The sequence below is a fragment of the Polypterus senegalus genome, chromosome 14 (genome assembly GCF_016835505.1).
Source record: "Polypterus senegalus isolate Bchr_013 chromosome 14, ASM1683550v1, whole genome shotgun sequence".
In the NCBI taxonomy this organism is placed as follows: domain Eukaryota; kingdom Metazoa; phylum Chordata; class Cladistia; order Polypteriformes; family Polypteridae; genus Polypterus; species Polypterus senegalus.
The window spans coordinates 141,156,659-141,264,440 of record NC_053167.1 but is presented as its reverse complement, the minus strand read 5'-3'; the positions used below and the strand labels follow the sequence as shown (position 1 = coordinate 141,264,440).

Below are 107,782 nucleotides of genomic sequence, written 5' to 3'. Positions count from 1 at the left end.
AAATATGGCACATCACTAACCTTTGAAGTAATAAAATTCAATTTCTCATTCCAACAGATGGCACATCACAATCATTTGCAATAATAAAATTCATTGCATTTCTCAATCCAACAGATGGCACATCAAAATCATTTGTAGTAATAAACTACTTTGCATTTCACATTTCAACAGATGGTGCACCACAAGCATGTGCAGTAATTTATTGGAAGAACAAATGCAATCCATGCCATTACTACATGCATTGCAAAATACATTCTGATAGACGGTGTACTGCAAACGTAAATGTTGTGAATCTCCTGGTCCACCACATCCCAAAGATGTTCCACTGGATTCAGATCTGGAGAATGGGTAGGTCACTAAAGAACACCCATCTCATTGTCATGTTCATGAAACAAGTTGCTTTGTGACAGCGCATTATCTAGCTGCAAGTCACCATTTGATGATGGGTCTGTTGTGGCCATGAAGTGATGCACCTGGTCAGCAACAATACCCAAATAGGCCTGGCATTCAAGCATTGATTAACTGGTTACTAACGGGCCCAAAGTGTGCCAAGAAAACATTCCCCACACCATTACACCAACAGCAAGGACTGTGGACTCAAGGCTTCATGGATTCAGGCTGTTGGTACCCACCATCTGTGTGCCTTAGCAGACACTTAGATTTGTCTTCTTGAACCATCTGGTCATTCCTCTCTGACCTCTCTCATCAAGAAGGTGTCTTCCTCCACAGAACTCGCCGGCTGTGTTTTTTTTTTTTTTGCACCAGTAAAGTCAAGAGATTGTCGTGCATGAAAATGTCAAGAGATCAGCAGTTCCAGAAAAACTCAGATCAGCCCGCCAGTCACCAATAATCATGCTGCGGTCTAAATCAGCGAGAGCACAGTCTGCCGTTTGATGTGAACATGAACTGAAGCTCCTGACCTGTACCTGCAGATCTGTATGCACTGCACTGCTGCCACACGATTGGCTGATTAGATAATCACATGGATGTACAGGTGGTCCTAAGACGTTGCTCAGTGAGTGCAGCTCCTTGCACAAAGCACTTCACAAAGCAAGTTTGAATTTATTTCAGAGCAATGGAATGATTTTTTGTGGAGATCTTTCGGAAGAATTTTCAGAGTGCAGGGAAACGACACACCTTACGGCTTTGAATTAAACCCAAGTCCCCGGTGTTGGGTGGCCAGAGTGTGACCCCAGTATCACAATGCACTCTTTTTTATTATAATTTATTTATTCTAACAATTTAAAAAAGGAAATGAACTCCTACAGTTGGTATTTTCGAAACATAAGAAATCATTTAGTCGAGATCAGGCAGTTGTCCAACCGGAGCTCTACAAGTCCTATTCCCTCTAATTCAATTAGGCTCGGGAGAGCCTGCGGCCTTTGGGTGTAGCCAGTTTTTTAAATCTGTCTGCATCTTATTCATGTCTGGCACTGAATTTCTTTTTTTTTTTTTCTTTTTATGTTTTACTCTCACCTGAAAAATATACGAGTCAGTTGTAGCCTAAGGGGGGTGCTGTTGAGCAGACTCCACAAACCTAATGAAGGCAAGATGGCCAAAGTAAATAACAAAAAGGCAATTGTAATACAAAATGGGCACGGGGCTTATTGAGATATAAATATGAACATCAAGCCTGAAGCAGCTCTGGGTCTGCCAGTACCAGATCTGAACTGCCTACCTGCCAGGGGTTTGCCCACACAGCTGTGTACATGTCCCCCAATCGCCGCCCCACTCACTCTTTCCTTCTTTCCCATTTTCTGGACTTTTGCAGTCCCACACCTTCCAACTCCCAAATACAGGTGGTCTCTGGCTAGAAGGGACCTTTAATTCCTGGATGAAGTCCTGTCAACAGTTCTGGGGTCAGGAAAGGGCCGAGAAACACCCGGGGTTTGCCCTGAGAGAGCGCCATCTAGTGACCCACTGCTGTCACTTCAGCAGACGGATGAGCTTCTCTTGTGTTTTTCAGTTCCTTGTTGCTCATTGCTGCACGATATGAAGTGGACTTCCAGATGAACCTTCAATGGCTGTCAGCCCTCATGCACATGAGAAATAATAATTCTTTACATATACTGTATTTAGAGAGCCACTAGTACAGCTAAAGACAAAATCAATCTTGTCTGAGGGTCAAGTGATGGACTAGTTTGGAGTGAGTGGATGGCGATGTCAGACTATAAGACAGAACGTCACGGTAGTGCGCCACCTACTGTCTCGGAGACGCTAAAATTAAATTATGACTGGAATGTGTTATGCTGTTAACAAGCATAGGAGATGTAGAGCTCAAGAACAATAAATGACCTGATCATTGACTTGAGGCTATACTTGGATTACAAAGTGTTCCTTTCAATTTTTTTGAGCAATGTACTATTTGAAATTGGAAAAAATCGAATTTTTGTTTAAACCTGGCAGGACTTAATCAATAACATTTTAGAATAAGTGTTCAAATTGGGGGGAAAAGACCCCTTTCTCTCTTTGTTACTCTCAATAGTTTTACTCAGGCTGTTGGCCTTCCTCTCTTTCTCATGGGGCGGACGTCGATTTGAATTTAGTTTTGTTAAGTTTGACTTGACTGTATGGAATGTTAAACGCTTTTAATAAATTCATCCATCCGTTTTCTAACCCGCTAATTCCAAATACAGGGTCACAGGAGCCAATCCCAGGGCATGAAGCCAACCCAAAGAAACACACAAACACCAAGCCTAATTTAGAATCGCCAATGCATGTCTTTGGACTGTGGGAGGAGAACATGCAAACTCCACACAGGGAGGATTCGGGAAACGAACCCGGGTCTTCTATCTGCGAGGCAGCAGCACTACCACTGCGCCACCGTGCCACCTTAATAAATTCAATATTGGCTTCAGGACAAGTGTCTTAATGTCCATAAGTAAGCCAAGACTTAAACCTACCAAAAGTGTAGGTAGACAAAATAAGAAATCAGTCGGACTTTAGGGGCCGTCAAAACTAGACCTGATGTCATTGAGGAATTAAATGAGTGAGAGTGACGAGCTTTGTTGGGCTGAAGGACCTGCTCTGGTCAAAACTTCTCTGATATTCTGATGCATGTGTCACAGCAGAGTGGTGGCTCTGAAGCAAGGGGATCTGTGCTGGCAATCGGAAAGGTTGCCAGTTGGAACCCCATAAATACCAGAAGAGACTCTGCTCTGTTGGTCCCTTGAGAGAGGTCTTCTACCCTGCCATTGCTTCGTTAATCTGAAATCAGGTCCTCCAACTTACAGGGAGAGCCTGGGGGTTGGTGGGTAGGATTGGCACTCCAGCCACCGCAAAATAAAACACCACCGTATTCCAGTGTGGCGCACTTTGGTCCCGATCTGGATGGTTTGTTGTGTGGTGGGTGTGACAACGTGCTATCAGTGTTTGCTCCCAACCCGTCTCTAATGTGTGGAGAGACCTGAAGATGACGGTTTTCAGACATTTCCCATCCAAATCTAGCAGAGCTTGAGATGATCTGCCAAGCTGGTAGAAAGTTACCCAAGAAGACACAAAGCTGGAATTGCTACCAAAGCAGCTTCTACAAAGCACTGAGCTAAGGGTCTGAAAACTTGTATGAATAAAATATTCCATTTTTATATCTCTCTATTATTAAAGGAAATCCTGGAAAGCCAAAGCAAGGCGACGATACGTGATCTTCTCGAAAGTTCTCGAAAGACCCGCGAGACAAAAGAGACTTGCCACGGAGCGTCCCGTGGGGAACGTAAACATTAGACTTGGTGCCATGTAAAGAAAAACTTCCTAATGTTTGTGTGAAATTTACCCTTCACAAGGTTCCAACTGTGTCCCCGTGTTCTTGATGAGCTCATTTTAAAGTCACCGTCTCGATCCACTGGACTAATTCCCTTCATAATTTTAAACTCTTCAATCGGGTCTCCTCTTAATCCTCTTTTGCTTAAACTGTAAAGGCTCAGCTCTTTTAATCTTTCCTCATAACTCATCCCCTGTAGCCGTGAGTCAGCCTAGTCGCTCTTCTCTGGACCTTCTCTTGTGCTGTTATGTCCTTTTTGTAGCCTGGAGACCAAAACTGCACACAGTACTCTGGATGAGGCCTCACCAGTGCGTTATAAAGCCTGAGCGTCACCTCCTGTGACTTGTACTCCACACATCAAGGCGCTATATAACCTGACAGTCTGTTAATGGCTCCTGAACACTGTCTGGAAGTTGATAGCTTGGAGTCCACTATGACTCCTAAATCCTTCTCATAAGGTGGACTCTCGATTTTCCAACCGCCCATTGTGTATTCCAACCTCAAATTTTTCTGTGTGTAATTCTTTACATTTACTGACATTAAATTTCATCTGCCACAAATCTGCCCAAGCCTGTCTGCTGTCCAAGTCCTTCTGTGATGATATAATGGATTCCGAGTTATCTGCTAATCCACCTATCTTGGTATCATCTGCAAACTTAACCAGCTTATTACACAGAGGCTAGGGATCTGCACTGGCAATTGGAAGGTTGCCGGTTCAAATCCCATAAATGCCAAAAGGGACTCTGCTTAATTGGGCCCTTGAGCAAGGCCCTTAACCTGCAATTGCTGAGCACTTTGAGTAATGAGAAAAACGCTATATAAATGCAAAGAATTATTATTAATTATTATATTCCTATCTAAATCATTTACATATATATATATATTGTGGAGCCAACACGGACACAGTTCTTAATCACCACCACACGTTTATTATTTACAATATTTACAATAATTATGTCACTCAGACCCAGTCACATGTGCACAAACCCCAAAGTCACAATCCTGGCCACAAATGCCTTCTTCTCGGGCCGCCTCGACTCTTCTCTCTTGCCTCGTCCTTCTTCCACCCGACTCTAGCCTTGAATGAAGGGAGACGGCCCCTTTTATACTCTCCTGGATGAGCTCCAGGTGGTTCCCGGCATTCCCCTCTTGGCCACGCCCCAGCGCTGCGGAAGTGCCGGCTGTCCTCCCGGCAGCTCTCCGGGTAACCTTCTAAGTCTTCCCCCCAGCACTTCCTGGTGCGGCGGAAGTGCTGAGGCAACAGGTCCCCAAGGCATTGGGGCGCCTCCTGGCGTTGACCACGGGCCCCTACAGGGTGGGGCTTCCATGCCCTCAACCCGTGGCCCCCAGAGCAACCAGGAAGGCGGCCCCCACGTGATCCAGGGTGCGCCTTGACCCTCTTCCGGTACCTCAGGGCGTCCCGGCCGGGTCGTTGCCCCTGGCATCCCTGACAGTATATATACTATTTATATATACTATAGTAAGTAGTATATATACTACTTAACAAAAAAAGGTGAAATAACTGAAAACATGTTTTATATTCTAGTTTCTTCAAAATAGCCACCCTTTGCTCTGATTACTGCTTTTTCTCGATGTGTTTCAACAGGTAGTCACCTGAAATGGTTTTCCAACAGTCTTGAAGGAGTTCCCAGAGGTGTTTAGCACTTGTTGGCCCCTTTGCCTTCACTCTGCGGTCCAGCTCACCCCAAACCATCTCGATTGGCTTCAGGTCCGGTGACTGTGGAGGCCAGGTCATCTGCCGCAGCACTCCATCACTCTCCTTCTTGGTCAAATAGCCCTCAGACAGCCTGGAGGTGTGTGATGAGGTAAAGAGTCCCACAGATGAGGTGCCACAGCTGTCCCCCTTAGTTTGACACTCAGTACGAGGGACAACAAGAGACAACTGACCAGAAGATCTCAGCACTCTGGATGGCTGGTGTAAAGCACACAATTAAGATAAATAGGCAGCAGCAAGCCCATGTAAAGATTTAAAAACTAGCAGCGAGATTTTAAAGTCAATTCGAAAACTGACAGGCCGCCAGTGTGAAGAAGCTAATATTGGAGAAACAGAATCAGACTTTCTTGCCCCAACCAGAAAGCGAGCGGCAGCATTCTGGACCAACTGTGACCTGCGTATCAGAGATTTGCTAATCCCAGAACACAGCGAGTTGCAGTAATCGAGGCGAGAAAAAATAAAAGCATGAGTAGCTTTCTCAAGATCTTTAGAAGATAAAAAAGGCTCGATCTTACCTAATAGACGAAGTTGGAAAAAGCAACTCTTGACAACAGAATTTACTTGTTTCTCAAAAGAGAGGTTACTATCAAAGGTAACACCGAGATTGCGGACTTGAGGTTTGGAAAAGACAGAGAAAGAGCCGAGAAGTCCAAGACCAATTTGGGCTTTAGCTGGTGGACCCACTATAAGCACCTCCATTTTATTTTGATTTAGATCAAAAGTAAATAGTAAAACACGACCTCCCTCTTCTGAGCCCACACTGACTGTTCCTAATAACTCCTGTTCTTGCCAGGTGCTGCTCAATCTTATCCTTAATAATTCCTTCCATTGATTTTCCTGTGATGCACATTAAGCTTACTGACCTATAGTTGCTTGGATCTGCCCTGTCACCATTTTTATATAATGGGATGACATTTGCCATTTTCCAGTGTGCAGTGACTTCCTAATAACATGTCAAGGGTTTATATTTGTACTCGATGGCCTCTTTAAGAATTTGAGGGTAAATATTATCTGGTTCTAGTGATCTGATTGATTTCATCCTATTTAATCTGAGTAGCACTTCTCTCTCTACAATTTCCAACTTTTCCTGGACACTTGGCATTGCATATAGTGATCTTGGACTTGTGTGCAGGAAATCCATTTCATGAACCTCCCAATGGACTGTTCTTGAACGGATGTTACTTCCTGAGGCAGTTTGGAACAGTTCCATTCCTTGAATTTTGTGGCAGACCTCTTGTTGCTCTTTATCTCTTCCACCTCACAATAATATCACTGACAGGAATTGACTGGGGCAGATCTAGCAGAGCAGACTGGTGGCAAAGGTGGCCTCAATCAACAAGCTAAGTGTAGCTATGCACACAGACATCTTGTGTGTGTATGTCTGAATAAGAGAGTCATGGAGCTGCAATTTTAAGAACTAGACATTAGATGGCAGCAGAGCGGCTGATCAGGACAGGAATAGAATACAGGGGGGGAACTCTGTTTTTGGGGGTGGCGGAGACGGACGGAAAACGGACTTGGAGAGTGAGGGGGCGGAGGAGATAGACTTTTGCGGAGGAGAGAGAGAATCGACCTGGAGGAACCGGTGAGAGGAGTGATTTTATCGAAGGTTCGAGAGGGCCGCTGGGGATTATTGGATCACTGAGGAGCGTCTGCAGCCCGTCGTCTTCGGAACCCAGGAGTGGTGAGCTGTATATCGCACAATTATCCCTATCTTTACTTTACTCTATTGTGGCCACCTATTTGGAGAGTCCAGTTGGAGGACAGATATCTTTTCGGTGGATTACAAATGCTCCATTTGGAGATAGAGCGCTCCAACGATAGAAACAAAGGGCCCCAACGCCGTTTTCTTTGTGTTTGTCTTCCTGGTATCACTGGCCAGTGAGGTGGGAGTGGAAGAACGTTTCCTGAGGGACTGGGAGCATAAAGGGAGCTTTTAATAAATACTGCTTGCTTAGAGGCACAGGTTATAGGATTGTATATATTATATTTGCATAAGATACTTATTACTGTTTATTAATTTTCACTGCACTTTTGTTAAGCTTTTATTCTATTTTCTTTGTGTGGGACACCATTCAATTGAGGGTGGCTCCTTTGAATAAAATTGTTGTTGAAACTTTCCCTGTTGGTGTGTTGGACTGGGGACCTGGTGGAGTGTGCCACTGAGACGGAAGGAGAAGACCCGAGTAATTATAATATATCAGCAGCACCCTAGGGTGTCATTGCTACATAAGGAAATAAAAGGTCTCCTGAATGAGAAGATGAGAACATTCATATCCGGTGACAATGAGGCTCTGAAGGGCAGAAAAAGCAGAATGAAGCGGAGCGAAAATAGAAAACAAACTCACTCAGAATAACATGAAGGACATGTGAGATGGATTGGCCATCATTACTCGGCACCAGCAATCCAGGGCTCAGGTGCTAGAAGGGGATGTGGACAAAGCTAATGCCCTGAACCAATTTTTAACAGATCTTCCCTCCAACTGCCATCTTTTTCCATTGACCAGTAAACACACACCATTCCAACTACATTAACAACTCACATCAACTGGAATGGCCAGTGAGGAGTCCACCTCTCACTATCAGTGTGGACTGTCCATAACTGAAGACCAAAGGCCTCATGTATTAATGGTGCTGCGTACACACAAAAATATATTGCGTATGGCTGTTTCCACGTTCTCTTCAAGACGTATAAAAATGAAACTTGACGTAAAGCCACGCACATTATCACGGCAGCCTCACACCTTGCGTACGCATGTTTCTGCTCGTTTTTGCAAACTAATGGCACCCAGCGTCAAAGCAGTGCTGCTGTTTGCGGTCTACCTTTCTTTTTTTAGGTTCACATCTCTGATGCGGGTTTTATCAAATACACCGAAATCAACTGCATATTGCTTAAAAAATTTAATTGACTTGATTGTAATCATTCTGGAGCAATATAACGGTGCACGGAATGGCTAAACTATTCCAACTACCATGGCGATCGAGAGATAGATAGATAGATAGATAGATAGATAGATAGATAGATAGATAGATAGATAGAGAGAGAGAGAGAGAGAGAGAGAATTAATCCCAAGGGGAAACTCACATAATCCAGCAGCAGTACTCAGTCTGTCAGTGGAGCAAGACAGTGACAAAAATCTGTCACTGAAGCTACTCCTCTGCCTGGAAATGACACTATTCAGTGGATGCAGTGGATTCTTTATAGATGATGACGAATGGCTTCTAAGTTGATTTCGATTGTCAAGACCCTCCTCTTGGCACTGTGTGCTGAACTGGTGCCAGCTTTACAAAGGCAGACTTTGAGGACTTGTGCTCTACCTGCTCCTTTGCAAGTTCTGTCCACTCCCGGGTATTTTAGCCACAGGAGCTTTTCAATGTGAACTTGCTGACCAGTCGGGTATTTCACAATCATCACTGAGTCACTTTGCCAGCTGTATAAGATGGTATTATCCGCTTGTCATCCAGATAGATAAGACTTCCTTACACTGCCGCTGAACTGGCAAACATCAAAGCGCAATTTGCAGCAACGTCCGGTTTGCCAAATGTAATCGGAGCAGTCGGCTGCATGCACATTGCTATTGCTAGACAAGTTACATCAGCCAGGGATGGATCACTAAAAGAATGAGCTGACATGACATCATATATGGTTGTAAAACACATAAAAATGGCAGCTCCGCACAGTCGCAGGTGCTTTTTCCAACTAGTGTGGCTAAAGGCAAGGAGTCCCTTTTAGGATAGCGAGTCACCTCAAAGTAAAGAGCAGAGAATCGGTCCGTTGTGGTCCTTGCGCCGATGCTACACTTTAAAGGCACCTTAAGAGAATCAATTTGCTTATGTAAATAGAAAGCATTTCCACACTTTTAATGTGCTTCTCTGTAGTGCACAGAAAGTGTGTCGCAGTGTGCAAGCACGTACCCGAAGAGATGCGCTAGGATGAACCTGACCCACCAAATGATCAGCCGGATCATTTAACAACAAGCTGGTTAAGTTTGCAGATCATACCAAGACAGGTGGATTAGCAGATAATTTGGTATCCGTTATATCATCACAGAAGGAATTGGACAGCAGACAGGCTTGGGCAGACTTGTGGACGATGAAATTTAATGTCAGTAAATGTAAAGAATTACACATAGGAAGTAAAAATGTGAGGTTTGAATACACAATGGGCGGTCAGAAAATCGAGAGTCCACCTTATGAGAATGAATTAGGAGTCATAGTGGACTCTAAAGCTATCAACGTCCCGACAGTGTTGAGAAGCCATTAAGAAGGCTAACAGAATGTCAGGTTATATAGCGCCTTGATGTGTGGAGTACAAGTCACAGGAGGTTCTGCTCAAGCTTTATAACACACTGGTGAGGCCTCATATTGAGTCCTGTGTGCAGTTTTGGTCTCCAGGCTACAAAAAGGACATAGCAGCACTAGAGAAGGTCCAGAGAAGAGCGACTAGGCTGATTCAGGGCTACAGGGGATGAGTGATGAGGAAAGATTAAAAGAGCTGAGCCTTTACAGTTTAAGCAAAATAAGATTAAGAGGAGACCTGGTTGAAGAGTTTAAAATTATGAAGGGAATTAGTCCAGTGGATCGAGACTGTTATTTTAAAATTAGTTCATCAAGAACACGGGGACACAGTTGGAAACTTGTTAAGGGTAAATTTTGCACAAACATGAGGAACTTTCTCTTTACATAAAGAATGATAGACAGTTGGAGTAAGCGACCAAGTAGTGTGGTGGACAGTAAGACGTTAGGGACTTTCAAAACTCGACTTGATGTTTTTTTGGAAGAAATAAGTGGAGAGGACTGGCGAGCTTTGCTGAGCTGAATGGCCTGTTCTCGTCCAGAGTATTCTAATGTTCTAATATCTATCTACATCATTGACACATTGGACTGGTCTTGGAACTAGAGAACAAAGGGCAGTGCAAGCTCTTCTTCCTTAGGTGACTGCATTCCTTAAAATGTGGGAAGTGACATCCTTCACATCTTCTACACCTCTGTGATGGTCAGTTTGGTGTACCAGGCTAGTAAGAAGGAACCACCACTTCAACAAGCCAATTACAAGGGCAGGCTCAATTATGGAACACACTCTGGACCCTCTGGAGGTCGTAGTGGAGGAGACAATGAAAACAAAACTTAGTGCCATTATGAACAACGCTGCACATCCTCTTTGTGACACACCAACACTGAGGACTTTCCATCAATGAGTAATTCAGCAGAGGAGTATGAAGAAACATGACAGAGAGTCCTTTACAACAACAGCAATATGTCTGTATAGCGCCTCACTGGGACTGGAAAGGTAGAAGTTTGCTTTCTTTTTAATTTTCTCCCTTTTTGTTATTCTGGTGGGTGTTCAAACTGAAGTTTGTATGTATATGTACTTATTCATGTACCTATTTATGAATTTAATGAGCATCTGTAAAGAGACAAAATTTCACCAAGGGACTAATAAAGTTCTATGGACCCTACAAACCACTTATTACAAGGCAGTGTTAAGATTATCTTAATATCACCGCAAAACATTTCGGTGTTTAAGTCGCCGCCCCAGCAGCCAAGGACGCGAGATGCCCCCGAGAGCACCGAGCGGCAGTAAGCCTTTAATTTCCCCTCCTGTTCCTGAAGTCTCATCTGGACAATCAGACTGATAAAAGCTTCTGGCAGAACAAGACCTTCACTCTCAGGTGTCCGCGACTGCCATTGTAAAGGATGCCTGTGCACACCGCTATTTGATTGGTTCAAAATTGCATCATGCTTGTTTACGCCAATTATTATTGGTTAAAATAGTGTTTGCTTACATGAATACTCAGAGTCTTCATCTGATCTTCCATCTGATGATTTGTTTATGTGCCCATTCCCTGGGTCAGTGTGACTTGCTGCCCGTTCATTAAGTCAAGTCGAGTTTTTTTATTGTCATGCTGTCCAAACCCAGGATTGCACTTTCATATTCCAGCGGGGGTGTCGCCGAGTCCCTCTTCGCGTTAATCAGGTGAACAAATCCGTCTCAGGTTAACCTCTTGGGTCCTGCGGTCTTTATTAAGTACTTTGTCTCCTACTTGTATTGTCACTTCAGGCTAACAAAGCCACACGGCATTGCTCGATTCCACTGCACCACATCGTGTAACACAACCACGAAAGGCCACATCGCACTATGGAAAAGGCACATAGCCATGTAAAAGAAAAGCAATGGCACGAGTGGCAGCTGTCCAACATTACAGGCAAAGTCCTGAACCGGGGAACAACTGGGTGGGCAACACATATGTCTACGGCACAGAAATGTTACTCCCGCTTGGAAAAAACAGTCATTAAAAGTGGATCGTAAATGTAGTGATCCTTAGCTTATCAGTTAGTATGAACAGGCTGACAAAATCGTAAAGATGGAATTAAAGTAGCTTTAAGCATTTCTCAGGAGGTTTTTATACTCGGGGAAATCAACAGCAACAGGTTCAAAATTCAACTGGAACTTCACCAAGAGCTCCTTGGTATGGAAGAGACAGACATGCAGATATGAAAGGCACTATATAACAGATAGATATGTAAAATTTTTTGTCCTCGGAGAAATTTGTCATTAAGCTCTTTAGAAACATACATATCTAAGTAAATAAATAAATACACGCACTTAAATTTATTAGTAGCTATAATAAGATCTCTCCAGTGTCCACTCCCACCCCGCCGTGACAAGCTTAGTAAGTTTTAAGGCAGATTTGAAGGCGCCGAGGACCCGCCCACACAATGCATATACGTTTGTCTCCATTGTCGCCTTTCTTTCATACTTAAGTTGTTGTTTGTATAACCCCTAAAAACAAAGACCTTTAAAAACATTCTCCACAGCCGCGTACTCTCATAAATGCGACCTTAAGTGTTGTGTTGTGTGGATGAACGGAAACGGAGTTTTCCGAAAGTGATGCTCTACTCCCGCTCTGATTGGTTCGTTCCTATTTTGCAGCTCACTGCCTGATTGGTCATGTAAGAGAAACATTTACCAATAATGCTTTTCATTGTGTGTGTTGTACTGCTTACCTGGATGCTTCTCGATTGCATTTTGTCAAGTCTGAATGTTGCATACACGTGTATTGTAAAAGGCAAATTACTTACTGCTGCGATACATTGCTGGGGTCAGTAGCATTACCATTGTAGGGAAAGAAATCAGAGACCCCTTGAAAATCAGATTACAAAGAACACAGTTGACAGCCCTCAATGAGTCTTTATGACTCAACTCTAATCTGTTAAGGAGATGAGAGATGCTTACTGCAGCGAAATTAAAAAAGAAGGCGTTTAACAAAGAGGACGGGTGTCGAGCTCTCGATACTGCACGACAGAGAAACACAAAAAAATTAAAATGAAGAAACAGACACACACAGGTACGCTCTAAGTTAAGGCGCCAGAGTGATTTTTCCGAGTGATGCCATATATGGGAAAACAATTATGGTTACTAAAAGACCCGTCCATACGAAAGTGCAAGAAAGAACCTTAAAGTAATCCATAACAGGCTTCTTATACTAAATAAACAGGCTGGTGAGATACCAGTGGGTTCCGATTTTAACAGGACTCTTGCTGTATGCAGTGACACATCAGGCTAAGTTCGGGTTTTCTTAATGTGTTAGTGTCCTGCTACGTAACCTACCGTACATTCAAGATTTTATTTTATTTCATTTTTTTCAAAATATTAATTTCAACTTCATGTGCAAAGGCCCCGACCAGAATAAAATGGTGCTTTGTCAAGCAATAGTCCTATGAGAGACTAGGCAAACTAGTAAAGAACCATAAAATGCCATTAAGGAGCTATTGTTTAAGAGTGTAGGGTGAAAACATGAATAAAAAAAAGATTGAATCAGCTTAAACAATCCCTGAAAATCCGTGGAATTTGGAGGAATAAAAAGTTAATTTACTAAAAGTCTTCATTTTTTGAAAAAAAATGTCGAACTGTTAGGGGTTGTCAATTTATTTATTTAAATTTACAATACTTTCATTTAAAATAGTTATGTTTGCTGCCATTACTTTTACATTACATTACATTGTGAATTTTCCCTTGGGACTAATAAAGTATCTATCTATCTATCTATCTATCTATCTATCTATCTATCTATCTATCTATCTATTATATAGTGCCTTTCTATCTATCTATCTATCTATCTATCTATCTATCATATAGTGCCTTTCATATTTATCTATCTATCTATCTATCTATCTATCTATCTATCTATCTATCTATCTATTATATAGTGCCTTTCATATCTATCTATCTATCTATCTATCTATCTATCTATCTATCTATCTATCTATCTATCATATATTGCCTTTCTTATCTATCTATCTATCTATCATATAGTGCCTTTCATATCTATCTATCTATCTATCTATCATATATTGCCTTTCTTATCTATCTATCTATCTATCTATCTATCTATCTATCATATAGTGCCTTTCATATCTATCTATCTATCTATTATATAGTGCCTTTCATATCTATCTATCTATCTATCTATTATATAGTGCCTTTCATATCTATCTATCTATCTATCTATCTATCTATCTATCTATCATATAGTGCCTTTCATATCTATCTATCTATCTATCATATATTGCCTTTCTTATCTATCTATCTATCTATCTATCTATTATATAGTGCCTTTCATATCTATCTATCTATCTATTATATAGTGCCTTTCATATCTATCTATCTATCTATCTATTATATAGTGCCTTTCATATCTATCTATCTATCTATTATATAGTGCCTTTCATATCTATCTATCTATCTATCTATCTATCTATCTATCTATCATATAGTGCCTTTCATATCTATCTATCTATCTATCTATCTATCTATCTATCTATCTATCTATCTATCTATCACTTAACTTTGCAGCTGCATTCCCTTAAATTTGTTAGATGTCACATTAACACAATAAATTTGTTCTTAAACAAAGCAATCCAAATATTTTCTTCCAACAGAAGCATCATCTTTCACAGTAACTGTTAATAATAATAAATATTAAAGAATATTTATTATTATTAATAATAAATAATGAATACAACAACTATAATAATAATAATAATAATAATAATAATAATAATAATAATAATAATACTAGGGGCTATACCCCCTGCTCGCTTCGCTTGCCAACACCCGTACATATTTCTTCTGTTGATAACCCTTCGAGATGAAATTCTTCAATAAGATTTGGACATGAGAAGTCTTTTTATTGGGAACTTAAAGTGAGGAAAACGTACACATTGATAAGAGCTGAGAGTGCAGGAACCGTGATGACAAAAGCATTCACATCAATGAGAGCCGAGAGGACTGTGATTGAAAATGGTTGAGAGGAAGGCAGGACTTGAAAAAACTCTCTTGGCAATAATCTCATCTCAAGATTTTCTTTTATAATAGAGAGATTATTATTAATATTATTAAAAATAAATTTATATTAATTATTATTTAAATAATAATTATTCTACTCATTATTAATAATAATATTTTATACTCACTTATTTTATGTTAAACTTACTCAAAATTAATACTTTCCTAATCCTCAAAACATGCTATTCCTATTTTCTCTCTACACTATTAAATCAAATTGATTTAATTCAATATCATCAAGTTATGTATAGATGACGATGTCAATTTTGCATACATTTTGCATGATATTTTACACAGAGAATCAACCCTTTTGATGGCAGCATGATTCAAAGGACTCTTATACTTTTGTTTACTTCCATGGAAAGGAAATTAACGACTCTCAGTAAGTTGATTTTTTTTCCCTGATGCAGCGGGTTTTGTGAGCTTATAGAAGCCGATTTATGATACATTTTTAAATACACGTTGCACACCCTACATCAGAAAAGCATCTTGTTCTTTGTTTCCAGTACAACAATATAGTCATTATTTAGATTACATGAAAAATGCAATCAACCAAAATAGAAGTTTTTTTTTTTTTTATTTGCCTACTGCGAGGGTCGATAAGTAAACCACTACATGCTTAACCGACCTTTTGTGTTCTATTAAATCACACCACTGTACAAATTTTTCATATGTAGTGAAAAAAAGTTTAGTTGGATTGATTTAAGAATTTTTTTTTTATTTTCAACTAAAAAAAAAGTGTTTAATAAACGTTGAAGTTTAATGAAAGGGATTCAGTTACTTTAATTCAACGCAGACATTTGTTTAATTATGCTGTGTTTTCAGGGCATAAAGTGAATGCATTAACTTAAAGAATATTAAATTTTAAAACTACTCAAAATAAATGTGTGGAACTGCTGTCCATATGTGAATCAAGTTCATGTAACAAATCTTTTGAGTGTATATAAACGTTTGGAGATCCCGCGAGATGTGTTGTGGTGTCAGGGGTTGTTTATGTAAAATATCGTACTTTTTGCAATTATGGGGTGGTCGTGAACACGAAACTGGATTATTTTAAATTAAATCGACTTAATTTATCTCTTTATAATGAAAGGGGGAATAGGATTTTTAAAAAGTGCTCATTTTGAGTATAAGATTATCATATAATAAGTGAGTACTGACGACAGTCTCTGAGATGGACTCTGCTTCTATCGAAAGAAAATAATCGGAGCGCTTTGACTCAACATGAAGGAATTGTTATTGTGACATCTAACGAATGTAAGTGAATATAACTAGAAAAGGCACCTTACATTAAACACATACTGTACGTTAGTGTTTTTTTTTTTCCTTTCATTTTTGAGTGTAGAAAACCCAGAAGTGGGTGGGCGGCGGTTAGCCGAGGTCTCCAGCACTTCACTGTGTTTGACTTTCTCTTTTACAATTTCAGTCTCCGCCGTTGTCAGCTGGACATATCCCTTAATTAACGGACGGATATTGATAGTTTCAATTTAATCAGATCGAGGGAATAAAAAAATGAATGAATAAAAATAAATAAATAAAAAAAACGATCCGTTGGGAGAATTTAGTTGAAAATTTGTTTTTATTCAGAAAGCGGACACCACTTGAGACGGCCTTCCTCTCGCCCAAACACTAACCTTAAGGTCAATAAAATAAGTCCCTGATGTTAAGTCACTGTTTTAGGGCTAAAATGATAACACAAATGTGAAACCTACTTATATGAGGAAACAACCAAGCGGCGCCCGCTTTCTGAACAAGAGCCCATTTGTATTAGAAGTGTAAATTATTCACTCTTACTATATAGTGGAGGCTTATTTGAACTATCAAAGTTATTTAAACTGACCACCGTGAAGACAGTTTTGTTAGATCAAATTATTCAATGTTAACAAAATGTAAACACGTTTACTTGCACACATGTGACTCAAACCACCTACACCTGAACACCAGCAAAACCAAGGAGCTGGTGGTGGATTTTAGGAGGCCCAGGCCCCTCATGGACCCCGTGATCATCAGAGGTGACTGTGCAGAGGGTGCAGACCTATAAATACCTGGGAGTGCAGCTGGATGATAACCTGGACTGGACTGCCAATACTGATGATCTGTGTAAGAGAGGACAGAGCCGACTATACTTCATTAGAAGACTGGCGTCCTTCAACATCTGCAATAAGATGCTGCAGATGTTCTACCAGACGGTTGAGGTGAGCGCCCTCTTAATAATAATAATTCTTTGCATTTATATATCGCTTTTCTCACTACTCAAAGCACTCAGCTATTGCAGGTTAAGGACCTTGCTCAAGGGCCCAACAGAGCAGAGTCCCTATTGGCATTTACGGGATTCGAACTGGCAATCGGAAGGTAGATCCCTAGCCTCAGATCCACCACTCCACGGTGGTGTGCTGGGGAGGCAGCATAAAGAAGAGGGACGCCTCACACCTGGACAAACTGGAGAGTAAGGCAGGCTCTATTGTAGGCACAGGGCTGGACAGTTTGACATCTGTGGCAGAGCGACGGGCGCTGAGCAGACTGCTGTCAATCATGGAGAATCCACTGCATCATCTGAACAGGATCATCTCCAGACAGAAGAGCAGCTTCAGGACAGACTGAGGAGACCCCACACTATGAGACTCTTCAATTCCACCTGGGGGAGTAAATGCTAACATTACTCAAAGTTATTGTCTGCTTTTACATGCATTTGTATTAATATTTAATTTAATATTGTTCTTTATCAGTAAACTGCTGCTGGATTATGTGAATTTCCCCTTGGGATTAATAAAGTATCTATCTATGTGCATTGCTTGCTAATTTCCCCTCAATTGAATCAAAATTTAAAATAAACTTTACCTTTACAAATGTTATGTTCATGTTTTAATTAAAATAAATAAAATAAGATTGCTGTCAAAAATAAAACTCATTCATTGAAGTCTAATTCACATTTCTCACATGTCAATTACGCTTGCTTGCCCGCTGGGTGATTGCAGATTTGACCGCCGCTAGAACTGCGCATGTCTTGGCCACTTTAAGAACGGTTATAGTTATATCTAAATCTTATTACGTGATATCATCTACTGTTAAATTCTGCTCCGTACTTCTAAAATTTTTATTTTTATGCTGTATTGAGGATTTGTTCTGTTCTGTTTATTGTGTTGTATTGTATTGTATTGACGCCCTTCTTTTGACACCCACTGCATGCCCAACCTACCTGGAAAGGGGTCTCTCTTTGAACTGCCTTTCCCAAATTTTCTTCCATTTTTTTTACCCTGGGGAGTTTTTTCTTGTCTTCTCAGAGAGTCAAGGCTGTGCCCATTGCAGCACTTCCTGTGTGATTTTGGGCTACACAAGTAATAAACTGTATTGTATTGTATTGTATTGTATTGTGGGCGGCGCGGTGGCACAGTGGTAGCACTGCTGCCTCGCAGTTAGGAGACCCGGGTTCACTTCCCGGGTCCTCCCTGCGTGGAGTTTGCATGTTCTCCCCGTGTCTGCGTGGGTTTCCTCCCACAAACCAAAGACATGCAGGTTAGGTGGATTGGCAATTCTAAATTCGCCCGTGGGTGTGTTTGTGTGTGTCCTGCGGTGGGTTGGCACCCTGCCCAGGATTGGTTCCTGCCTTGTGCCCTGTGTTGGCTGGGATTGGCTCCAGCAGACCCCCGTGACCCTGTATTCAGATTCAGCGGGTTAGAAAATGGATGGATGTATTGTATTGTATTATGGCAGCCTTTATCTGTCTCTTTCACCTATGTTAGACAAATGGGGGATGACTGATAAAACTCTGCGATATCTTTACCAAAAAAGTTTGGTCGCTTAAATTAACTCAGTCACTAAAAATAAACCCAAAACTGCTCAAACATTCTGTAATAATAAATAGTTATGTGGCAAATCTTGTTTTTCCTCACTGAAAAATGTAAAAAGAAAACCACCCGATTCGGCAATACTGCATCCTAACTTGATTACCAATGAAATTGGTTTGGTCTTTATAAACATGAATTAAATAAGTTCTTATGACGACTAAATTAATGATGTCAGATGTACTAGAAATAGATACATTAAGCCTACCAACCCGCTCATTGTCAGTTGAATCACCCAGCTTCATAATCACAAGTTTCCCTAAAAATGACTGTTTAAATCGTAAAACATTCATTTTGAGAAACGTCACCATAAGGTTACCGAGTAAAGTCAGTGGACACTAAAAGGATTTCTACAAATGGTGCTCTTAATTGAAGCAGTGAAATCCAGTCATGTTTTTGTATGCATATCGTTTTTTGCAAGTCATTTGAGTCGGACGTACTAGGAATGGATATGTAAAGTTTTTAAAGTTAGTGAAGTCAGTTGGAGTCAGCAGAGTAATATACACACCGCAAAAGTCATTTGAGTGTCGTTCTTTGTGTGTTTCAACAAATCTGCCTTTATATGTGCACCAGTTCTGTATTTTATAATTAGTATACAGTAATCTTAAGCAGTTGTTACCAACTCCGGTCCTGGAGGGTCCCAGTGGCTGCCGGTTTTCATTCTAACACTTTTCTCAATTGGTGACCAGGTTTTGCTGTGAATTAACTCCTTTTTCTTTCATTTTAATTAACTTGTTTTCAAGATTTGTTCCCCAGAATTTCTTCATTATTCCTCCAGATTGCCTGATTTCTTTTCTTAAATGGCTCCCAAACAGAAAGGAAATGTGAATTGAGGGAGCCAACAGAAGACCAACTAAGTCAGGGCCTCCAACTCCAACCAGGCCCGGCCTTAGGCATAGGCGAAGTAGGCAACCGCCAAGAGCCCCGGCCCGCCCCTCCCCTCGCATGTTTAAATCACGTGGGCGTGTCCACGGGGGCGGCTGTCTATAAAAGCGGAGCGGTTTGAGTCAAGATCTCTATGGGTCGAACGGGCGAAAAAGGGACTCAGGGTGATGACCTCATAACGTTACAAGAAAACGTCTCCTTGGTATAATTTTCACGCATTTCGCAGAACTTCCAGGGGGGCTCCGGACCCCCCCCCCTTTCGCCTAAGGCCCCATAATACCCAAGACAGAGCCTGCTCCAACCAATTTCATTCCAACCAGTTACTTAATGAGGCGCCAGGTTTTGTTGTTAATTAAAACCGTTAACTCAATGGCTCTTTCATTGTGCAGTGGCATACATTTCTGTAATTGTTGCTTTTCTTTTTTCTAATAGTACTGTTAAAATGTTTTGGGGACCTGAGGAGAACATTCCAGAGACATTCATCTTTCTTTATTTTCAGATATTGCATGATGGACACATGTTGCTGGTCATATTTTTGGCTCATTTTGTATGTTTGGCTGCTAATTAAGGAAAAAAAAAAACAATTAAGGGGTCAGAGTCTGCAAGAGCAAATCAATAAAGATTAATTCAAAAGAAGCTAATTAGGAGCAAAACAGGTCACTAATTAAGAAAAGGGTTAGAATGAAAACCTGCAGCTGGAGCTGGGGACCCCTGATTTAAGTATGTTTGTATTTTAATGGCGAGTCGCCAACAGCGCCCTGCGCCTGCGCTTAGTGAAGAGCACCACACGCAAAATACAGAAGATGTATTACATTGTGTTGTATTGCAGATGATGCGCTCCGATTGCCGTGGGCTGCTTTGAGAAGTCAAGCAAAATAACACCGATTACAATATGAAAGGCAAACTTTTTCGAGTTGCGACGTCCAAAAATTGTCTTTCGCGGCGCACCTGAGGGTCTGTCCATAAATAAAGTCGTGACGACAAAATCGCCAATAAAAACAGTTCATTTTACACGTTTGAAAGACATTTTATTAATAAAGGAATCAAAGGATGAATCTTAAATTTAATTAATGTGAACGTTGAGATTGTTTTTCAGCACATATGAGATTGATGCGAGGATCAAGTTTTGAAAGACAGGCGTGTATTTCCTTGTCGATCGTTTGGAGCGCAGATGGAGAACAACAAAGCTACATGTCTTTCAAATTGCATGGACAGAGAGTGTAAATAAATATAAAAAAGCCCTCTTTAAAGCTCGCTCAGAATTCTACATTAATAGATAGCAATAATAAAAATCCTCGGTACTTTTTAGAGCAGTGGCTAAATTAACAAATGGGAATTCAGATCAACAGTGCAAAATACCAACAGATATTAGCAGTACAGACTTTATGAACTTCTTCAATGAGAAAATTAAAAATATAAGATCCCAGATCTCAGCATCACAGTACAAACCAAATACTAGCTTAGCAGACCCTGCCGCACATTGCATTCAGCACTTTAATAATTTTAATCCTGTAACTAAGCAGGAAGTCTTAATTTTAATTACTAAAATGAAGCCCACTACTTGTTCCCTAGATCCAGTGCCAACAAAACTAGTAATGGATGTTCTTGCAGTGCCTATTCTAACCGTTATCAATAGTTCATTACTGCATGGCACCGTACCTGATACACTAAAAGTGTCAGTCATTAAACCTTTACTTAAAAAGTCAGACCTAGACCCACACATACTAAATAACTATAGGCCTATTTCAAATTTACCATTTCTCTCTAAAATACTAGAGAAAGTAGTCGCCAGTCAGCTTCAGTCACACCTTACGCATTACAATTTATTTGAGAAATTCCAGTCTGGCTTTCGCACTGGTCATAGTACAGAAACGGCACTAACACGGGTTGTAAATGACATTCTGATATCCTCTGATGAAGGAAACTCCACTGTAATTATGTTGTTGGACTTAAGTGCAGCATTTGACACCATTGACCATTCTATTTTACTGCACAGGCTAGAAAACGATGTTGGGCTTACAGGCCCCGTGCTCGCTTGGTTCAGTTCTTATTTATCAAATCGATTCCAGTATGTACAGAAATGTGCAGACAGTACTCCATCATTATACACAGAAGTTCAATATGGTGTCCGCAGGGCTCAGTACTGGACCTTTACTGTTTTCACTTTACATGCTTCCACTGGGATCTCTCATTAGGAAACATAATGTTAATTTTCACTCGTATGCAGATGACACCCAGTTATACCTTTCATTTAAATCAAATGAAGTTTCTCCGATGTTGTCTTTAATTAGTTGTGTTAGTGAATTAAAGGAATGGATGAATGAGAACTACTTGTCTTTAAATACAGATAAAACAGAGATGTTAATTGTTGAGGGAATGACGCTGATCACAGCAATATTTTGTCGTCATTTAACTCAGTTGGAATCCCAATTAATTTTACTGAATCAGCCCGCAATCTAGGAGTTATCTTTGACTCTAGCATGTCATTTAAAGCATATTACAAAGTCGTCCAAAACATGTTTTTCCATCTTAAAAATATTAGGAAATTAAGGCGCTTTCTAAATAAACAGGATTGTGAGAAATTAATTCATGCATTTATCTCTAGTAGGATTGACTACTGCAATGCGGTGTTCACTGGCTGTTCAAACTGTTCTTATACAGCCTCCAGTTAATCCAAAATGCTGCTGCAAGAATTATTACAAGAACAAGAAAATATGAACACATAACTCCAGTTCTTAAATCCTTACACTGGCTCCCAGTTAAGTTTAGGGCAGATTTCAAAATCCTCCTTTTAACATATAAAGCATTAAATGGCCAAGGTCCGCTTACTTGTCTGAACTTATCATGACTTACAAACCTGAGCACATTAAGATCTCAAGATGCCGGTCTGCTTAGGATTCCAAGGATTAATAAAATAACAGTGGGAGGTCGAGCTTTTAGTTACAGGGCCCCTAAACTGTGGAATGGTCTTCCTGCTTCCATAAGAGATGCCCCTCGGTCTCAGCCTTTAAATCCCGGCTGAAGACTCACTACTTCAGTTTAGCACACCCTGACTAGAGCTGCTGATTAACTGTACAGACTGCATCTCTGTTGTTAGTCATTAGCACTAAAACATAAGTAACATGATAATTATATTTGAATACTAACCCTCACCTATTCTGTTTCTTTTCTCGGTACCCAAATGTGGCCATTGGTGCCACGGCCCACCTGCCAAGTTGTTTGCCTGCCTATGGTAAAGTCATCCCTGATGGAGGATCACAGGAATCATGGGAAAGAGGGTCCTTTCATGAGCAACGTTTCAGCCGTGGAATGGCCAAATGGGGAGGCAGCTAGATGGATGAGGTCTCCAGGACTCTAAAAATATCCAAACTTAATTATGTCATATCATCTACTGTTAAACCGTACTTCTAAAATTTTTATTATTATGCTGTCTTAAGGAATTGTTCTGTTCTGTGTATTGTATTGTATTGACCCCCTACTTTTGACACCCACTGCACGCCCAACCTACCTGGAAAGGGGTCTCTCTTTGAACTGCCTTTCCCGAGGTTTCTTCCATTTTTCCCTACAAGGTTTTATTGGGAGTTTTTCCTTGTCTTCTCAGAGAGTCAAGGCTGGGGGGCTGTCAAAAGGCAGGGCCTGTTAAAGCCCATTGCGGCACTTCCTGTGTGATTTTGGGCTATACAAAAATAAACTGTATTGTATTGTACTGTGTTTAAAGTCTCTTGCATTTCTTGGACTTCATTTCCGTAAGTGTTCCGTTATCTGTTTTTCCAACATAATTTTTTTTTTTATTTATTTTAATCAACCAAAAGTTCAAAAACACTAGCAATTTGAAATATTTTACAGACGTTTTCGCGGCACCCCTAGAAAATTCCACGCACCGGTTGCCCGACAATGGATTACAATATGAAAGCTTCCATGGCAACAGAGGCCACTTCTTCAGTCAGGCTACAATCAGCTGGCATTTTGTAATCGATTCAGTTAAGCAATAAAATGCGTCATTTAGCTTGACTCCTCATTGCATCCGTAATGGTTAACCAGTGGAGTAATTCTTTCTTTGCATTTATATAGCGCTTTTCTCACTACTCAAAGCGCTCAGCAATTGCAGGTTAAGGACCTTGAGCCCCTTTTGGCTTTTACGGGATTCGAACCGGCAACCTTCCGATTTCCAATGCAGATCCCTAGCCTCACAGCCACCACTCCGGTAGTGCGAGTTCGTGCCGCTCGATGCGGGCTGGTGCTTCAATTTGCCACCCTCCAACATATCTGAATATGTTAATTAAAGAATTAAAATGATGTTAACATATAATTATTCATAAGCACCTACTAGACAGGAATATAGTATTAGACGCACTGAGAAGCCGTGTTCTAAGTATTAGTTTAATACTTAAACTGTGGGACGGGCCCCCCTAGGGGGGCGCGAAGTATAATACGGGGGTTCGCGAAGAAGTGAGAAAAAAAAAAACAAGAATCGAAAATATGAAAAATACATCTATTGAAACCAAAACAAATTAACTTAAACTACATTCTGATACTAGAAAAATAAATAGAGTTAGATAAATGTTGATAAAAGTTAAGTAGGTATAATAACATATGTATCTATACTAATAAAAGGCAAAGCCCTCACTCACTCACTGACTGACTCACTCACTCACTCGTCACTAATTCTCCAACTTCCCGTGTAGGTAGAAGGCTGAAATTTGGCAGGCGCATTCCTTACAGCTTACTTACAAAAGTTAAGCAGGTTTCATTTCAAAATTCTACGCGTAACGGTCATAACGGTCGACAACGTCCGCCATATTGAAGTTTCTTATTTATGGCCCCATCTTCACGAAATTTGGTAGGCGGCTTCCCTGCGCTAAACAAAACCGATGTACGTACTTATTTCGGTGGTATGACGCCATTGTCGGCCGCCATATTGAATTTTCCACACGTCACTAATTCTCCAACTTCCTGTGTAGGTAGAAGGCTGAAATTTGGCAGGACCATTCCTTACAGCTTACTTACAAAAGTTAAGCAGGTTTCATTTCGAAATTCTACGCGTAACGGTCATAACGGTCAACAATGTCCGCCATGTTGAACTTTCTTATTTATGGCCCCATCTTCTCGAAATTTGGTAGGCGGCTTCCCTCCACTAACTGAAACCAATGTACGTACTTGTTTCGGTGGTATGATGCCACTGTCGGCCGCCATATTGAACTTTTCAACAGTCTTTGTTACTTATGGGCCCATCTTCAAGAAATTCTATCGATCAAAGAACTGTCACTTACCGAGTGGTTTCCATGCCCAGAGATACCACCTGCCTTTTCCATTCTCTTTGTTACATATTGCACGGCCATATCAGGCTCACTCTTGATATCCATTGTGTCTTATGTATTGAATGACTGGACAGGTTCAAGGTGTGGACTGATGACGGCACAGGAGATAATTAGACTACACAGGAGCACTAGAAGAGTGAAATGCTTAAGCCCTTCACCTCTGGTTCTGCATGTGAGTTGATGGCTGCTGCTGAATTGTTCGGTTGTCGCTTTCAAGTGTACCGAAATGGCCAAATATTTTACACCTTTGGACATCCGCCAATGCCTCTTAAACATCTTAGATTGACAGGTGACGATTTCAGTAGTGGACACTTTGATGTTTATGAATGTTTCAATTCTCAAAAGCTGGATGTGATTTTATCGATGAAACCGGTTGTGTGCTTACAACACTTGACAGATGCCGAATGTCACTTCAACACAAGTCCTGCAAATACTGTCATAATTGAAACAAACCATGAAACTCAAACCGATTACGACAGCAGCAATCCAAGCTGTGAGATTTGAGACAAGATTACTGTTCACATGGCCGACTGTACGTTACATGCTCAGAGTAAGCTCAGCGCACAGCTTGGTCATATTACAACCAGAGGGCCGAACTCACAATGTGGTATACAAAGAGATCCTTAACAAATAATTATTGGCATATTGTCCCACAGTTTAAAAAGGTTTAATTTTCTTCTTAATAAAAAGAAAGCGCGGGTATTTTGCTAGTCTATAATACAGTATTGGCGGCACGGTAGTGGTAGCGCTGTAGTGGTAGCGGTAGTGGTAAGCGCTGCTGCCTCGCAGTTAGGAGACCCGGGTTCGCTTCCCAGGTCCTCCCTGCGTGGAGTTTGCATGTTCTCCCCGTGTCTGCGTGGGTTTCCTCCGGCGCCGGTTTCCTCCCACAATCCAAAGACATGCAGGTTAGGTGGATTGGCGATTCTAAATTGGCCCTAGTGTGTGCTTGGTGTGTGGGTGTGTTTATATGTGTCCTGCAGTGGGTTGGCACCCTGCTCAGGATTGGTTCCTGCCTTGTGCCCTGTGTTGGCTGGGATTGGCTCCAGCGGACCCCCGTGACCCTGTATTTGGATTCAGCGGGTTAGAAAATGGATGGATGGATGGATGGATAATACAGTATATCATTAATTAAAAAAAGAACTAATCGGTATTAGTGGGCTCCTTTCAAAAAAACGTTAGGGGGGCGCGATTAAAATTGTTCTGAAAACTCGGGTCGCAAATACTTAAAATTTGAGAAACGCTGGTTTAATACAATTACTCTGCGAAAACCAAAACCAGTGAAGTGATAGGTGGGGATGTTTTCTGAGCAGAGCAAGAACGCATTCGGATTGATAACGAAACGAAATTATAAAATGTAAATTCGTTTATCTTCCTAGAAATTATCGGTGTAATGTTTGTGTTATCGCCTAATAAATTAGAAATGCTGCGTCTGATGCAGTCACAGAAGGGCAGTCTGAAAATTATTTTTGAAGCATTTGTAGATCAAAATCAGAGAATTTGACTTTTTACATTCATGGGTGATTTTTCCGAACCCTGCTGCTTACACACGAATTGCACGAAGCCTTTTGGCCAATAATGCCGCCCCTTCCTAGCTAGTCCACTGTTGCTAACAAGGTACAACACCCCACCCCAGCGGGCTGCTTGCAATTAACCTGCTCGCGAGTGACCGCTTATGTCACATGCGCTGAATTCACATGAAGTACCTAATTTAACACACTTAACGGCAAACTTTTTTACGATTTTCTAGAACGACGTCTTCCTGTCTAACCCCCAGATGGACTCAAGTCGCCCATTTTAATACCTTGACAGAGTGAAACGCTTTTTTTTTTTTTTTTTAAACTATCGCTTTAACATTTACGGCGTTTTGATTTAAGGACAAGACGACCGCCGCCACTTTCTGAACATTAGTTACTTCCAACGGTAATCAATGTATTAACCTGCCACGGGGGGCAATTCTCAACATATCCTTAAAAAAAGTTCTCCCTTTTTTCCGTGCTTCCACGGTCCTGCGCGTTCTGATAGTTTTGAAAGCGCATAAATTCACGGGAATCGGATTTTCACGAGCATTTAAAATTTGCACTACACAGTCGCTTCACGGAGTTTGTCGCCAGTGAGCGCGTGCCCAGTAGTGGTATGTCCTGCCAAAGAGTCTGACAGATGTTCTTATTTATTGAGCTAAACTGAGAGGTGCGTGTAAAAAATAAAACCAAAACAAATAAAAAATAAATAAACCTAGCTACTAAATCTTAATGAGAGCGAAAAATCCAAGGCAAAAAAATGACACAAGGAAGTCAAATCAATCACACACTATAGAAAAATGTTTCATTAAAGTATTAGTTATTTATTTTAAATCAGAATATCTGTATCCCCAACTCGGATAGCGAAAGGAACTCATCCCCCGCAGTCGATCTTTTATTCTGTCGCGCCGATTACCCGCGGGTCACGACCCCATAAGCCACGCCCCTAGCAACGTGGCAGCGGTGCCGACTACGGTTCTTAAAACGGCGGCGATAGGCGGAACCTTAAAAAGTGGCCTTCAAGATGTAGAAAATACCAGAAGATTTCACACGAAACCTAAACTATGCACGGATAGTATACAGTATGTGAAAATGCCAATGTGGACGGAGATTGTTGAAAATCTCAATTTTTAAAGAAAAGACATTTGCTGCGTTCCAATTGAAGTGGGAAGTTGGAGTTTCTGTGTTCCAAGTAGGAAATTGAGTTAGATTTCCAACTAGGAAAGTCAGAGCTGGTCTGTCAAGTCTGAGTTTGTATGACTTCGGATCATGACGTCAATCCAAAATGGCGTATTACACCGCTAACTTCATTGAATGCTGTCGTAATATACCGTTTATTAGCAGTTCTGTCTATCCATCCATCATCCAACCCGCTATATCCTAATTGGCTGGAGCCAATCCCAGCCAACACAGGGCACAAGGCAGGAAACAAACCCCAGGAAGGGTGCCAGCCCACCACAGGGCGCACACCCACACACCCACACACGAAGCACAATTTAGAATCGCCAAACCACCTAACCTGCATGTCTCTGGACTGTGGGAGAAAACCGGAGTACCCAGGAGAAACCCACGCAGACACGGGAAGAACATGCAAACTCTACACAGGAAGGACCCAGGAAGCAAACCCGTGTCTCCTAACTGGGAGGCAGCAGCGCTACCCACTGCGCCACCATGCCACCCGGTCCTGCCTATTTGTGTCTTATTACATCAGTTGTACACACAGTGCTGGCCAACTTCTACGTGTGGAAATGTTGTTACTGTGTTTGGATACGCAAAACACTGCATAATGGATTGTTCACAAGTGCTGTTTATTCCGATGGAACAAACACAACAAAGGTTTTCCTGGAGGCATCCGTGTTGGTTTTCTGAATTCTTTATTGGGCGTGATGTCACTCCAAGCTCCAACATTCAACTTCCAAAGTCAATGGAATGCAGCAAAAGCCAACGCATCAACAATCCCTTTTCTCCTGATGGGGTTCAGACACCAGCCACATTTTCTCCCTTTTTTTACCAAGGAATATGATGCCTGGAAGTGCTTTTTTGCAAGACAGAACTGCAAAAAGTCTTCTTGTCCAGATTCAGTCTCACCAGCTCTACTCTGACATCTTCAGCTCTGTCTTGTACCGTGACGTACTGTTCTGTTACAAACGTTCATTTCCTGATGAGGCCTTTGTTTTTCTTTGAATGAACTTATTTCAATTAAAGGTCAGATGTTTCTCATTTTTTCAGTGCACGATGATGGTTCTTCAGCACACTGGGATTTTTTTCTAACCCTTCTAATAATAGTGGAAGGCAATGTGGGTACAGTGGGTATAGAAAAGAACCTCCCACTTCGAAATATTCCCATTTTTTATTTACAACCTTAAATGAAAACACACACACACAATATTTCTTCCTAGATTTACTTACTCAATGCCACCTCTAACATCCAAGAGAAAGACATCACAGCTATAGTTCAGAAAAATTATTAAAAAAATCAAAAGCAAGACCTACTGAGATTAATGAAGGACCCCCCAATGTCAATGTCATTCTGTTGCTTTAATGACAGCCTTGAGTCTGTTGATTCTTCTCTATTAGCTTTGCCCACCTAGACTGAGCCCACTCAATATTTGCCCCCCACTCTTCTTCACAGTTTAACTGTTCGGTCACATTGGATGGTGAACGTTGGTGGTCTGCTATCTTCAGATCTCTCCACAGATTTTCACTGTGATTTAGGTCTGGGCTCTGACTGGACACACCAGGACATTCACTTTGTTCTTCTTCAGCCACTGTGTGCTCAGTTTTGCTATGTGCTTTGGGCTGTTGGCGTGTTGAAAGGTGAACATTGTGCCCATCTTCAACTGTCTGGCAAAGGGTAGCAGATTTTCCTCAAGCATTTTGCCCCATCCATTCTTCCTTCTACCCTAACGAGAGCCCCAGGCCTCCCACAACAGGATGCTGCCCCCTCCATGCTTTAGTGTGGGTAAGGTGTGTTATGGATGGTGAGCTGCATTGGTGGACCGTCTGGTATCGAGGCCAAATAGTTTGATTTTGCTCTCCTCTGACCATAAGACCACTTGGCATCAGAATCTTCAAGGTGGCAAAGCTCAAGCGAGTCTTAATGTGGCCTTTCTTGAGAAGTGCGACCCTCCTGAGCAAACCACCATGGTGGAGCGCTTGTGAAATTGTTGTCACCTGCACACCATTAATGACCACTCTGTGCCATCAAATCCTGTAACTCCTTCAAAGTGGCCATTGGCCTCTCGGTAGCCTCTCTTACCAGTTTCCTCCTTGCTCTTCCATCCAGTTTGGAGGGTCCTAGTAGTACCAAGCACTTCTTTATGATGGACTTTACTGAGCTCCTTGGCATTGATAAAGCCTTTGAGTTGTTTTTGTCTCCATCTCCTGCCCGATGTCCATCCACAACTCTAACCCTGAGATCTTCTCAAAGTGGTTTGCCACCCACAGTCAGTTGTTTGCTATCAGTTGCACTGCCAAGAAAGGTGTGAAAAAAAGAAAACGTGAATCGAAAATATGAAAAAAACTTCTGTTGAAACCAAAACAAATGAACTTAAACTACATTCTGATACTAGAACAATGAATATGGAGTTAGATAAATGTCAATAAAATTTAAGTAGGTATAATAAAATTTGCATCTACAGTACATTTAAAAAAAAATTTAAGGGGGGGGGCAATTAAAACTGTTATGAAAACTCGCAAATACTTAAAGGTTGAGAAACACTGGGGTATGGAACCTCTCTTGAATTTCAGCTTCTGCTGGACTGGCCATTATCTCCTGCCAGCTGGACACAATGTTATTTCTCCACTCTGCTGGCCAATTTGTCGTTGCTCTGGCCTCCTGTCCGGGTAGAACATTTTCCCCTTTCTCATCCGGGATGCCTGTTCTCCTCCCACGGCGGTTACTGGGAATGCATGTATACGTGGATAGTTTTGGAAGAAACGTGGTGTGCATTCAGTTTCGTATATCTGAATCAACAGCGCCTGATGACCCCGACTCTCTTGATTCACTGACCCCAATGTCTTACTTGTGTTTCTGAATGGATGAGTAGTCATTTTCTCAAACTAAATAAAGATAAAACAGAAATTTTAGTGATTGGCAAAAATGGATATAATGAGGTTATTAGAAATAAATGTGATGCATTAGGATTAAAAATCAAGACGGAGGTAAAAAATTTAGGGGTAACTATTGACTCCGACCTGGATTTTAACTCACATATTCATCAGATTACTAGGACATCATTTTATCACTTAAGAAATATAACAAAAGTTAGGCCTCTTATATCACTGAAAGATGCTGAGAAATGAGTTCACGCTTTTGTTTTCAGTCGGCTTGATTACTGTAACGCACTCCTCTCAGGACCACCCAAAAAAGACATCAATGGATTGCAACGAGTGCAGAATGGAGCTGCTAGAATTTTAACTATCAGAATCAGAATATCTTTATTGTCATTGTAACGAAATTAGGTGCAGTCCCTGCGGTGTCAAAATTTAAATAAATATAATTAAAAAAGGATAAGAAGAAATAAGGTAGAACACAAACATTCAACATAAGACCTATTGCACAAGATGTCATCTATTGCACTGCTGCATTGGAGGGCATTCAGTGCCCTAACAGAATCAGGGTAGAAACTGCTAATCTGTGTATAAGTCCATGTTTTGATGCTCCTCTATCTTTTCCCTGATGGCAACACTTGGAACATATCATGAGTGGGGTGTGATGAGTCGTTTAAGATATTTTCTGCTTTCCTGAGGCAGCGAGAGCTGTGCAGTTCATCCAGAGAGGGTAAAGTACAGCCGATGATCTGCTGGGCAGTCTTTACGATCCGCTGAAGTGTCAGAGGCTGTAACACAGGATACTAGGAACTAGGAAATCACACCAGTCTGAGCGTCGTTACACTGGTTACCTGTGCCATTTTGAATTGACTTTAAAATATTGCTTATGGTTTACAAAGCCTTCAATTATCTGCTCTATCCTATATATTATAATGTCAGTCACCTTACACTCCAAATCGTAACCTTAGATCTTCAAATGATTGTCTGCTTAGAATTCCAAGAGCTAAACTTAAAAGAAGTGGTGAGGCGGGCGGACGGCCTTCTGCTGTTACGCACCTATAATCTGGAATAGCTGACCGTTAGAAATTCACCAGGCTGATACGGTGGAGCTCTTTAAAAAACTGTTAAAAACTCATTACTGTAACGTGGCTTTCTCAGAGCTTCATTTTAGTTTAATCCTGATACTCTGTATATGCATTTAATTAGCGACTCTTCAATTCCACCCGGGGGAGTAAATGCTAACATTACTCAAAGTTATTGTCTGCTTTTAAATGCATTTTTATTACTATTTAATTTCATATTGTTTTTTTGTATCAGTATACTGCTGCTGGATTACAGTATGTGAATTTCCACTTGGGATTAATAAAGTATCTATCTATCTATCTATCTATCTATCTATCTATCTATCTATCTATCATATAGTGCCTTTCATATCTATCTATCTATCTATCTATCTATCTATCTATCTATCTATCTATCTATCTATCTATCATATAGTGCCTTTCATATCTATCTATCTATCTATCTATCTATCTATCTATTTATCTATCTATCATTATATAGTGCCTTTCATCTATCTATCTATCTATCTATCTATCTATCTATCTATCTATCTATCTATCTATCATATAGTGCCTTTCATATCTATCTATCTATCTATCTATCTATCTATCTATCTATCTATCTATCTATCTATCTATCATTATATAGTGCCTTTCATCTATCTATCTATCTATCTATCTATCTATCTATCTATCTATCTATCTATCTATCTATCTATCTATGATATAGTGCCTTTCTATCTATCTATCTATCTATCTATTATCATTATCATTCATGGTGGCTCCAAAATTCATACCAACCCCTACTTTCTCTGCTGTTCTCGTTCCAGCTTTCTGTGGTGCCGATCTGCGCCCCCAACACCTGATCAAAGCACCGTGATGTCCCTCTATTGGTAGATTAAAGGCCAGCAGTCCACATGACCGTCATCATCAAGTTCTTCCATGTGAACCCTGAATACCATGAAGGCTGATTGTGAGGTCATTGATGTTAGGTAGAATGCCTAGAGAGGGCTGGCTGGATGGTCTTGTTGCCTCGGACCCCCTGCAGATTTTTTTTTTTTCCTCTCCAGACGTCTGGAGTTTTTTCATATTTTTTCTGTCCTCCCTGGCCATCGGACCTAACTTTTATTCTATTTTAATTAGTGTTCCCTAATTCTATTTTCTAATTTATTTTGTCTTTTTTCTCTTTCTTCATCATGTAAAGCACTTTGAGCTCCATTATTTGTATGAAAATGATCTCTAGAAATAAATGTTGTTGTTGTTGTTCATATGTCATTTCTGCCTTTACAGTATTAACAGTATTTTAATATGGACTCTAACATCAATTTGTATACAGGAGGGCCCAGATGCTTAAAACAGACTTGACTCAGATGTCTCCAAACTCTCTATCCATACTTCATGAATGTCATTTAGTGACTACTGTGTAACTCAGGAAAATGTCTACACATATTTACGAAAGACTGCATCCCTAACCGTGTTGTATTCCAGCTGTTAGATCTCAGCCTGGCTGGGGTTCACAGTCTTGTCTTGGTGTCTTTTTTTGTTCAGTTTTGAGTCATGAATGTTACTTCTGTTTATCGTCTGCTTTGTTCTCTGTACCTGTGCTATGTTCCATTTGTTTTGAGGGTGGTCCCTCCCAAGAGGCGGGGCCACCTGCCAATCACCACCAGGAACTGCCGTCCATCCAATAAATCCAGAGAGTCGTGGGCAGGGTTTGTGGGGTCCAGCGGCTGTGGGGCATCTGTTGGCGAAGAATGATCCGCTGATCTTGACTTTGCTGACGATGCTGTGATCTTCATGGAGTCGATGGAGGCCCTCGAGAGGCTGAGTGAGGAGTCAAAGTGTCTGGTCTTGTGAGTGTCTTGATAAAAACCAAAGATCCAGGCCTTTAATGACCTCTTGGGCATGGCCATCAGCAGTGTGTCTGTCTGCGGAGAGAGTGTCGACCCCGTCGAGAGGTTTACTTACCTTGGCAGTGAGATTCATGTCTCTGGTGACTCTTCGTATGAAGTCAATAGATGGACTGGGAGAGTATGGGGGGGTCATGATGTCGCTGGAAAGGGATGTGTGGCGCTCCCAATATCTCTGCAAAAGGACGAGGGTCCAAGTCTTTAGAGTCCTGGTGCTTCCTGTCTTGCTATATTGCTGCGAGACATGGATGCTATCCAGTGACCTGAGACGAAGACTGGACTCCTTTGGTACTGCGTCTCTCTGGAGAATTCTTGGGTACCATTGGTTTGACTTTGTGTCAAATTAGCAGTTGCTCATGGAGTCCTGAATGAGACACATTACCTGCATTGCGAGGAGGCGTCATTTACTGTACAATGGCCATTTGACACGATTCACGAGGGTGATCCGAATTGCAAGATCCTCACTGTTGGGGACCTGAGTGGCTGGACCAGGCCAAGGGGTCGCCCATGTAACACCTGCCATTTGGTTGTGAGACATGGATGTTATCCAGTGACCTGAGACGAAGACTGGACTCCATTAGTGTCTCTTCGGAGAATCCTTGGGAACCACTGGTTTGACTTTGTGTTGCTCACGGATTCCTGTATGAGGCCCATTCCCTGCTGTGATGAACGGCCGGCAGGTTATCCCGGCTGACACATCCAAGACGCTAGATGGCGTCCTCCCTGCATCATGGAGGTGCCCCGGGTTCCTGCAGGGCACCATGGAGGATGGAGTTTGGCTTCACAGCCCTGCTGGGTGCCATCGTGGGGTGCTGCAGGAAGATGTGGAGATTTCTATTTTCCAGGTAGCCTGGAAGTACTCCTCAGTCACGAGGGCGGAGAAACAGAAGTGCTTCCGGGCTGAAGAAAAACACAAGTCTTCGTCTGACCCGGAAGTGCTATGGAATCACATGGACAGAAGAACAGGAGCACTCCTGGGTCGAGGACTATTTAAAGGACTGGTTGAAACCCAGCAAGCTGAGCTGGAGTTGGGAGGGAGTGTGAAAGAGCTGCTAGGAGGAGAGGAGGATTTAGTATTTGTGATTATTGATTTATTAATTGCGGGGAGGGTGGTGATTGGTGCACTGCATTTAAGAAAATAATGAAAAATGAACTTCTAGGTGATTTTACCCCGAGTCCTGCGTACAGTCTGTTGGGAAAATTGGTGGGCAATAGCGCCACCAAGCATACACATATTTACACTGCATTGTGAGGGAGCATCAGTTAAGGCATTAAGGCCTTGTGGCACAATTACCCGAGGGTGATCCGGCTCACAGGATCCTCATTGTTGAGGACCAGGCCAAGGGGATGCCCACATAACACTAGTCTGTGGCAGATAGAGTAGATGTTCATTTCCGGAGGGTGGGACAGGACCACATGTCTGTTTGGGGGTTGCCAACCAGGATCCCGAGCTCTTTTGTCGTGTGGTGAGTGCAGCAAACAGTACCAGTGCATGCTCCCCAAGCTGACCTGACCTGTCTTTCACAGTTCCTTTCCCTTTTGCGTGTTTGGAATTTTTTTGCATAATTTGAACATGTGATCTCTTTTTTTTTTGGACATTGCCTTGGATTCTGTAGTGGAACTTTGTTCACTTGGCAACTCCTTTATGCCTTTTGTGCTCTTCAGAGGTTCACAGAGTAATGGAGCATTTTGTGAGAATTAGTGGTCCACTTGGTTTTTTTGTTTAGCCAGGGTTTTTGATAGGATTTTCCCCGCCAGTGTGCATTTTTTGGAAGTTTTCTTTGATACTCTTGGTCATAACACCAGCAAAGTGGAGAATTTTATGAATATTATTGAAGCTTGACAAACTTTGGTTGAGCGGTTTGTTGGACTAACCCTAAAACATCGAATGATGGACTTAAGCTAATCGCTACCATCACTGGAGATGTGCTTTAAGTTCTTGATGTATCTGCACACTTTTTTCCAGTACCTTAAGCTTAAGATACACAGTCGGCCTTGATTCATCAAAATTAGCTTTCTTTTAGGATGAATTTATTAATTGTGTTTTGATATGCCATTAATGGCGGGTACCTTAAATTCACTATAATAGAATTCAGGATGGCATGAGTGTGACAAACTGAAGGCGGTGCAAAGCATTCAAAGCAATCTGCCAAACGAGGGTCGGCCATAAAACTCCAAAAGCGGAATTTTATCAGCACTATTCAAAATGGGTTTTTAGTATTCACCCAACATTGACAGCAAAGTCTAATTATTTAAGCAGGTGCAAAATTCTGCGTCATGATTTTTAGTGGGCCAGGCTTCCAAAAGGTGGGTGGGTGGCTTCCCCGCTGGGACAAACCCCTAGTGCCCACTGTCTTACATTCACTACAAAATTATATCTCTGCAAAAGGACGAAGGTCCAAGTCTTTAGAGTCCTGGTGCTTCCTTTCTTGCTATATGGTTGTGAGATCCAGTGACCTGAGACAAAGACTGGACTCCTTTGGTGCTGCGTCTCTCTGGAGAATCCTTGGGTTGCTTTGGTTTGACTTTGTGTCAAATTAGCAGTTGCTCATGGAGTCCTGAATGAGGCACATTACCTGCATTGCGAGGGCGCATCAGTTACTGTATTACGGTCATTTGACACGATTCCCGAGGGTGATCCAAATCGCAAGATCCTCACTGTCGGGGACCCGAGTGGCTGGACCAGGCCAAGGGGTCGCCCACGTAACACCTGGTATTTGGTTGTGAGACATGGACGTTATCCAGTGACCTGAGACGAAGACTGGACTCCTTTGGTGTCTCTTGTGAGTGTTCACTCTCTTACATTCACTACAAAATTAAAAGTCATTGATCAGAATCAACTTTCTTGGCCTGGGATTTGTTCCTCAAGCTCTATGACAGTTCCAACCAACTAACCATGAATGGCACTAACGTGTCATGTAGTTTCTCAAGCACCATAATTAATTCCCGGATACACCGCCCTGCATAGAAAGCTTTCAATGTTTTCATATAATCGGATATCGAGGACTTGTTTTGCCATTATGAGTCCCTATGAGCTCTACATCACACAGAACAAAAGCACGAACACTTCTACCATATCATTAGAAAAGTTCCTGGACTCTGGCCAGATGTTTGCAGGCTGGCAGATGGGCTTCTCTTTGACTGGCATGAGGGCAGCAACAGCTTAAGGAAGGTTTATAATGTGGTTAGGGTTTGTTCAATCCTTCTTTCTTTGAGTATTAGTTTCTTTATGAATATGATTATGTCCTTTGTGTTTTCATTAAGAGCTGCAGTACTCTGAGAAGTGTGAAGATAGGAAGCATTTCCCACCTTGGAGACTGGTAATGCTCAGAAGTCGGGGTAGCGGAGGCGAGTGAGAAAGAGCTTTCCCGTTATGAAGGTGGCCGTTACTGGAAAGTGAGGTCGATTGAGCTACAAAGTTGGGCGCGTCGTGAGAGCAGAGCTAAGCCCTCTAAAGAGCAGTGTGGTGGCTCAGCAATCGGCTGCAAACTAGAAGCTGTACGTTTAGGCCTACAATCACCTGATTATTTGGCAGAGAGGCTTTATTAAATGCATTGTGGGATGATACTGTATAAGCCATTATTATTTTTTGATATTTTACCCTCATTTTTGTTCTTTAGCCAGGTAAGAGCTCTTATGTAGAGAAAAGCCTTTTATTTTTTATGTTAGTTTTGTTTTTCCTTTTCTGAGATTGACACAGTCAGTTTATTTTCTGCGTTTTTTTCGATTGGCATTGCCCACTTGTGTTCGTTGCACTTGAACTGTGTTTTTTGAATACACCAACTTCCATCCATCCATTACCCAACCCGCTACATCCTAACTACAGGGTCATGGTGGTCCGCTGGAGCCAATCCCAGCCAACACAGGGTGCAAGGCAGGAAACAAAGCCCGGGCAGGGTGCCAGCCCACCGCAGGGCACACACACACCCACACACCCAGCACACACTCGGGACAATTCAGGATCTCCAGTGCACCTAACCTGCATGTCTTTGGACTGTGGGAGGAAAGCCAACAGACACGGGGAGAACATGCAAACTCCACGCAGGGTGGACCTCGAACTGCGAGGCAGCAGCGCTACCCTCTGCGCCACCGTGCCACCTACACCAGCTTTCCACTGTAAATATTCATCACGTTAAGAATTGTCCTTTTTTGAACTGACTTGTTGTTGAATAAAACCAAACTTTTATATTTTAACATCAGCTGCCACCATTGTCTTTTCTTTTGTTTTCAGACCCTCATTTTTACTTTGGGTCCCAGTCGATGCTGAACTACTGACAAGATGGGTTGCCAAATAGGCAGCTTTCATACCAAATTGGGTTATTTTTAAAATTGTTGTGCAGGGAAAAATTTTTTTTGGTGATGTACGTTTTTTTATGCTGTTTTGTAAAATTCCCAAGTGCAAGTGGTGTTGGCACCTATTAAACACCAAGAGGGACCAGGTGTAGGCAGCATCAATTATTTGGGCTGGTCCATCATGCCATTAGGTGAGCTTTCAGCTGTCATAGGGCTGAAAATATGTGTAGGACCTCGCAACCCTGGGGACAAGCCATCAATTCCACAGTCAGCCTGTGTCAACATCTAGATATAGGGGGACCTCGGACCCCATTCTTCACCCTGTGCTGAGTTAGGTACACAGAATCCTGGCCGCATCTCAAAGATTTCTGTCCACATTTTGTTCAAAAAGAAGCAGTGAGCCATCAGGTAGCCCCAGGCCACCTTAGCTGCTGCTGCCAACACATTGACGAGGATCATGAAATCAGCCTTGACATACAAAAATAAGTAAATAAACACATTAAAAAAAATAAAAATAAATAAATACACAAGACTTAGTCCTATAATATAAACATGTTTATTAGAGAGCACAGACACCGAGTGCCCAGCTCACCACACCATCCTGATTTCTCCCAGGAGCTTCAGCGGGCCACGGCACAGATGTCTCGCATCACTGGGGTGCGTGTCAGGCCATTCTGAGACTGGAGACTCAGCTGCACTCCTTCAGGGGTGTGGAAGGTGAACTTCTGGAGCAAAGAGCTGAAGAAGAGGAAAAGCTCCATACGGGCCAGAGACTCACCAAGGCAGGAGCGCTTACCTGAGGGAGAAATCCAGAGAATCACCTTACAGGGGGCACGAGGTAATACCTTCACATATGGAGTGTTAGTATGGCGGTGTAATCGGGGGGAGAAGGGGTCAAGCTGACATCATCCTGCTGTAGAGTGAATTGAGAAAGCATTCAGCTTTCTGTACACTTTATTGTGCTATAGGTTTAATTTTGAATGCGTACATTTTTGCCCATCAATTTACACTCAATAACCCATAATGACCATGCGGAAGCGTGTATTAAGAAAGATTTTTAAATGTATTAACAATCAAAAACTGAAATTTTCTCATTCATAGAAGTATTCAGACGCCTAACTCTGTACTTTGTAGAAGCCCCTTTGGCAGCAACTCCAGCTTTGAATCTGCTTGGCAAGTCTCATCCCATTGTCCCTGACAGATCCTCTCAAGATCTTGCACCAGGGTCCAAGTTAGACTGAATGGGAATCATCAGTAAACTACCACGATGGAAGAAGAGTTGTGCCTGCTATTAGTAAACTTAAGAGGAAGAAAAGAAGAAGAAGATGGAGACTCAGACCTGTTGATCAAAGAAGTGAAGGAAGGGCATGTGTATGTTTTCAATGTTTTCAAGATCTATCTATCTGTCTATCTATCTATCTATTTAAACAGTGCCTATCTATCTATCTATCTATCTATCTATTATATAGTGCCTTTCATATCTATCTATCTATCTATCATATAGTGCCTTTCTATCTATCTACTGTATCTATCTATCTATCACACCTTTCACTCTATCTATCTATCTATCTATTATATAGTGCCTTTCATATCTATCTATCTATCTATCTATCTACTGCGGTGGGTTGGCACCCTGCCCAGGATTGGTTCCTGCCTTGTGCCCTGTGTTGGCTGGGATTGGCTCCAGCAGACCCCCGTGACCCTGTATTCGGATTCAGCGGGTTAGCAAATGGATGGATGGATATCTATCTATCTATCTATCAATCATATAGTGCCTTTCTATCTATCTATCTATCTATCTATCTATCTATCACACCTTTCACTCTATCTATCTATCTATCATATAGTGCCTTTCATATCTATCTATTATATAGTGCATTTCATATCTATCTATCTATCATATAGTGCCTTTCTATCTATCTATCTATCTATCTATCTATCTATCTATTATATAGTTCCTTTCATATCTATCTATCTAATTAAACAGTGCCTATCTATCTATCTATCTATCTATCTATCCATCTATGTATCTATCTATCTATGATATAGTGCTTTTCACTCTATCTATCTATCTATCTATCTATCTATCTATCTATCTATCTATCTATCTATCATATAGTGCCTTTCTATCTATCTTTCTAACATGCTGAGCAGATGTATTATATGTTTGCCAGTCTTCCTTGCATTTTGAGGACCTGATGTGTCATATTCATTCATTTGTTCTCCCACTTGACCAGCCTCTCTTTGAAACTCACCATTTATGGATACAAGGCCGCCAAGTGTGCCGCGCCACATAGTTCGAACAATTTCTTCGCGCAACAAATCTACCACTCAGTGGGACGATTTCTTCTTTTTTATTATTTGTGTGCATTTGTTACTTTTTGTTTTTATATTTCTTTAGCTTCTTTAAAAAGCTAAATGTCAACCCTTATGACAAATAAACTACTTATCTATCTGTCTGTCTGTCTGTCTGGCTAAGTCTGTGATGACAGCTCTTCACAAGCTGATTTCTCACATACACTTTGCTATCTGTTTCAGGTGCTCTGCTGTTCCAGTCGTACACACGGTCAATTTAAAGAGGACAAGTAATCAGACAGGGTTATTATCTACCAGACATCTTCAAGGCAGAGGAGTGTGCAATCACAGAGGAAATATAAAAGAAAAAAATCCATAGAGAGGGGGACTGTGATGGGATTTGAATCTTGGTGTCTGCAGCTGTGGCACCAGCACAGACCACATTGTGAAAAATAACTGTGACCTCCTGTTTGGAGAAAATGCCAAATGAAACAAAGAACTAAAATTATGAATCAGCAAGTAAAATCACCAGTCGTCATAAAAATGAGCGTCTATTGTGTGCACGTGAGTGAAATCAAATGGCGTTACCTGCTGAAAATGCCATGAAGGCGTCTTTCCTTTTGAACTTTCCCTCAGCGTTTAGGAAGTGTCCCGGGTTGAAGGAGTCAGGGGTTTCCCATTCATTCTTGTCAAAAAGCACAGATGTCAGATTTATAACCACCGTGGTGTTCTAGAAGAGAAAGAGAAATTGATGTGGATTCAGAAAGTCTTCAGACCCTTTTAGCTCCTGCACACTTTTATTGTGTTATACACATAAAAGGCCAAAAAAAGTTAATCTATCTGTCAATCTATCTATCTGTCGTCCAGTGCATTTCATTTCTATCAGTTATATAGTGCCTTTCATATCTATCTATCTATTGTGGAGACTGGACACGGACAGGCAGACATCGTTTGAGTCACCACACACGGGTGTCCCTCATCTTCTTTCACCCAGCACTTCCGGTTGTGGCGGAAATGCTCAGGGCCAGAGCTCCTCAGGTGTTGGGGCGCTCCCTGGTGGTGACCACGGGCCTCTATAGGGTTGAGCTTCTAAGCTCTGCTCCTGTGGTCACTAAAGCCACCAGGGCGGTCGTCCCCTTGTGGTCTGGAGGAGGCGTAAGACCTCCTCCGGTTCTCCTGGGCGTCCCGGCTGGATACCACTCCCAGCCACTCGCCACACTATCTATCTATCTATCTATCTATCATATAGTGCCTTTCACATCTATCTATCTATCTATCTATCTATCTATCTATCTATCTATCTATCTATCTATCTATCTATCTATCATATAGTGCCTTTCACATCTATCTATCTATCATATAGTGCCTTTCACATCTATCTATCTATCTATCTATCTATCTATCTATCTATCTAACTAATTTAAATTGATACATTTGTGATCTATGCCCATCAATCTCAACTCAGAAAACCTCAATGACAAAGTGAAGATTTGTTCTCAGAAAAGTTTGCCCATTTTTCAGAATCAATAACTGAAATCTCTCATTCCTAAACGTATTCAGATCCTTTGCTGTGGCCCTCCAATTTGTGCTCTTGGGTGGTGCTACTTGCTTTAACTGTCCTTGAGATGTTTCTACAACTTGCTAGCAGCCCACCTTTGGTAAATTGAATCAACCGGGCATCGCTCAGAAAGTTCACGTGTCCCTGTGTATAGAAGGTCCCATAATTCACACTGCATGTAAGGACAAAAACCAAGCAGTAAAGTCCAAGGAACTCTTTGTAGACCTAATGTCAAATTGTGGTGAAGCTCAGAGCAGGTTAGAAAATGGCTGACTGACTGACTAACAGATTAGGGAAAGAAGATCAAACCATTTCTAAAGCTCTGAGTGTTCCCAGTGGCACAGAGGGCCTCAATAATTTTGAAATGGAAGACATTTGGAGCCACCAGGACTATTCTTAGAGTTTAGCAGTCTGGACAAAGCGTAACTGTTCAAGAAGGGCCTTGGTCAGGGAGGTGACTACAAACTCAATGGTCACTCTAAAAGAGCTGCAGAAGTCCACAGATGAGATGATAGAAACTGTGAGAAGGATGACAATCTGGGAAGAACTCCATCAATTAGGCGTTTCTGGTAGAGTGGGCTGGATGGAAGCCCCACTTGTCTTAAAGGCTTATGACAGCTTAAAAGACTCTGAGACCAGGAGGAGAAAAATTCTGTGGTCTGGTGAGACCAAAATTGAACTCTTTGGGTAGAAATTTAAGCACTATGTCTGGTGAAGGCCAGGAAGTGCTCATCACCAGCCTAATATAATCACTATGGTGAAGAATGGTGGTGCCAACATCATGCTGTTGGCAGGGACAAGGAGACATGTCAGAAATGAAGGACGGATGAATGCAGGCAATTGTGAAGAAAGCCTGTGGCAGAGCACATAACACTTCAGACTGGGGTGACCTGAAGCGTACGTTTGAGTTGTGCAGCTAAAGGCCATGGAACATGTGTGGGGAGACCTGAAGCTGGCAGCTTACAGACACTTCCCATCTAATCTTACAGAGTTTGTCAGGATCTGCAAGGAAGAATGAAATAAGCTGCCTAAATCCAGGTGTGCAAAGCTGGTAGAGACTTAACCAATTAGACTCACGACTGCAATTGCTACCTAAGGGGCTTTTAGACAGAACTGAATTAAGGGTCTGAGAGCTCCTGGGAATGAGAGATTTCAGTTTGTGAATTTTAGTAAATTTGCAAACCTTTCTGAAAACGTGTTGCCACTTTGTCATAATGGGTTATTCAGTGTAGGATGATGGACAATAATGACAAATGTATCCATTTAAAATTAAATCTACAACACAATAAAGTGCAGAATGACAAGTGCTCTGAATAATTTCCAAATCCAATTAGTAATAGCACCCTTGATTGTTATTATCGTTGTTGAAAATAATAATATTAATAATAATAATCATCATCACCACCACCATAACAATAATAATAATAGTAATAATAATAGGGTGGCACGGTGGCGCAGTGGGTAGCACTGCTGCCTCATTGTAAGGTGACCTGGGTTCGCTTCCCAGGTCCTCTGCGTGGAGTCTGAATGTTCTCCCCGTGTCTTTCCTCCGGGTGCTCCGGTTTCCTCCCACAGTCCAAAGACATGCAGGTTAGGTGCACTGGCGATTCTAAATTGTGCTTGGTGTGTGTGTGGGCTGGCGCCCTACCCGGGGTTTGTTTCCTGCCTTGTGCCCTGTGCTGGCTGGGATTGGCTCCAGCAGACCCCGGTGACCCTGTAGTTAGGATATAGCGGATTGGATAATGGATGGATAATAATAATAATGTTTTTTATTTTATTGGCGAATGCAGATATGCCAACACAGCTGTCCAGATACTTGTGAAGAGTGTGAAGTCTAGCATTTCTTGTTGAGGTTTGTTGGTGTCTGTACCAGGGCTGTCTTAATGCATGGGCACACTGGGCAGTTGCCTGGGGGCCCCATGCTAACCTATGTATGCTGTGACTTGCTGAGTGGTTGTGTAGGTGCACTGCTTTGCCCAGGGGGCCAACAATGCTGTTAAGACGGCCCTGGTCAATACCTAATCTGAGGGTCTAGGGGGGGCACCCACCAGCAACCCCGATTTGCTCCTGTTCTTAACCAGGCCCTGATTCAGTGCATGCCTGTCAGTTTACACTCCATGTGCGTGTTGTTTTTGTCTCTCCTTTGAAAACCTGAAAGGTTTTAACAACAAGTCAATCAGCAGATATGGCAGGGCAGGGTGCAGAAATGATAGGACATAAATGACAGCAGGCCATATTTGCATTTTGTTAACTAAAATGGGATTGATTGACTACACAGAGTTTATCGGATGTGAATACCTGCTGTAGATAGCAAGTGACTGACAGAAAACGGCTGAGTGCTGTTGAGACAGCGGGGTGTGGGTGGCAGTGAATATGCAATGCCCTCCATGAATGTGGCCACTGCCATCGAATGTCAACTGGGCTACAAGAGATTCTGTTGGTCGCATTGTCTATTGAAAATGGGGCCCATGTTTTTCTATGTATTCTTAAGGCACTCTAATTCCAATGTTTTCATGTACACGTAGTGGTGAAGTGGATAGTCTAAAGACCAAACTTTGAGGTGGGGTTTTGACCAAAGGAATGGAGAAGGAGCATGTGATGTTTTATTTATTCCTTTTTATTTGCAGAACACCACGAAAACACTAATCAGTCTGCCACTACCCGCTCCTGGCATTTTCTCTTCTCTCCTCTCTTCTACTCAGTTAGTTATACAATACTTCTGATACCTTTGATTAACCCTGGGCACTGTAACTGAAGCCTATCGTGTTAAGAAACTCCCCAGGTGAAGCCAGCTAACACAGTTAGGTCTCCTCCGAATTTCCAACACTTCAGTCATGTCACCTCTTAATCGGCACATTTAGAGGACAAAGGACGCTGGCGGAGAGGTGAGAACGGTTTTAAGGTGGGCTGGATCTACGAGTTTTTTCGGAGACTCTGGAAATTCTAGTGTTAATCTCCATTTGCTTAAACTGAAAAGGTTTCTATCTCTCCTCATAGCTTTCGGTCCTGAATCCGCTTAGTTGCTCTCCTCTGGACTTTCTCTAGTGCTGCTATGTCTTTTTTTGTAATATGGACACCAAAGCTGCACATGGTACTCCACAGGCCCTGTTTATAAAACTTTGAGTAAAAAGCATGACAATATTCACATGCAGAAACAAACAAACAAAAAAAAAAACAAGAAAATGCATAAGGCAAAAAAAAAAAAAATCAATATATATAAAATACTGGTTTATGCACATTTCTATGCAAATTATCATTTATAAATCACAATCACCGTGTAAGTATGCATATGAGAGCAGAATGCCGGCCTTAAACATCCATATATGGAGCATGCTAATCAACCTCATACATATGCAATCGTAATGCTGCAGAACGTCACTGGTTGGTAGAGCAGCCTCCCACTTGATGCATTGAGACCCCGCCCCCTGCATTTAAAAGTATCTGCTTGTATTCCACAACTGAGAGCTCAAGATCATTGCAGCGTTACAATGTCTCTTCTCTTCTCGCTGAATGGTCCGGGAAAGGTGAAAGGCAACAAGTAGCCACTGTCACCTGACAGACATAGTGACATGATTGCTATTAACATGAATAGTACATAACATATGGAACTCTAAGGATTCAGCCAGTTACCTTAACAACAAGCCAGCCACCACATCCAGCACCACCGCGTCTGTCAAAAAGACTTTGCCTCAAAATAAATGAATCACTGGTTGCCTGCGGCCATCGAGACACACATATCTTGGATGACTTGTGTGTCAATAGAATGTCACTGCTTACGGTTAACAAAAGCTGCTTCATTCTCGCTAGATTCCCTTATTACAATACGAGTGCAGCCAGCTCCTCCAATTACATTAGAAGAACTGGACAGTGTAATAAATTGCCTTTTAATGTCAGCAAAGGTGTTATGTTTTATGTATGTGCACCCACACCATATGAAACCTAGATGTAACGCCTCTCTGGTCAGTTAATGGCTCCCAGCACAGCAAGCATGATGGAGCGAAGCTTGGCTGACATATTTCTGACCTGTCGGCCAGTCCCCTGTGAAGTGACAACAGGTAGCCGATATAAACTAACAAAAAAAGGCAAAAAAGTTCTTCAGTGCAAATACATAGCATTGGCCCTCTTAAAAGGAAAATACAATACAGTTTCTACATCATCATATTCATAACTTGTGAGGTTGCACATGTTTGTCACGTCAACACACATTCTAATAACAGCTCAGTGATATGAATTATTATGCATGTGAGTCATCATTTAGCTGGTTTGGCTGCAGTTCCCTATTTGATCAGAGGTGTCGCCATTTCCCAGTTTCTCTAAAATATTGCGTACGTGTGGGTCAGAGGTGCCATAAATATATGCATGCTCATCAAATTAACTTTTTTAAACACCAGTGTTTAAATGGGAAATTGTGTACGCTCATTTTGAGCCTCTTTTTGTGTGTACTCAAGGCGAGACCACCCTCATGCGTATTTTTTACAGTGTAAGCATAACCTCATGCAGGCTTCCAACCAACGCCTTTATGACTTCTCATCCCACCACACAAGCCCTGCTTCTCGCTCCTGTTCTTCACCTTTGGTAAGAAGCAGCCCCCCAGGGTGACATCCTCGTTAGTCTTTCGGAGCAGGCCCAGTGGGACTATGTTGCTAATCCTTTGAATCTCGTGAATGACAGCATCAGTGTAAGGCATGTTGGTCCTGTCTTCCATTGACGATGGACGCTCACGACCAATCACGCTGTCAATCTCCGCTCTGACCTGCTCTGTGAGGAGAAAAGAATGGGTGAGACAAGGTTATTATAGTTAACGAAAACTAAAATCAAAACTGAAACTATTATTAAAAATCATTTTCGTAAAGTGAAATAAAATAATTTACAAAACCGAAATGAAAGACTAAAACTAAACAAAACTATGAAAGTAGCTGGAAAGACTAACTGAAATAAAATAAAAAATCTCTCTATTATAAAAGGAAATCCTGAGACCAGACTTTTTCAAAGAGATAAATTGAAGTCCTGTGAGACGAGACTTTGGCCATGAGATGTTTTCAAGTCGCGTCCTCCACTCAAACATATTCAATCCTGTACTCGGTCCTCTCACCTCTCATTTGTGTGAATGCTTTTGACAGACACAGTTCCTGCTCTCTCAGCTCTTATACATTTTTACGTTTTCCTCACTTGAAGTTCCCAATAGAGGAAGACGTATTATATCCAAAACTTATTGAAGAATTTCATCACAAACGGTTATCAACAGAAGAAATGAGCACACGGGCAATCCAAGCAGGAGAAACGATGAAGTCAAACGAATTAATGTGAAAATCGTCAATTAGTTACACTGCATATTGGTTAAATGTGTAACAATAGACTCTGTTGAAACAGTTGGTGTTGATGGTGCGGAAGATGAAAACATCAACTTACAATCGACAACCGTTAACACTGTCCAGTCTTCCACCGTGCGGATTGCTGTAAAAAGAAGGATGTATCCAAGAAAGGTCATGTAGTACATCGAAAGGAGATCTTGATATGCCATTCGTATTAAAACGTTTACAGTTTTTGCAAAGACAATTAACAAATCACAGAGACAAACATTCGAAAAAGTCATTTTATTTATTAGAGAGAAAAAAACTAAATTCACTCACGGGCAGTTATACGTTGCGTTGTCACGATATAACTCCAAACACAGAATCAAAATTCAATGTGATACTGAGAAACATGTACTTAAAAAAATCGTTTTTACTGAAGTTTTACAGTAGAAATGTAAGTTTAAAAAGTATTTGCGTGTTAATTTAACATCCAAACAGAACAAAATCGTATAACGCAACGAATAACTCTAACGGAACATGAAACATAATTTACTTTCAAATTATTACATTTTACTATTTTTTACTATGGTAATGTAAAATAATTAGTTCTATTATGCATATGTAACAATTCCCATGAAAAGAACAATCTGTTTGAATTGAATTTTGATTCTGTGTTTGGACTTTCATCGTGACAACACAACGTATAACTGTCCGTGATTGAATTTAGTTTCTTTCTCTCTATTAAGTAAAATGAGTTTTGTTAATTGTCTTTGCAGACGCTATTCTAACGGGAAACTGTTAATGTTTTAATACAAATGGAATATCAAGATCTCCTTTGTTGTCTAATGTTGTCCACGGGAGATGTACTACATTACCTTTCTTGGATACGTCCTTCTTTCTAAAGTAATTTGTGCGGTGGAAGACCAGACGGTGTTAACAGTTGTAGATATTCTTCGTGATATCGTAAGTTGATGTTTTCAACATCTGCACCGTAAGCACCAACTGTTTCAGTATAGTCTATTGATACGCATTTAACCTATTTTCCATGTAACCGTTAATTCGTTTGACTTCATTGTTTCCCCGTACTAGGATTGCCCGTGTAGTCATTTCTTCTGTTGATAACCTTTTTGATGAAATTCTTCAGTAAGATGTGGACGTAATACGTCTCTTTTAATTGGGAACTTAAAGTGAGGAAAACATAAAAATTTATAAGAGCTGAGAGCGTAGGAACTACGTCTGACAAAAGCATTTACACGAATGAGAGGTGAGAGGACTGAGTGTGTGATTGAAAAAAAAAAAAATCTCATGTCAAAAGTCTCATCTTGTGGAACTTAAAAAAATCTTCCAAAAAGTCTTGTCGCATCGCAGGATTTTTTAATATAAAATGGAGAGATATAAAAAGGCAAAACTATAATAACCTCGGTGAAATGCCAGAAGAGAACTCTGAAGGTCTGCTTCTGAAGCTTTCTAACCCTTTGAAGAGGAAGAAACTGATGGAAATCACAAACAATCATCATTATTAAAACTCAGCCTAACATCAGTGAATGTGTGTAGTGTTAGCCTCCGTACAATGCATACAGTATAAATATTCGTTACTCACAGTGGAGCTTTTAAAATAATCTATTATTTCCCCTAATTATAAATCATTTATTTTCTGACTATGCCAAAGTGGATACATGCTGCTTGGTCGCTCTTTGTCAAGCTCTGTCCGATGTATTTCTGTGTTTCTCCTTCAAACATGGCCACCCCAAAGCATTAAACTAGCCAATCAGGTTCAGGAAATTGATTGCTGAAGGCCCTGGACATTTATTTTGGTCAAAAAATATAAAGTTAATAAGCAATGGAGAACAAAATATAAATAATAGTGCCAGAAGCTTAGGATGACAATCACGTGTCGGAGTAAAATAAAAGTGGCAGATTTCGTAATCCCAGTAAATCCAATAATTTTAGGTCTATTGGGGTGGTATCTCTCACATCCGGCCCCATTAAAGCTGTTGAAAGGAGCGTTGACGATTCACTCACCCTGCACATGTGGATACTTCATCATGTAGAGCAGCGCCCACCGCAGAGTTGTGGACGTCGTCTCCGTCCCAGCCACAAACAGGTCCAGCAGACAGTAGGCCAGGTTCTCCTCATGGAATTGGGCCTCAACATCATTTTTGCGCTGCGGGTGACCAGAACACACTTGAATTCAGTGACGTGTACAGAACTTTTGTGGAACGATGGCTCAAATTGGATGATGGGACACTTTATAGGAAAGGATTGGACACAAATTGGTGTCCACTTTTATTTCTAATAATGCGGTCACTAGGCAAACTGACCCATGTATCAATCAATCGATCAATCAACATTTATTTATATAGCACATATTCATACAAACAAATGTAGCTCAAAGTGCTTTACAAAATGAATAGAAAAATAGAAGACACAATAAAAGATAAACATAAGTCAACATTAATTAACATAGAATAAGTGAGGTCCGATGGCCAGGGTGGACAGAAAAAACAAAAAAAAACTCCAAAGGCTGGAGAAAAAAAATAAAATCTGTAGGGGTTCCAGACCAAGAGACCGCCCAGTCCTCTCTGGGCAATCTACCTAACATAAATCAAACATGACTGAGTGGTGTCTGCAATGGACTGATGCCCCATCCAGGGCTGTTTTGTGTCCAATCCTGGCGTGATAGGCATTGTGACTCTGAACTGGATTAATCTGCTTTGAGGATGTTGTGTTGGTTTATCCATGTGGACTGAGAATCCCAACTCCACAGTATAGTCGTAGTATTTGGGCTGTCACACACATTCACTTCGGAGAGTGTACGGGCTCGAATACTGTACATGTATGTTATCATCGGGCCAGGGATTGGCGCTGTCCTATAACTCTGACATGTCAAACTCACTACCATGGGTGGGCCGCTTCGACTGCCATACGTGCGTCAGCGGGCCGCACTGTAACAAATACTCATATACTATTATACAAAGTTACTGTAGCTTTCTTTCCAATACTGAAAACTTTAAAAAATGTACGCTTAAAGTTTAAAGAAAAGCAATTTATTTCCATACACTCTCCATACAACAGCGTACAATTAGAGTCTTAGCCTCCTACAGTGGTGTGAAAAACTATTTGCCCCCTTCCTGATTTCTTATTCTTCTGCATGTTTGTCACACAAAATGTTTCTGATCATCAAACACATTTAACCATTAGTCAAATATAACACAAGTAAACACAAAATGCAGTTTTTAAATGATGGTTTTATTATTTAGGGAGAAAAAAATCCAAACCTACACGGCCCTGTGTGAAAAAGTAATTGCCCCCTTGTTCAAAAATCACCTACCTGTGGTGTATCACACCTGAGTTCAATTTCCTGATTACTGTCACACCTGTTTCAATCAAGAAATCACTTAAATAGGAGCTGCCTGACACAGAGAAGTAGACCAAAAGCACCTCAAAAGCTAGACATCATGCCAAGATCCAAAGAAATTCAGGAACAAATGAGAACAGAAGTAATTGAGATCTATCAGTCTGGTAAAGGTTATAAAGCCATTTCTAAAGCTTTGGGACTCCAGCGAACCACAGTGAGAGCCATTATCCACAAATGGCAAAAACATGGAACAGTGGTGAACCTTCCCAGGAGTGGCCGGCTGACCAAAATTACCCCAAGAGCGCAGAGACGACTCATCCGAGAGGTCACAAAAGACCCCAGGACAACGTCTAAAGAACTGCAGGCCTCACTTGCCTCAATTAAGGTCAGTGTTCACGACTCCACCATAAGAAAGAGACTGGGCAAAAACGGCCTGCATGGCAGATTTCCAAGACGCAAACCACTGTTAAGCAAAAAGAACATTAGGGCTCGTCTCAATTTTGCTAAGAAACATCTCAATGATTGCCAAGACTTTTGGGAAAATACCTTGTGGACTGATGAGACAAAAGTTGAACTTTTGGAAGGCAAATGTCCCGTTACATCTGGCATAAAAGGAACACAGCATTTCAGAAAAAGAACATCATACCAACAGTAAAATATGGTGGTGGTAGTGTGATGGTCTGGGGTTGTTTTGCTGCTTCAGGACCTGGAAGGCTTGCTGTGATAGATGGAACCATGAATTCTACTGTCTACCAAAAATCCTGAAGGAGAATGTCCGGCCATCTGTTCGTCAACTCAAGCTGAAGCGATCTTGGGTGCTGCAACAGGACAATGACCCAAAACACACCAGCAAATCCACCTCTGAATGGCTGAAGAAAAACAAAATGAAGACTTTGGAGTGGCCTAGTCAAAGTCCTGACCTGAATCCAATTGAGATGCTATGGCATGACCTTAAAAAGGCGGTTCATGCTAGAAAACCCTCAAATAAAGCTGAATTACAACAATTCTGCAAAGATGAGTGGGCCAAAATTCCTCCAAAGCGCTGTAAAAGACTCATTGCAAGTTATCGCAAACGCTTGATTGCAGTTATTGCTGCTAAGGGTGGCCCAACCAGTTATTAGGTTCAGGGGGCAATTACTTTTTCACACAGGGCCATGTAGGTTTGGATTTTTTCTCCCTAAATAATAAAACCATCATTTAAAAGCTGCATTTTGTGTTTACTTGTGTTATATTTGACTAATAGTTAAATGTGTTTGATGATCAGAAACATTTTGTGTGACAAACATGCAAAAGAATAAGAAATCAGGAAGGGGGCAAATAGTTTTTCACACCACTGTAGCTAGGTCCTTATATTATTATATTATATTCATTGCTTATATAGGAGTCTTACGCTCTGAGATCGATTTCTTTTGTCCCGACACTTGGCATCTCTTGTTAGTAACCAGTTCATCAATATCAGGCTTGAAATCTTGTGCAGCTGCAGCTTTTATGAGGAATGAAAGGGGTCTCGACAGTAAGTCTTGAGTGATGTGGGGTTTTGGTAGCTCTCATTAATTAAATCAATTTCTCACAAAGGTAAGTGCTTCCGAACATAGACAGTACTCTCGATGCCAACTTACGGATCTGCACATACGAGGGTGACAGGTATGCATACAAGCCTGGCACACCAACTTCATTGTATTTTGCCATCAGAATAGAATCTGACTGCAGTTCAGTCAACTCCATTTAGATATTCTTAGGCGCATTCTCAACGTTGTAAGACAACAGCGCAAAGTCCTGTTCGCGTGAACTGAAATCACGAAAACGCTCACTGAATTCATTGCTCAGTAATTCAAGTTGGAAAACAAATCCTCCAAAAATCCAATTTTACTTTACTAAGTTTACTTCAAAGTTTATATTGTAAAATAAGCCGATATGCAAAAAGCCCCCTGACCTACACAAATTTTACAAACTCAAAATCACAAAAATCTGTTAAAAAACGACTCACCAACTTCTCGTGTCCACTTCAGATCTTCAGCTGTAGTCTGCACTAACTGTTCGTTACAATACTAGCACAAACTAAAACTAAAACTAGAGCAAGAAAATGTGAAACTATGTGAGCTATTACTGCTCGTGATGGTCAGTTCTGCCCAGTGGCCAGTCTCAGCAGCCCAGCCAGTATTGTAGCCTACGCAGGAGCGGCTCTAGGCTCATGGCGGCCCTGGGCAGAGAAATAATCGGTGGCCCCTTCGCCCGCTAATGTCAATATGGTATCTTATGCATGGCGGATGGATGTTGTGGACACTGCATTGCCACCTTGTGCTCATGGCACGCTTCTATATGCGCGTGTCTATAACTCGAAAGTCAAGTGGCGGCCCATGATATTCTTATTACGGCAGAACGTTATAATACTTCATACAGTATAGCTTACTGCTCCGACTCTAGCGACATTAGTAAATACAGCGTACTAATTAACAAGAAACACAATGTTTTTCAGCCACATTGCCGTCAGCTGTGTCGTTATTTTCTCTTTCTGTTTTATATTCAATACAAATATTGCGGCCCTGCTGCAGCCTAGCACTTCAGTTGTGACGTCGCGGCTCATTATCTTTGGTCATGGTTCGTGGTTATACTAGCAGATGACATTTCTGGTATCGTAATGCCATGGGAAAACGCTCCTTTGTCAGAAGGCAGAAGTAAGAAAAGTCAATAAGTAATGCCGAAGATGCAGAATGATTCAATCACAAATGATAGTAATCATTTTGTACAAGTTTAGTGCCAACTAGGATCTGTCATGCGGGCCGCGTGTTTGACATGCCTGCTATAACTCACTCTCCTCTCTCCCTTCAGACTAGCAGATGAACCCTCAACCTAAAGCTACCTCCAGTCCTCAAAAGACAACAACCAGCATTTCCTCTTCTGGTTATCAGGATCCCATCTCTTTCTGATGTTATTTCCGGTTCCCATAATACCATTCCCCCAATTACATAATTTCCCATCTAGTGATCGCTCTAATCCTAATCTGTGGTCCTTTCATTAACTTTCTGGCTCTTCAAAAATTGTTTCTTTTATATAGGAAATCCAAAATTCAGACATTAGTCTGAACAAAATGACATTTGTTTATAATGATGGTGTGGTAACTAAACACGTTGTGATGCTGGCAAGTCAGAGGATGGCAATGTCATCAACAGTTTGGCCATAGTCCAGTGCTTCATCCATCCATCCATTTTCCAACCCGCTGAATCTGAACACAGGGTCACGGGGGTCTGCTGGAGCCAATCCCAGCCAACACAGGGCACAAGGCAGGAACCAATCTCGGGCAGGGTGCCAACCCACCACAGCCAGTGTTTCTCAACCTTTAATTATTTGCGTCCCGAGTTTTCTTAACAGTTTTAATTGCGCCCCCCCATAACGTTTTTTTGAAAGGAGCCCACGAATACCAATGTGTTCTTTTTTAATTAATGATATATCATAGGCGCATATGTTATTATACCTACTTAACTTTTATCGACATTTATCTAACTCTATATTTATTTTTCTAGTATCAGAATGTAGTTTAAGTTAATTTGTTTTGGTTTCAATAGATGTATTTTTCATATTTTCGATTCTTGTTTTCTTTTTTCACATCTTAGCACCCCCCTTTTTTGTTACTTCGCGCCCCCCTAGGGGGGCCCACCCCACAGGTTGAGAACCACTGCTATAGTCATGAAAGTTACGGAGAAAGTAGTGAGGAAAACCAAACACACATTTGCAAATGTGTGATCATCTGGTTTGAAAATTGAATGTGTTTGGTTGTTCTTTGGTAATTTTAATGTTCAATTTGTATTGATACTAGGGTCATTAGGACTCATTTTGAATAATTTCAACATTGCTAAAAAAAAATAAATCATGTTCTCCCACAACGCCAATTTGTTTTTTCTACGCGAGTCAGCATTTTGTGCACCCTTTGCCCAAAATGGGTGGATGTGGTTCACAGTTGCTAAACCTAAACCGAATATATTGAACAATGCCATTTAAGCTGTTTGTCCAAGATTGTGGATTCAACCAAACATTTGTTGTTCTTGAAAATCTAGTAAATGAAGAATGGCTCAGTTTTTCATTATGATATAAGACTTGTGCTTGGTCTGGTTAATTGCTGTTTATTTGGTTCTTGACTTGCTGCCAAGTAAATTGACTTATTATTTTCACATGTATTGAGTCTTGAGTTTTAGGTTTGTGATGTTCTGAAGAAAAAGACTTCAGATATGGCTAAAGATAAGAAAGCAGTCCCACTTAGGCACTATAAAGGCGTATTACCATAGGTATGAAGGAGGCCCATTTGGTTTCTTGACGCACATTCCTATTGAATAATTCATTAATGTCACAGAGAGAATGTGCAGCATTGTTCATAATTATTATTTATTCACAAGTGCTTATGTGTTTTATTGTTGTTTTTGTATTATTATTTTGTATATTTTAAAATTTTCTTTGCTAATGATTAATGGTAGAACATGTCTTTAATTTTATTTAAATTCCTTGTTTTTTGTGGGTGAAGCCCCAGGAGGCGGGGCCACCTGGACATCACCACTCCTGGGTCTTGCCTTTGCCTATTTAATTCATTTGAGAAGGCTCAGGAGCAGGAGGTCATACTTTTTTGGAGTATTTGTAAGTATTATTGTCTGTATTTTTGATTATTCCCACTCTGTTCTTGGATTATTCTTCTGGACATTGTATTGGGATTTGTTTGCTGTAGGATTGCCTGTTAGGCAACTCCTCTTGTCTCTTATTGCCATTTTGAGCATTTTTTCTATATTCTTCTATTTTCTAACACTTTGAGCTACATTATTTGTATGAAAATGTGCTATATACATAAATGTTGTTGTTCTATAAATAATTTTTAAGACCTTTTGTCACCCTTTTGTTCACAGTCCTGGGGTTAAAGGTTATCCTCCCTGTTGTAGAGCTTTTTGATACATTTGTGGACATTGCATGTTATTTTACCAGCTCCCTATTTTTGAGGCCTACTTTGACTGAAGCCTGCAGGTAGTATTTGGGGGTCTGGCTAAGTTAATGTGTATCATAACGTTCTATAATCTATTAGTAAGGTATTATTTCCCATTTTGCCACAATGGTATTTACTGTCATCATCATGGGCTGCTATGGCTGTTTACTGCCAATTGTGCCTTTCTGACATCTTTAAATGTGATGGTATTTAAATCCCCCTGTACGGCCAGCTTATAATCAACATTTATAAACGTAAACCCCTTTCTGTATTTTGCTTCACATTTGAAGCTCTCAGTTTACAACCTTGTGTTACTTTGACTTTTGTTTGCCAGTTCTTGTTTTGGTTTTGCCGCTTCTCTCTGTGGTTTCTGACTCACGCCTGTCTTCATCCTTTTTCTGCTCATTGACACGGACAGCCATGCTAGCAGTACAAGGTGAGCTTCTCTTGGGTAGATTAATAAAGACCCTGGCCTGCTTCTAAGCTTATTTTTGGAGTCCTTTCAACCATTCTGCCTTTGTGACACTAATGGTCATCAATAGTTTTGTCTTCTTTCTTTACTCCACTACTACCTCCAGCAGGCCCAGAGGGCTTACCGTAACTGAGTCTGCTTTCCTAATCAGCTTGTTGATTCAGATTGCCTCTCTTTAGGTGATGTTTTAGGTTGAGCCCACCACACCAGTCATCGCAGACTTGTGGAAGAACAAGTTTCTTCCATAGTTCCTCTGTATTAAAGGATTCAGCTTGCCATTTTGACCACCATGCAGCTGGAGATTCCAGTTTTTAAAATTTAATGCTGCCTTTCTTTGCATTTAGTACAGATGACACTTAAATATCATAACAATAATTAAATAATACAGCACCAATAACGTAACAAATAACCAAAAATGGTTCCTGAGGTTATTGTGACTGGTAATATTTATCTGTTATAAATTTATGATATTTTTTTAATGCAAATACTGTGCTTAGTTTCTCACAAACCATTTAAATGTAGCTTTCATCATGGGCGCCACTATTTCTAGCTTATTTTTCATTGTCTATAACAAGGTTTTTTAAACTGGAGGCAACGAGTCTGCATATGGGGGACAAAGAACTCCTGGCAAGGCTGACATCTCTACATATATAAAATCCAATGTACGTCTCTCTGTCTGTCTGCTTTTCACGAGAGAACTACTTAACGGATTGAGATCGTTTTTTTTTTTCTCTCATTTGCTTGACCATTCCGGTTGATTTTGTGACTTCTCTCATCACGCTATGTATCATAGGTCACTTGTGGTACCGATTTATTTGTTCGAATCCGAGAGACATGCAGTTGGCCATGGGGACGGGGGTGGGGCCTCTTCTCTCACGTGCCAGCCTCAGGGTGCACCTTACCTCCACTTAGCTAGCCAATGACAGAACTACTTAACAGATTTAGATCGGTTTAGATAGTTCACTTGTAGGAATGATATATTTGCGCTAATCTGCGACAGAGGCTGTGGGCCGAGGGGAGGGGAAAGCGTGACATCAGGAGTGGGGAGCCGGGCGGAGCCCTCCTCACTGTCCTCTTTCACAGTTACGTGGGTTGAGCTGCAGGGCATGGCTAGTTCTTAATAAAAAAAGAAAAATCAATTCCAGTTTTGAAGATTGCCTATAAATTGCCTCATATGGTTTTTAAAGAAGGATAAATGAAAATGTTGTGCAATGTTGCATGAATGTAGATGAGTGCTGCAGTCCTCAGCCAGTGTGGTATGTGTCTGGTTACACAGCAGCCAAACCAGAGTCTCCATGCTGGGCTGTGTTTCATTTCCACCGTTCCATCTCACCGTGATCCTACAGTGAGCCTCCACTCTTGTCTCACTCTCCCGACCTCGTTCTCCTATTCTGTATCCACCAAGTCAATTCAAGTCAGGTCGGGGAGCATGCACTGGTACGGTATGTTGCCGAACCCACCACACGACGAAACAACTCAGAATCCCAGTTGGCAACCCCACAGGCAGACACGTGCTCCAATGACACCCTTCGAAAATAACCCTCTATCTGCCGCAGCCAGGTGTTGTGTGGGCGACCCCTTGGCCTGATCCAGCTACTCGGGTCCCCAACAATGAGGATCCTTAGAGTTTGATCACCCTTGGGAATCGCGCCACATGGCCGTAGTACCGTAACTGACACTCCCTCACAATGCAGGTAATGTGCCTCATTCAGGACACCATGAGCAACACAAAGTCAAACCAGCAGTACCCAAGGATTCTCCGGAGAGACACAGTACCAAAGGAGTCCAGTCTTTGCCTCAGGTCACTGAATAGCGTCCATGCCTTGCAACCATATAGTAAGACAGGAAGCACCTGTACTCCAAAGACTTAGACCTTCGTCCTTTTACATAGATATCGGGAGCACCACACACCCATTTAAAGTGACCTCCTGACCCCCCATGCTCTGCCAATCTGTCTACTGACTTCATAGGAAGAGTCACCAGAGACACGAATGTCATTGCCGAGGTAGGTAAACCTCTCGACGAGGTCGACACTCTCTCTGCAGACAGACACACTGCTGATGGCCGTGCCCAAGAGGTCATTAAAGGCCTGGCTCTTGGTTTTTATCCAGGACACTCGCAAGCCCAGACACTCAGACTCCTCGCTCGGTCTCTCGAGAGCCCCGATCAGAGCCTCCATTGACTCCGCGATGAGTTGGAGCAAAAGAACACACCCCTGATGAAACCCAGAATCAACTGGGAAGAACGCAGAGGTCCTGCCTCCACTCTGCACAGCACTCACAGTACCAGTGTACAGGCCGGCCATGATATCCAGCAACTCTGAGGGGATCCCACGAACCCTCAGGATGTCCCATAGGGCGGCTCGATCAACTGAGTCGAACTCTTTACAAAAATCAACAAAGCTGCAAAGAAACACGGCCGATATTTGCATTTGCGCTCCATGAGAACCCTTAGTGCCAGGATGTGGTCGATGGTAGACTTCTTAGGCGTGAAACCAGACTGCTCCGGTCGCTGGTGGGTGAGCAAGTGATCATGGACCCTATTGAGGATGACCCTAGCAAGAACCTTCCCCGGCACTGATACCAGTGTTATCCCCTTGTAGTTGCCGCAATCAAGCAATCTCCCTTCCTATTCCAGATAGGGATGACAAGTCCCATTTTCCAGTCAGCTGGGATGATGCCCGACTCCCAAATGGAAGCAAAGATTGCTTACAATGCCAGGAGGACAACCTGACCACCACCCATACAAATTCATACCCTTTTTGTTGTAAAAGTTTTCTCTGGTCTCGACTCGTATCAGTATTCTTGACTTTGATTTTTGTACGGTGACTTGGTTTTGATGCTTCTGATTTCCCCGTTTTTAAATATTTTTGGATTTTTACCACATTCGCTACTTTTCAAATAACCTTTGCTAGTTTTACAAGCAGAACAACATTTTAAAGAGGGACTCGGCCTGCAAAAGTTTGGAAAATTCACTTTATAATAATGAAGCCAGTTGCTGATCACATGATCATGGCTGTGGTGACATCACGTGATCACTATTTAAGTTGGTGTCACACTACTTTTAGTACCCAAGCCTTTCTATAATTTCCAAAACTTCACACTAGCACTTTCAATATTTTTTTGGTTATAATGGAATTTTGATTTTGCTCCTACCCTTTAAACCTCTGAAGTTTTGAACTTTATTTACTTATTTTGATGATCAATATTTCCAGCCTTTACATTGGCCTGCTCCCTTAATCTCCCCGATGTCCTGGTCAGTGCCTTAAAATATTACTCCAACTTGTGTCCACCTCCTTAGTTGCAAGACGTTCACTACAGAGACTCCCAAATGCACTCCTGACAAACAAAATTCACTCACATTTTCGATTTCAGCGAGGTAGCAGTCGATGTAGTCACGGGGAGAAGACGGGTCCCAGTCGACCTTGTGTTCTCGAATCTCCTCTCTCAAGAAGTCCATAACCCTCTCAAAATAAAAAAAGAGCTGGTTGTGTCGTCCAGGTAAGAGTTTCATAAGCCGCGGGAAGGCGTTATAGACCTGAAAGAAGCAAGTGTGGGTGAGAATGTGTCTTCAGCACTGCACCTCATATTCTTTTACTGTTCTTAGGAGCTGCTCGCTGAAGGAGCACCCCGTTTGTTACCTGAACCCACAAGGTGCCCTCCAAGTACGTGATTTCAGAGATTAGGTGCAGCAGCTCCTGAAATCGGCTGTCACTGTAATCAAACCTGTGTCCAAAAACGATCGAGCAGATGATGTTCGAAACGGCATTGTTAATGATGAAGTGGGGGTTGAAAGGCTTTCCTAAAAAGAGGACAAAATAATACAAAACTGAAATATTTTTATTGTATTGTTCATGATATGAAATGACATATAGGGTCGTGAAGAAATACACCGTAAGGTGAAACGTTTATGAACATCCCTCTAAATAATTGAGTTCAGGTGTTTCATTAACAGGCACATCATCTAAGCAATGTGCAGTAGCAATTAAAAAGGCAAATAAAATGTAAGGTTATATCGTAATAACTGTTAAATAGAAATCAAGGTGTGATAAGTTCAAACTATATAATGCACTAGTAAGACCATATCTAGAGAATTGTGTCACCAAACCACAATAAGGACATAACAGTACTTGAAGTCGTGCAGTGAAGTGCAACCAAGGGCACCCCAGGATCTTACAGACAAGTCCTGCTGTGACTTCTTCTTCTTCTTTTGGCTGCTCCTATTAGGGGTCGCCACAGCAGATCATCTTCTTCCATATGTTTCTGGCCTCTACATCTTGTTCTGTTACATCCATCACCTGCATGTCCCCTCTAACCACATCCATAAACTTCCTCTTAGGCCTTCCTCTTCCCTGGCAGCTCTATCCTTAGCACCCTTCTCTCAATATACCCCTCATCTCTCCTCTGCTCATGTCCAATCCAACACAATCTCACCTCTCTGACTTTGCCTCCCAACCGTCCAACTTGAGCTGACCCTCTAATGTCCTCATTTCTAATCCTGCCCATCCTTGTCACACCCAATGAAATTCTTAGCAACTCTGCCACCTCCAGCTCTGTCTCCTGCTTTCTAGTCAGTGCCACCGTCTCCAGCCCATATAACATAACTGGTCTCACTACCGTCCTGTAGACCTTCTCTTTCACTCTCGCTGATGCCCATCTGTCACAAGTCACTCCTGACACTCTTCTCCACCCACTCCACCCTGCCTGCACTCTCTTTTTCACTTCTCTTCCACAATCCCCATTACTCTGTAGTGTTCATCGCAAAGTATTTAAACTCATCCACCTTCACCAATGCTACTCCTTGCATCCTCACCATTCCACTGACCTCCCTCTCATTCACACACATGTATTCTGTCTTGGTTGTCCTACTGACCTTCATTCCTCTCCTCTCATATGTCCAGGGTTTCCTCAATCTGCTCCCTACTATTGCTACAGATCACAATGTCATCAGCAAACATCATAGTCCACAGGGACTCTTGTCTAATCTCATCTGTCAACCTGTCAATAAGAAAGGGCTCAGAGCCAATCCCTGATGTAATCCCACCTCCGTCACTCCTACCACAGACCTCACCACTGTGACACTTCCCTCGTTCATATCCTGTACCACTCTTTTGTACTTCTCTGCCACTCCCGACTTCCTCATACAACACCACAGCTCCTCTCAGTCACCCTGTCCTATGCTTTCTCCAGGTCCACAAAGATGCAATGCAACTCCCTCTGGCCTTTTTTGTACTTCTCCATCAACATCCTCAGAGCAAACGTCACATCTGTGGTGCTCTTTTTTGGCATGAAACCATCCTACTACTCACTAATCATCACCTCACTTCTTAACTGAGCTTCCTCTACTATTTCCAAAAATCAAAATGACTTCATACTGTGGCTCATCAATTTTATCCCCCTGTAGATACTGCAGTCCTGCACATCCCTCTTATTCTTAAATATCGGCCCACCAGTACACTTCTTCACTTCTCAGGCATCCACTCACTTTGCAAAATTCCATTAAACAATCTGGTTAAAAACTCCACTGCCATCTCTCCTAAACACCTCCATGCTTCCACAGGTATGTCATCTGGACCAACGGCCTTTCCATTTTTCATCCTCTTCATAGCTGTCCTTACTTCCTCCTTGCTAATCCATTGCGCTTCCTGATTCACTGTCGCCACATCATCAGTGGACGCCAGTGGAAATTATGGGGAGGTGCATTTAGAACTGAAGCCAGGGAGCACTTCTTTACACAAAGAGTTGTGGAACTCTGGGACAAACTGATGAGACATGGAAGAACCTTTAAGAAAAATCAGGATGTGATGTTCGGACTGCTGAGCTCTTAGCTAAAGAAACAAGCTTGACAGACTGAATGTTCGCCTCTCACTTGTCAGATTTCTTATGTCCTTACCAAATCAAGCACATTGTCATGCAATCTGCAACAGAGTGTTTGTTTTTAAGGATATTAAATAGCATCTAACAACTATATCATTGCCTTATGCTATTCTACATTATACATATTTGCTGAAAATCATAACTGTGTATACCATATAGCCAAAAACATGGGGACCCCCATCCGAATGATTGAGCTCAAATATTTCATTGTTAACAGTTGCATCAAATCGGCACACAGCTATGCAGTCTCCTTTGAAAAACATTGGGTTATACCAAAGAGCTTAATGACTTTAACTGTGGCCCTGTCATAGGATCCACCTTTGCCACAAGTCTTCTTTGCCCTCGCTGCCCTGTTCAACTGTGAGTGGTATTAATATGAAGTCAAACCATTGAGGAGCAACAACAGCTCGACCGCAAAGTGACAGACCACACAAACTGATGGAGCCGGACCAGCAAGTGAATGAACACATGGCCTATCATCTGTGGCATCACTCACTGCAGAGTTACAAACTCTCTCTGGAGGAAACATCAGCACAAGAACTGAGTGTTGGAAGCTTTGTGAATTGGGTTTTAATAGCTAAACCTAAAATAATCTATGCCAAGGATCTCCTGGAGTAGTGTAAAGCATGCCACCATTGGACTCTGGTGCAGTGGAAACATGTTCTCTGGAGAAAGGAATCATGCAGTAGATGTAAGACACCTTTGGTTGGTAAGTGGCATATACCATACCATACCATATTTATTTGTTGAGCGCTTAAAAACACAGCATTACAACTGGCCGAAGCGCTGTACAGTTACAACAAGCAGGACTAAAAGTAAAATATTAAAAACAGACATTAAGAGAGAATTAAAACAGAGTTACTAAAAACAGGTCAGGGGACCAAATAAAATAGCGAAAATAGCGAAAGGCAAGTGGAAAATGAAACAGGTTAAGAATTAAAAGCCAATGTGAAGAAGTGCATTTTAGGCGAGATTTGAATGTGGCGACTGAAGCGGCTTGCCTAACCTCTAAGGGCCTGGGTGCACAGACGGAGAAAGCCCTTTCACCACGAGCTTTAAAACGTGCCTTGGGAACGGTTAGGAGCAGCTGATCTGCGGATCTAAGAACACGAGGGGGATTGTGACGATGGAGCAAGACACTCAAATAGGCGGGGGCTAGACCGTTTAATGCCTTATAGGTGAGGAGGAGAATCTTAAAATCGATTCTGAATCTAACCGGCAGCCAGTGTAGGGTTTTTAAAATCGGTGAAATGTGTTGGATTCTGCTACTTCCAGTTAGAAGCCTTGCAGCCGTATTTTGAGCCAGTTGGAGTCTAGAAAGCGTGGCTTTACTGATACCAAAAAGGCAGGAATTAGAGTAGTCAAGCCGGGACGTAATGAATGCATGGATTACTGATTCCAGGAGGTGGTTAGACAGAATAGCCTTGAGTTTGGCGATTCGCCTTAGATGGAAAAAGCAGGATTTTACTGTGCTGTTGACTTGAGCATACATTTTCAGGAGCGTATCCATTTTGATTCCAAGATTGGAGACAGACGAAGTTACTGGAATGGGAGGAGAAACGAGGCCAAGGGGTGGAGCCTGTTTGCAGTCGGGACTAAAAACAATGACCTCGGTATTTGAATCGTTCAGGTGAAGGAAGTTTACAGCCAGCCAGTCCTTAATGTCAGCTAGGCAGTCGAGGAGAGGTTTGGTGGAGTCAGTTGGCTTGAGGGAGAAATAAATTTGGCAGTCGTCAGCATATGGGTGATATGAAATTGCATGTTTTCTAAAAATTGCGCCTAAAGGCAGGATGTAGATTGAAAAAAGTAGTGGCCCTAAAATGGAACCCTGGGGGACCCCACATGGGAGTGGGACTGATTCAGATGACAAATCGTCTAGCATGACTCTGAGAGTCCTGTTACAGAAATATGACCTGAACCAGTCGAGGGCTAAGCCAGATACACCAGCCCAGGATTCGAGTCGGGAGATCATGATGTCGTGGTATATATATGGTATATGGTTATATATATATAACAAAAAGGTGGACGAGCTTTCATGTTTCACAGGAACACCCACACATTGTAAGTGCCAGATGCAGGGAGTCCCTTTGTCGAGTACTGAGGAGTGATAGGCATTGTAGTCATCTGTTGACACTGTCCAGAGTTCAGAACTTCCTGGGTATCTCTGGCACTACCCTCCAGTGGTTTAAGTCCTATCTGACTGATAGGCCACAGCAGGTCCAGCGCAGCGCCAGTCACACAAAGAGTTCCTCAGGGCTCTGTTCTTGGCCCTCTGCTCTTCTGTATCAATATGCTTCCACTTGGCCATATTATTCATAGCTTTGGACTGGGTTATCGTTTTAATGGAGATCATACTCAACTCTGTTTCGTTCTTTAAAAGTGGAACTTCATCAGAGCTTTCTCAGCTCACAACTTGCCTCAGTGAAATTAAGACCTGGATGGCACAGAACTCTTTTAAATTAAATTTGAACAAAACTGAATACCTGCAAAATGGCACTAAAGCACAACTTAAGAAAATTAGCTTCTTCTCAGTCACTCTTGATGGTGATCTCATCTCTTCTTCTAATGCAAGGAATCTTGGCGTTATCTTTGTTTCCTCCCTTTCTTATTCCACCCACATAAACCACATTAAGAAACTTTCTTACTTCCTCCTCCATCACGTATCCCGTATTCGCTCATTCTTCTCCTTTTCTACTGCTGAGACACTTGTCCCTGCATTTATCACATCCAGAATTGATTATTGTAACTCCCTGCTGGCAGGTGCCCCTTTAAATGTTCTATCACAGGTCCACTTGATTTAACACTCTGCTGCAGGAGACCTAACATGAACCAGCAACAGCGAGCCATCCTGCTTCACCTCCACTGGCTCCCTGTGTCTGACAGGATTGAACATAAAATTCAGAGCTTTAAATGGCCTTCACTGGGATACATCAGTGACCTTCTCCATCAGTCTGCTACTGCTCTCCCACGAAGGTCCTCTGATTCTGGCCATACTAACCTGCAGTCTGTGGGTGACAACAGGGTCTTCAACTTTATAGCACCCAGACTTTGGAATGACCATTCAAAATTAATGAGATCAGCTGACTCCATTCATTCTTTTAAAAAACAACTGAAAACTCATCTGTTCAGGAAGGAACTTAACCTGACATTCGGCCCCTTCTGTCAGTTTACCTCTCTGTCCAGATGCTCAGAAGAATTTATGTCTGTGTGTGTTATATCACAAATGATGGGATTTGTTCAGACTTTTGCTTTAGTATTGAATTTAGTTATTCTGGTTTATCTTTTTGTATTCTATATAATGTTTTGTATATCATGTATTTATCGGTTTAGTGTTCTAAGCAGAAAAATATTTTCATTCAATGTTACATACAAGCTGATGTTCTTTCTATAGCACAGGTGTCAAACTCCAGTCTTGGAGGGCCACAGTGGCTGCAGGTTTTCATTCTAACCATCTTCTTTATTAGTGAGCCGTTTTTGCTGCCAATTAACTTCTTTTGCCTTAGTTTTAATTAACTTGACTCAGGCCCCTTAGTTGCCACTTCTTCCTTAATTAGAAGCCAAACAATAATGAGACACGAAATGAGCTGTTACATGACCAGCTCACCTGTGCCCATCACACAATATGTGGAAATAAAGAAAGGTGAAGGTCTCGGTAAGGTTGATCTCCGCGGTCACCCAAACATCTTGACGATGTTCTTAGAAAAAACAGAAAAATTAACAGTTTTGGAAATGTCTGTCATGGCAAAAAGAGAGCAGCAACAAGCCATGGAATTAAATAACGGGATTAATTAACAGCAAGAATCAATCTCATTAAGAGATTGGTTGGAGTTTGAAACCCCAGTTTAGCTGGTCATCTGTTGGCTTGTTTCACATCTCATTTCTGTTTGGCTGCCATTTAATGAAGAAAAGAATCTACTCAGAGGAATGAATCCTTAAAAACAGGGCTAGTAAAATGAAGGGAAAAGGAGTTCATTAACAGTGAAAACTGGTCACTGATTAGAAAAAGGGTTAGAATGAAAACCTGCACCCACTGCGGCCCTCCAGGCCTGGAGTCCGACACCCCTGTTCTATAGAAAAAAAAATGTATTATTATTATTATCATCACTCAAATGTGCATATATGGATGGGATCTTATGTGGAATGCCACAGAGTGACTGGCAAAAAGTCTATCCATCATACTGCACATAGTTGTGTGAATAAGATCTGCGTGTGTGTTAATCTTAAAGTGTGAAAGTAGAGAAACCTCATAAAGATTGCGGTAAGTCTCACTTATCCTTTGATAATCCAGCTTGAGAGTGGACTCTTCAGTGGCTCACAGGGTGAGTATCAAAACAAGGATAGATCTTCTGGTTTATGGATTTTTCTTCTGTTTTTTTGGATTCTGTTTATTGTACTGCAATTTTGGTTGCCTTTTATTAAAGCCCTTATTTGCTTTCTTTTGTATTTTTTCATACGTTTGTGCTTATTTCATTTATATAAATTAATACTGTATTTTATTTTTAAAGATCCTACTTTGGCTTTGTTCTAACTAGTCAGAGAATTTTATTAACAGTTCTGCTCCCTGAAAGGGCATATTTGTATATTTTCCAAGTATATATTGTGTAATAATAGAGAGGTATTTTGAACTTTACCAGCCAGGGCTCCATTCAGGTCTGTGTAGGCCGAAGCCAATCAATGGCATTTGAAGCCAGGCTGCCTGGGTTGAGGCCTATTCTAGGCAGCTTAAGGGAGATCCTGGGCATTTTTCAAGGCCTCACACCCTTTTGCCATTTGCTAAGTGTGCTCAAATATGATATTAGCATAGCCAATTAGTATAATTCTAGGTTGTAGAGGGTTGGGCCTTTCCTGGAACTGTCATTGTGTGTCCTGGGTCCCCTATTTGATCAAATTTTGCTTTAGTTTTATTATAGCTACCTACTTTATAATTAGTTACTTAAACAAGAACACGGGAACCTAGTTGGAAACTTGACAACGTTTGATTTTGTGCAAATGTTAGTATATTTTTCTTCCCACAAAGAACTATAGGCACACGAAATAAGTGGCCAGGTAGAGTGGTAGAGAGCAGTGACACTGAACTTGTGTCTTGTGTTCTTCTGCTCCTTATCTTTTCTTTGTTTTGTCAGTATCTATCCATATCTGTTATGGTTCAGCCAGGATTTTAGCCCTGGTGCTTTTTGCTGTAAATTTTGTTATCAAATATATGTTCTGTCTGTTTGTTCACTGAATATCATTTTTATTGTTAATTATTATGCCTTTTTAAATAAAATAAGTATTGGTACTAGAATATGTACCTTGGTTTCTTTACATTGAACCCAAGGAGGCAGGGCCCCTTGAGGTTGTAGCTTGGAGGCCTTTATAAGCCTGTATACCCTGCATTGCATCAGATCAGCATTGAGTTTGGTGAGTACTCTTCTAGGTTAGTCCTTTTTGATATTATTGACTTGTTTTTGATTTTGTTCTGAACCTGATTAATGGATTCTGGACTATATTTAGTTATTTTTTGGAGAACTGTCTTTTTAAGCACTCTTTTTTCTGATTTTCTTTCTTTCCTTTCTTTTTCTGGAAAATTCCTTTTCGCCAATACAATATTCAGTTATCAAGAAACACTGCTTTTGCGGACTATTAGCTTTTTTATTTAATCACTTTTTCTCTTTCTCTGTGTGCTTTTGAGAATGTTAATGTTTTTTGGAAACCTAACCCTTGTTTGGCCTATGCAGGCTGGAAGCATGTTCCCAGAGTTTTGGGGGTGATGCTCATTTTAATTTTTAAAAGGGTAGTGGAAGCTCAGTCAAGAAGGGAGGTGATGATTAGTGAGCAGCAGTGTGGTTTCATGCCAAGAAAGAGCATCGCAGATGCGATATTTGGTCTGAGAGTGTTGATGGAGAAGTAGAGGGAAGGCCAGAAGGAGTTGCATTGTGTCTTTGTGGACCTGGAGAAAGCAAATGACAGGGTGACTGAGAGGAGCTGTGGTATTGTATGAGGAAGTCGGGAGTGGCAGAGAAGTACGTAAGAATGGCACAGGATATGAACGAGGTAAGTGTGACATTGGTGATATCTGCGGTAGGAGTGACGGAGGTGGGATCACATCAGGGATCGGCTCTGAGTCCTTTCTTATGTGCAATGGTGATGGACAGGTTGACAGATGAGATTAGATAGGTGTCCCCGTGGACTGTGATGTTTGTTGATGACATTGTGATCTGTAGAGAGAGTAGGGAGCAGGTTGAGGAGACCCTGGAGAGGTGGAGATCTGCTCTAGAGAGGAGAGGAATGGTCAGTAGTAATAAGACAGAATACATGTGTGTAAAAGAGAGGGAGGTCAGTGGAATGGTGAGGATGCCGGGAGTAGAATTGGAAAAGGTGGATCAGTTTAAATACTTGGGATCAGCAGTACAGAGTAACAGGGATTGTGGAAGAGAAGTGAAAAAGAGAGTGCAGGCAGGGTGGAGTGGGTGGAGAAGAGTGTCAGGAGTGATTTCAGACAGAAGGGTATCATCAAGAGTGAAAGGGAAGGTCTACAGGACTGTAGTGAGACCAGCCATGTTATATGGGTTGGAGACGGTGGCACAGAGCTGGAGGTAGCAGAGTCAAAGATGCTAGGATTTGCACTGGGCATGACGAGGATGGATATGATTAGAAATGAGGACATTAGAGGGTCAGCTCAGGTGGGATGGTGTCATTGGGTCTAGGGTTTTTGATGGTTCTCCCATCCATATGAGGCAATCACAAGAGGGTGAACTGCAGCAAAAGTCCCTAAATGGGGTCACAGTCCCTTTAAAAATCCAGAAACATGGAAGCAGACAAGAGCATGTCACCGTCTTACATACGGGTGCACCTCTGATATCACGGGGTGGTTTGGAGAAACACTGAGCTGATTCTAACATTAACAGTACTCCAAAAAAAGCATTCATGAAATAATAAGTTAATGCGAAAATGTCAATAAAACCTCTCTATTATAAAAGAAAATCTTGAGATGAGACTATTGCCAAGAGATGTTTTTAACGGCCCACCTCCACGGTCCTCTCACCTCTCATTCGTGTGATTGCTTTTGTCAGACACAGTTCCTGCTCTCTTAGCTCTTATAAATTTTTACGTTTTCCTCATTTTAAGTTCCCAATAAAAGAAGACTTATTTTGTCCAAATCTTATTGAAGAATTTCATCCCGTAGAGTTATCAATAGAAGAAATGAGTACATGGGCAATCCTAGCACCGAGAAACGATGAAGTCAAATACATTAACGTGAAAATTGTCGATCAGTTACACGGCATATTAGTTAAATGCATATCAATAGACTCTGCTAAAACAGTTGGTGGTGATGGTGCAGAAGGTGAAAACATCAACTTACAAAAATCATGAAGAATATCTACAAGCGTTAACACCATTTGGTCCTCCACCACCCGAATTACTGTTGAAAGAAGGATGTGTCGTAATGTTATTGCGTAATTTATGTCTAAGTGATGGGCTGTGCAACAGGACAAGATTAGTTGTGTTCACAGTTGGTCGAACAATCCTGACGTGCAAAATTTTAACAGCCAATAAGAAAGGTAATGTAGTACGTCTTACATTAGACACCAAAGGAGATTTTGATATGCCATTCATTTTAAAACGTTAACAGTTTCCCGTTAGAATAGCTTTGGCAAAGACAATTAACAAATCATAGGGACAAACATTTGAAAAAGTTGGTTTATTTATGAGAGAGAAAATAACAAAATTCACTCACGGGCAGTTATACGTTGTTTTGTCACAATGTAAGTCCAAAAACGGAATAAAAATTCACTGCGATATCGACGAAAAGTTAATTCCAAATATTGTTTTTACTGAAATTTTACAGTAAAAGTGTTAGTTTAAAAAGTATCTGTGTGTTAATTTCAAAGCCGAAAAGAACGAAAACGTATAACGCAACGAATAACTCTTAACGTGCAACATGAAACATAATTTTCATTGAATTTATTACGTTTTACTCTTTTTTACTATGGTTAAGTTACTCGATGTAATGTAAAATAGTGAGTTCTGTTATGCATATTTAACAATTCACTTCCACATACGCGAGGGCCAGAGCCCCCTAGTATGACAAAAATTAACATGCGACTAAATAAAAACTACAAATATAAGTCCAAAATGTTACAAAATGCTAAAAAATGTATTCACACATTTACAGTACACTGGGGCAAATTTAGAGTCTTCAATGAACCTATCCTGTATGTCTTTCGGAATGTGGGAGGAAAACCGGAGTACCCAAGAAGAATGTGCCAACTGGGCATCAGGTTTAAAGCCAGGATGCTAGATCGTTAAATATCCTGTGACCCACCATGAAGTCCAGTCCTTGTTAAACTGTAAATTAAAACACCAATACCACCTTTGTTTCCAAGACTGCAGTCAGCACTATTTTTTTAATTATGATGTTTAAATTGCATTAATAATACTAAAAAAATGGGAAAGGAGTGCTGCTACTTAAATGTATTAAAATATTGTATAAATATCTTTGATATCAGTTAGTTTGTAGGCAGCCCCATCACAAACTCTTTTAATTTGAACTCCCTTAAAGCAAAGCGCTTTCCACTCTTGACCTCACGTGCCATTTTATTGTTCTTCCAAAGGAGTTCAGCTTGGCACACTTTGTCATGAATTTGAGAAATATAAATGTCTACATCACCGCAGAACAGCATGTTCTGTACTCAAGATGTACTTAACTAAGCTCCTTTTTGCTTTAGGTTGTGCCCCAGGCTTATCTGAGAACAACGTTTTGGGTAGGTCTTGTGTAGGTACAAACTCACAAGTCCATCCATCCATTCTCTTCCGCTTATCCGAGGTCGGGTCGCGGGGGCAGCAGCTTAAGCAGAGAGACCCAGACTTCCCTCTCCCCGCCACTTCTTCCAGCTCTTCCGGGAGAATCCCAAGGCGTTCCCAGGCCAGCCGGGAGACATAGTCCCTCCAGCGTGTCCTGGGTCTTCCCGGGGCCTCCTCCCGGTTGGGACGTGCCGAACACCTCACCAGGGAGGCGTCCAGGAGGCATCCTGATCAGATGCCCGAGCCACCTCATCTGACTCCTCTCGATGCGGAGGAGCAGCGGCTCTACTCTGAGCCCCTCCCGGATGACTGAGCTTCTCACCCTATCTTTAAGGGAAAGCCCAGACATCCTGCGGAGGAAACTCATTTCAGCCGCTTGTATTCGCGATCTCATTCTTTCGGTCACTACCCATAGCTCATGACCATAGGTGAGGGTAGGAAGTGCGATCAACATATGACTACAAGTATTATGAACAACACAATAGTCAGAGGAAATCTGACTAGCTTGGAAAAGATTGGGTTTCAGGAACAGCAAATAATAAGCTGCACAAACAAAGAAACCAGCTAAAACAAGTTGAGCTGCAGAAAAGTAGAATTCACTTGAGATGCTTAATGGATTTAGTGAGTAGTTGAGCAAAATGACCTCTTTTATTGGCTAACTAAAAAGATTATAATATGCAAACTTTCCAGGCAACTTAGGCTCCTTCTTCAGGCAAGATGTATTACAGAAAATGGAGTTCCCTGTGTTTATATGGATGCGAGGACAGAGACAACATTGGAAAACCTTTACGTGAAACATCTTAAATGTAAAAAATTAATAGACCTGTTCTGGCTAAGAAGTGAGGTGATGATTAGTGAGCAGCAGGATGGTTTCATGCCAAGAAACAGCACCACAGATGCAATGTTTGCTCTGAGGATGTTGATGGAGAAGTTCAGAGAAGGCCAGAAGGAATTGCATTGTGTTGTTGTGGACATGGAGAAACCATCTGACAGAGTGAATCGGGAGGAGTTGTGGTATTTTATGAGGAAGTTGGGAGTGGCAGAGAAGTATGTAAGGGTTGTGCAGGATATGTACGAGGGAAGTGTGACCGTGGTGAGGTCTACGGTAGGAGTGACGGAGGTGGGATTACATCAGGGATTGGCTCTGAGCCCTTTCTTATTTGTAATGATGATGGACAGGTTGACAGATGAGATTAGACAGGAGTCCCCGTGGACTGTGATGTTTGCTGATGACATTGTGATCTGTAGTTAGAGTAAGGAGCAGGTTGAGGAGACCCTGGAGAGGTGGAGATATGACAGGAGAGGAATGAAGGTCAGTAGGACCACCAAGACAGAATAAATGTGTGTGAATGAGAGGGAGGTCAGTGGAATGGTGAGGATGAGGGAGTAGAGTTGGTGAAGGTGGAGGAGTTTAAATACTTGGGATCAACAGTACAGAGTAATGGGGATTATGGAAGAGAGTGCAGGCAGGACGAAGTGGGTGGAGAAGAGTGTCAGGAGTGACTTGTGACAGATGGGTATCAGCGAGAGTGAAAGGGAAGGTATACAGGACAGTAGTGAGACCAGCTATGTTATATGGGTTGGAGACGGTGGCACAGAAGACAGAACTGGAGGTGTCAGAGTTAAAGATGCTAAGATTTGCATTGGGTGTGACGAGGATGGACAGCATTAGAAATGAGGACATTAGAGGGTCAGCTCAAGCTGGACGGTTGGGAGACAAAGTCAGAGAAGTGATATTGCGCTGGTTTGGACAATTGCAGAGGAGAGATGCTGGGTATATTGGGAGAAGGATGTTAAGGATAGAGCTGCCAGAGAAGAGTAAAAGAGGAAGGCCTAAGAGGAGGTTTATGGATGTGGTGAGAGAGGACATGCAGGTGATGGGTGTGACAGAGCAAGATGACGAACACAGAAAGATATGGAAGAAGATGATCCACTGTGGCAACCCCTAACAGGAACAGCCAAAAGACAAAGAAGAAGAAGGCTAAGATTCATTTAGAAATAGAGAACAAAGTCTAGTGAAGATCTAAACTCATGCTAAAATTGAACACATTACAACATGGTTTAAATAGAGAGTTTTATGGCCAGATATGAGGATGGTTTGCATCTCTTGAACTAACACAGGTAACCTGAATACAGACCAACATTGTATTGAAAAACTCATCAGAAACTTCAAAAGACTTTGTTTGACTGTCATTTTATCAAAAGATCTTGACTAGACATTGTTCTCCTCGCCTGCTAAATAAATGTTAGCCTGAATAGGTCTATTAATTTTTTACATTTAAGATGTTTCACTTAAAGGTTTTCCAATGCTGTCTCTGTCCTGAGGCCTCATACATAACGGCGTGTGTAAACTTCACAATATAACATGGCGTATGGACAAAAGCAGAAATGTGCGTACGCTCAAAAAAATTCAGATGCATAAATCTGTGCAAACGCCAAATTCCATGTTCTACCGCTCCTCAAATCTCAGTCAGTTGGAAAAGTAACATACGTGTACGCACCTGCTGCCCCGCCCTAACTCCTCCCCGAATTACGCCCCTTTGAATATGCAAATCAATATAAATAGCCACTAAGCTCAGCTTTCTGTGAAAAGACAATGGGAAAAGCACAGCGGGGGGTTGGGAGAGAAGAATTTCAGTGGACACCAGGTAGAGGCAAAGAAAAGCATACTATTTGTTGGTTTAAATAGCGATATAATCAACAAAAGGAAGTTAATTGATTGACAGAGTGGCAGAGAAACTCGAAAGTTTAAGTTCAGAAAGTGGCAAAGTGTCTGAAATAAATAAGAAATAGTCAGATATCAAAGTCGCCGTGAAAAGGCGAGTTGTAGCCCACCGTCTGAGTGTCATATGAAAGTGTATTAAGATACAGAGAACAAAAAAACAAAATAGAGACAGAGTTGAAAAATCTCTAAATTCTAAATTTCCACTTTAATCATGTACTTTATTTTGTCATCAAAGTAAAACGTCTTGAACTTCATCTTAAAATCATTTAATTTACTAGTTTCTCAGATTCCATCGTAACTAAAGTAGAATGTTAAATGCTTCATATTCTATGTGTTATTTTATGTACTCTATGTGTGTGAATCGCTACATGCTTCTTAAACAGGCTTTTTCTTCCACCTACAGGAAACAAAATCCATTACATTCATGATATTACAGCTCTCTGAACAATTTAAATTAAGATGTATACTTGATGGGTGGCGCTGCCGCCTTGCAGTTATGAGACCTGGGTTCGCTTCCTGGGTCCTCCCTGTGTGGAGTTTGCATGTTCTCCCCGTGTCTGCGTGGGTTTCCTCCGGGTGCTCCGGTTTCCTCCCATAGTCCGAAGATATGCAGGTTAGGTGCATTGGCGATTCTGAATTGTCCCTAGTGTGTGCTTGGTGTGTGGGTGTGTGCGTGCCCTGTGGTGGGCTGGTGCCCTGCCCGGGGATTTGTTTCCTGCCTTGCGCACTGGGATTAGCTCCAGCAGACCCCGTGACCCTGTAGTTAGTTAAAGCATTTTTAAACATGAGGGCACGGTGGCACAGTGATAGTGATGAGCTGGCGCCCAGTCCAGTGATTGTTCCTGCCTCCCGCAAGATGCTGCTGCACCAAGCACGACCTTCGATGAAATAATTTACTGCAGCAGTACTGTCTCTTTCAAACGTATTAACCTCCAATTCCTGTCCTTACTTTTCTTTCTCCAAGTCACCAATTTCCACACAATCAGCTCTATAATAGATGCCAAACCATCTGTAAGCTTAGAATGGCGATTCTTCAAAACATTTATGAAACATTGAAATATCTTCGTAGTATGTGTTTAATTATTCCATTCATCTATCCATCCAGGGTTGCGCCAATCCCAGCAAGCATACAGTGTAAGGCAGGAACAATCCCTGAACGGGGCACCAGGTCGTCGCTAGCGCTGCGACACCGTGTCCTCACATGTTTAATTATTAACAATATACATTATTTTAGTGAAGTATAAAACTTATCTGTATAATGTAATAAACATGCTTTACTGCATTTCATCTTAAAAATGATATGAAGAGCTCCAAGAAGATAGCGCTTGGAAATCTAAATTGACTTTGAAGCCAGTCGTCATCATATGTAAATACACGCTTTATAAAGTGCCTAAGGTTGTGCAATATTATAACCGTAGCGCAAGTTTACAGTGAGGTAATTGTACTTATAAATACAAATACAAATTCTACCAGGAATAGCTGATGGACTGATTGAGTGCGTTTAGAGCACTTGGGATGAAACTGTTTCTGAAGCGTGAGGTCCGCACAGGAAAGGCTCTGGAGCGTTTGCTGTATGGGAGCAGTTCAAATAGATTGCTTGCATGGCTGAGACAGTGTGTGCAAGATGCTGTACACCGATAATCTAATCAGCTGCTGTATAGCTATGATTCCACTCTCAGATACAGTGGGTTAAATACTCAGTGGTGCACTGGGAATGACAACACTAACGCAGTGATGGTATTTAGAATAGTTTGGCCATTCGCTGCCCCATTATATGGTTATGGGTTGATTACAATGAGATGCCATAAACTAATAAACAATATGTGGTTAATTTCAGTGTATTTGATAAAGCTGCATCAGGGATGTGAATCTAAAAACTAAAGGGAAACCACACTGGAACAAAAGCACTGCTTTGACACTGGGTGCCGCTAGTTTGCAAAACCAAGCGGAGAATTTGCATACGCAAAGGACTGAGGCTAGCGTGAAAATGTGCATGGCTTTATGCCAAGTTTAGTTTTTATACATCGTGATGTGAGCGTGGAAACGGGCGTACGCAACAATTTTGTGCATACGCACATGAGGCCCCTGGTGTCTTTTCACAGAATGCTGAGCTTAAGGGCTATTTATATTGATTTGCATATTCAAAGGGGTGTAATTCTAGGAGGAGTTGGGGAGTGATTGACTGTGATTTATGTAGCAGAAGAATGTGGAAGTTGGCAAACGCACAGATTTATGCATCTGTGCATACGCACATTTCCGCTTTTGTCCGTGTGCCATGTTTTAGTATGAATTCTACGCACGCCGTTATGCATGAGGCCCCAGGACAGAAACAACATTGGAAAACCTTTAAGTGAAATATCTTAAATGTAAAAAATTAACAGACCTTTTCAGGTTAACTTTTATTTAGCAGGAGAGGAGAACAATGTCTAGTCAAGATCTTTTGATAAAATGATAGTCTAACAAAGTCTTTTGAAGTTTCTGATAAGTTTTTCAATACAATGTTGGTCTGTAGTCAGGTTGCCTGTGTTAGTCCAAGAGATGCAAACAATCCTCATATCTGGCCATGAAACTCTCTATTTAAACCATGTTGTAATGTGTTCAAGTTTAGCATGAGTTTAGATCTTCACTAGACTAGATTGTTCTTCTCTATTGCCAAATGAATCTTATCCTGAAGCGGTCTATTAATTTTCTACATTTAAGATTTGTCACTTAAAGGTTTTTCAATGTTATCTGTCCTAATGTGTATATAAACACAGGGAACTCTAGTTTCTGTATTACATCTTCCTGAAGATGTGGCCTGAGTTGCCTCGAAAGCTTGCATATTGTAATCTTTCTATTTAGCCAATGAAATGGATCATTTTGCTTGACTTCTCACTACATTCATAATGGCTAACACGGTACAACACCATTCTACAAGGCAAAGCAGATGGGTCATCCTGCTCAGTTTAAATGCTGCAGATGATGGAGCTCCACAAACCCACCTGTTAAAGGAAGGTTCAGAGTGTGGAGGTCACAAAATAAAATTCATATTTACCAAAATCCATATACCGACATGTTGAAACAGTGAGGAGCCATTATCTTGTTTGATCCTGTCTGCCTCCTGGGCTCATATGGTGTAATAGGTAAGAACTTGGAGGCGTGGGTGTTGACATTCCTTCAAAGTTAATTCCGGACTGTTTGAATTGATTCTGTACCTAAATGGAAGTTAGCGCAGCCGAGCTGCTGGAATGAGGACTACCTTCTCCTTGTGTCAGGACTCAACTGGCTTCATGAAAATATGTAATTGTCGATTGACTAGAAATGTAATTTTACTAGTTACAGAGATTTACTTAACGTTTGATACTGCAGTATCCTTAGGCTTTGTAATGACTTTAAAGCCCATTGCAGCAGTTTCTGCTTTACTGAAATAGCAGCGATAGGATTAGGGTAGGGGATTCCAGCGAGAATTGGCCATTATCTGGCATGCCGACCCTGTAATTAATTTTAATTAGTATTTAAGTTTTCATTTGTCAACCTGTATACATTTTTTTGTCATTGCTAATTAAGAGCTGCGGGAAAGTATGTATTGAGATTAAAGTGATCCCTCCTCGATCGCGGGGGTTGCTTTCCAGAACCCCCTGCGAAAGGTGAAAATCTGCAAAGTAAAAAACATATGTTTATATGGTTATTTTTATATATTTTAAGCCCTTATAAACTTTCCCACACTCTTATAAACATTTCCCGCATAGTTATAAAGCATAAGCCCTTTGTATTCTCTTAGATATTAGGTAAGATTCGTTGAAATTATGTATGTAAACACACTATTTATATATTGTGAATTTCCCCTTGGGATTAATAAAGTATCTATCTATCTATCTATCTATCTAACAGTAAAACCTAAATATAATTTTAAAGATATCGAGCGTCTCCGATATCACGTATGTTACAGCCATTACGATAGACAGGCCACCAGCAATAAATACGTACGATGCAAGAAAAATTGTATACAGTAAAATGTGTGTACAGTGACACTAAACGTACATACATGTAATAAGTACTGTATGTAGAAAATTAATTATAGTTACTCACCAACAATGATACGACGACTTGTCCGATAACGATGAGTTTAGTTTTACTGCACAACAAAGGAGAGCGTTACAGCCCTTAAAGGAGCCACTTCAGGTGATTGTGTAGCACCGCCGTTGTTCTTCTTCAATCCAAATCCCTAAAGCAGATTCCATCCAGACTACTGCCTTATTACGTCCACTTACAACTCGTTTTGCACCCTGGTTAAAAGGACACTGCGGCCGTAGATCTTATATTCTTTTCCTCCTTTTTAAATAAAAAGAATTGTGGACTCACTGATGCCATAATGGCATCCTACAGCGGTGTAGCTGTTCCCTTCCTTCAACATATCCAAAACTTTTACCTTTTCAGCAATTGTTAGCATCTTCCATTGGCGCTTGGGCACGGCCCCTGAAGAAGTAGCAGGAGCAGATCATTTTGGAGCCATAATGAAGGGCTTGACTACGCACAAAGATAAACACAAAAGAGCACAAAAGTTAACTCAGCGAAACACGTTGATGCTGAATGAGTGAGACGAACTTCCTGGTTAACGCAGCAGAATTGAATTCGGCGCTCCGTCGCTGAGCCAATCGGAACACAGGAACTTAACTGCGTGATCTGATTGGGTAGCTTCTCAGTCATCCGCCAATAGCGTCCCTTGTATGAAATCAACTGGGTAAATCAACTGAGGAAGCATGTACCAGAAATAAAAAGACCCATTGTCCACAGAAACCCGCAAACCAGCGAAAAATCTATGTTATATATTTAGTTATGCTTACATATAAAATCCGCGATAGAGTGAAGCTGCGGAAGTCGAAGCGCGATATAGCGAGGGATTACTGTATTGATCCATTCTTTTTTCGTTAATTTTATTGATTTTATTGTAATCATTCCATACAGATAGATCAATTTTTACAAAAAATAGGATTGAAAACAAACCAACCCAACCACCACCCCTGAAAAAGACAGCATGGCCAACGGAGTAAAGCTTAAAGCTGGTCAAAATACAAAGTACATAAAATGATGAGTTTAATAGGCAGATAAAAAAAAAAGGATAATGGGAAGAGAATCTATTTCCTCAGTGCTTTAAGAGCTTATTCTAAAATATTACTGATTAGATCCTGCCAGGTTTTGAAAAAGTACTGCACAGATCCTCTAACTGAGAATTTATTTTTTTCCAATTTCAAATAATATAAAACATCGGTTACCCACTGACTTAAAAGAGGAGAGTTAGGATTCCTCCAGTTTAGCAAAATAAGTCTGCCTGCCAATAGTGTAGTGAAGGCGTTCACAGTTTGTTCTTCTCCACTTTAAGCCCCTCTGTGAGCCCACCAAACACAGCTGTTAATGGGTTAGGAGGGAATGGGACACCAAATCTGTCTGAAAGGCACTTAAAATGTTTTGTCCAGAATGATGTTAATTTGGTGCAGGCCCAAAACATGTGACCCAGTGAGGCTGGAGCTCGATCGCAACGTTCGCAGGTTGGATCTCGCCCTGGAAACATTTTGGACAATTACAAGTGAGACAGATGTGCTCGATATATCATTTTGAGTTGAATAATTGTATGCTTTGCGCATATGGAATTCTCTGCATTGCTAATTTCCACTCCTTTTCTGATATGTTGAGTGAGAGATAATTTTCCCATTGTCTTCTTGGATCTTTGAAAGGGAGGATAATTTTATATATTGCAGAAATGCTGTCTGAGTCCTCTAAACTTAGTAATATTTTTTCCAACATAGAGGAAGGTGCGAGATGAGGGAAATCAGGCTGGTTCTGTTTGACAAAGTTTCTAATTTGAAGATAGTGAAAGAAATGTGTGGCTGGAAAGTTAAATTTGGAATGTAATTGTTCATAGGATGCAAAGATGTTGTCTATATAAAGATCCATTCTGCCTCTTTCTGTAACCTATGGGTCTTGTTCCAAAAAGAGACATATTCTAAGGCAAACATCTGAGGTAAGTGACCAGATTGCGTAAAATGAATATACAGTTTAGTGGGTCCTTTCTGATTTTCTATTAGACGTTGTAGCGGGGCTACATAATAATAAGCATGAGTTTTCAGTCTGTGCTGAACGCGTTTTGTTTTCTTCGTCCCGTTTACTGTCCGTTATATGTGAGTCAGTAAATGTTGTCCCCGTAAGTCAGTGTTTCTCAACCCTTAAGTATTTGTGACCCGAGTTTTCATAACAGTTTTAATTGCGCCCCCTTACGTTTTTTTGAAAACCTAATAAAATGTATTCCTATATTTTTTGCTGCCGATAAACCGCTACAAGTTTTATTATATCTACTTAACTTTTATCGACATTTATCTAACTCTATATTTATTTTTCAAGTATCAGAATGTAGTTTAACTTAATTTGTTTTGGTTTCGATAGTTGTATTTTTCATATTTTCGATTCTTGTTTTCTTTTTTTCACATCTTCGCACCCCTTTTTTTGGTTACTTCGGGGGGTGCGCCCCACAGGTTGAGAACCGCCGCCGTAAGCGATGAAGAGAGACAGCAGCCCCGAGACGGAAATCGCCTGTTAAACTCGCCAGATACATCCAGGATATTCTGTATTTAAAAAAGAGGAGCGAAGGCAAAAAAGAAGGAGAAAGAGAGAGGAGAGAAATCGAGTGGAGAAAGAAGACAATTTACCCGATCATTTACAAACTCAACACTGCCGTTTATTGCATCATTCCACTGCTTGCTTTTTCAACATCTGATTGAACATCACGACAGCCAGAGCTGAGAAACCCCAGTGTTCGGATTCATACCAGCCATTGCCAGGACGTTTCACAGTGAGGTCATTTTGTTTTCGGGAAGGAGCAAAATAACACTACAGCCAGTATCAATGCCGCCAGACTTTAGTCTGGACTCGTTTTTCACCACATTTCAATTGCTGTGTTTAACCAATCTGTGTTAGTATTTGTGTTCCGTGTTTCTATTAATTGTTTAGGGGCAAGGGAGGGTTCTTTGTAATTATTGGTATATTCATGTTTTATATGGTAATTAGACACTGGTGTCATTGGGATAGTGGTATTTGGCGTACACATATCTACGTTATTGAATATTTGTTTGTCTTTTCCATTTACAATATATCCATGTTTGATTATACATCCCTGTCTACTGTTCGCTGGTTATTTCGTCTTGTGGGAAAAAAGTTACAACTTGTGAGGAGTACAGTTTGTTATTAGTTGTCGTGATAGAGTAGTGGCAGGTCTGGCTAAGGGGTCGGCCGTTACAACGTAAGTATTTTATGAATCTGAACCTGATTGAATTTTAAAGCCGGATTTATACTTCACGCGACGCAACGCATGCTGCAGAGGACGCCCCTGCTACGCAAGCGTTGTAGTGTTCATACTTGTGCCCGTACTTTACATAAATCTGGAGGAATCCACCAGGTGGCAGTGCGAGATATTATCACGGTGAGAACATGTTCGGCTTCTCTGTGTTGTGAATTGCCTAAAACACTCATTAAATTCCAATAACACCTTACCGCAATATCTCTGAAAAGGATGTTTATTGATTAAATCCATCAATCCAGAGATGTGTCCATTCCAGCAAGCATTGGGCACGACTGAGAAACAATTCCTGGACGAGGCCTCAGCTCATCGCAAGGTGAATACAAACACTCACGTACACTCGCGTCATTTTAGTGGCACCAAATCCCCAAATCTGCATATCTTTGGAAGGAAACCGGAGCACAGTGTGGAATACAAGCAGGAAATACCAGCAACGTAACTCCCTGCGAGACAACAGTGCTACCGCTCCACCACCGTGTCACCCCCATGTGTGTAATTATTAACAGTATTCATTATTTAAACAAAATTATATGTAAAGTGTAACATACACACTTTAATGCATTTCATCATGAAAGTGATTTCAAGTATAAATCTAAAGATTCTAAATGTGCAGAGAGTTGGAATATCAGACATTTAATGTTTTCTGTGTGGTCATCTATTGCTGCTTGCCGCTGCTGTCAGGTCCAAGAAGCTCGTAGCGATTAAAAACTGGGATGACGTTAACGACCGTCTGCTTTAATGATAAAGTAAACTTCGAGGTTAAAGTGGACAATTCGAGATTAAAGCCGAAATTTCCACTTTAATCACAAAATACACATTTTCACCGTGTCCTTTATTTTTTTCTCAGTGGCTCACATACAGCACTATACATTATGTTGTGAAGTTGCAGAAAAAAAAGACTTTTAAAATGTATCGTGTCATCACAATCGGAAATATGCGACGCTAGAATATAAAAGCACCACAAATGCATCTGTATGTCGGCATTTTGCTTCACCACATCGAACCATCCATCAAACATCTCAACACGCATATCGATCCCCGTAGGATCTGCATAGAGGCTTTCTGTCACGTGTAGATAGCAAACAGAGACTCTCCGACTTTTAGCTCTTTTTGCGTCGCGTTAATTTCTGAGGACCTGCTCAGAGGATGCGTGAAATGAACACTGGGGACGCGTGGCATCCATGATGCGGGCACGTACGCGTTCTGAGCGTGAATTATAAATCAGCCCTAAGGGGTTGCCTCAGTGAATCATTTTCTTAAATATCAACCTGTCTTCTGCATCTTGCTCCGTTATGAGCATAATCTGCACTGGATTCCATAAATGCAGCTGGTCATGTTAATTCCTGATGTCTGAAAGATAGGTAGTTCTACATTAGAAAATGGGTTGGCAATCATTTTCTTATTGGCAAATGAAATACGCCATGCACATGTATTTGTTTTTTTAGCTGTGCAGGACACATGAACTAACAAATCTTTAATTTTTTTTCTGACATGATTCTAAATTTTCTTAAATTGTCATTCGATTGCTGTATTTTAAGAAAATTATTCATCAGAATATTAACGACCTGTTGTGCCGGTGCAGAAAATGTAAACAGCAAAGGCAAAACGCTTTTTACCTCTTGTCCATTCTCCTGTACACTCTCCCCTTCTCATCCAGCCTGTCCCTGCACCTCCACACTTTCTTCCCTTTGCACCGTCCTCTTCACCCCTCAATATTAATTTCTAATGTCAGGGGATACTGACCAATTTCTATATAATTCAAATATTGGACAATGTCCGAGACCTCTAGATGCTGGTAGGCTCCTAAAATCAAATAAAATAAAAATAAAATAATACTGGGGCAGTCAAAATATAAATTAACCTCAAAACTAGTACTCCACTGATTAACCTTCGGCGCCCAATAATCCTGATTAACATTGAAAAAGAGTCCCTGTTTATTAACCTCAGGAACTAAAGTAAATTTACTAAAATCAGAGCCTAAAGTAGGGTTATTAACATCAGGGACTGAGGTTAAAATATTAACATCAGGGCCTAAAGTGAGGCTATTAATATTAGGGACTAAAGTCAAATGATTAACATCAGAGATCGGAGTAGGGATATTAACATCAGGACCTGGAATCGAGATATTAACCTTAGGGACTGAAGTCACAATATTAACCTCAGACACTGGAATTAGAGTTAGGATTAGGGCGAAAACATTTACTGAAATTTGTAGGCAATTCTTTTGTGTTGACTGAGCAGAGTATGAAAGAGAAACAGTGAGAAAAGTTATCTTGAATGGCGGAAGGAGCTTTTAAATAGAGAGAGATTTACAGTAGATAGATAGATACTTTATTAATCCCAAGGGGAAATTCACAAATATGGTGTTCATCTGACTTATGACACATAAGTGTTAATTAGAACAAAACTCCTCTTCTTTTTCTTTTGGCTGCTCCTGTTAGGGGTTATAAGGTTAGCACCACTCACTTCATGATACCTGAGTTTGCGAATAAACATAGGAGTTAGCATGCAATTATTCTTAGTATTAGTTGTTCTGGAAAAAGACTGTTTTGCTTTGTGTCACTACTTCGATTTTGGATTTTGTTTCGGCATATAATTTGAATTCCTGACATTTGAACTTTGCTCTGATATTAGATTTGATCTCATCTCCTGGTCCCTGAATTCAAAAAATATTTCTTGGTGTACAATAAAGATGGTAACCTCCAAAATGTAGGCCCAAGCTTAAAATCTTCTTTATCTGTCCCATTAGGGGATGTCACAGCGGATCATTGTGTTCCATATCTTCCTGTCCTTGTTATGAAGCCATCCGCCAATAACGAAGTATTATGAAGCATTATTGTTACTATTATTATGTCACATATATACAGTGCATCCGGAAAGTATTCACAGCGCTTCATCACTTTTTCCACATTTTGTTATGTCACAGCCTTATTCCAAAATGGATTAAATTAATTTTTTTCCTCAGAATTCTACACACAACATTCCATAATGAAAACGTGAAAAAGGTTTACTTGAGGTTTTTGCAAATTTATTAAAAATAAAAAAAATCAAGAAAGCACATGTCCATAAGTATTTACAGCCTTTGCCATGAAGCTCCAAATTGAGCTCAGGTGCCTCCTGTTTCCCCTGATCATCCTTGAGATGTTTAATTGGAGTCCACCTGTGGTCAATTCAGTTGATTGGACATGATTTGGAAAGGCACACACCTGTCTATAGAAGGTCCCACAGTTGACAGTTCATGTCAGAGCACAAACCAAGCATGAAGTCAAAGGAATTGTCGGTAGACCTCCGAGACAGGATTGTCTCGAGGCACAAATCTGGGGAAGGTTACAGAAAAATTTCTGGTGCTTTGAAGGTCCCAATGAGCACAGTGGCCTCCATCATCCATAAGTGGAAGAAGTTCGAAACCACCAGGACTCTTCCTAGAGCTGGCCGGCCATCTAAACCGAGCGATCGGGGGAGAAGGGCCTTAGTCAGGAAGGTGACCAAGAACTCGATGGTCACTCTGTCAGAGCTCCAGAGGTCCTCTGTGGAGAGAGGAGAACCTTCCAGAAGGACAACCATCTCTGCAGCAATCCACAGGCCTGTATGGTAGACTGGCCAGGCAGAAGCCACTCCTTAGTAAAAAGCACATGGCAGCCCACCTGGAGTTTGACAAAAGGCACCTGAAGGACTCTCAGACCATGAGAAACAAAATTCTCTGGTCTGATGAGACAAAGATTGAACTCTTTGGTGTGAATGCCAGGTGTCACGATTGGAGGAAACCAGGCACCGCTCATCACCAGGCCAATACCATCCCTACAGTGAAGCATGGTGGTGGCAGCATCATGCTGTGGGGGGCAGGAACTGGGAGACTAGTCAGGATAAAGGGAAAGATGGCTGCAGCAATGTACAGAGACATCCTGGATGAAAACCTGCTCCAGAGCGCTCTTGACCTCAGACTGGGGAGACGGTTCATCTTTCAGCAGGACAACAACCCTAAGCACACAGCCAAGATATCAAAGGAGTGGCTTCAGGACAACTCTGTGAATGTCCTGGAGTGGCCAGACTTGAATCCGATTGAACATCTCTGGAGAGATCTTAAAATGGCTGTGCACCGACACTTCCCATCCAACCTGATGGAGCTTGAGAGGTGCTGCAAAGAGGAATGGGCGAAACTGGCCAAGGATAGGTGTGCCAAGCTTGTGCCATCATATTCAGAAAGACTTGAGGCTGTGATTGCTGCCAAAGGCGCATCGACAAAGTATTGAACAAAGGCTGTGAATACTTATGGACATGGGATTTCTCAGTTTTTTTATTTTTAATAAATATGCAAAACCCTCAAGTAAACTTTTTTTCATGTTGCCATTATGGGGTGTTGTGTGTAGAATTCTGAGGAAAAAAATGAATTTAATCCATTTTGAAATAAGGCTGTAACATAACAAAATGTGGAAAAAGTGATGCGCTGTGAATAATTTCTGGATACACTGTAGATGTTTCTTATTTTTTAAAAGTTGAGCCGAATGAGGCGGGGCCCCTTTGATGCTGTAGTCTTGAAACTGTGCCCAACCTTATTTAAGGGACTAGCAGACCATAAGCTTTACGTTATTGCATTATTGAATATATTTATTGTTTGTCTTTCTTTTAAATTACTGGATCTAATAGTCTGTAAGTCTCCATTTGATGTTGTTTGAATCTAGAGCTTGGTATCAGTTGCTTTTGATTTACATTACGCATACCTTTAGATCCTCCTTGCGTTTGTTCTTGTTCATTAGAATTATTGTGAAAATGTTCTTTAAAAAGTAAAGATTGTTTTTGTTATCATGGGACAAGGGCTTTACTACTTCCATCTCCCATTGGCAGTCTTTTTAACCCTTGGTTATCCCAACCAATCACAGCACATCAATTGATGCCATCACTTTGATTAGCAGTCTGCTGTTGAGCTGCCACAAGCGTCATTGGGTCCTGCTTTTAAATTTTGTTAAAAAAATGAACATTTATGAACACATGTAATTGCTTCTATTATTGCTGTTATTTTTGAATACGACCCATTTCTGCCAAATATTTATCAAATAAAAATGTGAAAACCATGTTTTTTGATGAAGTAACTACAATAATTTTAATGCTCCAACTTTTCAGATATTTTCCTAATAACACTTTACACTATAATTATTGCTTATCTGTAGCATTGAGGCTTATTTTATAATATAGGCTGTAAGATATGGCCGGCTATGTATCCCGGCCAATACCTCCAGGCCGCCAGATGGAGCCCTCCTTGCAGCGTAGAGGTGCCCTACTGGATACCATGGGGGCCGCCAGGAGTCGCTGCAGGGAGGCCCAGGGACTATTTTCCCTACACTCCGGAAGTACGTCCCACTCACATGGACAGAAGAAATGACGTGCTTCCGGGATGAAGAAAAAGAGAAGTTTTACCTGACCCGGAAGTGATAGAACGTCACATGGACTGAGGGACAAACACTTCCGGGTCAAGGAGTATAAAGGACTCTGGGAAATCCCAGACGGACGAGCTGAGTTGGGAGGCAGGGTGGCTAAGCGTCTGGGAGTGGAGGATTGTGATTAATTATTGTATTGTTTTATTGAAGAATAGTGGAGTGGTGGTGCTTTGTGCACTTTATTATTATACTAAATATCATTATTGGACTTTTACCTGATGTCTGACGTATAGTCTGAGGGTACAATGGTGCGAGCGAGCACTTAATCTATTACAAGGCCCATTTCTGAGTTTTGTGAGCCTTGCAGCATTACCAAAATTGTGAAGGAAAATCCAAGAGAACATGGGTGGAAGGCATAAAATTCCCAGGGAAGGCTATTAGCAGTTAAAATGAGGTCAGAATGACACAAGACAACAGGGATACTGGACAATCATGCTGATGAATAAAAATAATAATAACAACATTAAATAATAATAACAGTACAGGGAGTCGTCGACTTATGATCACGTTCGGTTCCAACAGACCAGTCAGAAGTCGATCTGGACGTTAAGACAGACTGATATACAGTACTATACATACATTTAAGTCCCTTAAGTCATATATTTTGTTTTATATCCTTTTTATCATCATTCTTAGCACACTATGTAGATTGTCATCTATCATTTTTATTTTGTTTCATTATTACTGTTGCTCGCTTGGGTGTCGGACAGCTTCACAAATCCTTTCTCTGTCTGTGTGGAGTTACGTCATCAGTGTGAGTCTCTCCCAGTGTTCGTTGTGTTAACTGTGAGTGGAGGAATTGTACCGGCGGAGTTTGAGCACTCATATGTTTTCTGTTTAAACATTTCAGCCTGTCCAGATAAAGGAGTTCAGTGTGGTTTCATTGCTCCATTTTGGCGGTTCGCACAAAGCAGCACACCGTGAGTCACCACACAGACACTTTGGAGGTTAACCAGCGTGTATTATCATGGTATTCCCCTCCACTTCCCCTTTACTTATTTTCTCCATAGACAAGTACATTCATCAGGTTTGTTATTGGGTTCGTCTAGTCTCACACCTTAAGATTAACACACATACACTTAGATATACACACACACACCGACGATGGATGATGTATACATGGCTTATTATTCTCTAGATCTAGTACAAATAATGCAGGAGCAGTCCGTCTATTCCCTACTACTTCAAGAGGTTTACTTGTCATAGAAACGAACAACGTACAATGTCTTAGATATAGCTCAGACTTAAATATTACTTTGGTCTCCAAGAAAATTTTTAAGCATACAAAGGCTCAGCATCCTTAGTGAACTTTAACGCACTGTTCACTACTAGACAGAGCTCTTTGTCCTCAGCTGATAAAACATAGAAGTTTGGATACAATGGCACTTCCTTACTACTCCATCCAGCCATCCATCCATTATCCAATCTGCTGTATCCTAATTACAGGGTCATGAGGGTCTGCTGGAGCCAATCATAGCGAACACAGGGCAAAAGGCAGGAAACAAACCCGGGCAAGGCACACACACACACACACTAGGGACAATTTAGAATCGCCAATGCACCTAACCTGCATGTCTTTGGACTGTGGGAGGAAACCGGAGTACCAGGAGGAAACCCATGCAGACACGGGGAGAACCCGGGAAGCTCCTAACTGCGAGGCAGCAGCGCTACCCACTGCGCCACCACGCCTCCTTGCTACTCCAGGTGCTCTAAATATTTAACTTATTACTTCAATCACTATAGATATAAAGACAAAGTAAAGAAATGTAACAACAACTTAATATGTATTAATCCCTACAGATTTTATTTTTTCTCCAGCCGTCTGGAGTTTTTTTGTTTTTTCTGTCCCCGCTGGCCATTGAACCTTACTCTTATTCGATGTTAATTAATGTTGATTTATTTTGTTTTATAATTGTGTCTTTCATTTTTCTATTCTTTAATATGTAAAGCACTTTGAGCTACTGTTTGTATGAAAATGTGCTATAGAAATAAATGTTGTTGTTGTTGTTGTAAACAACAAAAATATCAGTAGAGGAAAGTATAAAGCGACATGTAGTGAGAAAAGTCTGGATGTATACAATCTTTAGAAAAAGCTTATGAAAAAGTTATAGAGGTGTCAAAGATGAATGTCTCAGGGTGGCTGTTTGATTCAGCAATTGGTGAAATGCACGAATTACGTCCTCCGACGTTAAGATGAACTGGTCACCTGTGTCTTTGTCTCTTCTGCTGACGTTGCCTTTTTGTCGTCTCTGTTTCTTCTTCTGATGTCTCTCTCAGACAAAGCAAATTTATTGTAAAATCCCACGTGGGATACCGAAACATGTGCAGTTACTCACATTTGATTAGCTGGCCGTCTGTATGATAAATGGCTTCACAAACAGTCTTGGAACTTTTAAGTATGTCCGAATTCCTTCCTTTTCCCACACTGGAAACTAATTTGGCCATTCCTTGTCCCGGGTGCCCATCTGTTCGCAGGTTATAAAGTAATCAATACAGCCGAAGTAATGCTGCCATTTCCTGGGCTTCTGCTTGTTTGTACAGATGTTTAGATCAGCGTTTCTCAACCTTTAAGTATTTGCGATTTTAATCGCCCCCCCCTGACATTTTTTTGAAATAAGCTGCATATTTTATTATACCTACTTAACTTTTATCGACATTTATCTAACTATATTTCTTTTTCTGGTATCAGAATGTAATTTAAGTTCATTTGTTTTGCTTTCAACAGATGTTTTTTTCATATTTTTGATTCTTGTTTTCTTTTTTTCACATCTTCGTGGCCCGCCCCACAGGTTGAGAACCACTGGTTAAGGGTGATACAAATCAGGACAAGAATATGCTATGATGTTAACTGTCCTCGTCAAATTAAGTTAATTTTTGTTTGTGTGGGCAAAAAAAAAAAAAAAAAATCTATATATATATAAAATCCATGACACTACAACTGCATTCAAATCCAGGGTGCAGCAGTACAGCGCATGCGTGGTTACAATGGGCTAACTTAAGGTTACATGCAATCGCATTTGCTTTCTTTCCTCCCGCTTACTGCTTTCATTTTTGTATCAAGATCAATCGCCTTTTTTCCTGTAATTGTACGACAAATGTAATGGAGTGTATTCAAAACCTCTCCAGGTAATAAACAGAGATTGAGATGAATAAATCGTGGCATATGGAGCTGGCATTGTGAAAATTGTGGTTTGGCCGTGAGACACGGTAGCAGTTGCAAGTCAAATGGTAATAATTTTATTTTTTATTTTATTTACCTTTATTTAACCAAAACAGATTAAGAACATGTTTCTTATTTACAACTGTGGCCTGGAAAGGGCAAAGCCTTAAGAGGGAAATTGGGTTTAAGAAAAAAAATTAAAAATAAAACATATTAAGAAAGATACACATATACAATATAAACGAAATTACGAAAGAAAAAAAAGAAAGTAATGATAAATAAAGAAAGAAATGAAGCAAGAAACAGTAAATAGATTACATGTTTACAAAAAAAATTGTCATAAAAATATTATATAAACGATAAGAACATTGGAGCAACAATGAGTAGAGCAGCAGTGAATTGGAGCAGCTAGCCTAAGTAACAGCGACACACATCTTTATAATAAGCTGAAATCCGTGATTGGAAAACTGATTTAGGAATGAAACGATTCAGTTTTAACATTTTCTGCAGGTCATTCCAGTCTCTAGCAGCAGCGTTCTGAAAAGACGACAGGCCAAGTACAGAAGTAGCCTTAGGAACTGTCAGCAGAATCAGATTAGCAGAACGAGTATTATACACAGAAGAAGAAAAGTGTAGCAATTCCCGTAAGTAAGGAGGGGAAAAACCAAGGAGAGTTTTGTAAATAATCATAAGCCAATGGACTTTACGGCGGGTGTACAATGAAGACCAGTTGAGAGAAGAATACAGGGTACAATGATGGGTTTTGAAAGGAGCATTTGTTATAAACCGGATGGCAGAGTGATAAAGAACGTCGAGCTTCTGAAGCAGGCCTTTGGATGCTGATCTGTAAATAACATCACCATAGTCAAACATGGGAAGGATTGTCATTTGAACCAAAGTTTTCCTAGCAGATGATGTAAATGCAGAGCGCATTCTATAAAGGAACCCAAGTTTTAATTTGATCCTAGACTTCAGATTGTCAATGTGTTATGAGAAAGACCGAGTATTATCCAGCCAAATTCCCAGATATTTATATTCAGTAATCTGGTCCAGTGCATAGGTCATAAGTCGATGACTACGTAAATAATAATATTAATAATAATAACCACCTACTGTGGGCAGGCGCCCTGCCCGGGGTTTGTTTCCTGCCTTTTGCCCATTTTTTGGCTGAGATTGGCTCCAGCAGACCCCTGTGACCCTTAGTTAGGATAAAGCAGGTTGGATAATAGATGGATGGGTGAACATTACAGAGAACCCTTTGCATCTTTGGTATCCTACTGAAATTTTGTTTTAGATTTGTTCATTTAATTTTTGCATTGTAGTTAGATTCTGTTTTTATATGGGTGCTGCCATTTTGGTAAACTGTTGCCATGATGTAAAGTTCCATTACTGGGTTGGGCGTGTCCCATGAGTGGTATCACTTGAGACATAAGCTGGTGTCACAAATGGCTCATTGTCCAAGTTTGTGAATCCTCTCTGAAAGTCTTGAACTTGGTATGGTGCTAAGTTTTTGAGAAATATACTGTCAGGTTAGTTAGTTGTTTTGTGGTACCAGATGTGATTCTTGAACGTGAACACACGTCAGGGGACAACTCTCTATACCCTTTGTAGTGAATAGTGGCAAAATCCACCAGTGAGAAGGTTCCACACACAGGATTTCGTCCTTAAAAACGTGAACCCAATTTTCTTCAGTCCGTACACTTTGGGTTGGATGATGGAAGGATGGATAACCACCAAGTTCAGTTTGAAAGACTGACCTCAGTGAGTCACAGTGCTGGAGCACCTTAACCCTGATATTAGAGCAGGCCTGTTTACAGTAAGTTATTAGAAACTTGCCATGTGCACCCAACTACGTTGCGCGTGTTAAAGTTGTCTGTGAAGGGCTCGCTGTTTAAACGCGGCTGCCAGTCGTGAACTGGGCCCTTCGTCACACAGCATTATGATTTTTTATAAGGGAAACAAAATTAAAAAAGAAAACCTTTGGATATTGATTCGATAGGAACGGCCCACTCGGAATCACTGTCCGAATCGTAATTATGTGGTGGTGTAGGAGCATTTCTGCTTCTGTCCGTTCACAGTCCGTCTCGTTTTCACGACGCTGCCGTTTCCTCTCACGATCTCTTTCTCTTTCTCCAATCTCGCAGGTTGCTTTGTGGCAATCCAAAGAGTAAGGCAATATACACGGAGCAATGGTTATAAAACAGGGACACAAAGGTATCCAGGCTCTTAAAGCATAAATAGGGATCACTTCACTGACATGTGAGCAAGCCACGGTACAACTGTGAGACGCGCAGCACTCGCCGGCTACAACGTAACAATAATAATTTCCAGAACGTGCTGTTACGTTGTCATTCATTATACCCACTGTCTTTCTTTCATCCATATGTTACGTAGGCACTTACCTTTTATCTTCGGCAATCTCATTCTCTAACCAGGCCTCAGGAGCTGACCAGCGTAACACTGTCCACCACCCCTTTTGTTATTCCGGCACATTATTGACATCCGTGAGTAACAACAGCGTACTAAACTGGAAGGTGGTCTACGCATGCGTGGAATTCGCGGACAAACAAAGATCAAGATCTAAATGAAGATTATATATAGAGATTATTAGAAATTAGAAAGCTATTAGAAATAAACTGGATACATTAGAATTAAAAGTCAAGACGGAGGCAAAAATCTTAGGGGTAATTGTTGACTGTAATCTGAATTTTAAATCTCATATTAATCAGATCACTAGGACTGCATTTTTTCACTTAAGAAACAGAAGTAAAGTTAGACCTCTTATATCACTAAAAGATGCTGAGAAATTAATTCACACGTTTGTTTTCAGTCGACTAGATTACTGTAACGCACTCCTCTCAGGACCACCAAAAAAAAGACATCAATCGTTTGCAACAAGTGCAGAATGCAACTAGGAATAGAAAATCCGAGCACATCTCTCCAGTTTTGATGTCACTACACTGGTTACCTGTGTCATTCAGGATTGACTTTAAAATACTGCTTATGGTTTATAAAGCCTTAAATAATCTGCTCCATTTTATATATCGGAATATCTGACACCTTATATTCCAAATCGTAACCTCAGATCTTCAAATGAGGGTCTCCTTAGAATTCCAAGAACAAAACTTAAAAGAAGTGGTGAGGCGGCCTTCTGCTGTTATGCACCTAAAATCTGGAATAGCCTGCCAATAGGAATTCGCCAGGCTGATACAGTAGAGCAGTTTAAAACACTGCTGAACACACATTACTGTAACATGGTCTTCTCATAACTTCACTTTAACTTAATCCTGATACTCTGTATGTTCAATTCTTCATAATAACTATTCATGGTGGCTCTAAAATCCGTACTGACCCCTACTCTCTCTTCTGTTTCTTTTTCTGGTTTCTTTGTGGTGGTGACCTGCGCCACCTCCACCTACTCAAAGCATCCTGATGCTCCAACAATGATGGATGGATTAAAAGCCAGAAGTCTACATGACCACCATCATCATCAAGTCCTTCCGTGAGAACCCTAAATCCAAAGAGGACTGTTTCATTTATGTTAGGTAGAATGTCCAGAGGGGACTGGGTGGTCTCATGGTCTGGAATCCCTACAGATTTTATTTTTTTTCTCCAGCCGTCTGGAGTTTTTTTTGTTTTTTTTTCTGTCCACCCTGGCCATTGGACCTCACTCTTATTCTATGTTAATTAATGTTGACTTATTTTATTTTTCTTACTGTGCCTTTTATTTTTCTGTTCTTCGTTATGTAAAGCACTTTGAAGTACTTTTTGTATTAAAATGTGCTATAGAAATAAATGTTGTTGTTGTTGTAAGTGGATGGGATTGCAGGGTGTAGTAAGGGCACCACAGCGGAGCACCAAGTGGATGCCCCCATTCCCCCTTGGCTCATTTAGGGACCCTTGTTTTCAATTTGGAGCTGCAGTATCTGCATTCAGTGGGGTTGACTACTTATGAGCAGTTCCGACAGCCTTATCAATGGGATGGGCACTTGTTTAGCCATCAGTCTCCATTTTACTGTCCACGTATGCATTCATATCACTCATCTCAATCAGACAGGAACCCAAAATGTCAAAAGTACAAAATGTTAGCCAGTCCAGCTACTTACCACCCTCCTCCTTAAAGGCTTTGTGGAAAAACGAGATCTCTTCACTCACAATGCTTTCTAAGCTTTTTTTTCCGACCCCGAAGTTTTTCAGAGTACTTAAGGTGAATCTTCTCTGCTGCCTCCATGGGTAGCCATTATTAACAGTAACTCCTGGGAGACGAAATGAGGGGCAAACATGTTAGTAAGTGCCATTGTACTTTGTAGGGATGGTCTAGAAACAATATTAATATTATATTTTCATGCAGAATGGAGATAACAAAGATTCTGATAGAACAGGCATTTAGGTTTACAAATGCTGGACAACAGCAAACACTTTCAAAAACATCAAGTCAAGTCAATTTGGGGAGCATGCACTTGTACAGTGTGTTGCTGCACCCACTACTACAACGAAACAACTTGGGAACCTGGTGGGCAACCCCCCAGGCAGACACCCGGTCCAGTCCCACCCTCCATAAATGACCTTCTATCTGCCACAGCCAGGTGTGATGTGGGCAACCCCTTGGCCTGGTCCAGCCACTTGGGTCCCGAACACCCTCGGGGAAGCGTGCCACATGGCCGTAGTGCCGTAACTGACGCTCTCTCACAATGCAGGTCATGTGCCTCATTCGGGACTCCATGAACAACACAAAGTCAAACCAATGGTGCCCAAGGATTTTCCGGAGAGACACAGTACCAAAGAAGTCCAGTCTTTGTCTCAGGTCACTGGATAGCGTCCATGTCTCGCAACCATATAGCAAGACAGGAAGCACCAGGACTCTAAAGACTTGGACCTTCGTCCTTTTGGAGATATCAGGAGCGCCACTCACCCCTTTCCAGTGACCTCATGACCCCCCATGCTCTCCCAATCCGTCTACTGACTTCACAGGAAGAGTCACCAGAGATATGAATGTCACTGAAGGTAAGTAAACCTCTCAGTGACGAGGTCGACACTCTCTCTGCAGACACACTGCTGATGGCTGTGCCCAAGAGAGGTCATTAATGGCCTGGCTGTTGGTTTTTATCAGGACACTAGCAAGCCCAGACACTCAGACTCCTCACTCAGAGCCTCCATTGACTCCGCGAAGATCACAGCATCGTCAGCAAAGTCAAGATCCATGAATCTTTCTTCACCAACAGATGCCCCACAGCCGCTGGACCCCACGACCCTGCCCAACACCCAGTCCATACAGAGTAGGATCAAGAGCACACCGCTGATGAACCCCAGAAACAACTGGGAAAAACACAGAGGTTCTGCCTCCACTCTGCACAGCACTCACAGTACCAGTGGACAGGCCGGCCATGAAATCCAGCAACCTCGACGGGATCCCACAAACCCTCAGGATGTCCCATATTCGATGTGGCTTTTATATAAGTAACATATAAATGTTTTTTTTTTATATAAAGATCATCACAAAACATAGCTTTGCATGATGCCATGGAGAGCTTGGCATGGCCTATTCATCCTCATCTGAGTTCACCTCTGTTATAGCACGTCTTTATTTGAAAACAGCAGTGTCAGATCAGAGGCAGCGTGAATGTGACTGGGAGAATAAAACTGAATTTAAAAAAAAAAAACGCTAACTTTTACAAGTACCATACGTTTACAGCGGCTGTTACAGACGAAAATCAAATGTATGTTTATATTGTATAACATTAACAGTACAGTGTAAAGGGGATTGTGGAAGAGAGTGAAGTGAGTGGAAAAGAGTGTCAGGAGTGATTTGTGACAGACGGGTATCAGCAAGAGTGACAGTGAAGGTCTAAAGGACGGTAGTGAGACCAGCTGTGTTATATGGGCTGGAGACAGTGGCACAGGAGACAGAGCTGGAGGTGGCAGAGTTAAAGATGCTAAGATTGGCATTGGGTGTGACGAGGATGGACAGACAGATTAGAAATGAGGACATTAGAGGGTCAGCTCAGGTTGGACGGTTGGAGACAAAGTCAGAGAGGTGAGAGTGTGTTGGTTTAGATACGTGCAGAGGAGAGATGAGGGGCATATTGGGAGAAGGGTGCTAAGGATGGAGCTGACAGGGAAGAGGAGAAGAGGAAGGCCTTAATGAAGGTTTATGGATGTGGTGAGAGAAGACATGCAGGTGACGGGTGTAACAGAACAAGATGACAAGGACAGGAAGAGATGATCTGCTGTGGCAACACCTAACAGGAGCAACCAAAAGAAGAAGAAGAAGGTGTGTGTTACTATATACTATAGTGTATGTTTGTATGTGTAAGTAAATATTTAGTTATCTACAGTATCTGTTTATGGGAGAAGTGGTGGCTCTGAGCCTAGGGATCTGCACAGCAATTAGAAGGTTGCCGGTTTGAATCCTATAAAAGCCAGAAGTGACTCTACTCAATTGCAAGGCCCTTAAGCTGTAATTGCTTTATCCAGGGTATCACATTAATTTGCATCCAGCCCTGTGAACAGGTCCTCCAACTTACAGGGAAAACTTGGGGGTTGGCGGCAGGATTGGCACTCCAGCCCCCATGAAAAACATCACAGTGTTCCAGTGTGGTGCTGAGGTATCACCCGATGCATTCAGGTCCCAATCCAGGTGTTTCGTTGTGTGGTGGGTGCGGCGCATGCTCTCAACCTCTATCTATTTATGCAGTTATTTATTTAAAGAATTTCTTTAGGAGAAAGTAGGGTGAAATGACACCTTTTATTGGCCAACTAAATAGATTACCTGCGGTGGGCTGGCACTCTGCCCGGGGTTTGTTTCCTGCCTTGCGCCCTGTGTTGGCTGGGATTGGCTCCAGCAGACCCCTGTGACCCTGTAGTTAGTTTATAGTGGGTTGGATAATGGATGATGCATTAATAGATTACAAATTCAAGCTTGCCTGATGAAGGTCCTTGCCTGATGAAGGGGCCTTAGCTGTCTCGAAAGCATGCATTTGTAATCTATTTAGTTAGACAATAAAAGGTGTCATTTCATCCTACTTCTTCCTGTATAAATTTATGGCTAACACGGTACAACACTCTACTGCTAAAGACTTTCTGTAAAAAGCCAAATTTACCCCCCAATTAATGATCTATCTATCTATCTATCATATACAGTAATCCCTCGCTATATTGTGCTTCGACTTTTGCGCCTTCACTCTATCGCGGATTTTATATGTAAGCATATCTAAATATATAACGCAGATTTTTCGCTACTTCGCGGGCTCTGCGGACAATGGGTCTTTTACTTCCGGTACATGGTTCCTCAGTTGGTTTGCCCAGTTGATTTCATACAAGGGACGCTCTTGGCAGATGGCTGAGAAGCTAACCAATAAGAGCACTCAGTTAAGTTGCTGTGTGCTGATTGGCTCAGTGACGGAGTGCCGAATTCAATTCTGCTGCGTTAACCAGGAAGTGTCGTCTCGCTCATTCAGCATCAACGTGTTTCGCTGTGTAAAGAGTTCACTTTTGTGCTCTTTTGTGTTTATCTTTGTGCGTAGTCAAGCCCTTCATTGTGGCTCCAAAACGATCTGCTCCTGCTACTGCTTCAGGGGCCGTGCCCAAGCGCCAATGGAAGATGTTAACGATTGCCGAAAAGGTAAAAGTTTTGGATATGTTGAAGGAAGGGAACAGCTACACCACTGCCGGACGCCATTACAGCATCAATGAGTCCACGATTCTTTTTATTTAAAAAGGAGGAAAAGAATATAAGATCTACGGCCGCAGTGTCCTTTTAACCAGGGTGCAAAACGAGTTGTAAGTGGACGTAATAAGGCGGTAGTCTGGATGGAATCTGCTTTAGGGATTTGGATTGAAGACTGCCAGAAGAAGACCTTGAAGTCGCCTGAAGAGGCTCCTTTAGAAGAGCTGTAACGCTCTCCTTTGTTGTGCAGTAAAACTAAACTCATCGTTATCGGACAAGTCGTCGTGTCATTGTTGGTGAGTAACCATAATTAATTTTCTACTTACAGTACTTATTACATGTACGTACGTTTAGTGTCACTCTACACACATTTACTGCATACAATTTTTCTTGCATTGTACGTATTTATTGCTGGTGGCCTGTCTATCGTAATGGCTGTAACATGTGATATCAGAGACACGCGATATCTTTAAAATAATATTTAGGTTTTACTGTATATAAACAGTGTGTCTACATACATAATTTCAATGAATCCTACCTAATATCTAAGAGAATACAAAGGGTTTATGCTGTATAATTGTGCGGAAAATGTTTATAAGAGTGTGGGAGTGTTTATAAGGGCTTAAAATATATAAAAATAACCATATGAACATATGGTTTTTACTTTGCGGATTTTCACCTTTCGCAGGGGGTTCTGGAACACAACCCCCGCGATCGAGGAGGGATTACTGTATTGCATTTCACGTCTATCTATCTATCTATTATATAGTGCCTTTCATATCTATCTATCTATCTATCTATAATATATAGTGCCTTTCATATCTATCTATCTATCTATATTATATAGTGCCTTTCATATCTATCTATCTATCTATCTTGGTTGCTGTAAACTGGCACATGACTGCACTCACTTTTAGATACAAATTCAAACCGAATGCTCCACTGCTGGTTTTCTCCTTCTACCCGACTTATAAAGGCAGAAGGAGGAGCCACCAGCACTCATGTCATGATGGCCCCTCCCACATGGCACCTGAAATGGCTGCACATTCAAAGAGACAGTACATAAATGTTACCTCATACACAAACGTAACATAAAAAAAAATTGGAAAATCTTTTGAAAATGTTTTTTTCAAAAATACAAAACCAAGAAGAAGATAAATCCTGACTGTAACATAAAAGGGAGGTTGTGAGCATCGGACTGGATGACTTCACATGGGGATTATGTGATACTAGTAAAGTGACATTGTTACTATCATTTGATGTTGTCCAGCATTGGTCACCATTGTCAACTATATAAGAAAGTTTGCTATCTTTGTTCTGCATGAGAACAAGAGATAAAAAAAAAAATTCTTGCCAAATTCTACAAACTGCAACCATTGACTCTGGGTGTGTACAGCACTTTGAATTCAGACATGATTAACGGGACAGAGAAGCAGCTGAGTACCTTGACACTTGTTGATCCGTTCAAACAGAGGGGCCGCAGGTCGGCTGGTCAGAGCATCCGTCTGAGTGACCAGGAGATCCTTCACAGTCTTGTAGCCATTGACAAATACGGTTGTCTCTCCTCCCAGTCTCAGGCTAAAGACGTCACCATATTCCTCTGCAAGCTGACAGACATTAAGAGTGAAGGACATTAGAACAGTAGTAAAGAGAACAGGCCCATTGGCCCAACGATGTCTTCATCCTCTTCACAGAGATTGTTCAAAGTAACAATAAACATTTGAAGGTTCACCACAGTACTTTTAATTCATGTGCCACGTTTAAGCCCCGACTTATGTTTTACATTTCTGTTTTTGTCTGTTTATTTTTAATTTATTAATAACTATCATTTGTGTTCATTTTGTTTTTCGTTTGTTATTTGTTCAATTACTTGTTCTAGTTCAATTGTGTTTAGCTTGTCTATTAATTAATTGCTATGTACATAAACTCCTTTTCTGTTGTTCCTTGTGTTTTGCCTCACCCAGGAGGTGAGGCCACCATTGCCTCACTGCTAAGGAAACGCCTCCAGCCTAGAAAAGGATGCTGGGAAAGCGAGTTCCTTGTGTTGACTCGAATGTGTTTTAGCGGAGGAGAGTTTTGTATTCTCAGTGCTGCCCTAATTTCGATTTACGTGGTTTGCTGGAAATATTCGCCTGTCTTTGAATTTTGATTATTGGATATTAGTATTGGGGACTTGGTCATTGTGGACTAATATTTAGGAAAATTATTTTGCTTTGTTATACTTTTCAGCATTTTGTTATTTTTTTTTTTCCAGTTTGGTCAATAAATTATTTTTCTCAAGCCAGGGCTTGAAGGTAATCCCTTCCCTTTAGGACATTTTGAATATTTTCTTTAGTTTAGCACTTCTGACACCAAATCCATATTTGGCACAGCAAGCCATTGCCTGGGATTGAGTTTTATCTGCTCAGGTTAGTAAGGGGTCGTCTCCTTTTTGGCAGGCCTCACACCTTTTGGTCATTTTAGAATGTGTAACTCATTCACCATGTCTCTTTGCTTCTTGTGTGAAGAAACATTTTCTAACATTTGAGCAAAATTGACCCTTAATGAGTTTTGAAATGAGCCCCGTCTTCTTGTTGAGCTCATTTTAAAGTAACAGATGGTATGTCACCTCTTAATCTCCTTTGGGCAGGAATCAAAGCCAAAAAAAGGTTCAATCCTCCACAGCCCAAGTGGCTACTTAGCTGGCCGGCTACGACTTACTCCGGGCCAAATGGACTTTGCCTTAAAAATTCTCCATTGGGGTGATTACTGTAAACCCCTGGATTGAAAAGAGATAGGAGGCAAAAGGAGGATTTATTCACAAAAACAGAAAAATGGATCTAATGCTCAGAAGAGCAAGAAAGAAAAGAGGCAAAAAGAGGAAATGTGAACATCAACCAGTGACAATACAAAATTCTAAATTATAATTCTGAATTAAAAGAAAAGAAGAGTCCAAATAAGCAGAAAAATCTAATATAAACAGCAACAATAAAAATCCAAACTCCACTAAAGTACATTTCAATGAACCGCAAGGGACTCCACTTAAAAGCCTTACTTTTACGGAGCTGTGGGCGGCTCCCTAGTAGTGATGGACAGGATAATCCCTCCTCTCACCCCCAAAACACAGGAACATTTAAAGAAATATTGAATAAATTCAATGTTAAACTTGATAAAAATATTAACACATGAAACATAACAACTAAACGATAAGTGAAGAAAATGATATGAAGAAAAATAATTACAATAAGTGACTCAGACTTAAAAATTCAACAATAAAAGGCAAAGAAACTTAATATAAACCTAAACTTATCATGATTGCAGAGAGTTACAAATTTCATCCTACTTCAGTACGTTTTTCTGGTCTTTATCCCGGACTTATTCTTGGTTTGGTTTATCATAGGAACATTTTGTTTCCTTTAGAGTTTCGTTCACTTTATTTAACATCTTACAAATATCTCAACGGTATTTTGCTTTGTTAGGTCCGGCGCCATTTTGGAACACATGGTTGGTTGTTAGGGGCGTGTCTTTGGAGGTCATGTGGCATGACATCACCCATGCTACACTCTAGAAGCCGGTGCCGTGGATATGTCCGACAGCATGGATTGTTCTTTAAAAACTATTGCAAGTTTAGCAAGCTTTCAGTTTATAGTTTGAAAATCTGCTTTTTCAGTATTGATGTTTTTTTTCTTATTTTGCCTATCTTCTGGTAATGTCTGCCAGTTTTTTTTTCTTGCCTTTCCCATAAAGAATACAATTTATTTATTTACATGAGATTTCTAACCATCCATCTGTTTTCTGCCCCTTATCTCTGTCCAAGTTATGGGGTTAGCAGTCTAAGCAGTGACACCCTGCCCTGATCCTCCCTTTTCCCACCACCTACTCCAGCTCCTACAGAGGGTACTCAGGTGATCTCAAGACAGCCGAGAGATAACGGGAGACCCAATGTCATCAAATGACAGAAGAGGGCGCAGGAACAGAATCCACAGCAGGGTTTATTTTTAGGAAGTCACTGCGCACTGGAGAGGTTCTGAAGGACTGGAAAATCATCCCATTTTATAAAAGGGTGACAGGGCAAATCCAAGCAACTGTAGGCCAGTAAGCTTAACATGAAACATCACAGGAAAATTAATGGAAGGAATTATTAAGGGTAAGATTGAGCAACACATGGCAAGGACAGGACAGTCAGCGTGGGGTCAGAAGAGGGAGGTCGTGTTTTACTAACAGGCTGGAATTCTATGAGGAGGCAACAAAAGGAGATGACCAAAGTGGAGCTTATGAGATTATTTATCTGGACTTTCAGAAAGCATTTGATAAGGTGCCACATGAGAGGGTGGGCATCAAACTAAAAGAAGTGGGAGTTCAGGGTGATGTTTTTAGATGGGTGCAGAATTGGCTCAGACACAGGAAGCAAAGGGTGATGGTGTGAGGAACCTCATCAGAACTGGCTGATGTTAAGAGTGGTGACCAGCAGGGGTCAGTGCTAGGGCCGCTACTATTTTTAATTTATATGACTGATTTAGATAGGAATGTAACGAACAAGCTAGTTAAGTTTGCAGGCTCCATTGTAGGCACGGAGCTGGACAGTTTGACATCCGTGGCAGAGCGACGGGCGCTGAGCAGACTCCTGCCAGTCATGGAGAATCCACTGCATCCACTGAACAGGATCATCTCCAGACAGAGGAGCAGCTTCAGAGACAGACTGCTGTCACCATCCTGCTCCACTGACAGACTGAGGAGACCCCACACTATGCGACTCTTCAATTCCACCCGGGGGTGTAAACGTTAACATTATACAAAGTTATTGTCTGTTATACCAGCATTGTTATCACTCTTTAATTTAATATTGTTATTATCAGTATGCTGCTGCTGGAGTATGTGAATTTCCCCTTGGGATTAATAAAGTATATATCTATCTATCTATTATATAGTGCTTTTTATATCTATCTATTATATAGTGCCTTTCATATCTATCTATCTATTATATAGTGCCTTTCATATCTATCTATATATCTATCATATAGTGCCTTACATCTATCTGTCTATCTATCATATAGTGCCTTACATCTATCTATCTATTATATAGTGCCTTTCATATCTATCTATCCATTATATAGTGCCTTATCTATCTATCTCTTCTCGGTACTCAAATGTGCCACTTGGTGCCCATGGCCCACCTGCCAAGTTATAGTGCCTGCCTAAGGTAAAGTCATCCCTGATGGAGGATCGCAGGAATTGTGGGAAAGAGGGGTCCTTTAATCGGATTAGCACTATTTGAGCTGTGGAATGGCCAATTGGGGGAGGCAGCTTGATGAATGAGGTCTCCCGGACTCTAAACAAATCCAAATCATATTATGTGATATCATCTACTGCTAAATTCTACTTTGTACTTCTAAAATGTTTATTTTTATACTGCATTGAGGATTAGTTCTGTTCTGTGTATTGTATTGTATTGTATTGTATTGTATTGACCCCCTACTTTTGACACCCACTGCACACCCAAACCTACCTGGAAAGGGGTCGCTCTCTGAACTGCCTTTCCTGAGGTTTCTTCCATTTTTTCCCTACAAAGGTTTTCTTGTCTTCTTCGAGAGTCAATGCTGGGGGGCTGTCAAGAGGGAGGGCCTGTTAAAGCCCATTGCTGCACTTCCTGTGGTCTATTTAAAAATATAATGTATTGTATTGCATTGTATGAGGACATTAGAGGGTCAGCTCAGGTTGGACGGTTGGGAGAGGGGCGAGATTGCATTGGTTTGGACATGTGCAGAGGAGAGATGCTGGGTATACTGGGAGAAGGATATTAAGGATAGAGCTGCCAGGGAAGAGAAAATGAGGAAGGCCTAAGAGAAGGTTTATGGATGTGGTGAGAGAGGACATGCAGGTGATGGGTGTGACAGAACAAGATGACGAGGACAGAAAGATATGGAAGAAGATGATCTGCTGTGGCATCCCCTAACGGGATCAGCTGAAAGAAGAAGAAAAAGTGTCACTACACTGGGGCATTGGGGACCCACTTTCACAACACAGGGTAAGCGCCCCCTGCTGGCCTCTTCAACACCTCTGTTAGCAGCAACCCAAGCTTTTCCTAGATGGTCACCCATCCAAGTGCTGGCCAGGTCTTCAACAGGCTTAGCATCAGGTGGATGGCCTCTTCTGAAGCACATGTGAAGGGGAATAAAATCAAAGAACATCCAGGGGGTGAAAGAAGCACAATTAGAAATGAGATAAGAAGTCTCGCAAGGCTATGGCACTCCTTTCGGTGGCATCGCCGGGAAAAAAAATGGAGAGAGGATGATATTGTGAATAGTCTCATGTGTTAGAGGCACAGGTTTGAGGGGGTCTTGTGTCTGGATGACCAGCTCTGTGCCCGGGTCTGCCAGCAAAGGCATTGTGCCCACCAGCAGTAATCCAGCACAGAAAGAGCTAACATAAAAAATGTATGTATGGGCTTAGTTTATTCTAAATGTGAAATCCAAACAAAAAACAACTATACGACAAACCCTAACCCTAATCAATGAGTCAATAAATAAGTAATGCGCTGAGCCTAAGACAACTGCATCAGAAGGCAGGAGAAGATGAGTGAAGTGCGGCACAAAAACCCCAATGGAGTGTACGAAATGTCAGCTTCTTCTGTGCCAAGTGGTACACAGAACTTGTTTCAAGGACTTGCATGAAATATACAGTGGTGTGAAAAACTATTTGCCCCCTTCCTGATTTCTTATTCTTTTGCATGTTTGTCACACAAAATGTTTCTGATCATCAAACACATTTAACCATTAGTCAAATATAACACAAGTAAACACAAGATGCAGTTTTTAAAATGATGGTTTTTATTATTTAGGGAGAAAAAAAAATCCAACACTACATGGCCCTGTGTGAAAAAGTAATTGCCCCCATGTTAAAAAAGAACCTAACTGTGGCGTATCACACCTGAGTTCAATTTCCTGATTACTGCCACACCTGTTTCAGTCAAGAAATCACTTCAATAGGAGCTGCCTGACACAGAGAAGTAGACCAAAAGCACCTCAAAAGCTAGACATCATGCCAAGATCCAAAGAAATTCAGGAACAAATGAGAACAGAAGTAATTGAGATCTATCAGTCTGGTAAAGGTTATAAAGCCATTTCTAAAGCTTTGGGACTTCAGCGAACCACAGTGAGAGCCATTATCCACAAATGGCAAAAACATGGAACAGTGGTGAACCTTTCCAGGAGTGGCCGGCCGACCAAAATGACCCCAAGAGCGCAGAGACGACTCATCCGAGAGGTCACAAAAGACCCCAGGACAACATCTAAAGAACTGCAGGCCTCACTTGCCTCAATTAAGGTCAGTGTTCACGACTCCACCATAAGAAACAGACTGGGCAAAAACGGCCTGCATGGCAGATTTCCAAGACACAAACCACTGTTAAGCAAAAAGAACATTAGGGCTCGTCTCAATTTTGCTAAGAAACATCTCAATGATTGCCAAGACTTTTGGGAAAATACCTTGTGGACTGATGAGACAAAAGTTGAACTTTTTGGAAGGCAAATGTCCCGTTACATCTGGCGTAAAAAGAACACAACATTTCAGAAAAAGAACATCATACCAACAGTAAAACATGGTGGTGGTAGTGTGGTGGTCTGGGGTTGTTTTGCTGCTTCAGGACCTGGAAGGCTTGGTGTGATAGATGGAACCATGAATTTTACTGTCTACCAAAAAATCCTGAAGGAGAATGTCCGGCCATCTGTTCGTCAACTCAAGCTGAAGCGATCTTGGGTGCTGCAACAGGACAATGACCCAAAACACACCAGCAAATCCACCTCTGAATGGCTGAAGAAAAACAAAATGAAGACTTTGGAGTGGCCTAGTCAAAGTCCTGACCTGAATCCAATTGAGATGCTATGGCATGACCTTAAAAAGGCGCTTCATGCTAGAAAACCCTCAAATAAAGCTGAATTACAACAATTCTGCAAAGATGAGTGGGCCAAAATTCCTCCAGAGCGACGTAAAAGACTCATTGCAAGTTATCACAAACGCTTGATTGCAGTTATTGCTGCTAAGGGTGGCCCAACCAGTTATTAGGTTCAGGGGGCAATTACTTTTTCACACAGGGCCATGTAGGTTTGGATTTTTTTTTCTCACTAAATAATCAAAACCATCATTTAAAAACTGCATTTTGTGTTTACTTGTGTTATATTTGACTAATGGTTAAATGTGTTTGATGATCAGAAACATTTTGTGTGACAAACATGCAAAAGAATAAGAAATCGGGAAGGGGGCAAATAGTTTTTCACACCACTGTAATTTTGAAAGTAAAGGTTTAGAGAGTCCTTTATTATATGCATATAGTTCCAAATTGTTTACTTGTTGCCTCACAGTAATATTTCCCCATGAGTTTAGCAAAATTATCGAATCTAATATAAAATGTTTATATGTATTTTTGTTTTCTAAAAAATAAAAAATATACATAAACTGCAAATGCAATGCTTGTTTAGGTGGTAGAGACTAAAACGTTCTCCACAAGTGACACAATGTATTCAAACGTGGGGGGGCACCTGGTGCCAAACAGTCTAACTTTGCAATGCTGCGGCACCTGCCATCTAAACTAACAGCTGACAGATTGGGGCACCAGAGACACTGGACTGCAGGGCTGTGCCTCATAAAACGTCTTTGTGATGTCCTGTAAAAGCCACTTTTTCTTTTTTGCAGAGAAATCCCTAAAGCAACAAATTTATTTTGCGTTTTATTTAGTTGGTGTAAACCAAATTTATCTACAGTATTCCAATATATGGTTTCTGTTAAAAACTTGAAGTGTTGTACTCGCCATGCTTCAGCCACTTGCAGCTCCTTTATTACAATCGACAAGTAACAGCAGTTTATATTTTTGGGTATGTAATTTAGGTGCAATCATGCCAAAAAATGCCGTTAATGCATAACGGGTTCTTTGAATTTGCACCCCGGCACTTTACCTTCTATTTCTGAATTCCTCGGTGCAACGCTTTCTCACGCGCGAATTAACTCTGCCCTCTTGTGGTTGTAAATGAAAGTGTCGTCGACACCGGCAAGGTCAGAAAATGAATAGATTTTTTTTTTTTTCTTCAGACATCTTAATTGACTAATACTTTTAAAACAAGGGTGCAACACACCGTTTTCACGTGGGTTTTCGAGTGAGTTTTTTTTGCAAATATCGGTGCCCTTCAATCGGCGATGTACTCACGCCCACCCTGCTGTCTCTAAAGAGTTGCGCGCGCACTTTTACTTTTATAACCGTCACCCAGTGGGTTAGGCGTTCACTCAGTATCATCAGAGTTCAACAAACGGGAGTTGGTGTGAACGCCCCCCTTAACTTTCATAACAGGCGGTCGCCTATGTCGCTTAATGGATGAACTGGAACTGGCTGTCAGAAACTTGCTGCGCCCGTTTGCCGATCTGTTGAACAACAGTAATTTTAATGGGGGCACAAGTCATTGCAGACGACGCCTTGCATTGGGCCCCATAAAGAGCTTCGCTAATTATAAAGTGACCGTATAGTCTCCGAAGTCGCGGACGACAGCACTTTGTCTTTAAAAGTAAACGGCCCAGATTTTCGTTCTTCCAAAACGGGACATCTCCCTAATTCCAACGAGTATGACAGACGCAGATCAGAGCGAAGAACATATGTTTCCCATGTTGTTTCAGGAGCTTTGCAGATATGTACATTAGATCGAATAGAGGGGCGGGGGCCCGGTCTCCTTGAAGTTTAGCCTGATTAAAAACGAGGGGAAATGGGACATTTAGATAGATTAGATAGAACTGCACGCAATGCATAAAAGGGTTTGCCCCCCATACTCGGCATTAAGTGCGCGGTTTATACACAAAGGAAAACCATTTGCGCTACCGAAGGGGATCGATCATCTCGAATCCCCCCACCATATAAATCTAATAATACCGACTCCCTGCTTCGGATAACGTTCAGTTCGCCTAGAGCTCCTCCACCTGGACTGCTGATAATCCGTACACTTCACAAACTTTGGGCAGTTTAAACCAGATTTGTGAATGCATTGCTGGACTGGAGCCATGACCGCGTCGCTGACTTTAAAAGGAATGCAGAAATAATAAAGGCGGTCGCTAATCCGTGCACCGGTTCTTCAAGTCTTGGCTCACATCTGTAACAGGAGAAGCGGTTTAAGACTCGCAAGCCTCCATTCAATCAAAGCGCTAATCAGTCAGCCCCCCCCCTTTATTATTCACAATGAAGGCGCTGCTCACCTTTCCAATGTAAACGTGGGTCTGTTTGGAGTCGAGACTGAAAACATTTCCTAAAAATGGCAGCCCCAGCGGACTTGGAGGAAAGTTCTTCGGCGATCTGTGTTTGATATAATCGGATAACAATAAAAAGATGAAGACGAACACGAGCAGAGAGGTCATGTCCAGATTCTCCCAAACGCATCCGGACAGGAGTCGCAGAAAAGCCATGGCGGAGTCCTCGGGTCTCGTAGTCCGCAGCGCCGATTTTTACACGCGACGCTCCAAACGCCAGATTATCCAACTAGGAAGCAGAGCTCCGTTATCAATTCAGCGCCGTCTCCGCCCGTTCGAAGCTCAGTGCTTGTTTACACACACGTCGACATTCTAAGGAGGGCGTCTTGTTACGGCACCCGAAGTAATTCGAGATAATAAACCACTAAACTGGTAAAATCTCAGGAAAGGTTTGCCCATACAGACGAGGGTACAGCAGCTACGGCGCGTGCCAACATCTGCTGAATCTGAACATAATGGAATATATTTGGTCGGGGACGGCACGGTGGCGCAGTGGGTAGTAGTGATCGGCCGCTCGATACTCGGGTTTCGACACTGTGTCGAACTATCGAAGCACCGCTTCGAGGCTTGCTTCAAATGCGCCCGTCACGTGATTTTGAGCACGCTAGCGTAATGACGTCATTGATATCTGCGCAGTCAGCAGTCGATTTGGTCAGTAACTAGACTACTGAAGTGCTTTGGTTCAAAGCGTAAAAGCGGTTGTCTGTGCTATATTGATAAAATTCGCTAACCCGAGTTCAAATCCTAGTTGGAGCTCGCATATGTTGAAATAAGGATTTTGTATAAAACAGTTAAGTAGTACTTGTTTGAAAGTTAACAAATATATTTTGGAGGCATTATGAACGATTTACATGGGGCACCTTTTTCCTCGGTGTGGAATTGTGTCCACCAAGAATCT

At 41.4% G+C, this 107,782-nt stretch overlaps 1 protein-coding gene across 1 annotated transcript; it reads right to left on the bottom strand.

Moving 5' to 3' along the window:
* Positions 1-38,260: 38,260 nt before the first annotated feature.
* On the bottom strand, positions 38,261-107,452 carry LOC120515082 (cytochrome P450 2J6-like). Its single transcript, XM_039735805.1, has 9 exons — positions 106,834-107,452; positions 98,072-98,234; positions 93,068-93,217; positions 59,298-59,458; positions 59,018-59,194; positions 48,890-49,031; positions 46,144-46,331; positions 40,604-40,745; positions 38,261-38,516 (listed from the first exon to the last, which is right to left on the bottom strand). Exons 1-9 carry the CDS (start codon positions 107,038-107,040, stop codon positions 38,341-38,343), a joined length of 1,506 nt encoding a protein of 501 aa, XP_039591739.1. The 5' UTR covers positions 107,041-107,452; the 3' UTR covers positions 38,261-38,340.
* Between the last annotated feature and the right edge of the window lie 330 nt (positions 107,453-107,782).

Coding starts and splice junctions, on each gene's coding strand:
- LOC120515082 (XM_039735805.1), bottom strand. CDS start 107,040: ATGGCTTTTCTGCGACTCCTGTCCGGATGCGTTTGGGAGAATCTGGAC. Junction 93,218..98,071: donor ACGGATCAACAAGTGTCAAG/GTACTCAGCTGC, acceptor TTCGTCTCCCAG/GAGTTACTGTTAATAATGGC. Junction 38,517..40,603: donor CTTCATGGCATTTTCAGCAG/GTAACGCCATTT, acceptor TTTCTCCCTCAG/GTAAGCGCTCCTGCCTTGGT.